The sequence below is a fragment of the Lepus europaeus genome, chromosome 10, assembly GCF_033115175.1.
Source record: "Lepus europaeus isolate LE1 chromosome 10, mLepTim1.pri, whole genome shotgun sequence".
Classification (NCBI taxonomy): Eukaryota; Metazoa; Chordata; class Mammalia; order Lagomorpha; family Leporidae; genus Lepus; species Lepus europaeus.
This window is the reverse complement of record NC_084836.1, coordinates 82,526,609-82,669,359: the sequence shown is the minus strand read 5'-3', so window position 1 is coordinate 82,669,359 and position 142,751 is coordinate 82,526,609. Positions and strand designations below refer to the sequence as shown.

The 142,751-nt window shown below is 45.6% G+C and overlaps 4 protein-coding genes across 8 annotated transcripts; 2 read left to right on the top strand and 2 right to left on the bottom strand.

Annotated features, from left to right (window-relative positions):
- The first annotated feature begins 22,118 nt into the window (after positions 1-22,118).
- ZNF133 (zinc finger protein 133) lies at positions 22,119-44,340 on the top strand. Of its 3 annotated transcripts, XM_062203812.1 has the most exons (4): positions 22,374-22,461; positions 36,928-37,054; positions 37,789-37,884; positions 41,819-44,340. In XM_062203812.1, exons 2-4 carry the CDS (start codon positions 36,934-36,936, stop codon positions 43,519-43,521), a joined length of 1,920 nt encoding a protein of 639 aa, XP_062059796.1. In that variant the 5' UTR covers positions 22,374-22,461; positions 36,928-36,933; the 3' UTR covers positions 43,522-44,340. The 3 variants fall into 3 exon arrangements, with proteins under 3 accessions (XP_062059797.1, XP_062059796.1, XP_062059795.1); XM_062203811.1 differs by lacking the exon at positions 22,374-22,461 and having other exon boundaries at positions 34,607-37,054; XM_062203813.1 differs by lacking the exons at positions 36,928-37,054; positions 37,789-37,884 and having other exon boundaries at positions 22,119-22,461.
- Positions 44,341-52,600: 8,260 nt separating this feature from the next.
- On the bottom strand, positions 52,601-114,730 carry DZANK1 (double zinc ribbon and ankyrin repeat domains 1). Of its 3 annotated transcripts, none has more exons than XM_062202261.1 (21): positions 114,693-114,730; positions 112,382-112,498; positions 109,200-109,353; positions 103,596-103,713; positions 102,138-102,234; positions 100,302-100,426; positions 94,974-95,059; positions 89,900-90,017; positions 86,385-86,498; positions 80,082-80,174; positions 75,859-75,981; positions 74,914-75,054; positions 72,010-72,217; positions 68,961-69,064; positions 66,986-67,060; positions 64,257-64,353; positions 63,802-63,902; positions 59,523-59,603; positions 58,240-58,367; positions 53,848-53,922; positions 52,601-53,405 (listed from the first exon to the last, which is right to left on the bottom strand). In XM_062202261.1, exons 2-21 carry the CDS (start codon positions 112,488-112,490, stop codon positions 53,240-53,242), a joined length of 2,313 nt encoding a protein of 770 aa, XP_062058245.1. In that variant the 5' UTR covers positions 112,491-112,498; positions 114,693-114,730; the 3' UTR covers positions 52,601-53,239. The 3 variants fall into 3 exon arrangements, with proteins under 3 accessions (XP_062058245.1, XP_062058244.1, XP_062058247.1); XM_062202260.1 differs by lacking the exon at positions 114,693-114,730 and adding an exon at positions 114,579-114,662; XM_062202263.1 differs by lacking the exon at positions 114,693-114,730 and adding an exon at positions 114,307-114,542.
- A 372-nt stretch (positions 114,731-115,102) lies between these two features.
- Positions 115,103-128,384, top strand: POLR3F (RNA polymerase III subunit F). Its single transcript, XM_062203810.1, has 9 exons — positions 115,103-115,266; positions 116,998-117,115; positions 119,716-119,783; positions 120,283-120,350; positions 121,770-121,882; positions 124,598-124,741; positions 124,942-125,049; positions 126,249-126,440; positions 127,315-128,384. The coding sequence occupies exons 1-9, from the start codon at positions 115,205-115,207 to the stop codon at positions 127,390-127,392; spliced, it is 951 nt and encodes a 316-aa protein (XP_062059794.1). The 5' UTR covers positions 115,103-115,204; the 3' UTR covers positions 127,393-128,384.
- A 1,677-nt stretch (positions 128,385-130,061) lies between these two features.
- On the bottom strand, positions 130,062-141,945 carry RBBP9 (RB binding protein 9, serine hydrolase). Its single transcript, XM_062203809.1, has 5 exons — positions 141,798-141,945; positions 140,128-140,170; positions 137,279-137,384; positions 133,296-133,381; positions 130,062-132,577 (listed from the first exon to the last, which is right to left on the bottom strand). Exons 1-5 carry the CDS (start codon positions 141,894-141,896, stop codon positions 132,351-132,353), a joined length of 561 nt encoding a protein of 186 aa, XP_062059793.1. The 5' UTR covers positions 141,897-141,945; the 3' UTR covers positions 130,062-132,350.
- Positions 141,946-142,751: the final 806 nt, after the last annotated feature.

Sequence of the window (142,751 nt, the reverse complement as noted above, 5' to 3'; positions counted from 1 at the left end):
AGAACTAACTCCAATATTCTCAAACTATTCAAAACAATTGAAAGAGAGGGAATCCTCCCAAATTCTTTCTATGAAGCCAGCATCACCTTAATTCCTAAACCTGAAAAACATGCAGCAGAGAAAGAGAATTACAGACCAATTTCCCTTATGAACATAGACGCAAAAATCCTCAATAAAATTCTGGCAAATAGAATTCGACAACACACCAGAAAGATCATCCACCCAGACCAAGTGGGATTTATCCCTGGTATGCAGGGATGGTTCAACATCTGCAAATCAATCAATGTGATACACCACATTAACAAACTGCAGAAGAAAACCATATGATTATCTCAATAGATGCAGAGAAAGCATTTGGTAAAATACAACACCCTTTCATGATGAAAACTCTAAGCAAACTGGGTATAGAAGGAACATTCCTCAACACAATCAAGGCAATTTATGAAAAACCCACGGCCAGCATCCTATTGAATGGGGAAAATTTAGAAGCATTTCCACTAAGATCCGGCACCAGACAGGGATGCCCATTCTCACCATTGCGATTCAATATAGTACTGGAAGTTTTAACCAGAGCCATTAGGCAAGAAAAATAAATTAAAGGGATACAAATTGGGAAGGAAGAAGTCAAACTATCCCTCCTTGCAGATGATATGATTCTTTATTTAGGGGATCCAAAGAACTCTATTAAGAGACTATTGGAACTCATAGAAGAGTTTGAAAAAGTAGCAGGATATAAAAATCAATGCACAAAAATCAACAGCCTTTGTATACACAGACAATGCCACAGCTGAGAAAGAACTTCTAAGATCAATCCCATTCATAATAGCTACAAAAACAATCAAATACCTTGGAATAAATTTAATGAAGGATGTCAAAGATCTCTATGATGAGAATTACAAAATCTTAAAGAAAGAAATAGAGGAGGATATCAAAAAATGGAAAAACCTTCCATGTTCATGGATTGGAAGAATCAATATCATCAAAATGTCCATTCTCCCAAAAGCAATTTATAGATTCAATGTGATACCAATCAAAATACCAAAGACATTTTTCTCAGATCTGGAAAAAATTGTGCTGAAATTCATATGGAGGCACAGGAGACCTCAAATAGCTAAAGCAATCTTGTACAACAAAAACAAAGCTGGAGGCACCACAATACCAGATTTCAAGACATACTACAGGGCAGTTATAATCAAAACATCCTGGTGCTAGTACAAAAACAGATGGATAGACCAATTGAACAGAATAGAAACATCAGAAATCAATCCAAACATCTACAACCAACTTATATTTGATTATGGATCAAATATAACCAATTCCTGGAGCAAGAACAGTCTATTCAACAAATGGTGCTGGGAAAACTGGATTTCCACATGCAGAAGTATGAAGCAAGACCCCTTCCTTACACCTTACACAAAAATCCACTCAACATGGATGAAAGATCTAAATCTACAACCCGACACCATCAAATTATTAGAGAACATCAGAGAAACCCTGCAAGATATAGGCATAGGCAAAGACTTCTTGGAAAAGACACCAGAGGCACAGGCAGTCAAAGCCAGAATTAACAATTGGGATTACATCAAATTGAGAAGTTTCTGTAATGCAAAAGAAACAGTAAGGAAAGTGAAGAGTTAACTGATAGAATGGGAAAAAATATTTGCAAATTATGCAACTGATAAAGGATTAATAACCAGAATCTACAAAGAGATCAAGAAACTCCATAACAACAAAACAAACAACCCACTTAAGAGATAGGCCAAGGACCTAAACAGACATTTTTCAAAAGAGGAAATCCAAATGGCCAACAGACACATAAAAAAATGTTCAGGATCACTAGCCATCAGGGAAATGCAAATCAAAACCACAATGAGGTTTCACCTCACCCAGGTTAGAATGGCTAACATACAGAAATCAACTAATACCAGATGCTGGCGAGGAGGTGGGGGAAAAGGCACACTAATCCATTGTTGGTGGGAATGCAAACTGGTAAAGCCACTATGGAAGACAGTTTGAAGATTACTCAGAAACCTGAATATAGCCCTACCACATGACCCAGCCATCCCACTCCTTGGAATTTACCCAAGGTAAATTAAATTGGCAAAAAAAAAAAAAAAAAAAAAAGAGCTATCTGCACCTCAATGTTTATTGCAGCTCAATTCACAATAGTTAAGACATGGAATCAACCTAAATGTCCATCAACAAAAGACTGGATAAAGAAATTATGAAATATGTACTCTATAGAATACTATACAGCGGTAAAAAAAAAAAAATGAAATCCGGTCATTTGCAACAAAGTGGAGGAATCTGGAAAACATCATGCTGAGTGAAATAAGCCAGTCCCAAAGGGACAAATATCACATGTTCTCCCTGATCTGTGACAACTAACTGAACATCTAAAAGGAAACCTGTAGAAGTGAAACTGACACTATGAGAAACAATGACTTGATCAGCTCTTGTCCTGACTATCGAGGAATAGCTTACTATTTTATTCTTTTTAGTATTTTCTTTTTCTACTTAATACCATTGGTTGAACTCTTTAAGTAACACAGTTATTCTTAGGTGTTAATATTTAAGTGAAAATTGATCCCTGTTAAAAATAAGAGTGGGGATAAGAAAGGGAGGAGATGTACAGTTCAGCACATGCTCACTCAGACTTACCCCTAATGGTAGAGCTAGAAACGTGCCATGAGATTCCAAATTCCATTAAGTTGGCAGGTACTAATGCCATCTTACTAGTTAAAGTGATCAGTTTAAGTTGATAATTGATCATAAAGATAGGATTAAGTGTTAAAGGGATCACATAAACAAGACCAGTGTCTGCTAATAATAACTGATAGAATTAAATAGGAGAGAACAATCAAACATGGGAAGCGGGATACACAGCAGACTCACAGAATGGCACATGCTCTAAAGAGCACTCTGGCCTCAGAGTCAACCCTTAAGGCATTTGGATCTGGCTAAAAAGCCCATGAGAGTTTTTCAGGCATGGAAAGCCAAGACACTGTGGCAAAAAAATGACCTAAATGAAAGATCTCTGTGAGTGAGATCCCCATGGAAAGAACGGGCCATCAAAGAAGGAGGTACCTTCCTCTGAAGGGAGGAGAGAACTTCGATTTTGATTATGGTCTTGTCTAAATAAGGTCAGTGTCTGTGAACTCAAGAGGCTTCCATAGCCTTGGCAGCTCATGGCAAGAGTCTTCGGTGATTAGTGACGTCATAAATAAGAGTGTCAATTGTTAAATCAACAACGGGAGTCACTGTGCACTTACTCCTCATGTAGGACCTCTGTCCTTAATGTGTTGTACTATGAGAATTAATGGTAAAACTAGTATTCAAACAGTACTTTATACTTTGTGTGTCTGTGGGGGTGCAATCTGTTGAAATCTTTACTTAGTATATACTAAGTTGATCTTCTGTATATAAAGATAATTAAAAATTAATCTTAATGAAGAATGGGATGGGAGAGGGAGTAGGAGATGGGATGATTTGTGGGTGGGAGGGTGGTTATGGGGGGAAAAACCGCTAGAATCCAAAAGTTGTACTTTCAAAATTTATATTTATTAAATAAAAGTTTTTAAAAATTAATGCATGATTTCAAAATCTTTTTGCACCAAAATAAACATTTTAATCACATGTTCCAAGAAAAAAATAATAAAAAAAGTGTTCCAGCCTCAAAAAAAAAAAAAAAAAAAGGAATGTAGTGACCTCCAAATGTTTTCACAAACACTGTCACACTCCTCCTTTCAAACTATGTGCCTAACGCTCCTCTGGCTGGCTGGCTGGACTTGGTGCCTTGTTTGTAATGTAAAGATATGGTGGAGTTGACAGTGTTAGGATTTTTGGCATAGACGGAGAAAGGCATTCTGGCTTTCTTTTTGCTCCATTCTCTGTCTCTGGGAGAACACAGCTAACTTGCCCTCAGTACATCCAAGGGGCCCTGTGAGGAGGTGGATGTGGCAATGAACTGAGGCTCTTGCCAAGATGGTTCCTGAACTAGGCATCCTGGAACTGAGTCCTCCAGGCTCAAACAAGCCACCAGATTACTGCAGCCCTGGTTGGCAGCTTTCATTTTTTACAGCTCCTTCACTTTTTTACTGTGGTGAAATCAAAATCACAGAAAATCAGCCAGTATAATTCAGTGGCATTGACCATGGCTCAATGTTATACGACCATCATGCCTATCAAGTTACAAAGCATTTTCTTCACCCCTGGGTAAAAACCCAAAGATATATCCATTAATCAGTCACTCTCCATTTCCCCTCCCCACAGCCCCTGGCAACCACCAATCTGCTTTCTGTTTCTATAGATAGTAACTGTAAAGAGAATTATACAATCCATGGTTTTGCTTGATTTGTAGCCCATTCATTTGGTAGCATGTGTTAGTGCTTCATTCCTTTTAATATATAAATAATATTCCATTGCATGAATGTGTCACATTTTGTTTATCCATTCATCAGTTGATGTACATTTGGGTTGATTCTACCTTTTGGCTATTGTGAACAGTGCTGCTATAAATATTTATGTACAACTATTTGTGCGAGTAGCTATTTCAATGTTTCTCTTTTTTTAATTTTAAAAGATTCAGGGCTGGCATTGTGGAGCAGCAGGTTCAGCTGGTACCTGCAACACCCACATCCCATATGAGCACCGCTGGGTCAAGTCCACTTCCCTTCTGCTTCCCTGCTATGCTCCTGGGAAAGCAGTGGAAGATGGCCCAAGTCCCTGGGCTCCTGCACCCACGTGGGAGACCTGGATGGAGCTCCAGGTTCCTGCTTTCAGCCTGGACCAACCCTGGTTGTTGTGGTTAAAATCCTCCCAATCCTCAGTCTGCTGTAATTAGAGCAAGTGATCTCATTGTGCTGCAGTAGTAGTTTTGAGTGCCTATAACAAGGCTTAATTAAAAACATTAAAATAATACCTATTCCTTAGTTTCTATGTCTGAATGCCTTCCTCAGGGCATGAGTAAAGATAAAAGGCAGATAGTGTAAGACATAAAACACTCAATTAAAAGACATTATGCTAAATGAAATAAGCCAGGAGCAGAAAGACAAATGCTGCGTGATCTCACTTTTATGAGGAACCTACTGAAGTCAAACTTAGAGAAACAAGGAGTAGAAAGATGGTTTCCAGGGGCTGGGTAGAGGTGGGGAGAGATGGGGAGACCCTGGAAACAGGGAACCAAGTGTTGGCTGGCAGGTTGAGCAAGTTCTGGAGTTAATAATGATGCGTTGCAAATTTGTAAATTGCTAACAAAATAAGTCCTAAAGGTTCTCACCTCAAAAAACTAAGCCTGTGAGGGTATGGATATTACTTTGCTTGATTTAATCATCACACCAAGCATACATGGATCAAAACATCATTTTTTTTTTTAAGATTTACTTGAAAGGCAAAAGGTACAGAGAGGCAGAGGCAGAAAGAGAGAGGTCTTCCATCCACTGGGTCATTCCCCCAAATAGCCACAACGACTGGAGCTGGGCCAATCCAATGCCAGGAATCAGGAGTTTCTTCTGGGTCTCCCTTTGTGGATGCAGGGGCCCAAGCACTTGGGCCATCTTCTACTGCTTTCCCAGGCCACAGCAGAGAGGTGGATCGGAAGTGGAGCAGCCAGGATCTAACCGGCACCCATATGGGATGCTGGCATTGCAGGCAGTGGCTTTACCCACTATGTCACAGTGCTGGCCCCAAAACATTACTTTAAAAAAAAAAAGATTTATTATTTATTTGAAAGTCAGAGTCACACACAGAGAGAAGGATAGGCAGAGAGAGAGAGAGAGAGAGGTCTTCCATATGATTGTTCACTCCCCCAATTGGCCACAATGGTCAGAGCTGCGCCAATCCGAAGCCAGGAGCTTACCCCCTGTCTCCCATGCAGGATCAGGGACCCAAGGACTTGGGCTATCTTGTGCTGCTTTCCCAGGCCATAGCAGAGAGCTGGATCAGAAGTGGAGCAGACAGGACTTGAACCAGTGCCCATATGGGATGCCAGCACTGCAGGCGGCGGATTTACCCGCTACGCCACAGCACTGGACATACAAAACATCACTTTGAACACCATAAATATATACAATTTAATTTGTCAAGTATATCTTAATAAAACTAAGGTGGAAATAAAATAATAAAATACTCAAGAGACCTGCATTTGAACCCAAGCTCAGTCCAAATTACTAGGAAGTCACCTTCAGCACTTTCTAGAAAAAAGATGTATTTATTTGAAATATGAGCGGGGGGAGGAAGGCAGAGAGAGATTTTCCATTCTCTGGTTCACTCCTCAAATGGCCACAATGGCCAGAGTTGGGAGGGGCCAAAGCAAGGAGCCTGGAGGTCCATCTCATGTGGCAGGGGCCCAAGTACTTGAGCCATCATCCACTGCCTTCCCAGGTGCCTCAGCAGAAAGCTGGATAGGAAGTGGAGCAGCCTGGACTGGAACTGGCACTCCAATATGGGATGCTAGCATTGCAAGTGGTAGCGTAATAAGGAGTTATTTAATTATTTGTTTGTTTGTTTACTTACTTATTTCAAAGTCAGAGAGACAGACAGAGATCTTCCACTTGCTGGTTCACTCCCTCAAATGGCCCAGTGGCCAAGGCTGGTCCAGGCTGAAGCCAGGAGACAGGAACTCCACCCTGGTTTCCCACATGGTTGGCAGAGACACAAGCACTTGGGCCATCTTCCACTACTTTCTCAGGTACATTAGCAGGGAGCCGGACAGGAAGCACAGCAGCCAGACTTGAACTGGCAACTTTCTTAGCCCATGTATGAAAAGGGCTCTATGGCTGCTAAGGATTTGTTGTACTGTATGGAAGAGCTGCTCCCTGGGCACAGGTGGAAGATGGAGTGCTGACTGGGGCTTTGGACTATGTATCCAGGGCTGCCTACTGAGCAGATTTCACTCTGTAGGGAGTGCAGTCGGTGGGTGTGGATGCTCCATACACACTTACGAGGAGGGCTCTGTCCCCGACGTTGATATGGGAGAAGCCTTGGCTTTCTTTAGATGGTACCTCAATTTTTGTTAGGGAAGAGTACGATATGATATGCTAAGAAATAAATATTTGGTTTCTACCTCCTGGTACCTGGCACAGAGGTCCTGAAAACCTTGTGGAGAGCGGCACCAGGAGTATCTTTTGTTCTAGTGTTTGACCTTTGAGCCGAGATCTGGAGGAAACGGAGCTCCCAAATCCTTTGGAATTTCCTGGGTGATAAGTGAAGCTTTTGTTCTAGAGAGGTGATGTTGGAGAGTTCCTGGAGCACCTCAGGATGGGGCTGCTGGCCAGGGGCATTACCCTTGTGATTAGAGGGTTGAGGCTCTTAGCCCCGCCCCCCTATCACTGGGAAAAGACTGGAGGTCGAGTTGGTCACCAACAGCTAGGGATTTAATCAATCAAGTCCACGTGATAGATCTTCCATGAAATTCCACAAGGATTGTATTCTGGGAACTTCTGGACAGCTGAACACCTGGAGGTGCCTGGAGGGGGTGTAGCTGGAGAAGGGTCAGAGCTGCGTGCCCCTCCCAACGCCCCGTCCCATGCATCTCTCTATTTGGTGATCCTGTGTATCCTTTTTTTTTTTTTTTTTGACAGTCAGAGTGGATAGTGAAAGAGAGAGAAACAGAGAGAAAGGTCTTCCTTTGCCGTTGGTTCACCTTCCAATGGCCACTGTAACCAGTGCACTGCGGCCGGCACACCGCGCTGATCCAATGGCAGGAGCCAGGTGCTTCTCCGGTGCCCCGACCGGGACTAGAACCCGGTGTGCCGGCGTTGCAAGGCAGAGGATTAGCCTGTTGAGCCACGGCGCTGGCTCCTGTGTATCCTTGCTAACAGGTGCTAACAATGCTTCCCTGGGTTCTGTGAGTCATTCTAGCAAAGTAATAAACCCAAGGAGGCAGTAAGGAAGCCCTAAATCCAGATCTGAGGGGCCAGCACTGTGGTGTAGCAGGTAAAGCCGCTGCCTGCAGTGCCAGCATTCCCACATGGGCGCCAGTTCAAGATCCGACTGCTCCATTTCCAATCCAGCTCTCTGCTATGACCTGGGAAAGCAGTAAAAGATGGCCCAAGTCCTTGGGTCCCTGCACCCGCGTGGGAAGACCCAGAGGAGGCTCCTGGCTCCTGGCTTAAGATGGACGCAGCTCTGGCCATTGTGGTCATCTGGGGAGTGAACCAGCAGATGGAAGACCTCTCTCTCTCTCTCTCTGCCTCTCTTTCTCTGTGTAACTCTGACTTTCAAATAAATAAATAAATCTTTAAAAAAAATCCAGATCTGAGTGGTTGGTCAGAGGTGTCTGTGATGACTTACTACTCGTGGCTGCATTGGAAGGCAGGGTGGCTTTGTGGGACTCAGCCCATAACCTGTGGGACCAGATGGATCTCCAGGCAGTTAGCATCAGAAACGATTTAGATTAGAGGATACCCAGCTGGTTTCTGGTAGAGAAGTGCTTGGTATGTGGGAAAACCCCCCACCCCAGCCTGGACACACACACACACACACACACATCTTTGGGGTCAGATGGGGTGTATGAGCAAGGATAGATGGGAAAAACACAATGGGATTTTCTTTCATCTCTCTCTGTAGGACACTCTCCAGAGTTTCATTTCCAGGTTTCAATATCCTCATCAGAAAAATAGGGATCACAAACCACACGTGTCAGGAAAGTTGTGCAGAATAAAGAAGATAGGGCTTGGCACACAGTAGGTGATTAATTAGGTGTCACCTGAGTGATGAATTCAAACCTCTCATCACACAATCTTCTTTGGTACACAGGGTATACCAGGGTGGGATCCAGATGCTTGCAAAGGGACTCGTGCCCACAGCACCCTTGTGACCATGGAACAGTGATCTTCCAGCAGGGATCGAGTCTGGGCCATGGCAGTCTGAGCAACGTCCAGCCTGTTACCACATAATCATTTGTCTGGCCCTGCCAAGGCATCCACAGGTGGAACTTGAAATTCAATAAATCTTTATAGCAGGCTAATTTTTAAGATGATAATTTTGTATGGCCCACGAATGATGCTAATCAATATCCAAATTGCCCTTGGCAGACAAAAGGTTCTCTACCCCAGAAAGAGTATGTAACCCTCACCATGGGGGGCTTCAGTGGAGAATGACCTTGACCACATGTTCCTGCCACCCCTAGCACTCCGCCAACCTAACGCAGTACACCACAGGCTCACAGCTGACAGCGGGGCTCCTGTGAGATACTGGGAAGAAAAGAAGTGGGGACCGGAGTTTGGCCTCACAGTTCAGATGCATCCCATATCAGGGTGCCTATGTTCAAATCCTGACTCTGCTCCTGGGTTCCAGCTTCCTGCTGATGCACACTCTGGGAGGTGGTGGAGATTGCTCAGGAAGTTGGGTCCTTGCCACCCCTGTGGGAGACCTGGATTGAGTTTCTGGCTTCTGACTTTGGCTTGGCACAGTCCCAACTGCTGGAGGCATTTGGGGAGTGAACAAGGAGATGGGAGCTCTCTGTTTCAGTGTGTCTCCCTGCCTTTCAGATAGAATGAATGGGCCAGCGCCGTGGCTTAACAGGCTAATCCTCCGCCTTGCGGCGCCAGCACACCGGGTTCTAGTCCTGGTTGGGGTGCCGGATTCTATCCCGGTTGCCCCTCTTCCAGGCCAGCTCTCTGCTATGGCCCGGGAAGGCAGTGGAGGATGATCCAAGTCCTTGGGCCCTGCACCTGCATTGGAGACCAGGAGAAGCACCTGGCTCCTGGCTTCGGATCAGTACAATGCACCGGCCGCAGCAGCCGTTGGAGGGTGAACCAATGGCAAAAAGGAAGACCTTTCTCTCTGTCTCTCTCTCTCACTATCCACTCTGCCTGTCAAAAACAAAACAAAACAAACAAACAAACAAACAAAAAACAAATAGAATGAATGAATGAATGAGAAGTAGGAAGTTGCAGGTATTGAGTACATGCAGTCAGTCTAGGTCCCTGGGGAAGACTGAGATGGGCTTACCCACATCTGTCTTCTGAGTTTCCCCACAGGACATGGGGTGGTGTTTTGGACAGGGTGCTGTCACTTGGCCTGTATCCAATAGCCCAGGTGCCTAACACAGTAAGTGTGAGATTGGAAGAAAAGACAAAATGACTCTCAGAATACCATCCCCCTCTCCATCCAGTATTTACAGAGGGCAAGAATCAAGTCTTCTGGAAGGTCAATGTGCTGCTTTTGAAACATGTCCATAAATTCTTTGAAATTCTTCTCTAAAGGTGTCTCTCTTCTCCTTGGCCCCTGCCCTTGAGTGTGGGCTGAACCCAGTGACATACTTCTAATGAGTAGAACATGCTGGAAGTGATGGCCTGACACTTTGGGACCAGGTCATTCAGCTTCCTCCTATTTCCATTACTGCCCTCAGAACCCATCGAGCACCTCACCAGGAAGCTTGGGGCCCTGCAGAAGGAACGTGTGGGTGCTCCAGCCAGCAGCCTCAGTTTCATCCTCATCGACCACCTGCTTTCAGATGATTCTGGTGCCAGCCTTTGAGAGTCTGACAAACCATCCCCGTTGTGCCCTGTCTGAAACTCTGAGAAATCAGAAGTGACTCCCATTGTGTTAAGTCCCCAAGGTTTGCTGGAACTGGCTATGTAGGAATAGACAACCAACCAATCTAGCCACTTTGCTGTGACTAGCAAGAAAATCTTTAAAGTGATTCCACCATCAGACCTTTCCACTGATACTTAGACTCGGGTTTCAGATGACTGTCATTCAATTATTTTTCCAAAGACCTAGAAGAGTCTAGACAATTTGAGGAGGTAATGCAGTAACCTGCAATAGGGTACCATTCCCACAGGGGGCCCAGAAGGCCATGGAAGCACAGCTGGGATGCAGCAGGGCTCCTAGATCTCCAGTGATGTGCAAGGTAGTCCTGCCAAATAAAGGATTACCTCTGATCCTGCTCACCTGTTTCCACTGTCTTTGCCCGTGGGCTTCTGTTGGGCATTGCCAGCGTGAAGCATGGAGGGGAGACTGGAGAGGAAGGGAGGGTACTCACCACCCTGGTCTCTTTCCCACCAGACTGGGTCAGAAGTGACCAAGCTCCCCCATGCAAGGCCCTAGCTCCCATGGCAGTAGAGAGAACCTGTCTCCTTTAGCTCAATGGCCACTGAGCTCCATTAGTTGCTCCTCCCCTTGGGTCTTCAGAACAGGCATTGTCCTGGCTTTCCACCTGTACCAGCCCCTGAGAACTTCAGTCTTCACCTCTCTGCCCCTCCATGAAATGTTCTCATTCCCTCCTTCAAGTCTAATACCTGTCCTCACAGAGCACCCAGCAATTGCTACTCCAGAAGTGTGTTTGTCCTAATGGGTTACTCCTGCTTGTACTGACTCTTCCCCTGTTTTTCTCCTATCATATACAAATAAGTCTGGTCCATCTTACCTGAAACTTTTATTCCACTCTCTCTAACCTTAAACATTTCCCTTTATTTCTCTGTAGTTCTCACTAGAATGCATTCTGCACTTCTCACTTACTTTCAAACTCACTTATTCTTTTTCAGTAGGTGTAACTAGCTAACTTCTATGCATAAGTGAAAACATTTGCTCCTTTTTATGTTTTCTAATATGTTTCTTATGTTTTCTAGTCAAGCTAGAGCAGTTATATATTGAAATATTTATTGCATATTATTTCTTCATAATTTACTTTTCTCTGGCTTCATTATAGTTTGGAATGTGTGCAAATGTAAAAATGCACATATATGTATGTGACATGCTTGTATATAATGTATATAAGATATGTATATATATTTTCACTTATATATGTGTAGGTAGGTCACATTATCTGTGAACTTTATTTCTGAAGAGTGAGAGATTTAGCCACTATTTAGTTATAAGAGGAAGGCCATTAGACCTCACAAGACTAAGGACTCCCAACGTAAGAGCTCCACGGTGTTTGGAAAGGACTGAGCAAGGTCTCCTACATGACTCTGGTCTTTGCTATCCAACAGACCCCTTCAGCAACCCGTAAGACTTTGTGACCTTCCAGAGAACAGCAACCAATCAACTCCCAGAAAGGATTCCCGGGTATAGGCAGCTTTAGTTTGAGCCTCTTGGCCCTTGAATAGTCCAAAAGCATGGTGGGGATTCTGAAACCCACCAAACCACCTGGAAGTCTTGGGGTTGCTCAAGTTGTTGAAATCGCTTTCCTAGGATGGAAATGGACAGATGTGGCTTCCTTAGCCACATTCACTTACCCTGTCCTCCACTTGCAAAGACACTGGAAACATGCACCAACCCGGACTACAGTGTGCTAGACAATGTGTGAGCCCCCCATCCCCACTCCGAAGAAGAGGTTTGACTGCTAAACACTGGAAATATCCTAATGGGCATGCCAGTGCCTCCTGCAGAGTGCATGGGTGTTCAGGATTATTGGAAAGAAGGTGCATCATGGGGCTGGCGCTGCATAGTACGGCATAGATGCTGCCTGTGATGCCAGCATCCCATATAGGCACTGGTCTGAGTCCCGGCTCTCAACTTCTGATCCAGCTTTCTGCTCATTACCTGGGAAAGCAGAGAAAGACGGTCCAAGTGCTTGGGACCCTGCACCCATGTGGGAGACCTGGAAGAAGCTCCTGGCTCTTGGCTTCAGATCGGCCCAGCTCTGGCTGTTGCAGCCATTTGGGAAGTGACCCAGCAGATGGAAGATGTCTCTCTCTGTCTCTCCCTCTCTGTCTGTAACTCTGCCTCTCAAATAAATAAATAAGAAAATGCATCATTACACACCATCATACATGTTAACTGAGAATCTCTCTTTTTAAAAAGATTTATTTATTTATTTGAAATGCAGAGAGTCAGTCAGAAAGGTGGTGGTGGTGGGAGATCTCCTATGCCCTGGTTCATCCCCCGAAATGGCTGCAGTAGCTAAGGCTGAGTAGGCCAAAGCCAGGAGCCAGGAACTCCATCTGGATGTCCCACATGGGTGGCATAAAGGGACAGGGCCAACCAGAAGACTCTGGAAGCCCCCTTTTGGACTCTTACCTACTTACACAAGCAATTGCTTGATTAGACAAGAGGCAATCACTGTGTACCTTTTTTTTTTGCCACACTCAGAGCCAGTTTATGTTTCCTTTTGTGATGTGCATGTCAGCATCACCAGAAAACTGTCTGAACTTTGTGCATCAACAGAGTGCTAAAGACCTTCCTGTACTTAATACGTGAGCTTGTGATGTTTGTTTACCTCCACCTCCCCTCTGAGACTGTGAGCACTGCAGGTGCAGGAGCCGGATCCCCGCTTTTTTTTTTTTTGACAGGCAGAGTGGACAGTGAGAGAGAGACAGAGAGAAAGGTCTTCCTTTTGCCGTTGGTTCACCCTCCAATGGCCGCCGCGGTAGCACGCTGCGGCCGGCGCACCGCGCTGATCCAATGGCAGGAGCCAGGTGCTTCTCCTGGTCTCCCATGGGGTGCAGGGCCCAAGGACTTGGGCCATCTTCCACTGCACTCCCTGGCCACAGCAGAGAGCTGGCCTGGAAGAGGGGCAACCGGGACAGGATCAGTGCCCCGACCGGGACTAGAACCCGGTGTGCTGGCGCCGCAAGGCGGAGGATTAGCCTGTTGAGCCACGGTGCCGGCCTAGATCCCCGCTTTTCATTCTAGCAGGCCAGCTGAGCAGGTCACCATGGGCACCAGTAAGTGGCTGTCAGCTGTCACCACATTCGAGCATGTTCTCCTCTACTATAAGTGAATGCTTGTGGGAAGCATCTGTCTCAGTTTAAAAATTAATTTATTTAAATAGTTATCATCTAAGATGATCTTTTGCTTCTTATAAAAAAGGTTCTGAAAAAATTTGTTTCTTAGCCATCCCCTCGAAAACTACTTTTGCATCAGTGGATTTAAGTATGCAAAATAATGGGACCGATTCATCTTTCACTTTCAGTAGAAACTTGAATTCTAAGGAACTCAAAATATATAAGCAAGACAACTCACTTCCATAACAATTTTGAACAGTAAATTGGAAGAAGATATAAAAAAACATAAGCAATTAATGCCTGATCCCTTGCTGGAGGCCATAAATCAATTTGAGAACCTGGGTCTTTCACCTCCCTGGCTAAGTAATTCTTTTCTTAGCACCTGTTTTTCTAAAGATGCTCACTTTGCAGTCAACAGCACAGATCCTTTGGCTTCATTTTGTAAACCCCCAGTTCAGTAAATCCCTAGAATATCAAGTGCACCTCAGAAGGAAACACTCTGGCGAAAATATGGAGTTGTAACCGCCTGAGTTTTCTAACAACCAGAGGGCCACCAGGTCAACCACAGTCATCTGCTCTGTCCCTAAAGCTCACTGAGAGTTGTCCCAAAAGCTCCTGGGCACATCTTGCCTATTACCATTATCTTTCCTTTTAAAGTTCAAATCCATCCTTGTTACTTACAGAGGGGCAGCTCTGAGTGTGTTAGGAGAAACTGAGACTCAGCACCTCCTTTGCGAGGGGACACCACGGGCAACACATGATGCTAAACTATTTAGACGGGACTTTGTAAAATGTGCTGCTAGTCAGCTGAAGGGGAGGAGGTGAGCGTGGGGAGGCTTCAGAGAGGAGATGACACTTGAGCTGATGTCTGAAGGACGAACAGTGTCCCAGGGGCAGGAGGTGGTGATACGCCGTCCACAGAGTACAGGAGGGGGAGGGGGTGGAAGCACAGCATGTTGACAGAATGCTAAGTTGCATGAGTGGTGGCAATACCGTGAGCAGAGAAGGGAAGCCCGGAGGACTGTGAATGGTGAGTCAAACTAAGGCCAAGTTGGGCAACAGCTGAGTTTTTTTCTTTTTTAACCAAATTTATTTTTTTAAAGATTTGTTTATTTATTTGAAAGTCAGAGTTACACAGAGAGAGAAGGAGAGGCAGAGAGAGAGAGGTCTTCCATCGCTGGTTCACTCCCCAATTGGCTGCAATGGCTGGAGCTGCACCAATCCAAAGCCAGGAGCCAGGAGCTTCTTCCGGGTCTCCCAAGTGGATGCAGGGGCCCAGGGACTTGAGCCGTTTTCCACTGCTTTCCCAGGCCATAGCAGAAAGCTGGATTGGAAGAGGAGCAGCCGTGTCTTGAACTGGTGCCCATATGGGATGCTGGCACTGCAGGCCAAGGTGTTAACCCGCTGCACCACAGTGCAGGCCCCAACAGCTGAGTTTTGATCCTGGACGCAGCAAGAAGCCACAAGAGGTCAACAGGCAGTTCAGGGAAGTGGCTGCAGTTCTGTTTTCATTATTGAAGTGCAGGAAATTAAAAAGAGGTTAGGAGAGTGGGCAAAGGTCAAAACGCCAGCTGAGAAGCTGAGGCATTAGTCTTAGGGTGAAGGGGCAAGGGCCAAAGTCACATTCACAGCCAGGGGCAATGGGAACCGAGAAAATCCAACAGATCTAAGGACACAGAACAGGTAAAGGGGCTGGTGGGAGGAGGGAAAGACTCTCAAAGGGTGGTTAATCATTTGTGTAGCTAAGAGCAAAGTCATGAAGCACTCAGAGACCAGCAGAGCAGGAGGTGTGAGAAGGGAGAGAATGGGATGAGCTTAAGGTGCCCGATGGTCATTCAAGCAAAGACATCTGCCTTCCATTGGAGAATGGATCGGGAGCACCAGGAAAGCAATATGGATGGGTCTTGCTTTCTCCCATATAGGAGACAAGACTTTGCCCCTGAATCAGACATTGCACAGCCACTTTAATTCCAAAACAATGGAGCCAAGACTCATTCAACAAATGTGACAAAATCAGGAAAGCTAATCTGGTAGCTGAGAAAGATGGCTTGATGCCTGATGAGACTGGGGAGTTTTCTGGGTGTTTTTGCAATTTTATTTGCTTGCTTTATTGTTGTCATAGTGGTGGCCATCTAGATATTAGCTGACCCAAGAAGGAACTCACCCCTAGGACTTGCTACAGGTTTATTATTTGTTTTTTAAAGATTTATTGGGGCTGGTGTTATGGCATAGCAGGTAAAGTCACCACCTGCAGTGTCGGCATCCCATATGGGGGCCAGTTCAAGTCCGGGCTGCTCCACCTCTGATCCAGCTCTCTGCTAAGGCCTGGGAAAGCAGTAGAAGATGGCCTAAGTCCTTGGGCCCCTGCACCCGCATAGGAGACCCAGAAGAAGCTCCTGGCTCCTGGCCTCGGATTGGCACAGCTCTGGCTATTGCAGCCATCTGAGAAGTGAACCAGCAGATGGAAGACCTCTTAGGAAGGCTGTTTGATATGGTTGAGTGGGGTGTGCACTGAACAAAACTAGGAGATGTAGTCACATTTTAGACCTGGATATCTATTATGAAAAACTGCAGGCAAAAGGCAGTAAAGTGCCTTAAGGAAAGGGACATTTTCTTTCTCATGTGCACAAAGATGCTCTCTGGGCTACTAGAAATTCTCTCTTGCCTCTGAAGATGGTTGGCTAGAGTGAAACCTAAGAGGAGTCACCTATCCATTTCACTCCAAAGTTAGAAGACTGAAGAGAAACACAATCATTCATGCTGCAGTTGCTGGACGCACATTACCAACATCAGCCTAGGATTCAGTCTATAACCCAAACACAATTCAATATATGCTCAGGCTGAAAACCCTGATGCAGTCAAATGCAACCTTCTTTGATCAAAAGAGAACGTGGAACATCTCTGGTTTCTGCTTACTTCTCATGGAAGTGGAGAAGGAAGCCAGACAACACCCTTACTCGGTTATTTTCTGGGATTCATATATCAATTCTTTAAGATAAAAACATTCTCTCACTTGAACATACAAAATCAGAAACACACATAGTATTTCAGTGGTAAAGTTAATTCCAAGGTGGGACCAGCATTGTGGCACAGTGGATTAAGCCACCACCTGTGATGCTGGCATCCCACATGGGCACCAGTTCGAGTCCTGGCTGCTCCACTTCTGATTTAGTTCCCTGCCTGAGAAAGCAGTGGAAGATGGCCCAATTGCTTGGGCCCCTGCACCCACGTGGGAGGCCCAGAAGAAGCTCCAAGCTTCTAGCTTTGGCCTGGCCTAACTCTAGCCATTGCAGCCATTTGGGGAGTAAAACAATGGTTGGAAGATTTCTCTCTCTCTCTGTCTCTCCTCCTCTCCCTGTAATTGTGCCTTTCAAATAAAAAAAAAAAAAATTCTTAAAAAAAAAAAAAGAAAAGAAAAGGCTGCTTTGAGGCCTTAGCTACTCATATGGTGAAGAGAAAATGCTGGCCTCTGGACAACTGTCTTGAGAAGCTGGCCTGCCACCCTATTTTCTGGCTGGATTGCCAACAGGGCTGCCCGGAAAGCGAAGAGATCGCTGCGTTTAGGGCGCCCCCTTCTGTTCAAAGGGCTGAAGCTGCATGGAGAACCAGCGCCAGGCTGAGGGTTTTAAGCCAAAGATGAGTGAACCATAGATATTCATTCCTGGAAAGTATCTTAGAAATGACTAGTTCAAACCCACATATTACACATGGGAAAACTGAGGCACAAAGAGGACAAATATCTTGTCCACGGGCACACAACCGGTTAAATCTCAAAAGGGAAGGAGCTGGAATTCTCTGGCCAGTGCCTCCCACTAATGATGGGAAGCTGCGCTAATTCAGTGAACGAAATGGGAGAGTGAAATTGCACTGATGTGACCTGTGAGGAGACAAGAAACCACGCTATCTTGGCACATGTCATAGCTGTAGCTTTTACATTCATTATGAACTCCATCTTAATAGCATTAACTATTTATTTATTTGAAATGCAGAGTGACAGAAAGGGAGAGGGAGGAGGAGAGAGAGAAGAAAGAGAGAGAGAGAGCACGAGCGAGCGCGAGAGAAATCTTTCATTCATTGGTTCACTCCCCAAATGGCTGCAACAGCCAGGTCTGGGCCAGGCTGAAACCAGGAGCCAGGAACTCCATTCTGGTCTCCCACATGGGTGGCAGGGACCCAACCACTAGGGCTATCCTCTGCCTTCCCAGGCTCATTAGCTGGCGGTGGGATTGGAAGTGGAGCAGCCAGCACATCAATACAGGATGCCCACAATGCAAGTGGTGGCTTAACCTGCTGCACCACAATGTTGACCTCAACAGCATTCGCTTTAAAGACTCAGTGGTATTATAAGGAAGTTAAAAAAAAATATTTTATATACTTTTCATTCCTTTCTGCATATCTGAACTTTCATCTTGCATGAAACTAATGTTTCCTGTTGCCATAAGAATATTTTTGGTATGTTTTATAGCACAGGTTTGATGGCAATGAACTATAGTGTTGGTTTATCAGGAAATGTCTTTATTTTTTCTTCATTTGTGAATGATTATTTTTGCTGGATATTGAGTTGGTGAATTTCCCTTTAGTGCTTTTTTTTTTTTTTTTTTTTGACAGGTAGAGTTAGACAGTGAGAGAGACAGAGAGAAAGGTCTTCCTTTTTCCATTGGTTCCCCCACCCCCAAGTTGGCCACCACAGCTGGCACGTTGTGGCCGACGCTGTGCCAATCCGAAGCCAGGAGCCAGGTGCTTCCTCTTGGTCTCCCATGTGGGTGCAGGGCCCAAGGACCTGGGCCATCCTCCACTGCCTTCCTGGGCCACAACAGAGAGCTGGACTGGAAGAGGGGCAACTGGGACAGAACCGGCGCCCCAACCGGGACTAGAATCCGGGGTGCCAGCGCCGCAGGCAGAGGATTAGCCTAGTGAGCCATGGCGCCGGCCTCCTTTAGTGCTTTAAAAGATGTTCTTGCATTCTGTTTTGACCTCCATGGCTTACAAGGAGAAGTCAGCTTTAACTTTCACTGCTGTTCTTTGTATATAAAGCCTGTATGTCCCCTGTCTACTCTTGAGGATTTGCTTTGTCTTTGGTTTTAAGCAGTTTGAAATTGATGGTGCTAAAGGTTTTTTGTTGATTGGTCGTTTTCAAATTCTAGAACAGGAATCAATCTAGTGACTGCCTTTTTAGTGTTGGGGATGATGCTTGGCTGGGAGGGGGCACACAGGCACCTTCCAGATAGATGTTGTGCATCCATAGAGGGCTTTGGGTTTTCTGGGTATCTGCATTTTTCAAGACTCATTGACTAGTACATTGAAAAACCATGATCTTAATCAACTTCAAGAGGGCAAGTAACTCGCCCATGATCAGAACCAACTGGGACCAGGTATTTCAAGCCCATGCTGTCAGAGCGGGCTTCCAGACCACAGGTGCGACACGGGAAAGGGCCCTCTAACAACCACCAGGTAAACATGACGATGTGCATGAACAGAGACTACATACGCTGGAGACGGCAAGCCCAGTGAGACAGGGCAGCTTTCTCAGAAGAGGAATGTGACAAGCGATACCAGAAACCCCTCTCGCAGACGGAGGAAGTCTGGAGGACAGAAAGGGTGCAATGACCTCAACTGTGGCTGCCCCACAGTTCATATGTAGAAACCTCAGCTCCGGTGTGAAGGTATTGGAGATGGGGCTCAGGAGAGCTAATTAGCCTTGGACTGGTCATGAGTATGAGGTTCTCATGCTGGGATGAATTAGCACCTTTATAAGAGCTACCAGAGACCTCAATACCTCCCTCACCACCGAGAGGACACAGCAAGGAGGTAGCCACCTGCAAGCAGGAGGGCTCTCACTGGACCCTGACCATGATACCAGCCTGATTCCTAAGTTCCAGGTTCCACAACTGTGAGAAAATGCATTTCTGTCATTTAAACACCTAATCTAGGGGCCAGTGCTGTGGCTTAGCAGGTAAAGCCACCGCCTGCAATGCCAGCATCTATATGGGTGCTGGTTCAAGTCTCGGCTGACCCACTTCCGATCCAGCTCTCAGCTATGGCCTGGGAAAGCAGTGGAGGATGGCCCAAGTGCTTGGGCCCCTGCACCCGTGTGGAAGACTCGGAGGAAGCTCCTTGCTTCTGGCTTTGGATCGGCACACTTCCAGCCATTGCAGCCATCTGGAAAGCAAGCCAGTGGATAGCAGACCCTCTCTCTCTCTCTCTCTCTCTGCCTCTCTGTAACTCTGCCTTTCAAATAATAAATAAATAAATTTTTAAAAAACCCACCTAATCTATGGGATTTTGTTACAGAAGCCTGAACAGACTGATACAGGTCCAGGAAGTCTAAACAGTAAGAAAACAGCAGCTCAGTGATGCCTCCTTCCTTCTCACCTGTTGACTGCTGTGTCACCCGCACGAAGCTTCCCCTCACCTGTACAGGAATCCAGCAGATCCTGCGGCTCCCCACGGACAGTTTCCACTGCATGGGGAGTTTTGACTTGGAAAAGTGTAACTTCCGATCCTAGGTAAAGACACTGAGAGAGTGACTGTATGTTATGGCCTCAAGGTGTCATTTTGGAACTCAAGAGTTAAATTGGGTTGAGAAAACAAGAGCACAAAGGGCCTCAGAGATCAAACTCCAGCAGTAGGGGCTGTGGCTCACTTGGTTAATCCTCCGCCTGCGGTGCTGGCATCCCATATGGGCACCGGGTTCTAGTCCTGGTTGCTCCTCTTCCAGTCCAGCTCTCTGCATGGGAGACCAAGAAGAAGCACCCAGCTCCTGGCTTCGGATTGGCACAGTGCCAGCTGTAGCGGCCATTTGGGGGGTGAACCAATGGAAGGAAGACCTTTCTCTCTGTCTCTCTCTCTCACTGTCTATAACTCCACCTGTCAAATAAATTAAAAAAAAAAAAAACAAAAAAAAAAACCTCAAGCAGTGAAAAGCATGATGAGTAAGGGAGGGTGCCTCACTTTACTGACACAGCGCATTCAGTAAGCTCCTCACTCGGAGGATGGAAATACATTTGATTAAAAGATAATAAACCCAGACTTTCCTTGGGGAAAGTGAAAAAGCATGTATTTGTTTACAAGTCCAATCCTAAGGTGAAAGCCAGCCAGACCTGGGAACTGTTCCGTGCACTGCCTTTTCTGCATGAGGGGTTTAAGCTGCTCAGTGAGTCAGACTTTCAGCTGTAGGAGAAGCCAGCAACGTGCAGTAAAACCAGACCGCGCCAGGTCTCCAGCGTCAGTTCCCTGTTAGGCCTCTTTCTGAGCTGGACTCCACGGCCTTCACAGCTCCTATTTGGAAGGCACAGCCTCATCCCTGAACACCATCAAAGCCTCTTATGGTTAACACAGTCCTGCTCACGGTGGCTACCCTGGTCCACGGCTCCAAGTGAGGCAGCAGGAGGGTTGCCTTGGGAAAGCAGGTCAGATGTCTGCGTCCGGCTTTTGACTGTGAGCCTGATATTTAGAGGCCGCTCTCTTCCCACTGATGTTTCTCCAGCTCCTCATCTTGCCTGCTTCCCTGGGGCAGCTCAGGCAGCCCATCATCCTGGAAGTCTTCCCTGGTCTCTTTCCTGCCAGCAAGCAACACGGGCGTCCCTGCATTGTTTCTCAGAACCTGCGCTGTATTCGCCGCTCATTTGTTAATGAAAGATTGAATGAAGGATGGGGCAGCGAGGGATGGAGCCACGTGAGACTGGGCACCTCTCGGTCAGGACAGAACTCACGATGCACGATGAAATATCAGGGCAAGAGAGATAAATGCATTCATTCCCCATGAATTAAACACAAATTTAAGTAGTTTCCTCTCTCCCCGGCCCCCATGGTCCTTTGTGTTGGTCTTCCTAGAGAGGGCTGAAGTTTCACAAGGCGTATCCGAGGAAGGCGAGCGTGCCCGGGTGGAAAAGCCCAATAGCGCGTCAGATCGGGCAGTCCTTATGGCACCAGCGCACCCCTCCTCAACCAGGATCAGGAACGAAGACCCAGGGAGTCCGGCCGACAGCGACTCGGCCTCGTGCTCTGGCCCAAGAGTGAGGCTCCTGTTCTCCAGGAGATGGACGTTTGCCCGCAACTTCACGGATTCCAGTAAGACGAATAAAGGTCTCAGGGCCCCTGCCCACGTGGCTGAGCGCGTCAGCTCGGCTTCTCCACAGCTTTAAGTTTAAAAGCTACACGTATCGAATGAGACCACGCCTGCCCGGGGCTCATGGAATATGGCGCGCAGGTTCCCAATTCTGCGGCTGGAACCCAGTAAACCACATAGCGCAGCGAGAGCGACCCACCAGGTAAGACCTTCTGTCAGGTAACCGCACGTCGTGCCCAATCGCAGCGGCCGATTAGAAGATCACGCCCCTCTACGTCATTTCCGTGCGCCGACGGGTGGGCCGATGCGAAAGTTACCGCAGGGGTCACTGGGGAGTGTAGTCCTCGAGGCAGAGGCGTTGCCAGAGAGGGTCACAGCCGGGCCAGCAGCTTCACCCTGGAGCCCCTGCGTGTTTTATGAACGTGATTTTAAGAAAAAAAAAAAAAGGTCATCGAGGTGCCACATTCTCGGCCATTCTGCAAGTGCCCGGAGCGTACGAGGCCAGGGCGCTGTTGTGGCGCTGAGCATCTTGGGAAATGTGGTCCCTGCGCCGTCCGAGGAGTGTGGGTAGTGTGGTCCTGGCGCCCGGCTGGAAGAGGTTCCCCAGCTGGTGGCTCGAGTGACCCCTTGTTGTTTGGTGGCGCTGGTGAATGAGGCCCCCGTGGGATCCTTGCTGCAACCGTGCCCTCTTCTGCGCGGAAAGGAAAGTCTGGAAAGGTTGGTCAGTGGGCTGAGCCCGGGCTCGGTGCTGATGGCGCCGGGGAGGGGGTGGTGGTGGTGGGACGTGCTGGCGTGGCTCAGGCCAGGCTCCCCCGGATTTCTTCTTTTTGGGGTGTGGGCGCGCATCTCCGACGAGATGAGCCGAGCTCAGCCGTGAAACTGGGCTGGTGTATAGGTGCCGGGCTTGGGCCTTAAGTCCTGGAGGTCTTATGGCTGGAGACAGGCTCGGCCTTGGCCGAAATGGCAGCATTAGGAGAGGGTCGTTCATGCACTCGCGTTTGAGGGTCCGTAGTGGGGTGGGGTACAGTAGTGGGGTGGGGACCGTCCCTGGGACCTTGGGGTTTTGGTTGGTTGGGAGCTGGTCCCGCTTTGCTGGGGCGGGGTGCGGAGCAGGCTGGCTTGGCCAAACACGCCCGGTTTGAACCGGTGTGGGGTGCAGTGTTGGTGCAATCTTAGGGTTCAAGTTCGTCGCCCATGGCTGCAGGCCTTGGAGGAGGTGGTTGAGCTGGGGCTTCCTCCAGCGAAAAAGAATAAAAGCAAAACAAAGAACTGTGTAAGTTTTTAAAGTTCCAAAGGACTGTGTTTGAGTACAAGAGTCACGAGATCCCATGTCCCTGGTGTGACCAAGCTTTGGAGTTTATCAGTTCTAGTTCAGATTTTTTATTACTGTGGATACGTTTCACACAGCCGGAAGCAGACTCTGTAGAGCCATCACCAGATGGGACAGTTAGCAGCATGTGACCAGCTACGATTCATCTCCCAGAGAGAACCCTGCAGCCCACAGAGGTCTGCTGTCACCCCTGCTGTGTGAGAGCGTGGGGTCCCCGGCTCGATCTTCTCCAGGCTGTGTCACTTTGGTAAAGAAGCTGACTTTCCTGGGCTGTAAAATCCACTTCATTGGGTTATTGTAAGGAGAGAAGAAGGTAGATCTCATCCAGTGCCTGGAGCAGTCTCCGCTGTATTCTCAGTGCGTCTCCTTATTCATGCGGGCACGGGGAGGACCACCTCCTGGGCCTGTCGGCCAGGCTGTGTTCTCAGCCTCCACCCAGCTCCATTCCCAGGCAGCTGCCCACGGCTTTCCTCTAAGGCTGGTCCATTCTGATGCCTTTAAGGAAAAGGAGGCACTGCTTTGCTGCAGCTTGCGGATTACCAGTGACTTTCCGGAACTTTTTAAATTCTTGTCCTACCTCCCCGAGGCCTCTCCCTGCTTGCTGTGGGCAGGGAGGACGTGTGGGCTCCTGAGAACCCAGCTGCAGGTGGGTACCAGTTATCTTTTGCATTCTGAACCATGGGTGTGTTTGCTTTGCCCAAGGGTGACACCTGTGTCCTGTAATGGCCCCTCTGAGAATCAGTGACCAAGCTGCTTCATACACACACACCACGCCCCCCGCCCACCTCCCACCCCTACCCAAAGGGGGACGTTTTTCCCAGAAAATATTCTCAGACCTCACTCGTTACACCCCCATCCTTGCTTTTGCATTCCTTGTCTCAGGTGCTGTGGAGTGGACACCCCTCTGTTCTTCACTTCCAGTGCCCTCACTCTTTACTCTTCAAATCCAGTTACATTGGTCCACTTGCAGATGCTTCAGCAGGGGCTTTTTGTTTTAAGGTTTCTATGATTTCATTGTTATAGCATCAAAATTAAGAACCCATTAATACCCAGTTCATATTTAGTTTCCCCGATTGTCTAAAAATAGCTTTTTTTTTTTTTAAAGATTTATTTATTTATTTGAAAGAGTCACAGAGAGAGGTAGAGACAGAGAGAGAGGTCTTCCATCCACTGGTTCACTCCCTAGATGGCTGAAATGGCCAGAGCTGAGCCTATATGAAGCCAGGAGCCAGGAGCTTCTTCTGGGTTTCCCACGTGGGTGTAGGCACCCAGGGACTTGGCCATCCTCTGCTGCTCTTCCAGGCCATAGCAGAGAGCTGGATCAGAAGAGGAGCAGCCAGGATTAGAACTGGCACCCATATGGGATGCCGATGCTTCAGGCCAGGGCCTTAACCCGCTGTGCCACAGTGCTGGCCCCAATAGGTTTTTTTTTTTTTTTTAAACCCCGTCCAAACAGCCCTGGTAGGAGATAGGAGAGGGAGAAGTATCTGGAATTCAGCATCATGGTTTCCCTCGACTCTCCCTCTGTCTTCTGCGTCTTTTGACCTTGCTGATCTGTGTTAACAGCTGTAACTTCCACTTCATCCAAGCTGGACCACTGAGTTTTCCTTGTCTCGTTGATCTTTCCACACTTACTTTCCCTTTGTGCATTTGATTGGCTGTTGGATCCTTCATTCCACCTGTGCATCCTCCTTGCTCCCATCTCCTTGCCTTTGTCTGTATTCCTTTACTCCCTCAGCTTCCCGATTTTCCCTCACCTTCTCGCCCTGGGTCTTTATTACAGTTTAGAGCTAACTTCTTTAAAGAATTTCCTGTGTTTGCTGTCTTCATTTCTGCCCTTCTGTCCAATAAAGGCCAAATTCAGTTCTACTCACCAAAAAAAAATTTTTTTAAAGATTTTACTTATTTATTTATTTGAGAGGTAGAGTTACAGAGAGAGCGAGAGACAGAGAGAAAGGTCTTCTGTCTGCTTGTTTACTCCCTAAGTGGCTGCAATGGCCTGAGCTGGGTGGATCTGAAGCCCAAGAGCCAGGAGCTTCTTTTGGGTCTTCTGTATGTGGGTGAGTGCAGGGCCTAAGCATTTGGGTCATCTTCTACTGCTTTCCCAGGCCATAAGCAGAGAGCTGGATGGGAAGAGAAGCAGCTGGAACATGAACCAGCACCCATATGGGATACCGGCGCCACAGGTGGAGGCTTAGCCTGCTATGTCACAGTGCTGGCCCCTTGTCAAGATCACCATTGTTCTCCCAGTGGCTGCATGTCATAGTCATTTCTCAGCAATATTTTACATCCTTGCTTCCTTTTTTTTTTTTTTTTTCATTTCCTTTTTCTTAAAGTATCTTCCTCCCAGTTGCTCTTGGCTTCCAGATTTCCCTAGTTTTCTCCTCTCTGTAGGCTACTCTTCCTGTGTCTACTTTGGGGGCTCCTCTTCCCCCCAAACCTGCACTATGGAAGGCTCCAGTTCAGTTCCAAGACTTTGTGTCTTCTCCAGTCGCTCTCTCTCCTGGGTAGTCCTGTCTACTTGTGACTTTGAATGTCAGCTCTCTGAGGTTTAGCCAAGACCCCAACTTCAACTTCACATTGCAGACCTCTGCTGTCTGTGTCACATTTCCACTTGGCTATGTCGGGGGTATCCCATACCTAATGTGTCCACCAATACACTCTGATCTCTAATACGAGAAACATGAAAGCAGTAGGTAGTAATACTTCTCTATTACTGTAGAGAACTGTTTCAAGTTTAGCTCTAAAAGACAACAGATTGCTCAGGCTCAAAACTTTGAAGTCATCCTCAGTCTCTTCCCTGCTGTTACCACCATCCCTGATAAGCAAATCTGGACTCTCACAGTCTCAGCTCCTGCTGCTTCCATCATGGTCCAGGCCACCTTCCCTCCTGGGTGGTCATAGACTTTGAATGGTCTCTTGCTTCTTCCCATGTCATCCTAATGTATATCAATACAGCAACCAGGGTAATACTTTAAAATGTAAAGAAAATCATGTTATGCATTTGCTCAAAACCCTCCAGTGACTTTTCATACTGCCCAATGTCAAAACTAGTATCCTACCGAGCTAGGTGTGGTCTCCCACATGCACAGTTAGACCTCAGCTGCACCACTCTGTCTCAGTCGTGCCACACTGGTTGCAATGAACTGTCTGACCCTTGTGCATCAGGGCCTTTGCACTGGCTCTTCTGTTGCTGGAGATGTCTGTCTTCCTCCCCTCGCCTTTCATGTCAGTGAGGGCAGGTGTTTTTGTCCTTGTTCATTTCTGTATCCCCAGTGTTCAAAATAGTACCTATCGCACAGCTGGAACTTAATAAATATTTTCTGAACAAAGAAGCTTGTGTGTGGAGAGCTCATTCTGGGAGCGATGGGTTAGGCTGGCTGTTGGAGGCCACCCGACAAACCACACGGAGACACGCAGCACTGTCAATTCATCACCACGTTTATTGCCTCATCGCGTTCCAAGCCAAAGTAGGGGGCCCGGCGATGAGGGACTGGAGGCAGTCTCCCTAAGGAAACCCTTCAGTCTCCAGCAGCGAGCACCAAGAAACACAAGGATATATACCCCAGGCCCCATACAGATAACATTCATTGTGTGTAATCATGCATAGCACAGGAACAGAGCAAGTTTACAAAGTAGCAATGATCAGGGTACAAGCTCTGCAGATAGAGCAAAGAACATCATAAACCTTCATCAGAAGTCACATCCTGCCTGCAGGAATATGGGACGAAAAGTCTTGGAAACAGGATTAGATAAGGGACAGCCTCAGCCTGCTGCATCTCATGTCGGGCCAGGGCCACTGGCCCCGACATCTGACCGTGAAGTGGGCACATGGTCTGCAGAGTCCCTGCCAGGAAGCTTTGGCCATTATCAGTTCCACACTGATGTTGGGGTGCGGAGGGACTGGGAGAGTCTAGAGGTGGAATCAGTGGGCCTGGGGAACTGATTAGATATGGCCGGTAGGGAAGTAGTCATGGTGACTTGGTGACCCCATGGATGGTAGGGAAGGTGCTTCTGTCATTAAGAAAGCCAGAGAGGAAAGCATAGCATATGAAACAGTTCTGATCCCCGGCTTCTGCACAACAAACCACCCTAAAACCAAGTGGCTTAGAAGATTAACCATGTTACCATTTCTCACAGTTCTTTGAGTTTACCCACATCAGCCGAGTGTTCTTTTGCCCTCTGTGAATTATAGAGCTCAGCCTGGCTGCACTAAGTTGGGTTGAAACATGCAAGAAAGTTCCTTCATATATTTGAGAGTTCCCCTCTCTGCACTGGCTGTCACAGGATGGACACAATCCCTTCTCTTGCCTTGGTGGTATCTAGCAGAGTCCAGCTCCAGCTCTGGAGTTGGGACTCACTCTATCTGCAGTCTGCCTCTGTATCACTCTTTGCTCAACTCGTGAGTCAGTCATTCCGTTAGTTAATTCTACATTGGAAACAATTCTGTAGCATTGGGCAGAATCCACATCCCTTTGTTTAGCTTCAAGAATTCTGCTAGCTGAGAGTGACATCGCGATAACAGAAGAGGAAGAACCACAGTAATTGTCCTGGCAGAGTCTGTCAGAGGCACCTGTTTTGGAACTGGAGTTTAGCTACAGGTTTGCAGCATCCAGAAGAAGATGTGGAAGAGAAATCACAGCTGACTTATGCACTGAGAGCAGCCATGGCTGCCTATCCCTGTCCTCCTAGCCTCACAGCAGCCAGGCGTGCAAATGGCCCTGCACCATGGTGTGTGGGAGCCGAAGTAGGCAACACATACTGAGGCTCTATGTTTTACTCCAAATATCTAGGATCTGTGTTTTGATTGCTTTTCCTGACCACAGCAGTGGTCCACTCACTGTTGTTGCAGACCCCATGGCCTGAAGCAGCTTCCAGGGATTGAAAGAGCCAGAGCCTGTCCCCTGCCACCCATTCTTTTTCCAATTTCTTTCCCTCAAAAGCTACTGCATAAAAGAGAATTTAGAAAGTCACTACACATACCCATAGAAAGATAGAGGTTCGGAATACACCTGAGAAGACCTTAAGTTTACACCTCAGGTATGGTGCCACTCTCCATCAATTAAAATAAAGAAATAAAACAGAACAACAACAACAAACTCCCAGCAAACCTTGGGAAGGGGAAGAATCTGACTTCCAGTATTACCATGTCCAATTGTTAGCAAAAATATCACAAGGCATAAAAAGAAACAGGAAAATATGACCCATTCAATGGGAAAAACTCATAGAAAACATCCCTGAGGAAGTTTAGGTGGTGGACTTACTAGAGAGAGACTTTGAAACATTTTTTTTTAAAGATTTATTTGTTTTATTCAAAAGGCAGAGTTATAGAGAGAGAGAGAGGAAGAGAAAAAGAGAGATCAGTGTTTCATCTGCCGGTTTACTCTCCAGATGGCTGCAACAGCCAGAGCTGGGCCAGACAGAAGCCAGGAGCTTCTTCAGGTCTCCCATGTGGGCACAGGGGTCCAAGCACTTGGACCATCTTCCGCTGCTTTCCTAGGCACATTAGCAGGGAGCTGGATGGGGAGCAGCCGGAAATTGAACTGGTGCCCATATGGCTTAACCCACTACGCCACAGTGCCAGCCCCTAAAACACCTGTCTTAAAGATGCAAAAGGAAGATGTGAAAAGAACAAAATGGAAATATCAGTAAAGAGATAAAACACCTGAAAAGAAATCAAAAAAAGAATTCTGGAGCTGAAATACACAGTAACTGAAATGAAGATTTCATTAAAGGAATTCAGAAGCAGATTTGAGCAAATAGGAGGATCAACAAATCTGAAGACAGGACAGTTGAAATTCTCAAGAATCATGGAGAAAAAGATTGAACAGAACTTAAGGGACCTATGGTACACCACCAAGTGGAGCAGCATACACACTGCAGGATTCCCAGAAGAGAAGGAGAAAGGGACAGGGAGATTATTTGAAAAGCTTATGGCCCCAGACTTCCTAGATGTGATGAGAGACTTGAAAGTAAACATCCAGTAAGTGCAGAGAATACCCTGAGACAGATTATACTCAAAGCATCAAAAGCCAAAGGCAGCATACAATTTAGAAAGCAACAAGAGAAAATCAACTTAGGATATACAAAGGATCCTCAATAAATTTACCAGCAGATTTCTCAGAGGTCAGAAGTAAGTGGGTTGAAATAATCAAAGTGCTAAAGAAGAAGAAAAAACAAAGAAACAAAAAAAAGAGGTGGGTATTTGGCCTAGTGATCAAGAAGCCACTTGGAGGCCCACATCCTGTGTTGGAGTGCCCGTGTTCAAGTCCTGGCTCTGCTCTTAATTCCAGTTTCCTGCTAATGCACACACTGGGAGGTAGCAGGTGATAGTTCAGATAGTTGAGTCCCTGCCACCTATGTGGGAGACTTGGTTGAGTTCTTGGCTCCTGGCTTCAGCCTGGTCCAGCCCCAGCTGTTGCATGCATTTGGTGAGTGAACCAGCAGATGGGAAATTGGTATCTCTCTCTCTCTCTCCACCTCTTAAAAACATAAAAATATTTTTAAAATTCAAGCAAGAATCCTCTATTTGGCAAAACTTCCCCTTCAATACTGAGAGCAAAATGAAGACATTCTCAGATAATCAAAAGCTGATGGAAATCATTACAACTATACGCGCTGTGCAGAAATACTAAGATTCTTCAGTTGAAATGAAAGGACACTAGACAGTTACTTAAAGCCATATAAAGAAATAAGGTTCTCTGGTAAATGAAAATATGAAGATGAACTACTCTTATTGAGACTTTGGTTGTTAACTTGACTTTTTGTTTTGTACTTCACTTAGGAGACTGTTATAAAAATAGTCTTTTCTCTTTTATTTATTTATTTATTTTTTTACCACATACTGCATAAAGATGTAATGCTGTGACATTAGTAACTCAATAGAGACAGAAGTGAGCTGTTCAGGAACAGAGTTTTTGTATGTTATTGAAGTTAAGCTGGTAATAAGTTCAAATTAGAGTAAATAGAAATAGAGGAATTGAACAACACAAAACAATTTAGCTGTAGCAGACATATTAGAATGTTAATATAGACATATTAGAATGCCAAATGCAGTCTCCATGGTAAGCAGAAAGAGAATTGTTGTAGATTATATAGAAAAGGAAATGAGAAGGGAATTCAAAAGTTGCACTAGGAAAATTAACTAAAAGCAAATGACAGTAATATGAGAAATGAATGACAAAAAATCTACAAGGGGGCTGATGGTGTGGCGCAGCAGGTTAAAGCCTCAGTCTGCATCCCATAGGGGCACCGATTCAAGTTCCAGTTGCTCCATTTCCTATCCAGCTCCCTGCTAATGCCTGGGAAAGCAGCAGAGGATGGGCCAAGTGCTTGGATGCCTACACCCACGTAGGAGACCCAAAGAAGCTCCTGGCTTCTGGCCTCTGCCTGGTCCAGCCCTGGTTGTTGCGACCATTTGTGGAGTGAAGCAGCAAATGGAAGAGTTCTCTGTCTCTCTTTGTTTCTACCTCTCTGTAACTCTGCCTTTCAAATAAAATAAAAATAAATCTTTAAAAAAAAAAAAAGCTTCAAGGCATAGAAAACAAAACAAAAATGGTAGAAATTTTCTTGTCAGGCCGGCGCTGCGGCTCAATAGACTAATCCTCTGCCTGTGGCGCCGGCACACCAGGTTCTAGTCCTGGTTGGGGCGCCGGATTCTGTCCCGGTTGCCCCTCTTCCAGGCCAGCTCTCTGCTGTGGCCAGGGAGTGCAGTGGAGGATGGCCCAGGTCCTTGGGCCCTGTACCCCACGGGAGACCAGGAGAAGCACCTGGCTCCTGCCTTCGGATCAGCGCGGTACGCTGGCCGCGGCAGCCATTAGAAGGTGAACCAACTGCAAAAGGAATACCTTTCTCTCTGTCTGTCTGTCTCTCTCTCTCTGTCCACTCTGCCTTAAAAAAAAAAAAAAGTGTGGAGGGCAATGGATTAGGGGGGAGGAACTGTACTAATATCAAGAAGTATCAACTTAAAAGGGATGCAAGAGAAACGGAAGAAATTAAATATATATATTTATTTATTTAAAGATTTTATTTGAAAGAGTTAGGCAGAGAGAGAGAGAGAGAGGTCTTCCATCTGCAGGTTCACTCCCCAAATGACGGCAGTGGCCAGAGCTGGGCCAATCTGAAGCCAGCAGCCTGGGGCTTCTTCTGGCTCTCCGATGTGGGTGTACACTATTGCCTTCCCAGGCACATTAGCAGGGAGCTGGATCAGAAGTGGAGCAGCCAGGACTTGAACTAGAGCCTATGTGGGATGCCAGTGCTACAGGTTGTGACCTTACCTGGTATGCCACAGTGCTGGCCCTGAAGAAATTACACATTGATAAAAGATTCAATACAGCAAAATATATAAAGTTATATACACACACCTAATATCAGATCAACAAAACATATGAAGCAAAATGAATAGAACTGAAGGGAGAGAGAGTTCTACAATATTACTTGGAGATTTCAGTACCCTACTCTCCATAATATATAGAATGACAAAACAGGAGATAAATAGAGGACTTGAACACAATAAACCAACTAGATCTAACAGACATATACAGAACATGCTGCTCAACAAAGAATATACATTCTTCTCAAGTGCACATGGGACATTTTCCAGGGTGGATTGTATGTTAGGCCACAAATCAAGTATCATTTTTTTTTTCAAGATACATAAAATATCTTCTACCCCAAGATGAACTTAGAAACTAGTAATAGAAGGAAAATTGAAAATCACAGATATGTGGAAATTAACATACTCTCAATCAATGGATAAAGAAGGAATCTCAAGAGAAATTAGAAAATGCTTGGAGATAAATGAAAACAGCATACCAAAAATTAGGGGATACAGGCAAAGTGCTAAGATGGAGTTTTTTTTTTTAAAAAAGATTTACTTATTTACTTGAAAGTTGGAGTTACACAGAGAGAGAAGGAAAGGCAGAGGCAGAGAGAGAGAGAGAGAGGTCTTCCATCCGCTGGTTCACTCCCCAATTGGCCGCAACGGCCGGAGCTGTGCCAATCTGAAACCAGGAGCTTCTTCTGGGTCTTCCACATGAGGGCAGGGGCCCAAGCACTTGGGCCATCTTCTATGGCTTTCCCAGGCCACAGCAGAGAGCTGGATGGGAAGTGGAACACCTGGGTCTCGAACTGGCGCCCATATGGGATGCCAGCGCTTCAAGCCAGGGAATTAACCTGCTGTGCCACAGCACTGGCCCCAAATATTAAGTGTTAAAATGAACATATAGATAGGATTAAGTGTTAAAATGATCATAAAAATAGGATCAAGTGCCTGGTAATAATATTAGATAGAGTTATAAAGGAGAGAATGTTCTAATATGGGAAGTAGTCCACACAGCACACTCATAGAATGATAATCACTTTAAGTAGCACTCTGATCTCAGAATCAGCCCTTAAGGCATCCTGATCTGCCTGAAAAACCCATGAGAGCATTTCAGGCATGAAAAGCTAAGACACTGTAGCAAAAATGTTCTATATGAAGGATCTCTGTGAGTGAGACCCCAGTGGAAAGAAATGGCCATTGAAGAAGGATGCACTTTTCTCCAAAGGGAGGAGAGAACTTCGACTTTGCTTTGTCCAAATATTGACGGAGTTTGTGGACTCAAAAGGCTTCCATAGCCTAGGCAGTGCATGTCAAGAGCCTCAGGTGGTCACTGATGACATATGTAAAAGTGTTAACTGTTAAATTAACAATAGGAGTCACTGTGCAGTCTCCATGCAAGACCTCTGTTCTCAGTTAGTTGTATTGAGAGTTAACTGTAAAACTAGTTCTCACTTGTGTGTGTGTGTGTGTGTGCAAAATGTTGAAATCTTTGCTTAATATAGAGTTGATCTTCTGTGTATAAAGTTAATTGAAAATGATTCTTAATGGTGAATGAGACTGGCAAGGGGAGAGGGAGGAGGAGGAGGAATGAGAGTATGGGTGGGTATGGTGGGAAGAATAACTATATTCCTAAATTTGTGCTTACGAAATTTTTATTCCTTAAATAAAAAACTTCTTTGGAGGGAAAAATATCATCAAGTAGAATAAAATACTTGGGGCCAGCGCTGCGGCTCAATTGGCTAATCCTCCGCCTTGCGGCACCGGCACACCGGGTTCTAGTCCCGGTTGGGGTGCCGGATTCTGTCCCGGTTGCCCCTCTTCCAGGCCAGCTCTCTGCTGTGGCCAGGGAGTGCAGTGGTGGATGGCCCAAGTGCTTGGGCCTTGCACCCCATGGGAGACCAGGAGAAGCACCTGGCTCCTGCCTTCGGATCAGCGCGGTGCGCTGGCAGCAGCGCGCCAGCTGCAGCGGCCATTGGAGGGTGAACCAACAGCAAAGGAAGACCTTTCTCTCTCACTGTCCACTCTGTCAAAAAAAGAAAGAAAGAATAAAATACTTGGGAATTAACCAAGGTGATTAAAGATTTGTCCATTGAAAACTATAAAACATTTCCGAAGGAAATTAAAGAAGATATAAGTAAGTGGAAAGATAGCAAATATTTATGGATTTGAAAACTTAAAAATGTTAAAATGGCAGTAGTACCCAAACTGTCCAGTGTTATCTTTGTCAAAATCTCTATGATCTTTTTTTGTTTGTGGAAGTAGAAAAATTGATCCTGAAGTTTATGTAGAATCTGAAGGGACTCTGAATACTCAAAACAATCATGAAAAAGAACAAAGTTAGAGGACTTAACCATTTCTGATTTCAGAATATCCTTGCAAAACAACAGTAATCCAAACTGTGGTGTTGACAAAAAAATACTTAACAGACCAATGGAATAGAATAGAAAACACAGAAATAAACCCCTGTATATATGGTGTAATGATTTTTAAAAAGATTTATTTACTTATTTGAAAGAATTACACAGAGAGAGAGGGAGGGAGAGGAAGAGAGTGAGAGGGAGACGCAGAGGCAGAGAGAGAGAGAGAGGTCTTCCATCTGCTGGTTCACCCCCACAATTGGCCACCTCAGCCGGAGCTGCACCGATCTAAGCCAGGAGCTTCTTCAGGTCTCCCACGTGGGTGCAGGGGCCCAAGGACTTGGGCCATCTTCCACTGCTTTCCCAGGCCATAGCAGGGAGCTGGATCGGAAGTGGAGCAGCCAGGACTCAAACTGGTGCCCACATGGGATGCCAGCACTGCAGGCGGTAGTTTTACCCGCTACACCACAGCACCGGCCTGGTCTAATGATTTTTTTTTTTTTTTTTGACAGGCAGAGTGGACAGTGAGAGAGAGACAGAGAGAAAGGTCTTCCTTTTGCCGTTGGTTCACCCTCCAATGGCCGCCGCGGTAGCGCGCTGCGGCCGGCGCACCGCGCTGTTCCAATGGCAGGAGCCAGGTGCTTATCCTGGTCTCCCATGGGGTGCAGAGCCCAAGCACTTGGGCCATCCTCCACTGCACTCCCTGGCCACAGCAGAGAGCTGGCCTGGAAGAGGGGTAACCGGGACAGGATCGGTGCCCCGACCGGGACTAGAACCCGGTGTGCCGGCGCCACAAGGCAGAGGATTAGCCTGTTGAGCCACGGTGCCGGCCATGGTCTAATGATTTTTAACAAGAGTTTAAGACCATTCTTTGCAGAAACTGTATATTTAACAAACGTTATTGAGAAACCCACATATCTATATGCAGAAGAATGTAGTTGAACCCTTACCTAGAACCAGATACAAAAATTAGCTGGAAATTAATCAAACACTTAAATGTAAAGATGAAAATTACAAAACTCTTAGAAGCAAACACAGAGAAACATCTTTTTTTTTTTTTTTTTAAGAGTTACACAGAAAGAGAAGGAGAGGCAGAGAGAGAGAGGTGTCTTCCATCTGCTGGTTCACTCTCCAGATGGCCGCAACGGCTGAAGCTGTACCAATCCAAAGCCAGGAACTTCCTCCGGGTCTCCCACATGGGTGCAGGGGCCACAGGACTTGGGCCATCTTTTACTGCTTTCCCAGGCCATAGCAGAGAGCTGGATCAGAAGAGGAGCAGCCAGGACTAGAACCAGTGCCCATATGGGATGCACGTGCTTCAGGCCAGGGCTTTAACCTGCTGTGCCACAGCGCCGGCCCCGGGAAACATCTTTACAACATAACTTGATGATACTTTCTTGAAATGACACCAAAGCACAGGAAACAATAACAGCAGAATAGAGAAATTGGATTTCATCAAAATGTATAACTTTTATTTATCAAAGGCAGAAAATATAGTTGGAAATGTATATCTGCTAAGGAATTAACATCCAGAATATATACAGAACATCTACAATTGAATAACAGGGGAAAAAAAAGTTAAAAACTGAAGAAACATTTAAATGTGTCATCTTTTTCTAAAAGACAGACAAATGGCCAGTAAGCACATGAAAAGATGCTCAGCAATGTTAATATGAGGAAAGTGTGAATGAGGTACCACTGTACTTACATCCAGTAGTATGGCTGTTAACAAAAGAACAGGAAGCAATTGTTGATGAGAATGTGGAAATGTGCTGCTGGTGGGAATGCAAACTGGTTCTACTGCAGTGGAAAACAGTATGGTGGTTCTTGAAAATCTTGAATATAGAATTATCATTTGACTCAGTAGTTACACTTCAGGGTATATACCCTAAAGAATTAAAAGCAGAGAAACAACTATTTGTACGCCAATGTGCATAGAAGAATTGTTCACAATAACCAGAAGCTAGAAGCAAACCAAATACCCATGGGAAGATAAATAAATAAACAAAATGTATGGACAGTGGAAAATTTGAACTTAAGAAGAAAGGACATGGATGCATCTTGAAGACATTATGCTCCTTGCAATAAGCTAGACAGCAAAGGATTTAGTTTAGTTATATAGGATAGCCAAATTTATAGAGAAAAACAGTCATTACCAAGTGTGAGGGGAGTAGAGAATGGGAAGGTAGTGTGTAATGGTTACAGAGTTTGAGATGATGAAAAAGTCTTGGAGCATGAAAATAGTAATTTTTTGTCCTGTATATTTTGCCATAGTAAAAATTTAAGAACTTTACGACCTGCTTCCCTTGACCTGTCTGTATTATACCAGTAGAAGCGCCTTTGATCCCTCCTCTGTGGTCCTCCTGCCACATTTCCACTTCCTCTGCTCGTAATTCCCTAAGTCCTTTCCCCAAATGTCTGATCTGGAAAATACCTGGCACTTCTTCTCTTAACCTTCCCATTCCTCAAAACCAAGTTCCCAGGCCCTATCTTGGGAAATCTTTCCTAATATGTTTGTCTCAGTGTGGCCTTCATTTTGAAATAATGCTAAGGGAGATTAGGGGGGAAAAATACAACAAAACTGGGCAAGATGATGAGTGGGGAATGTTTAGGGCAAGTGGGCAGGAAGTCTTCTGTTCTGTTTCACAGTTGAGGGAACAGACAGCAGTTGGCAGCAGAGGTGGGCCTCGAATGCAGGCACTATGATTCACATACTTCATCTCTCCCTGCTTGAGTCTGTCAGTCCGAGAAGGCTGAGGGGCTGTGCAGTTTACAGGGAGCACCAAGTTGTATTGTCTTTACCGTTGTTGGATTGTATGAACTTCAGTCACTCATACACATCAACACTAATATGGCTGGCTAGGCTATTTGATCTTTTAAATTCTTAAACTCAGTGGCCGCTGTGCTTTTAATTTTTATGTTGTTTGGCTTGTCTGTCTGCCTAGATTTGAAGTTCCTGATTTTTTAATTTTTGCATTTATACCCCAAACAGCCCACCTAGGACTTTGAGCATATGGGTTCACAAATGCTGCTGGCTGGATAGAAGCAGGTTTGAAGGTCTTGGAACACATGGCACCAGGGTCACGGTCAAAGGCAAAGTCTAGATGTATCACCTGCTTCCCCAGGCAGCCTTCTGGTCGCCTTCTCTCCCAGGGCTGTGTTTTGTGTTGCAGGCACACATGGCTTTCAAAGATGTGGCTGTGGATTTCACCCAAGAGGAGTGGAGCCTGCTGAGTCCTGCTCAGAGGACTCTGTACAGAGAGGTGATGCTGGAGAACTACAGCAACCTGGTCTCCCTGGGTGAGCCTGGGCTCTTACCTTTCACATGCTTACTGCTGGGAATTGTAGGTCATGCGTGAAGCAGCCATTTTGGTTTCTGAGTTGGCTTTAAAAAAATTTATTTATTTATTTATTTATAAGACTGAGTCACACACACACACAGATTTTCCATGTGCTGTTTCACTCCCCAAATGACTGCAGTATCTGGGGCTGGGCCAGGCTGAAACCAGGAACCTGGAACATCATCCAGGGAGCTGGACTGGAAGTGGAATAGCCAGGACTCAAACAAGCACTCTGACATGAGATGCTGGTGTCTCAAATGGTGGCTTGACCTACTGCAACCTAACACTGACCCCCTGACTTGGCTTTTTTGCTGGACTCAAAAGCAAAGACATTTTGTTCTGTTTCCCCAGGGAAGGTCTGATTTTATAGAGTTGACAGTGGGAGGTGTATGTGTGCATGTCTCTGTCGGAGTGGGGTGGGGGTTACTCTCCATTTTATGCCTTTTTCCCCTAGACTGCAGCTTTCTGCCTTAGTTCACTTGCTGACTGCTTTTAAAGGAGACGAGTGTTCACTCACCTGGCCTGCTGGAGAAGCAGTTGGCATTCACCCAAGTTCGCCTTCCCTACTCAGCCCTTCCATTGCTCAGAGCCCACTCCTCTCTGGTCCTGGTACCGCCCAGTTTGGCTCTGAACTCTTGACTGGATCCTTGAGCTCATGCCCTGCAGTCACCTTATTTCTTTTTCTGTGAGCAGGAATTCCGTTTTCTAAACCAAAACTCATCACTCAGCTGGAACAAGGGAAAGAGACCTGGAGAGAGGACAGAAGATGTCCACTGGCCACCTGTCCAGGTGAGCAGAACACTCTCCTAAGAATGAAAATCTTGAGGATTGAAAATAGATATGTGTGGTAAGGTAAAAATAAAGCTTTGATGTCTAAGTAGAGCTTACCAAAGACAAAAATAAATTATTTTTCATATGGAGGAGAGAGATTATGTACCAAGTCATAGTTCCCCTTTAATTGCCACTTTTCTTATCAGGTTTCAGCTTTCTCTTTCTTGATAATGAAATACAATTGTACCTGTGGTTAGCCATGCATATTATACAGCGCTGATGGACAGTGAAGTTTTACTTTTCAGTCTCTGAAATAATAAATTTAATATAAGATTGATTGCTTTAGTTTAGACAAGAATACAGTAAAGTTCCTGCATGAAGGCTATATTGTTTTGCTTTTTGTGTTTTTATTAGGAATTTTTTTTTTATTTTTAAATTTTTTATTTATTTGAGAGGCAGAAAGATGGAGGGAGAGAGAAGTCTCCCTCTTTCAGTTTGCTCCCTAAATGTCTGCCACATGAGTTTTAGGGCTGTTGGTGTGAGTTCATGTTACTGAAGCAACAACGTATATATTAAATAAAGCACTTTTAAATGAAAAAATATCCAAGACAGGGTTGTACAGGGCTGGGCCAGGAGCCAGAAATTCAACCCAGGTCTCCCATGTGGGTGTCAGGGACTCAGGTACTTGAGCCATTATTGTGCCTCCCGGAGTGTACATTGGCAGAAAGCTGGTATCAGGAGCAGCGCTGAGACTTGCAGCTCAGGCACTCTGAAATGAGACGCCGATGCCTCAAGTGATACCTTAATCTTTAGGTCAAAGTCCACTCAAGGACAATTTTTAAACAAAAATACTAATTCTGATAATGATTTTCTTACAGAAATCTTGGAAACTAAAAAGCAATATAATCAGTGTTGAAAGTAAAAATTGCCTGAAAAATATGTTATTTCTGGAATTTATTTTGAGTAAAGTAAGTATAGAATCACAGTTTCCAGCACTGTCTATAAATTATAAGATATTAATTGGACACATCTCTACATTTTCCTAATCTAACATTTTTGAATACAATATTAGCTTATTGGATCTTTAAAAATCAGTATATCAGTCTTGAAGTTTAATTAAAATTTTTTTGGGAAAGAGAACCATGATTTATATCACCGTTATGTAATGTTATATTTATTACCATGACAAAATCAAGGAGAAGGCATTTGTCTGATTTCTAAGTTTTACTGTATTTTAAAGTTTTCATTCTCACCTCTGTAGTTAGATGCCAGCTAATAAAGTTCTTTGTATAGTTTATCAGCTCTAAATGCCTCTCATTCTTAGAGCGTAACCTAATATCCGAGGCTGCAACTTAACTCACGGCTTAACTGTTTTCTGTTGAGCTAGAACTCGAGCTGCAACAGGCAAGATTTCCTTCAGAAACCAGGGTGTTATCATCAATGGAAATTTGATTTTGGTTTTAACTTGGATATTCTTGAGTTTTCAAGTGTTAAATCTGTATTGGTGCTCATTTATCTCTGTAAACCTCTCAGGATGGGAATACCTGAAGACTGAAAGCGCTTTACTGGGGTAGGCCTTGTGGTACAATGGACTCCTGCCTCCCATATGCTTATTTTTAAATTTTTATGTTTAAGACTTTATTTATTTGAACGGCAGTTACAGAGAGAGAAAGAGAGGGAAAGACACAGATATAGAGATCTTCTTTCTGCTGGTTTACTCCCCAGTTGGCCACAATGGCCAGGGCTGGGCCAGGCCAAAGCCAGGAGTCAGGAGCCTGGAACTCATTCCAGGCCCCCAACATGGGTGCAGGGGCCCAAATACTTGGGCCATCTTCCACTGCTTTCCCAGGCATATTAGCAGGGAGCTGGATAGGAAGAGGAGCAGCTGAGACTCAAACTGGTGCTTATATGGAATGCCAACATCAAAGGTAGCAGCTTAACCCACTGTGGCACACTATGCAGCCCATTTCTGAGTGCTGGTTTAATCCTGATTCCTGAGGTTCCAATCCAAATTCCTGCTAGTGCATCCTGGGAGGCAGCAGATGATAGTTCAAGTGCTTGAGTCCCTGCCACCCATGTGGGAGACCCAGATGGGAGTTCCAGGCTCCTGGCTTTGACCTGACTCAACTCTGGCTCTTGCAGGCATTTGGGGAATGAAGCAGTGAGTGGAAGATCTCTCTCTGCTTTCTATCACTCTTTCAAGTAGATGAAAAAATAGAAAAAGGTACATATTCAAAATACCAAATATTTCTGTTTTTCTTCTGTCACCCCATGTAGATGTAACTGTGTTCAAATGTCCTGGAAGGGGTGGCTGTAATTCTGAATTAGGTTTTTTATAAGTAAAACTGCCACTTTATATACAGGCACAGCTGTTAGGACTGTTCTAAGCATACATAATAATAGAAACCTTGGTTCCCATAAGGGTAAGTGGAATGATTACCTGTATCAAAATCACAGTGGCATGCTTACCCAGAACAGAATCAGTGCCTGCTGCTGGGAGACTTGCTTACCATGTCTCTGTGACCTAATATATATGCATTTAACCCAAGGCAAAACCCCAGCATTTGCTTCCCTTCTCAACATATTCAAGAGAAAGTAACAAGCAATAGATTAAACATAAAAATTCCAACAAACTACAGAGTTACCAAAAGCTCAAGGTAGTTGCTGGCCAGAAATGGAAATACAAAATCAGTTACTGTTCTTTGACCAAGTAAAGAGTGTTCAAGTAAATCCAGCAAGGTCATGTCCAGTTTCTGAAATTGTTTGAGCGCGGATTACCTTCCGCTACGTAGAGCCAGTTGTGAGGAAGCAGTCCATTCAGTGTTGTCATCTCCTGCACAGGAGGTGCCGTACGTTGAAAGTTTCTCCTTTACATGGATTTCTGAGGCAATCTTTATTTACACTAAGTATAGAAATTTTTTTTTAAAGGCAATGTATTTTTTTTTTTTTTTGACAGGCAGAATTAGTGAGAGGGAGAGACAGAGAGAAAGGTCTTCCTTTTCCGTTGGTTTGCCCCCCCAAATGGCTGCTACGGCCAGCGCACTGCACGGATCCGAAGCCAGGAGCCAGGTGCTTCCTCCTGGTCTCCCACACGGTGCAGGGCCCAAGCACCTGGGCCATCCTCCACCGCCTTCCCAGGCCACAGCAGAGAGCTAGACTGGAAGAGGAACAACCGGGACAGAATCTGGTGGCCCAATATGGACTAGAACCCCGGGTGCTGGCACCGCAGGTGGAGGATTAGCCAAGTGAGCCGTGGCCCCGGCCCTAAGTATAGAAATTAACAGGGCCCAGAAGGAGCATCTTTTGTCAGTGGGGGCCTAGACTGTGTGTCGTCCATTGCTGATAGCCTGGGGCCTTGTAGAAATCCTGGCACAGTGTAATCTAATAGATATTTGTCACTGAGTGCAAAGACTGCACACTTGGGTGTTTCACACACTCTTTCCCTCTATCCACTCCCCTGTACTGCTCCCTGCACTGGCTGTTCTCCTTCCTGTCTGAATGACTGCTCTTTTAGTCTGTGTCTCAAAGGGCAGGGATATAGGACATTGCCACATTGGTCCTAGGGCTAGGTATCTTTCTGTTGCAGAACAAATCCGTGTGGACCTGGCTTGCGTGTGTGAAGCTGTGCGTTAGAAGTAACTGTAGTGGTAATTTTGTAGAGACCATTGCATATGTGGCATATCGGTCCTAAGCCACACTTGAAACTCCCTGTATTGCTTTTATAGACTGAGGCATAGGTCTTTGAGTGGATCATCTGGTAGCAGATGTAAGACATAACGGTGGGATGGAAGGTAGGTCACGGTAGGGACACGTAAAGGGAGTCTTGGTTGGGAAGCACTGAAGTTTGGAGCATTTTGAAGAACAGGAAGTTGAGTCTCGCCATCAAACTAGGCCGAGTTGCTCAGGCTGCCCCTGAAGGCTCCGTTGTGACTCCAGACTTTTCTCTCTGCAGCGGGAACAAAACCAGAGCTCCACCTTGGTCCTCTCTGCCCTCCAGATTGCTCCACTCAGAAACTCCCCGTGCAGCACACACTGTGTAGTCCTCCCCCTTGGATCTTCACATGCTTGTGTGCAGAAAGCCACACTGAGCCAGGGGAACCGGACCCCGGGGAACAGGAGAAGCAGCAGCAGCAGGCTTCTGATGGAGGCTCCTGGAGCGACAGAGCAGGTCGGGAGAGAGATTGCCCCCGGCCTTTGTTGGGAAGGACACGGAAGAGGGCTCTGGGAGCACTCTCCAGGCCACTGCAAAGGCAGCCAGGCAGCTCCCCGAATGGCATCAGAACGGAGGAGACAGAGGCCAGCCCAGCTCAGACGGGAAACCCTGAGGACACAGCCAAATTGTTGAAGAGGATAGAAGTCTTAGGATTTGGAACGGTCAACTGCGGGGAGTGCGGGCTGGGCTTCAGCAAGCTGGCAAACCTGCTTAGTCACCAGAGGATACACTCAGGGGAGAAGCCGTACGTGTGCAGGGTGTGTGAGAAGGGCTTCAGTCTGAAAAAGAGCCTGGCCAGACACCAGAAGGCCCACTCAGGGGAGAAGCCCATTGTGTGCAGGGAGTGCGGGCGCGGCTTTAACCGGAAGTCAACACTCATCATACATGAGAGGACGCACTCTGGTGAGAAGCCTTATATGTGCACTGAGTGTGGGCGAGGCTTCAGTCAGAAGTCCAACCTCATCATCCACCAGAGGACACACTCAGGGGAGAAGCCGTACGTGTGCCGGGAGTGTGGCAAAGGCTTCAGCCAGAAGTCGGCTGTTGTCCGACACCAGAGGACGCACTTGGAGGAGAAGACCATTGTGTGCAGTGACTGCGGCCTGGGCTTCAGTGACAGGTCAAACCTCATCTCCCACCAGAGGACGCACTCGGGCGAGAAGCCCTACGCCTGCAAGGAGTGCGGCCGTTGCTTTAGGCAAAGGACAACCCTTGTCAACCACCAGAGGACACACTCAAAGGAGAAGCCCTATGTGTGTGGAGTGTGCGGGCACAGCTTTAGCCAGAATTCAACCCTCATCTCACACAGGAGGACGCACACAGGGGAGAAGCCGTACGTGTGCGGGGTGTGTGGGCGAGGCTTCAGCCTGAAGTCACACCTCAACAGACACCAGAACACACACTCAGGGGAGAAGCCCATCGTGTGTCAGGACTGTGGCCGAGGCTTCAGCCAGCAGTCCAACCTCATCCGACACCAGAGGACACACTCAGGGGAGAGGCCCATGGTGTGCCAGGAGTGTGGGCGAGGCTTCAGCCAGAAGTCCAACCTCCTCGCACACCAGAGGACACACTCAGGGGAGAAGCCGTACGTGTGCCGGGAGTGCGGGCGAGGCTTCAGTCACCAGGCGGGGCTCATCAGGCACAAGAGGAAACACTCGAGGGAGAAGCCTTACACGTGCAGGCAGTGCGGACTCGGCTTTGGCAATAAGTCAGCTTTAATCACGCATAAGCGAGCACACTCAGAAGAGAAGCCTTGTGGGGGCGGGGAGTGTGGCCAAAGCTTTACCCAGAAGTCACACCTCACCTCACATCAGCTGACACACAAGGGGGAGAAGCCTCACGTGTGCAAGACGTGCGGGCAAGGCTTTAGCCAGAAGTCTGACCTCAGCAGACAGCGGAAGATGAAGGCTGTCCACCACAAACCAGCAGACAGCGGAAGATGAAGGCTGTCCGCCACAAACCAGCACTCCACCCTGACTCTGAGGCCTATTCAGGGCAGCCTGCTGGTCCTCTGCACTCTCTTGGAAAGTGAAGATGGTGGTGAGGACCAGCTGTCAACGTGTTCACACTTCCGTGAGACATGAAATGGAATAGAAGATTGCATTCTGTAAGTGGTCAAAGGACATCTGACCTAGTTCACTTTCCACACACTGTCTTCTCCATGTTTTGTGGCCTTTTGTTATAATAAACTTTCCCCCTTTACAGATCTGTAACCTTGGCTGTGTATCTCTCTCACTTACCTGTAAAGATACGGAAGAAGGAGTGATACTGTCTAGTATTCCACAAGAATTCATTTCCTTGGAAGATGTAAGAATCGAGTCTTCATGTATTTATTGGAGAGTCCGGTCCTTTGTGTCGGGGAGAGAATCCAGGAGCTGTAATTCAGTGATTTCTTTTGAGGGAAGGGAACCTCCCAGAAAATATGGCTTCCTCTAGTCTAGTGTCGTCTGCAACTCCACTCTTCCTTGGCTTCTGTGACAGCTCCCTTTCTTGCTTCTCCTTCTAGCTCTGTTGTTGGCCTTTGCTAAATCATCCCCTAACTACTTTTATTGCTCTTCTTGGACTTGGGTGTCCGGGCCTCCTGCCTTGGGATCCTTACTAATACACTGTTCCCAGCACTCCAGTCCCAGAGCTTGGTCTGTCAGCTGTGACCAAGCAATCTATAGTCTCAGAGCCTTGGAGCTCAGTCATACCTGTGTAAGACCACTGAGTACATGATGGCCCTCACCCACCCACAGCAGTACAACCTCACTCACACTGCATTAACTGTAACAATCTTTTTTTTTTTTTTTTGACAGGCAGAGTGGACAGTGAGAGAGAGAGAGAGTGACAGAGAGAAAGGTCTTCCTTTGCCGTTGGTTCACCCTCCAATGGCCGCTGCGGTTGGCACGCTGCGGCCAGCGCACCATGCTGATCTGAAGGCAGGAGCCAGGTGCTTCTGGTCTCCCATGGGGTGCAGGGCCCAAGCACTTGGCCATCTTCCACTGCCTTCCCGGGCCATAGCAGAGAGCTGGCCTGGAAGAGGGGCAACCAGGACAGAATCCGGCTCCCCAACCGGGACTAGAACCCGGTGTGCCGGCGCCGCCAGGCGGAGGATTAGCCTGTTGAGCCACGGCGCCGGCCTACTGTAACAATCTTTAACCATGTGTCTTCCTCAGTCCTCTGATAATGAAGATCCCTGAAGCCCTGCTCCCAGATCAGCCCTACTGTATCAAGAGATTTGGACTGTAAGTCGTGCGTTCACCTCAGGACCCACCTCACACCAGCCATTCATTAACTGATCGAAGGTCCCCTACCCACAAACCTTAGTTCTCCCATCAGGCTAAATTGTTTAACCATATTTAAAGATTCCTAACCTTAATTCTCCATTGTGTTCCCATCCAGAGTGGTTTTGCTCAGAATAAGTGACCTTTAAGGTGTAACTATAAGACTTATTTTTAGCCGGCACCGCGGCTCAACAGGCTAATCCTCCACCTTGCAGCACCGGCACACCGGGTTCTAGTCCCGGTCGGGGCACCAGATTCTGTCCCGGTTGCCCCTCTTCCAGGCCAGCTCTCTGCTATGGCCCAGGAGTGCAGTGGAGGATGGCCCAAGTGCTTGGGCCCTGCACCCCATGGGAGACCAGGAGAAGCACCTGGCTCCTGCCATCGGATCAGTGTGGTGCGCCTGCCGCAGCGCAACGGCCGCGGCGGCCATTGGAGGGTGAACCAATGGCAAAGGAAGACCTTTCTCTCTGTCTCTCTCTCTCACTGTCCACTCTGCCTGTCAAAAAAAAAAAAAAAAAAAAAAAGACTTATTTTTAAGACTTCTGTAAGATTTAAGTATGAAGCTTCTAGACTATTTAAAATGGTTTCTGTGAATTTTCAGAATATTTTCCATAGCATCTTGACAACCATACCAGGGAAGCATTCATCTTGAAGATCTTTTGTGAATGTGATTTGTCTTAGGGAATGAACTTCAATAAGGAGTGTTGGAAACCCATAGCATTTGTAATAGAAGCAACAGCTTGGTCTAAAAAGAGAAGCCCCTACTTTTCATGGGTGGGAAGGCAGGCAAACATAGGCTATTTCTCATGAAAAAAGAAAAATAGTTCAGAGTGCAGACACAAAAACTGGAGAATCACTCCCGCTGGGGCAGTGCTGGGCTGGTAGCATGTTCTCAACTGAATTGCTGGATTTTAGAATTCCAGAGAGTTATAATGGAAGTGATAGGAGACTTGCTTCTACGCTTCAAACCTTGCTGCTCTGCTATGGAATTGATGGAGACGCTGTGGTCATGAGCCGCAGCTGAGCTAGCCCACAGTGAACATTAGCTCCAGTGGTGTGAGAGAGCCATTGTGGATGTCCTGTCCTGCCTTCAAAGACTGAAACTTCAGCCAACATCTTCAACTATGTGAGGGGCCTCAAGTGAACCATTCAGCTTTGCGTGGTGGACCAATAGGACTATGAGGGATGATGATAATAAAATTGTCTTTTAAGTCTTGAATTTTAGGACTGTTGCACAGCAATAGATTACTGCAGCACCTTTACATCGTGGAACTGACTGTTCTAACCATGGCTCAAAATCTCAACGTCACCCTGAAAGAGAGTCAAATTTGTTTACACGAAAATAAATTCTGGAAGGCAACCCACATTTTCGGCCAAAGCAGAAGACAGTCTGGGAGAAGAGACTGGGGGGACACTATCTTTCAGATAATGCATTATATTTCTGGATAGAAAGTTAAAAATACAGAAAATACTTAGAATTTTCAAACAGTCATGACAGCATTTCTTCATTTGAATATCTTTAACATCAGTAGAGGTAAAAATGACAACCACACAGATAACATTGGCAGCTGTCAGATTAGCAGAAAGTATAAAATTTGAAAACGCTTGTAGACCATGGAAACAGGCACAATTAGGCACTAGTCCTGGGAAACATAAACTGACACAAGTCTTCAGATGGGGGTGATGCCTACCAAAATTAAGAATTCACTCCCATGGAGCCAACAATCTCACTAAATGGAATTTGTCCAATAGCAGTGCATGCTCACATATAAAATGATTTGTATAAGTTCAGCGCAGTAGTAATTTCAAATTTTAACAAAAAAAAATGTTCAGTAGAGAAATAAAACAAAATGCTGTCATAACAGAATAAGAAACAAACAAACAAACAAAAAAAAACAGAATAAGAACCATCATTATGTACTTACGTAACAGAATCTCCAAAGTTGGAGGAGGGGCCGGATGAACAGTTTTAGAACAGTGTCCAATATGCTTGAGTTTTAGATTAATAATAGAACATTTCTAGGAGGACAAACATGGGGGACTTAGACTTCTCAATTTCAAAACTATTAAAGCTACAGCAGTCTGGTAATCAGTGGACTTTTTACTACAGCCCCACCGTCAAATTTTCTCCCAAACATCCCAGGAAATACAAAATTTTCATCCACTTTTTTTTTTTTTTTAAGATTTAGTTATTTATTTGAAAGAGAGAGAGGCAGAGGCAGAGAGACAGGTCTTCCATCCGTTTGTTCACTCCCCAGATGACTGCAATGGTCGGAGCTGCACCAATCCAAAGCCAGGAGCCAGGAACTTCGGGTCTCCCACGCAGGTGCAGGGGCCCAAGGACTTAAGCCATCTTCTACTGCTTTCCCAGGCCACAGCAGAGAGCTTGACTGGAAAAGGAGCAGCTGGGTCTTGAACCAGTGCCCAAATGGGATGCTGGCACCGCAGGCGAAGGATTAACCTGTGCCACAGCACCAGCCCCCCAAGTTTACTTTAAAACATTGATTTTTACACCTAAACTTACTAGTTGCTCTGGAAAAGTGATTTTCCAATTAAATTGGCTCAACTAGTTTTAGGACAAAATTTCTATTCTAGAATTTTCTTCCAGAGTAACCTAAAAATGTGATATCTTACCCAAATTTCCATAAATTGTGATTTTTTTTTGATAAGTCTTTTGCCAGATTATTCTTTGTGCAAATGGTTGGAAAATGTTTTTTAAAACTTAGCAACACTGTAAGATTTATTAGATGCCAATCTTTTTTTTTTTTTTTTGACAGGTAGTTAGAGAGAGAGAAAGGAATTTCTTCCATTGGTTCACCCCCCAAATGGCCGCCATGGCCAGCGCTGTGCCAATCTGAAGCCAGGAGCCAGGTGCTTCCTCCTGGTCTCCCATGCCGGTGCAGGGGCCCAAGCACTTGGGCCATCCTCCACTGCCCCCCTGGGCCACAGCAGAGAGCTGGACTAGAAGAGGAGCAACCGGGACTAGAACCCAGCACCCATATGGGATACTGGCGCCACAGGCGGAGGATTAACCAAGTGAGCCACAGCACCAGCCCCTAGATGCCAATCTTGTGCCACATTTTCTTCCAAAATGGCCCCCAAATATTATATTTTAAATCCAAATCCACTACAAAGTACAGTTTTTTGCACATTAGCCCCATGACAGTTTTTCTTTCAATGTAGGTTTCTTTGGATATAAGTCCCATGCAAATTTTTGTGTTCCAGAATGGCACAGAAAAATCCCCCAAATTTGACTGAAATATCATTTGGGGTCTTGAAATGTCATGTGGTACTACTTTTCTTTTAAAGTGACATAGAAAATACTTTATCCAAATTCACTAAATCATTGTGCGTGTGTGGAGGGGTGATTATTCACCATAATTTTTCCCCAAAGTGACACAGAAACGCAATTGTAAAATCTATTCATTCAAATTGTGAGGTTTTTATCTTCCACAATTTCAAAGGCAGTTTTCTCCCACCAAATAGCTAAGAAACGGGATTTTTAAAACTCAGTTGGGTATTTTGGATATAAATCTTATGCAAGATTATTCCAAAACTGGTCTGGAAATGTGGTTTGTTTTTCACCCAAGTGCTCATAAATCACAGGTGTGTGTCATTTTCAAGTCCTGACACAGTGAATTCCTCTTTAGACGAGGATACAATTTCACCGATGATTTATCGCTGTGAGAACAAACGCATACCGTACATCCCAGTATAATTTGTTCTCAGGATCCAAAAAATGGCCTCACTAAGGGAGATGATAATCCTGCATATACGTGAGGCTGAACATCTAGTCTAATGAGAGTCCTTTATATGCCGTTCACACGTAAAATCTGGTCTTTTATTTGAGGCTAAGATTTCTTTTTAACTTTAGGGCCTAGTATTTTTTCACATATTATTAATGTTTCTTCGATAGTATTCAACACCTAGTTCACTAAAGAACTTCTATATTAAAAATTAGACAAGAGAGGCTGCCACTGTGGTGCAGTAGGTTAACACCCTGGCCTGAAGTGCCAACATCCCATAGGGGTGCTGGTTCGAGACCCGGCTGCTCCACTTGTGATCCAGCTCTCTGCTGTAGCCTGGGAAAGCAGTAGAAGATGGCCCAATTCCTTGGGGCCTTGCACCTGTGTGGGAGACCCGGAAGAAGCTCTAGGCTCCTGGCTTCAGATCGGTGCAGCTCCGGCCTTGCAGTCAGTTGGGGAGTGAACCGGCGGATGGAAGACTTCCCTCCCTCCCTCTCTCTCTGTCTCTCTCTCTGTCTCTCTCTCTCTCTTCCTCTCTTCTCTCTGTGTAACTCTGACTTTCAAATAAATTAATTTTAAAAAAAATTAGAGAAGAATGTCTCCAGTTCTATGCCCATTTTTGTGACTTGAGAAGTGACATGCTTCTGATTGCTATTAATAGGATAAAACGGAGCCCCTGCCCCCAGGAGTGATGCCCCCAAAAATGTCAGAATAGGGAAGTCTTAAATTTTACCCCTCCACCAAAGCAATGAATAATCTGGCAAAAACTTAAGAACCAAACTTTTTGGAACTCGAAAAAGAACCCCAAATTTGAGTTTACATTAGTATTGGAAAAGTATTTCCCTTATATCCTTGCCTTCTGGTTGATTCCAGTTTAGAAGTATAAAGATCAAAACTAATTTAATGCAGGTGTTGGCCTAGCAGTTAAGATGCCCATGTGCCACATCTGAGTCCATGGGTTCAAACCCCAACTCCTGACTCCAGCTTCTTGCAAATGCAGATCCTGGGAGGCAGCAGTAGTGGCTCAAGTAATTGGGTTCCAGCCATCCATGTGAGAGTCTCAGCTCCTCTGTCTGGCCCAGCTCTGGCTGTTGTGGTCTTTTAGGTAGTCAGTCAGCAGAGGGGAGCTCTCCTCCACACCAAAATTAAAAAATAATAATTTTAATTGAAAGTAAATCAATGATTCTTCACTAAATAAAAAAAAAATGCTTAGAGATAAATGCAACATGCCAAAACTTAATGGGATTCAACAAAAGCAATGCCCAGAGGTTCATAGCTATAAATTCCTACACTAAAAAAGAAGAAAATTCTCAAAAAAGGAACCTAACCTATGGCCTTGAGAAACTACAAAATGAAAAGCAAGCTCAACATAAAGGAAGAAGGAAAAAAGTAATAAAGATTAGAGTGGAAATTATACAAACAAAGTAATGAAACCAAAGTTGGTTCTTTGAAAAGATCTATAAAATTGACAAATCTTTCTCAGTAGCCAGGATAAAGAGAGGAAACAAACGACTGAAATCAGAAACTAAAGGGGGCTGGTCATTACTACCAACATTATAGAAGTTAAAAGGATTAAAAGAGTATACCATGATTAACTGCAGGTCAGCACATTAGGTAGCATAGATGAAATGGACAAATTGCTGGAAATGTAAAAACACCAAAATTGAACATGAAAAAGTAGAAAATCTGAACTAGACCTTACAACCGTAAGGAGATTGCACCAGTAATCAACAGGTTCCCAACAAAGAAGAACACTGGACCAAATGGCTTCACTGGCAAGCTCTACCAAACAGTTAAAGAAAAATAAAACTTTTTGAACTCTTCTAAAATGTGGATGAGAAAAGAACACTTTCTCATTCATTCTGTGAGGCTAGTAATCACCTTGATAGCCAAGCCTGACAATATACAACTATAGACCAACATCCCTTGTGGAAACAGATGGAAAAATCCTCAACAAGATACCAGCAAACCAAATCCATCAGTGTATTAAATGGTGGTACATGGTATGTCCCTAATTCAGCTTAAGAAAACCAACACTGTATGATATGACACATTTATGGAATGAAGAGGAAAACCACATTCCATTGATATTTCATGAAGACACATGTTAGTGGTTGCCAGGGGCTAGGAGGACAGAAGAAGAAGAAGGTGAGTGCTTAATGGGTACTGGATTGGTTTGAGGTGATAAAAATGTTCTAGGACTACAAAGTAATAATGGTTGCAAAACATTATAAATGTGCTAAAAAAACCACTGAACTGTATACTTTAAAAATAAGTTAATTTTTTTTTAAAAAAAGGATTATTTATTTGAAAGGCAGAGTTTCAGAGAGAGAGAGGTCTTCCATCCACTGGATCACTCCCCAAATGACCACAACAGTCAGGACTAGGCTAGGCTGGAGCCAGGAGCCAGGAGCTTCCTCTGGGTCTCCCAAGTGAGTGGCAGGGGCCTATCCATTTGCCTTCCCAGGCACATTAGCAGGAGCTGTATCTGAAGTGGAGCAGCCAGGGCTTCAGCTGGTGCCTACATGGGATGCCAGTGCTGCACGCCACAGCTTTAACCCGCTGAGCCATAATGCCAGCCCACAAATGGTGATTTTTTTGTAATATGTGAATTTTACTTGAAATTAAAAAAAAAATTATCCAAATCCTATAAATGTGGACGAATAGAACAGCAATGCAAAACAAAATCTGCGGCCATGTATTACTTTTGTGGTGCTATAAAAATATCTGAGGATTAAAACTATCAATATAGAAAAGATTAAATATGGTGCCAGCGCTGTGCTGTAGCGGGTAAAGCTGCCACCTGCAGTGCTAGCATCCCATATAGGAACCAGTTCAAGTCCTGGCTGCCCCACTTCGAATCTGGCTCCCTGCTAATGGCTTAGGAAAGCATAGAAGATGGCCCAAGCCCTTGGGCCCATGCACCCATGTGGGAGACCCAAAAGAAGCTCCTGGCTCTCCTGGCTCCTGGCTTCGGATCAGCTCAGCCCTAGCCACTGTGGCCATTTGGGGAGTGAACCATGGATGGAAAATTTTCTCTCTCTCTCTCTCTCTAACCCTGTCTTTCAAATAAATAAATAAATGTTTTAAAAAAGGGAAAAGATTAAACATTCAGTAAACCCTAAATGGCAGCAAAAGCATGTCAATTGTTTCCTTAAGTTTCCTAAAATAAATTCTCTTTGGAAACAAACAAGTATGACAACTGGTTCTGACAACCAGGGCCCTTATTTATGGCTCACAACTAAGTCACATGAAATCCTTTAAATGAATATTTATTAACCCATTAAGTGTGGAAGTATCTACCTCAGGAGCAGATTTAGCCATCCCTCTGGTCAGCTAGCCAAAACGAGTGCCTGGTTTTCATGAAAATGTCTCCCAAGAGTCTCGAGGGCATTGTTTCTGGAACGCATGCATTCCTGCTCCCTGAGGAATACAGCCTTGTGCTCCACACCTCCATCTCCCAGACTGTCAATCCAGACTGTGGGCTGTGAGCTGCAGTGGAGTTGGTGCCCACATCCACTGTCTGAGGAAGGTGCCGCTGCTTCTCTTCTCCCTGAACCTCATGCAGTGACTCTGGGCCAACCCTGAAGGGAACCGTAAGGGAAGAGAATCGTGGGCAAGGTAGTTCAGGTAAGCTGAACCATCACGGGAAAATCACCAGACAGCAAGCCAGTGGGTCATGCTCTCTGGTGTCTCTGGACACCATCACCCACACACACTGCTGAGGAGGTGACCTGGAAGGAAGCCAGTGCCAACGCCTGTCTAGCCCCATGGGAGGCTTGTGTCCCAAGGACTCCGCACCCCTGTCCAACCTACAGCCAGGATGTAGTCTGGGGAAATAAACACGGGTACTGAGTGGTAAGTAGTAAGCACCTCAACAAGGTCTACTAGTTACTGTGCTGGATTAGTTATTCTAAATCAATACTCTATTATGGACTCCACCACCATTACCACCCAAGACTGAGGTAACTATGAAAGAAGGAATAAGTCAAAATTACACATTCCTGCAAGTTTATTCAAGGCTGATTTATCAACCAAAATCAAGCCAGGATAATGGGAATATTGATGAGTTCAACATACAAAAAAATTTAAATAAGCTCATTCTTTCTGTGCTAAGTTGGAGCCACTAACAAAAAGAGATACAGAAGTACGTGGTATGGTACTATTTGTCAGAAGGGGAAAGAATGTGCTTTGCACATTTGTATTTTATATACGCTGTATGTGTACATGCACAGGTAACATACATGGATATGTGAACCTGCTCCTGTGCCATCCCTGGAAAGATACAGTTGACACTGTTGTCACTGGTACCTCTTGGGAGGCAGTGGTGGCCATGGGACACAGATGGGAAGGACACTTCACGGCACAGTACTTGATGCATTTTACCTTTGAATCATGTGATTATTATCTATTGAAAAATAAAAACAATACCAAATTCCCCCAAATCCATCAATAAAGCATTAGCAAATATACACGAAGCTCTTCACAATTCACAGAATATTAGGAGCTGCCCATGTGGCACCAGTGGCTTATGCTGTCATATAATTTAAAAAAAAAATGAATCTCTTGAACTCCTTGCAACCTCAATCCTAACCTCAGGGAGACACTTCAGAAAGAAATGAATAAAGGCGGCCATGGAGCCCTCGGGTCTAATGGTCATCCAGGCTGAGTTTCCTGCGTTCGGTCATGTGGTCCTTGAGCCCTTGGCCAAACTTAGCAGCAAAGAGTGAGGTGACGAGGGCATCCCCAGTTTCCAGAGCCAGGTCATATGCAGTCTGGCCTCTTGTGTTCTTCTTTTGGATGCTTGCGTTGCATCTGCAAAGGAAATGGAGAAATGGAAGTGTGATGAGGGACTTGGACACATGACCTGCAGGGCCTGACTCTTCCTGCTGCAGAGGCCAGCGTGACCCCCTCCTGGTCCCACCTCCCAAACCTGTCTCCAAGAAGCCTCCTGAGACTTTAATTATCAGGCATGGCTCTATCCTGAGACTTTTAAGGGACTCTGTCATTTCTAAATGTTCAACTGCCAGTCCTGGCCACTGGAACCCTTTGCTGCACCAGAGTCCTACACATCCAACCATGTCTCATGGAGGCAACATTTTCATTTCAGGAAAGGTGCCCCAGGAACCATGGTGGGAACGTGGTGTTCATTCACAGGAACAGCAGCTCAGGAACCGGGGCCCCTCCAGGATCATTACAGGCCAGTGGGACGTAGCTGTGGCCCTCAGAAGGGTCCACCAGAGGCCAGGGAACATACCCCAGCAATGTGGCGATGCTCTCCCTTCCTGCCAGGCCAAGCAAAGCTGCTTCATGGAGAGCTGTATTTCGGAGCCTGTTTGAGGAGGGAAAAAAATTCCTGGATAAGTGAGAGAGGTGATCACAGGGCCTTGATTTTATTCACTGATCTATTTAGCTAACCTGGGAAAACCTCAAGTCTCCCCTCTCTGCCCATTCCTTTGGAGGAATACCGTGAAGGCGGGTGAGCAGTGGTACTAGATAGAAGGTGAAAAGTCTACGAACACGCTCGGTTTTTAGTGTGAGGAACTCACGGGGATCTGGTGTGGGGCAGCCCCTCAGCTGACATTCCCCACTGGGTCCAGAGATTCCACTCACCCAGTCCACTCCTCACTTCAGATATAAGTGGACAGCAAAGAATGCAGCACCCAACAGACAAGCCAAGATACACAACACAAGACACTTAAAATGAGTCACAAACCTAATTGGTATACCAAAGGGACAACAGAAATTTTTCCTGAGGTGAAGAAAGATGTAACTTTAAAATTTTTAAAAATTATTTATTTTTATATATTTGAAAGGCAGAGAGAGAGAGAGAGAGAGAGAGAGAGAGAGAGAGAGAGAGAGAGAGAAACCTCCTATCCAATGGTTCACTCCCAAAATGTGGAAGTCAGGAATCCAGAATCCAAGTATCTCCCAAATAAGTGGCAGGAACCCAACTACTTGCCTCAGTCGGAAGCTGGAATCTGGAGCAGAGTTGGGACTCAGGCACTCAGATATGAGATGTAGGTGCCCCAGATGGCAGCCTAATGACAATGCCAAACATTCGCCCCCAACACATGACTTTAATACTGGAAGGGCCAACTGGGAGAATGAAAAACAGCTCATCTAAACAAAATTCCACAGCATCAAAAAAAAAAAATTCTATAGCATCAAGGGTAAATGTTCCCTAGAAATTACAACCAACAAATAGGTCACAAATGCACAAATGTTCTGTAGAATTTAAATGGGCTATGCTGAACACTCAAAATCAAGAGTGAGGCTTTCTAAAACTTGGGAAAAAATGATCTCAAACACAGAAACTAGTACCAGTAAAATTATTAATCAAATTTGAAGGCAAAAGAAAGTCATTTTTAGGCATTCAAAGAATCAGAAAGTTTATTGTGACATACCCTTTCTGAAGAAGCTACTCAAGGCGATACTCAATGCCTGACAAAAGTCAAAGCCAAGAAGGGAGAAAAAATTGAACAAGAACTACAGGTAGATTCCAATGAAAACAAATTTCATGATAATCATTAAATCTGATAATCACTGAATGTGAATAGATATGTACTCCAAGAAGAATAGCTCTAAAAAGAACAGCAATGAAGACAAGAAGCCAGATGGATTTATGGATATGGTGAAGGCATATTCTTTTTCAAAACAGGAAAAACAAAGGGAATCAGCAAGTCTAGGAAACCCAAAGACAAAAAACAACAATTTACTTAGGCCTTATAAAAGAAAATAAATGTGACATTATTTTGAATAATTTATGGGATAGGAGAAGAATCTATTTGACATTACTACCAAGAAAATTCCATTTGAGTGGCCTGGGGCTAACAACCTTGAACACACAAAAAAGGAACATGTAATCACAGCACACCATTTGGTTCTGCAATAAAAAATATTTATGTAGCTATTATAATGTAATTGCCCTTTGGTGCTTTTCAACTGTTAGAATCAACCTATAGAAAAAGAATGGAAGTCTACATTATGTTAACACAAGTGAATTACCTGTGGTCAGCCTGTGATAACTAAGCACACACTAACAGAAGTTGTGAGGTGAAGGGGGAAGGAGAGGGACAGGGAAAGGTCAGGACCACTAATATCTTTGGTGTATGAGGCAGCCAAGAAATACTGTGGAAAGATGAAAGTCAGAGAAGTTTAGGCATATGGTTTATAGTTAGGACGATTATCCTAAAAGGAACTAAATATAGTAATAGAATGATCAGAACAGCAGAGTGGCAATGATCACCACCACAAAGCATTATACTTAAATGCTTTGTATTCTAAAAACAGAGTATACCTTAACACACAATGAAGTAGCACTGTTTTTATTACTAATAATGGTAACACAACTGTGCATAAATGAAGAAATTGACACAACATGATGAATATAGACCCCAAGAAAACTTGAAAAAGTAAATTGCAGCCATCAAAGCTTTACACTAACAGCCAATATTCTACTATAAAGCAAAGCTAAAAGAGAGGTAGTGTCTATTGATATAGCTGTCCTACTGGGTAGGAGCTTTTTAAAATACACATAGAAATATTAACAGGGGTATACAGTGGAGAGAAACACTAGAGAAAAGGTTGAAATAGAGAACAGAAGTCCCTTGGAGGCTTGGTACACACAGCAGCACGGCTTGCTGAACCAGACCTCGTCTCAGTAAGAATTGATATTGTCAGGGCCTGCACTGTGCTGCAGTGGGCTAAGCCTCCGCCTGTGGCACTGGCATCCCATATGGGTGCTGGTTTGAGTCCTGGCTGCTCCACTTCTCATCCAGCTCCCTGCTAATGGCCTGGGAAAAGCAGCCGAAGATGGCCCAAGTGCATGTGTCCCTGGCACCCACATAGGAGACCACGAAGAAGCTCTTGGCTCCTGGCTTTGGTCTGGCCCAGCCTCAACTGTTGGGGTCATCTGGGGAGTGAGCCAGCAGATAGAAGACTCTTTCTCTCTGTCTTTTCCTCTCTTCCTGTAGCTCTTTCAAATAAATAAATCTTTAAAGAAAATAGGGGCCAGCACGGTGGAATGATGGGTAAGGCCACTGCCTGCAGTGCCAGCATCCCATATGGGCACTGGTTCGAGTCCCAGATGCTCTACTTCCAATCCAGCTCTCTGCTATGGTCTGGGAGAGCAGTGGAGGATGGCCCAGGAGCTCAGGCCCCTGCACCCATGTGGGAGACCCGGAAGATCTGGCTTCTGGTTTCGGATTGGCCAAGCTCTGACCATTGCAGCCATTTGGGGAGTGAACCAGTGAATGGAAGGCTTCTCTCTCTCTCTCTCTCTCTCTCTCTCTCTCTCTCTCTCTGCCTCTCTGTAACTCTGCCTTCCAAATAAATCTTTAAAAAGAAAAAAAAGAAGCTGGCGCCACGGCTCACTTGGCTAATCTTGCACCTGCGTTGCCGGCACCCCGGATTCTAGTCCCAATTAGGGTGCGGGATTTTGTCACGGTTGCTCCTCTTCCAGTCCAGCTCTCTGCTGTGGCCCGGGAGTGCAGTGGAGGATGGCCCAAGTGCTTGGGGCCCTGCACCCGCATGGGAGACCAGGAGGAAGCACCTAGCTCCTGGCTTCAGATCGGCGCAGGCCGACCGTGGCGGCCATTTGGGTGGTGAACCAACAGAAGGAAGACCTTTCTCTCTGTCTCTCTCTCTCACTGTCTAACTCTGCTTGTCAAAAAAAAAAAAAGAAAAAAGAAAAAAGAAAAGCAAATAGAGAACAAGAGCCTCATAAGGCTGGAAGGTGTCACGAGGAAGTGCTGCGCCAAGACTGGGAAAGCAGCAGAAGCACCCACCGTGACGTGATGCCTCGTCATCCTGTTCACAGGTGGGGACATCAGAGCCTGAGGTCAGGAGGTGAACTCAGATGTAGCAGCCTTCTCCCCAGGGCTGTTAGCATCTGAAGACCCTGTGTTCACTCCATGGAGATACTTCCGAGGGGAAATCACTAGGGACTATCTCAGCATTGTTCTCAACAGAGCAGACATGATGAAAAGGGCTTAACACCTCAAGGGCCAGGGATCTGTGGCCACACAAAAGTTTAAATCAGTGATTTAACAAAATGTATCATCATTCATAAAAGCTACTAACTTAGGCAACTTATAGTCAACTTTTAAAATGTTGTTGCCAAGCTTTGGAAGACAGAGCCATTATTCCTTTTATTGAGACTGAAATAGTTGCCAGAGCTGTGGTGTAGTAGGCCAAGGCTTTGCCTGCAGCGCCGGCATCCTGTATGGGCATGGGTTCATGTCCCAGCTGCCCCTCTTCCAATCCAGCGCTCTGCTTATGACCTGGGAAAGCAGCAGAAGATGGCTTAAGTGCTTGGGCCCCTGCACCTGTGTGGGAGACCTGGAAGAAGCTCCTGGCTCCTGATTGGCTCAGCCCCAGTCATTGCAGCCATTCGGGGAGTGAACCAGCAGATGGAAGATTCTCTCTCTCTCTCCCTCTCTCTCTCTCTCCCCCTCTCTCTGTAACTCTATCACATAAATACATCTTTAAAAAAAATTAAAAAGACTGAAGTAGTTAACATGGCTCTAAAGTAGTTCAGCATGAGTAGAGTCCAGTGTGTGCAGGCTGAGTGTTGCCGCAGAGCCCCCTGAGCTGTAGGTGGCTGCCACACACTGCCCCGGCTCTGCCTTCAGTGTGTTCCACTCACGGTCCCCACTGCTGGTCCACGTCTGCTCCTCTCTGCACGAGGACCGGGACTGCTTCATGGTGCTTATTCACAACAGCCACAGCGATGGCGGGTCTGCCTTCATCGTCACTGCAGTTGGGATCTGCTCCCTACAGCACATGCAAAAAGACAAACTCGCCACGGAACTCTGCGCCCCACAGTGACCAGCCACCGCCCTACTGAGTGCAACAAACATCCTCTTAAGGAGATGATGAAGTTCAATTGAGTTAAGATCCAAGGAGGGTATTATGCAATGAGTTAATCTACTATGTGGGAAGCCCATATCCCTTATAAGAATGCCCAGCTGAGTCTTAGCTACTGTTTCAAACCCTGTTTCTTGCTAAAGTGCTTGAGAGGCAGCAGATGGTTCTTCAAGTACTGAGTCCCTGTCACCCGCGTGGGAACGCAGATTGAATTCTAGGCAACTGGCTTCAGCCTGGTTCAGCCCCAGCTATTGTGAGCATCTGGGGAATGAACCCAAAAATGGAAAATCTCTCTTTCTCTCTTGCTCTATCTCTGTTTTCTCTGTGTCAAAACTGTCTCTCAAATAAAATACATCTTTAAAAAACAATCAAAGGAGATGTAAAGCAGGAAGCTCAAACCCAACTTATAAGAGCCAGAGCTGCCAAGTGACCTGGGTGATAAAACCTCGTTCCCCACATCAGGAGAGGCAGATACCTGACAACCTTGCTTCTTTAGGAAGCCCAGCCTAAAGGTCTCATGTTCTCATGACCCAGGAACTCTATCCAGCCTCATACATATTATGTGGGCTCATATGTGCATGTCTGCTTATCTTCTTTGCTACAGAAAAGAGTAGTGTGGGTGTTTAGCATAGAGCTTAAGATGCTGGTTAAAACACCTACATCCCACATCTGAGCACCTGGATTCAACACCTGGCTCTGGCTCTGGGCCCCAGCTTCCTGCTAATGTAGACCCTGGGAGGCAGCAATGATTGCGTAAGTAGCTGGGTCCCTGCCACCCATACAAGAGACCTAGATTGAGTTCCTGGCTCCTAGCTTCAGCCTGGCTTAGTCCAGACATTTAGGAAATGAACCAGCAGATAGGAGTGTTCTCTCTCTCTCTCTCTGCCTCTCATATCAATTACAACTAAAAAAAACCAAGAAGCAATTAATGGGAAGCTTTTGATAAGCCATTCACTGCACTCTGTTTTTAACTAAAAGGCAGCAGGGTTTCACAACAGTGAACAAAGAGATGCAGGTGGGGCCCCGGCCTGACCGCTGCAGACGTGTTGTGGCCACACTTACTTCATCCAGCAGCTGTTCGATCACAGACACTCTTCCTTCCCCTCTGGGTCCCACTTCTGTCAGCAGGAACCTGTCTTCAGGCTGCAGGGTCACAGAACATGGTCATTTCTGCCACTTCAGTCCCAACACTCAGGCAAATGCTTCCCCCTCAAGGTTAGCAGCCTCATCACCGGCTCATCTCTGAGCCACGGGACTGGTGAGCTTGGGGATGTGTAGGTGTGAGGATGTGAGCACGGTCTTTAACAGCCAGCAGCATAAACGTCCACATCCAATGTCCATCTCGCTGGTTTCCAAATCCTCGCCTTGGACAAGGACCCCACATTGACACCGTCTTAGTTTATGAAGGACAAGGATGCAATGAGAAACTTCACAAAATCACAAAAACCCAGAAACTCCACACTAGTTTTTGAAAATGTCTAGGAAATGTAACCAAGCACATCCTAAAGTCCACATTGCACACTGTTCCAGGTCAGCCTCAAGATCACAGCAGAGCCCAGGTGTTCACCTGAGGAATGAGTGAATTCATAAGATCAACCCCTGGTTTAGGAAAAAAAAAAAAATCTCACTTATCATCAGAAATCTGAAGGATTTACCTTTCACATTTTCAAAATGCTGTAAAAACCCACTTTAAAGCTTCCTTTTTTTTTTTTTTTTTTTTTTTTTTTGACAGGCAGAGTAGACAGTGAGAGAGAGAGAAAGGTCCTCCTTTGCCATTGGTTCACCCTCCAATGGCCGCCGCGGCCAGTGCGCTGCGACCGGCGCACTGTGCTGATCTGAAGGCAGGAGCCAGGTGTTTCTCCTGGTCTCCCATGGGGTGCAAGACCCAAGGACTTGGGCCATCCTCCACTGCCTTCCCGGGCCATAGCAGAGAGCTGGCCTGGAAGAGGGGCAAACGGGACAGAATCCAGCACCCCAACCGGGACTAGAACCCGGTGTGCTGGTGCCGCTAGGTGGAGGATTAGCCTGTTAAGCCATGGCGCTGGCCTTAAAGCTTCCTTTCAAAGGCTGGAAGTGAGGGAAGCAGCATGGAGAGCAGGAGACATCTGGTGTCTGTACCACTGGATCCCAGGCCTCACTGTCAGGTGGTCCCAGGCCCACCTACCCTTCAGTGGCTCTCTGGGGAGTCCTGAGGATGACAAGGTAAAATAAGGACTCTGAGCCCCTCAGAAGATGATGTTGGGGGCCATCAGTGTAGCACAGGGGGTTAAACCACCACCTGCAATGCCAGCATCCCACATGGGCACTGGTTCCAGCCCAGCCACTCCATTTCCAATATAGCTCCCTGCTAATGGCCTGGGAAAGCAGCAGAGGATGGTCCAAGTGCACCTGCACCCATATGGGAGACCTGGATGGAGTTCCAGATTCATGGCTTCAGCCTGGCCCAGTTAGGGCTGTTGTGGCCATTTAGGGAGTGAACCAGTAGATGAAAGATTAGTCTTGGGCCGGCGCCGCGCCTCACTAGGCTAATCCTCTGCTTATGGATCTTCCATGAAACTCCACAAGGATTGTATTCTGGGAACTTCTGGACAGCTGAACACCTGGAGGTGCCTGGAGGGGGTGTAGCTGGAGAAGGGTCAGAGCTGCGTGCCCCTCCCAATGCTCTGTCCCATGCATCTCTCCATTTGGTGAACCTGTGTATCCTTGCTAACAGGTGAGGAAGCATTCTACAATGCTTCCCTGGGTTCTGTGAGTCATTCTAGCAAGGTAATAAACCCAAGGAGGCAGTAAGGGAGCCCTAAATCCAGATCTGAGGGGCCAGCACTGTGGTGTAGCAGGTAAAGCCGCTGCCTGCAGTGCCAGCATTCCCACATGGGCGCCAGTTCAAGATCCGGCTGCTCCACTTCCAATCCAGCTCTCTGCTATGACCTGGGAAAGCAGTAAAAGATGGCCCAAGTCCTTGGGCCCCTGCACCCACGTGGGAAGACCCAGAGGAGGCTCCTGGCTCCTGGCTTAAGATGGGTGCAGCGGCTGGCACTGCGGCTCAATAGGCTAATCCTCCGCCTGCGTTGCCGGCACCCCGGATTCTAGTCCCAGTTGGGGCGCTGGTTCTGTCCCGGTTGCCCCTCTTCTAGTCCAGCTCTCTGCTGTGGCCCAGGAGTGCAGTGGAGGATGGCCCAAGTGCTTGGGCCCTGCACCCACATGGGAGACCAGGAGGAAGCACCTGGCTCCTGGCTTCGGATTGGCACAGCACGCTGGCCGTAGCGGCCACTTGGGGGGTGAACCAGTGGAAAAAGGAAGACCTTTCTCTCTGACCCTCCCTCTCTCTCTGTAACTCTGCCTTCAAATAAAAAAAAAAGTTGAAGAAAAAGAAAAAAGAAAAGGGAAAAAAAAAAAGAAATGGAAGGGAGTGAGGGAAGAAGGGAGAGAGGAAGATGAAAGAAGAAAGATATTGGATCCTGGCTGCGTCTCCCCAGCCCACTAAGCCTCCATCTCTGATCACTGGCTTGGAACAAGTTACTCTAATCAGTAAGTCCCCAGGAGAGATCTTGGGGAGTGTCCCTGTTTATACTGAATTCCATTCCTTATGGGAAAATGTACTAAAATGTGAATGTCAGCTTCATTCAGTCCAAGATCTTTACGTCTTTTGTCCATGTTTTCTTTTCTTTCTTTATTTTTCTTTTCTTTTTTTTTTCTTTTTTTGACAGGCAGAGTTAGAGAGAGAGAGAGAGAGAGAGAGAGAGAGAGGTCTTCCATCCGCTGGTTCACTCCCCAACTGGCTGCAACAGCCGGAGCTGAGCAGATCCAAAGCCAGGAGCCAGGTGCTTCCTCCTGGTCTCCCATGCAGATGCAGGGCCCAAACACTTGGGCCATCCTCTACTGCCTTCCCGGGCCACAGCAGAGAGCTGGACTGGAAGAGGAGCAACCGGGACAGAATCTGGCACCCCAACTGGGACTAGAACCCGGGTGCCGGTGCCGCAGACAGAGGATTAGCCAAGTGAGCCGCAGCGCCGGCCGTCCATGTTTTATTTTCAATACCTAGAACTGCGCCTGGTTGGGGCCAGCGCTGTGGTATAGCGGGTAAAGCTCACCTGCAGCACCGGCATCCCCTGTGGGTGTCGGTTTGAGAACCGGCTGCTCTACTTTCCATCCAGCTCCCTGCTATAGCCTGGGAAAGCAGTGGAAGATGGCACAAGTGTTTGGGCCCCTGTACCCATGTGGAAGACTCGAAAGAAGCTCCTGGCTCCTGGCTTTGTATCGGCACAGCTCTGGCCATTGCAGCCAGTTGGGGAGTGAACCAGCAGATGGAAGTCCTCTCTCTCTGCCTCTCCTTTTGTCTCTGTGTAACTCTGACTTTCAAATAAATAAATCTTAAAAAACAAACAAGCTGTGGCCCGGGAAGGCAGTGGAGGATGGCCTAAGTGCTTGGGCCCTGCACCTGCTTGGGAGCCCAGGAGGAAGCACCTGGCTCCTGGCTTTGGATCGGCGCAGCACACTGGCCGTGGCGTCCATTTGGGGGGTGAACCAACAGAAGGAAGACCTTTCTCTCTAACTCTGCCTGTCAAAACAAACAACAAGCCCTATGACACTGGCAATACAGGGGATCCCAAGACTTTCTCCTGCCCCCTGCCCAAGGCCTACAGAGGGACTGCAGCCCACACAACCGTGCTGGGTACCCATGCTAGCCCCTGTGCTAATCCAACCAGACCTTCATTTGTCAAATGACCAGACAACCAAGGACCATCATGTAGTTGAAAGCAAACCAGAAACAAGAAAGCAGGGCTGGCATCTGGCACAACTGTTAAGACACCTCTTGGGACACCCATATCCCACATCCCAGTGCCTGGATTCAAGTCCTGCTTCTGCTCCCATTCATGGCCTTCCTGCTAGTGTGCACCCTGGGACACAGCAGACGACGACGGCTTTACGTAGTTGGATCCCTGACACCCACACGAGAGACCTGGGTTTAGTTTAGCCTGGCCGAGCCCTAACTACTGAGGGCATTTGGAGGATGAGCCAGTGCATGGGAGACACATTCTCTCTCTCTCTCTCTCTCAAATAAATAAAACAAATAAATAAATTTTTTTAAAAAACACATGAAAAAATGAGCAGACAAAACTGACCCAAGAGGAAACAGATGATTTGGCAAACTGCTGAGCTTTAAAATAATTCCAATTCAAAATCTTGAGATATTTTAAAGGATCCTCCCTCCATAAAACAGAAATATGCTCTTACAAAAAAAAAGTAACAGGACACGAGAAATGATTCTTCCATTTAAGGTGAAAACGAGACATTAAAATGACAGGTTGAAGACGACAGCTACGAGGGACCTGGCACCTACCGTAAGCTGCCGCCTCTTTTCAGGGAATGTTCTGGTCTTGAAGCTCCTTGCCCTCTTGATTTTCTCAGTGCTATCTGAGGCGCTCTGGCTGTAGTCACTCACTGAAACGACAGAGTCCAGGACCAAAGTGAGCTGCCCCTGCCCCCAGCCCCTGCCACCTGCAAGGAGCTCCTCCCTACTGCGCCCTGCTCCTCCAGAGGTCAGAGACATTTTGATCTGGCTCAGCTTTGAGCCTGGCGGGCGGGACGCCCGGAGCCACCCCTGCATCCAGGAGCCAGAGCTCGGGTGAGAAGGAAGCAGAGGGGACTTCAGCCTCCAGATGCAGCTCCCCATGTCCTGTGTGGGCCTCCCAAGTCCCGCCTGACCTCAGCCAGGGAAATAAAACGGTTGCAACACGAAGCACGATGCGTGACTGGGACGGCACATTTTAAAAGCCCCGGAAGGTTACAACTCACCCAAGCTGGATCTGCTGCCGTACAGCCTGTCACCACCCTCGGTGACACTGCTCAGGAAGTGGTCGCTGAAATTCACCGCCTTGTTGACATACAGGTTCTGGCCAATGGAGAAATTCAAGCGCTGTGAATGACGAGGCCGCTGTGGCCCAACAAAAACAGTCATGTGCTCCCCCACCTTTTTTTATTTTCTTTTAAAGATTTATTTATTTATTTATTTATTGACAGGCAGAGTGGATAGTGAGAGAGAGACAGAGAGAAAGGTCTTCCTTTTGCCGTTGGTTCACCCTCCAATGGCCGCTGCAGCCGGCACATCTCGCTGATCCGAAGCCAGGAGCCAGGTGCTTCTCCTGGTCTCCCATGCTGGTGCAGGGACCAAGGACTTGGTCCATCCTCCACTGCACTCCCGGGCCACAGCAGAGAGCTGGACGGGAAGAGGGCAACTGGGATAGAATTCGGCGCCCCAACCGGGACTAGAACCCAGGGTGCCGGGGCCGCAAGGCGGAGGATTAGGCTGTTAAGCCACGGTGCCGGGCCTATTTATTTATTTGAAAGGCAGAGTTAGAGAGAGAGAGAGAGAGAGAGAGAATATCTTCCGTCTGCTGTGGCACTCCTCAAGTAACGGCAATGGCTGTGGCTTGTTTAGGCCGAAGCCAGGAGCCCAGAACTTCATCCAGGTCTCCCACCTGGGTACAGGGACCCAAGCACCTGGGCCATCTTCCACTGCTTTCCCAGGAGCATTAGCAGGGAGCTGGATCGGAAGTGGAGCAGCTAGGACCCAAACCAGCACTCATATGGGATGCTGGCCTTGCAGGGGATGGCTTTACCCACTGCACCACAGCACCGGGGGCAGGTAAGGTGGTGGGGTAGGCTTCAGACCATTTCTATGGAAATGTGCTCCATCCCCACTGAAATCCCTCCAGAGCCTTGGGATTACTGTGGGGCCACACTCTGTCACCCTCCAGCTCAGTGACCTTGGAAGAAGCAAGCTACTGCTCTTGAACTTCAGCTTCTTCACTTACAATGTGGAAACAGTCTGACCTACACCTCAAAAGGATGTTATGAAAATACAAATGAGGTCACGTGGGTGTCTACGGAATGAGGCTGGACACGAAGGCCAGACATGGAAGTCTGCGGCCACCTGCCCATTCCTCAGCCCAGCATCCTGCCCAGCTCTCTCGTGTGGCAAGGAAGCACTGCTGCTCCCTGAGCACTACAGCCTGCGGGCTCAGAGAAGACATCCCGACCTGCGGCAACTCTCCCACTTCTGCTTGATAGGGTGGGTGTCTTGCAGAGGCTCTGGGTGGCCTGCCCCGTTCCCTCTAACCAGCCAGGAGACCCATATAGCTGCTGAGGCCGCTGCTGAGAGCTCAGAGCTGACGCTGCCTTCCAGGGAGGTGTCCCTGGAAGATGGGCACTGCCTTGCCCTAGAGGTTATGCCCCTCCCATCTTTGCCTCAATCTGGGACAACTTTGTGGCGTGATTCATGTCCCAGCGTACTCTGTGGGTCAAGCTAAGTCAGATTTTACTTTCATTGATGTTGGGTGTGTATGTATGTGTGTTTTAAGAATTATTTATTTATTTGAAAGGCACAGTTATAGAGAGAGAGGAAGAGACAGAGAGAGATCAATCTTCCATCTGTTGGTTCACTCCCCAAACAGCTGCAATAGCCGGGTCTTGGCTAGGATGAAGCCAGGAGCAAGGAACTCCATTGGGGCCTCCCACGTGGGTAGTAGGGCCCCAAGCACTTGGGCCACCTTCTGCTACTTTCCCAGGTGCATTAGCAGGGAGCTGGATGGGAAGTGGAGCAGCCAGGACATGAACTGGTGCGCCCACATGGGATGCTGGTGTTGCAGGCCATGGCTAAACCCTCTGCACCATGACGCTGGTCCCTCACTTTTACTTCTGACTACCTGTTCTTTTAGTCCCTTCCCCTGCTACCCCATTTCCCTCCTTCCCCGCCCCTGAAGAACCTCCCTGACCCAAGCTCTGCTCTAGCTACACCACCACGAACACAGCATTTACTGTTTTACCTGGTTTCAAAGCACTTTGATGTGCATTAGCCCGTCTGATACTCTCGGCCTCCTCCCGAGTCAGGCGGGGCCCATGTTTCTCTCCTAATATTGCTAACACCACTGGTTCCCTGCAGGGCACAGGCCAGGGACTAATCAATGTTAGTTCCTCTCCTCTTCTTTGCCTTCTTTGCCCATCTTCTCAATGCATTAATTATTCATCTATATCTTCTGACTTGTGCAATGCAACTAAAGCCGCTAACCTAAAGTCTGTCACACACTTGCAGGCTCAGTGGCAATGCCCCAACCATCATATTAGAAGCAGCATAAAGAGAGACATGGCCACAAAGTTTGGTTTATTTTAAATAAAACAAGCAGGTCAAAGTACATATCAGCAGACATTTTTGTCAGTCTTTCCCCAAATCAGTTATGTCACAGACATGCCATCCATAGAGTATGAACAAACCTGAGAACCACAGGACCAAGGGTGGCTGGTAATTCCTGTTCTTATCGTATCTGTACCTGAAATCTGACTTCTCTGAGGTTTAGCTCAATTATGTATGAATTTACTATGAAATTACTTGACCTGCAGTCAAGCTGCTTAATGTTTGAAACTTCTCCTTTTGAGACTTCTATAGAGGCATTTCGATAAATTGTATGTCATAATTTACTGGTTCCATCAATAATTATCAAATGAGTACTTGCTGAAAATTCACTTACCTTGTTTGAGACTTGAATATAATTCAGTCTGATGCTGACTTCACAACCATCTTCATGGACAGTAGCAGAGATAAGCTTTTAAAAGAGTTTTAAAGATAATTCACAACCATGGATATGGGACTCATTGACTGAACATAGCCTAGGAATTCTGAGAAGTTAAACTACAAATTTAATCAAATATTTAACTGACACAAAAGAAGTTATGAAAAGAGAAACAGAGGGAAAAAAAACTTGATAAGTATAAAACAAAGAGCAAAATGACAGATCCAAACCCAGATACAACTCCATTAAATATAAATGAACTAAATATTCTAATCAGGGGGCAGAGGCTATTGGACTAGATAAGAAGGCAAGTTCTAAATTTATACTTTGTTCAAGAGACACACTCTAATCAAACCACATGGCTGGAACCCAGCACAATTTGGAAAAGGTATCCTGCTGGGTGGGTAGGGTGAAGGTCTCGGCACTTTGGGGATAAGTGTCACAGTTGAGCAGCTTCCTTTGTAAGTAGGGGGAGGGATTTAGATTCAGCCAAGGGGAAATAAATGTTTTCAGTGAAAGTCAGATAGAAAATGTTTAGGTCTTGTGGGCCATATGTTCTCTGTCACAAATGCTTAGGATTGCTATTGCAGCACAAAGCAGCCACAGAAAATAAATAAGCGAATGGGTACAGCTGTGGCCTAATAAAGCTTTTCTTATGAAATCAGGCAGCAGGTCAGGTTTGTACCTCAGGCTACAGTGTGTAGACCTCCCGATTAGGTCAAGGAATTTATAAACTAACAGTAAGGAGTATCAAGAAAAGGAGATGGTTTTAATGTTGGTTTATGGAGTGGATGGTCTGATTTTAAAAGGCTCCTTCTAATCTTGTGACAAACAGAGGATAGGTCCTCTTGCAGAGTTATCTCGATAATGGTGGTGTGGTGCCAAAGGGTGGGCAGAGGGCTTGGGTTCCAAATCCTGAATCTCCTGCGACCCAGCAGTGTCATCTTGGGCAGGATACCAAACCTATCTGAGCCCCAGTTTTCCTGGGTGTCAGATAAGGCTGTTCTGATTATCTGTTACAATGTGAAAAAGCACCTAGATTGTACTGGCATTAAACAGCCACTTTATTATGCTCATGGATTCAGTCAGGACAGAGTACAGACAGTTTGTCTCTACTCCCCAAGTTGAGGTCTCAGCTGGGAAGACCCCAATGGCTACAGGTGGCAGGACTTGGTGGGGGGAGGGGCTAGAATGATCCAAAGTGAGGTCACTCATTTGGCTCCTGAGCTGGGATGACTCGGGGACTGGCTTCCTGTGGGGCAACAGACTGGTGCACCTGTGGCCATGGTGGCTTGGGCTTCTCACAAAGGGTGGCTGGGCTCCAACAAGGAGGTGAGCATGTCAAGCAAGAGGAAGCCACATAACCTTATGTGACCAAGTCTTGGAAGTCCTTTAGCATCACTTTCAACATATACTCAGCCAGTCACAAGCTCACCCAGATTCAAGGAAAGGGGACATAATTTCCTCTATTTGTGGAGAGGACTATCAAAGAATCTGTGGCCATTTAAAAAAATACTCCTTCTGTGTAGTGTTGTTATGAGAACTACAGTGATGATATTGAGTACACCCTTAAATGGTAACTCTCATGAATGCTGTTGTGTTACATATCAACAGTGTATGAAGTAAATGCACAATTTGGATGGATGGAACTGTTCTGGGCTTTGAGCTCTACTCATCAGAATTTCCACAACACGTGACACCTATGCACGAGACATTCACAACCTTATTGTCCTGGGTCAGGTGCCTCAGAAGGAGACCCAGAGACAATTCTCGTGTGCAAATGATTTACTGGGGAAGAACTCACAGGGAAGAAGAGTAAGGAAATGTGGGAAGAAGGCAATGGAGGAAAAGGAGCCAAGCAAGGGGCGGTGTCAGGCGGCAGCCACAGCCTGAGCTCACGGAAGCCCCGGCGGCCAAGTCTCGGCTTACCCACCTTTCCCATCCTGGGTTCTGCAATCAAGGCCCGGAATTCAGGGTTGTTCTGAGCATAAGACCTCAGGTGGGCAGAGATGTGATCCACCTGTTTTCTCCAGTATCCTAAAAAAAAAAAAAAAAAAAAAAAAAAAAAAAAAAAAAAAACCAGCCATAGGGATAATTCTTCTGCAGCTAAGAAAGACAGGTGATAGCATGGGACACACGTTCTCAGGGAGGTTATTTTCCTTTGCCAAACACCACGATGGTTTTTCCTTACTAATCCTCAGCTGTGTACTGGAGTAAGTTCCATTTCCCCGCTCCGGGCTTCTTGTTACATCTGGCTTCTTTTGAGACACAGAAAATCTTTTCGTCTTCTATTATTTGATCCCACACATAACTTACAGAATTTTTTCCTTCTTCTTTTTCCCCCAAAGTATTTTAAATATACAGTTTGAGTTTTGCCAGATAATACACATCTCAATTTGTGGAGAGAATATTTCCATCACTCCGAAAAGTTTCTTTGTGCCTCTTTTCTGTCTACACAAGGTTTAAAACACATGTGAATTGGCTGGCACAATTTAAATAACGTAGGAGGTTTCACACGAGCCAGGGTGTCTGGTGTCCCACGTGCAGGTGGAAGGTGCACTGCCTGGGCCCAGCTACCTGCCTTAACTTCATCACTGCCCTGTGCTCACTTGTCTGCAAACTCTCATCCCAGTATTTTCCATCTGAGTTGGTTGAATATACAGATATACCAAGGGCCAACTGTATGAAGGAATAAATTAACAAAAATATAAAAATGTACACCCTGAAGCCTGCATGACTGAAAGAAATTAAAGAACATCTAAACAAATGGAAGGATATTTGATGTTCATTAATTGAAAGATTTAGAATTATTAATACGGCAATACTTGCCAAAAGGCCCACAGATTCAACACAATCGCTGTTAGAATCCCAGATGGATTCTTTGTAGAAATTATCGAGCTGATCCTAAAATACATATGGCAACTCAAAGACCCAGAATAGCCAAAATATCCTTGAAAAAGAAGAATGAAGGAAGAAGACTCTCACTTCCCAGTCTCAAGGCACTCTACAGAGTAACAGTAATCACAGTGTGGTTCTAGCCTAAGGACAGACCTGTGAATTAATGAAATAGGTGAATTAATGAAATAGAGCTGAAGTTTAGAAAGAATTCAAGATATTTATGTTGAACTGATTTTTCATCAAGGATGCAAAGAGCATTCGGGGGGATGAAACATCTCTTCAATAAACGTTATTGGGACAAGTGCACAGCCCCATGCAAAAGAATGGAGTGTGACTCTGACTTCACACGTTACACAAAAATTAACTCAAAATGGATCAAAGACACACATGTGAGAACTAGAACTACAAAACTCATAGAATGAAAGGTAGCGATAAATATTTGTGATCTGGATTTGGTAATGGATTCTTAGGTAGAACCAAAAACATGAGCAACAAAAGAAAAATCAGGTAAATTGGACTTAATCAAAATTTAAAATCTTTTAGCTTCACAGGATACATCAAGAAGGTTCAAAGACAACTTACAGAATGGTAGGAAGTATGTGTAAGTCATATATCTGGTCAGAGTCGAGTTTCTAGAATATGTGAAGCACTCTTACATCTCAACAATAAAGACAACTGTCAAATTTAAAAATGGGTAAAATAAAAAATAAAAGTAAAAATGGGTGGGGCCGGTGCTGTGGCACATCGGGTTAATGTCCTGGCCTGAAGTGCCAGCATCCCATATGGGCGCTGGTTCTCGTCCCGGCTGCTCCTCTTCCGATTCAGCTCTCTGCTATGGCCTGGGAAAGTAGTAGAAGATGGCCCAAGTCCTTGGGCCCCTGCACCCACATGGGAGACCTGGAAGAAGCTCCTGGCTCCTGGCTTCGGATAGGCACAGCTCTGGCTGTTGTGGCCAATTGGGGAGTGAACCAGCGTATGGAAGACCTCTCTTCTCTCTCTGCCTCTCCTTTTGTCTCTGTGTAACTCTGACTTTCAAATAAATAAATAAATCTTTAAAAAAAAAAAAGTAAAAATGGGTAAGGATTTGACAGATCTTTCTCCAAAAAATAAATGGCCAACAGCACATGTAACTATGCTCAACATCATTAGCCACTAGGGAAATGCTAGCCAAAACTACAATGAGATACCACTTCACACCAACCAGTATGCCTGTGATGACAGAAGTCACATACCAACAAATGCTGACAAAGAAGTAGAGAAATCAGAACCCTGATACCCTGGTGGTCAGAATGTCAATGAGTGCAGCCACGTTGGAAAGTGGTCTGGCAGCTCGTTAAAAAGCTAAACAGGATGTTACCATCGGACCCGGCAACCATAGTTTTATATATAAATCAGAGAGATGAGAACATACGTCCACTGAAAAAGAAACGTTCACAGCATTGTTGTTCATAACAGCCAAATGGTGAGCAGAACTCAAATGTTTATCAGCTGGTGAATGGATACACAAAACTACATGTCAGTATACTCACAACAATAGACTGTTATTCAGAATGAAGTACGGAAATTGCCATAGCATAGCAAAACCTGAAAAACATTATCCTAAGTGAAAGAAGGCAGGCACAAAAGACCATGCATTGTGCAATTTCATTTATGAAGCATCTGGAATGGGCAAACCCATAAAGATAGCGAGTGGGTGAGGGGCTGCCAGGCCCTTCCCTGGGAGATGAGGTGCAGGGAGTGATGGCTGAGGAGAGCACAGAGCTCACTTTTGGGGTGATGGAAATGTTATGGAAACTGTGCTGTTGGGACAATACTGTCAATGCAATGCACGGATCACTTAAAAACGGTCACTTCGTGTTACGTGAACGGTACCACAATAAAAAAGAGCCACTGGCAAGGTGGCAGTAATGAAGCAGACTAACCACATGCCCCCCATGGGAGAAGAAACCCACATGTGCCGTGCCATGGACCACATGGGGCTGCGATTACAAGGGAGTACCTAAACTTGAAGGAAGAGCTACCATCCCCACAGAAGCAGCGAGAGTTTGCCTCTGACCAGCAGAAAAGCATCACTTCCTCCTCACCTCTGCCCGGGCTGACGGCGGTGAGCAGAGGTTTGTGGTCGCTCATCTTCTCCTGCGTCTGCTGTAAAGAAGCCAGTTCCTGTTCCTTTTTGGCTAGTAGCTTGCTGGATGGGTAGAACAGGCCAACGGTCTGCGTGCCTACGTCCTTCTTGCTCCCAGCATCAGACGTGGGCAAAGGAACACTGAGGGACTGCCAGGCAGCTCGGGCCTGTGGGTGAGGCAGAAAACATTAAAAAAAAAAAATCAGAAGACAATGAATCCTTCATCTTACTCAATGAAAGCTATTTAAATTAGAATGAGGCTGGTTAATCCTCCGCCTGCGGCGCTGGCACACCGGGTTCTAGTTCCAGTTGGGGCGCCGGATTCTATCCCGGTTGCCCCTCTTCCAGGCCAGTTCTCTGCTGGGGCCCGGGAGTGCAGTGGAGGATGGCCCAAGTGCTTGGGCCCTGCACCCGCATGGGAGACCAGGAGAAGCTCCTGGCTCCTGGCTTTGGATCAGTGAGATGCGCCGGCCTCAGCGGCCATTGGAGGGTGAACCAACTGCAAAAAGGAACACCTTTCTTTCTGTCTCTCTCTCTCACTATCCACTCTGCCTGTCAAAAAAAAAAAAAAAAATTAGAATGAGAAGTATCTTCCCCCTCCCAACAAAAAAAAAAGCATGGACTTTGAACTGAAACGGGTTTTCCAGTTCTTGTCCCATCTTCCTTGCTTCTCTCTTCCCTGGCAACTCAGGATCCATGAAACAGCCCCATCCACTCAGCCCTCTATTGACTCAAATTCAGCACATCCGGGATGCTTCCTGCTGTGCCTGAGGCCTGGAAGACAGCCATCCTCTCAGCTTTACAACCCAATGGAGCACAGAATCCACGGCTTGCCCACCTTCAACTACTGGCACCAACATTCTCTCTGATACACCGTCTGGCGTCAGGACCTGGGGACCTGAGAGGACCAACCACGTGAGGTTCTGAGGGCTAACCACTGCATCCTGTCTAAAGGGGCAGCACTCACATGGTGGACGGCACATGTTCGCATACTGGCATACGCATACTACATGTTCTGGTAGAGGACAGAGAATGTCTAACACGATCGCTACGCTGCAGTCACGTTCCGACAGGTGGCAGTCGAGAGTTCTGAGAGGAGACCTTTGTTTCATTTGCGCAGAGGCAGCACAGGGGGCAGCGGCAGTCCCAGGAGCCGGTGTCTCAGCGTACATTAAGGAAGTCATAAACTCCCTGCAGCTGCATGCCGAGGGCGGGGTGTGTGTGCCTTCTCTCTAGCACTTCTCAGCCTTGCAGCTCTTATGACAGAAAGCTAGGAGGAAACCCGGGAAGTCTCTACCCAGCATACAGAAATGCACAGAAAGCTAACATGAAGCCAGTTTGCAGAGCTCTCCTTCTGCTGAAAACAACCATACATGCTCTCCCTGCAACTATGCCCAGCTGTTATACAAGGAAGCAGTAATCTTATGTACTGGACAGAAGTTCTCTGAAATATGAGGGTATTTTTAAAAGGTCATGGAAAATATATATTATTTAAAAAAACCAAGTGTGAGCTTCAAAAATTTTGAGTGCCAAAAAAAAGCTTATTTTTTAAAATTCAAATTTTTCACAAACTTTTTTTTTTTTTTGACAGGCAGAGTGGATAGTGAGAGAGAGAGAGAGAGAGAAAGGTCTTCCTTTTTGCCGTTGGTTTACCCTCCAATGGCCGCTGCAGCTGGCGCATCTCGCTGATCCAAAGCCAGGAGCCAGGAGCTTCCTCCTGGTCTCCCATGCGGGTGCAGGGCCCAAGCACTTGGGCCATCCTCTACTGCCTTCCCGGGCCATAGCAGAGAGCTGGCCTGGAAGAGGGGCAACCGGGATAAAATCCGGCGCCCCAACCGGGACTAGAACCCAGTGTGCCGGCGCCGCAAGGCGGAGGATTAGCCTGTTAAGCCACGGCGCACAAACTTTTTTTTTGACAGGCAGAGATAGACAGTGAGAGAGACAGACACAGAGAGAAAGGTCTTCCTTCTGTTGGTTCACCCCCAAAATGGCCGCTACCACCGCCACGCTGAGTCGATCCGAAGCCAGGAGCCAGGTGCTTCCTCCTGGTCTCCCATGTCCGTGCAGGGCCCAAGCACTTGGGCCATCCTCCACTGCCTTCCCGTGCCACAGCAGAGAGCTGGACTGGAAGAGGAGCAACTGGGACAGAACCGGCGCCCCAACTGGCACTAGAATCTGGGGTGCCGGCGCCGCAGGTGGAGGATTAGCCTAGTGAACAGCGGCGCCGGCCTCCACAAACTTTTTTAAGTGTCTTCGTATACAAGACCAGGGGAAAAATTATCAATGCTATGTAAGAATTCAACAGAAGCACATTCTGTCCTGGGCATTTAAAATCCACTTCTTGGGGGAGGGCATTTGATGCAGTGGCTGGGCTGCCACTTGGATGCCTTTGTCCCATGTCAGAGTGCTTGGTTCAAGTTTTGGCCTCATTGCTTTTGATCCAGCTTCCTGCTGAAGTGTACCTGGGGAGGCAGCAGATGATGGCTCAAGTCCTTGGGTCTCTGCCACCAATGTGGGAGACCTAGAGTGAGTTCTGAACTCTTAGCTTCAGCCTGATCCAGACCTGGCTACTCTGGTCAATTGGGGAATAAACCAGTGGATGGAAGAGTACACTCTCACTCACTTGCTCTCTCTCTCTCTCTCTCCTTGCCTTTCAAATAAAATGCAAATGATTTCTTTTTTAAAGTTTACAAAGCTCCACTTCTCCTTAGTGGCAATCCATTGCCTTGCCAATACAATTAGACCTCAATCTACTACAGAAAATGTAGATTGCATCTCTGATTTCCAAAGAAATTGTTTGAAGGTTTTAAACCTAAGTTGAATTTATTTGCACTCCTAGTTCTTACTACAGTGATGTCCTTACCTCAGAAAACGGGCGACTGCTGTCCAAGCTAAGTCTTGCCAAGGTCTTCAAGTAAATACCACAGGAGCCACAGAATTGGGCAGACAGCTGATTGCTGGCCCCACATTTAGAGCAAACAGAGCAGCCAGAAGGAATGCTGAGCTAGAGGACAGAGAATATGTTTAAGATCTTAGTTATAATTTTCCCATTTAAATTGTTTTCATACCACCTCATCTCTAGCTATCAAAACAGTACATGCCCATACCCTCTGATCCACCAATGCTTCCTTCTAGAATTTATCCTACAGATGGACAAGTACTCAAAGAGATATATTCCAGGCCATCTCCTGCAGAAGAAGTCATTGGAAACAACCTAAGTGTCCAACCATAGGGGATAGCCTAGATACATCATAGTACATAGATGCAGACAATGAAATGTTATGAATCCACTGGAAAGAATGAAGAGGTCACTAACAAGCTCTATTGCTAAGTGAAAGGACTGGATCAGTTTACTTACAGATGCACTGAACAGCTGAAGCAATGCCCCAGAAAGGGGGTAACAGTGATTAGTGATGGCTTCTGGGGAGAGGAATTGTGGCACTGACATGAGAAGGGAGACTAACCCTGCACCCTGAACCTTTTTTATTATTTGCATGCAATACTTTCTCAGATGAGGACATACAGCAAACAATTTTGAGTGTCGTATTGCAAAAGGTAGGCTAACACAACTCTCATAAGAGATGAAATGTCAATAGTCAAATAAATGAGTGAAAACTGTTGAACCTTAAAGAGATGCAAACCGAATGCCAATGCAAGATGGTTCTCTCCAGATTCCTGGGGAAACAGGTGCCAGTATGGCAGTCATAGGAGTGACTTCTGCAAGGCCATGGAGGCAGGGTGTGGCTCTCTCCAGGCCAGTGGTGAGGTGTATGTTCAGCACAACGAAGCTTGCTTTTAAAATACCCACCACGGCTCCACACCAGTCGCAGAAGCGCGCCTGCCGGAGATTTCGGCGACCACATTTGGAGCAGGAAGTGATCTCTCCTTTCTGAGTGGGTGGGGGAGGGGCTTTATCTCCACTGCACATCCACTGGTGAACAAAACAGCATCCACAGGTAAGATCAATGCCACAGTCTCCGAACCCCCTCCCAACCCCAAAACAATGCAAGTCCTGGAAATACAGGAATCTTACTAAACTTTGATGGGCTTTACCAATTAATAACTTGGTGGGAGGGACACATGTTCCTTCACAGGGGTCAGAGGGAGCCAATGGCACTGGTGCCTCACACATCCTGATCTCCCTCAGTAACTTTACTCATCAAAGGTCGCAAGTTTGCCATTGATTTGATAGTAGAGAAAGAATGTAAAGAGAGCTGAGCTACCTAAGGTATCGTGGGTGAGGTTTATCTTCTATTCCTTGGGACTCTGGCTTCCAAAAGGAAATGTGACATTATTTTCCACTCCGGATACATAAAAATAATTGCTTCATTTTGGGGAAGGGAGGGGAGGGAGACAGAACTGTTTCACAAGAATTTCTGAGACTTCCGTAGGTAGACCTAGATTAGAGGCTTTGCTCGGGCTACTTACAATTGGGACAGTAATAGGGACTGCCACCTATTCACCTGCTATGTGAGACACTGCTCTGAGCGCTGCCCTGTGCCCTCCCATCAGTCCACACAACAGGCCTGGGAGGTGGGTGCCCCCATCACAGCAACGGGGAGGGGAACCGGGGCATGAAGACAGCAAGACCCCAAATTCAACCCCAGGCCTTGTGACTTGACAGCCTGACTTTTATCCACGACTCCTCACAGCCGCTTCAATACAATGCAGGTGTGTAGGGGATGTTTTGGGGATGCCACACGACTGACAGCCATTAAGTACCCAGGAAGGCGTGGCACAGGACCAGGCTCCAAAGTCAGTTGGCTGCCTTCCCGCGCTGCTGGCTGCTGGCTGCTAGAACCTGACTTCAAGAAGGGAAAGAACGTGGCAGTTTCACATCTTCCCCACCAGCACAGTAGCTGACACCTTGCATCCGGGTCATTCAAACAGCTCCCAAATCAATGGGTAACTGATTGAGCCAGTAACTCGGCAGGTGCGCCGCCTAAGATGCACACTCAGGAGAAGGTTTCCTAAGGACAGCTCTTCCTCCTGAGGCACTTTATTCCCCAGCCCCATCGTGCTTTGCTGCAGGGCCTGCTCTGTGATCCTGCAACCCAAACCTAGCCAACAAGAGGCCACATCGGGCCCCACTGCCCACTGAGGCCTGGGAAAAGAGAGCCCTTGCTGTGTGCGTTTACTCCCACTTCTGTGCAGAGCCAGTCCTTCAGGAAAATCAAAGGAGAAACTCTTGCAGACTTTTGCTTTCCATCTTGTATTTCAATTACTCTACTGTTAATAGGGCTTGGATAGAAAACAAAATTGCCAGTCTGGATTTCTGTCTTCAGACCTTTCCTTGAAATGCATCTATTATTCGAGTGGATTTCTGAATAATCACATTGCTTTAAAAAAAAAAAAAGGAAGAAAGAAAAGTTACCTTACCCCATCGTATTAATGCTGCCAAACAAAGAAAAAACATAAACCTATCAGAATGAATGTACCCAGTTACTTCTATGGTACCTTCATTCTCTCACCTAAATTCTAACATCTTCACATGAACATCTGAACTCTGATATGCCATTCAGATAAAGATACAATTTTTACAACAAACTCAACTTTGCAATTGTTATGAAAATAGTTTTGTTGATAGATATGACCCATCACTGACAGATAGGACTCAGAAAATTCTATCACTGATAGTTAATAAAATCAACCTAAATTATTGTACTATTAATGTAAGAAGTCCAGAATGCCCGAGGAAAGATGTCTGAGTAATTTATTTAAATCTCCTGGCAAGAACATCCCTGGACTGAGTCCATATGGTCGCTCTTTTCTACGTTCATGTTTTCTCATTCTTACTCTCTGTCTCTCTCTCTCTCTGTCTCTCTCTCTCTCTCTCTCTCTCTCTGGCTCTTGGAAAATCACAGAGCGCAACTGTGTAACAGGAGAGCGACATTAAGTCTGAAACCACATGACCACACCGACATTCAAATAACTATCAACAAAAGATTACCCTAAAATTATAGCAGATTTGATTCGGGAATAATGTGCTTTCTGATTACATCTGACAGCTCGCTATCAAGTTTTGAGTCTCAGTTCTGAAAAAGAAACACATATTAAGTAACAGAAATTATCTTCCTAAAAGACTTCACGGACACTTTCCTTCTGGAAATGACAATCACTCCCAGGGAGAAAACAATGAGAAAATCTGCTCCTAACACATGGAGGCACTGGACGGAGAGTGAACACAGGCAGGTGGGCCCTTGCACACGCACAGACGGAGGGAGTTACACAGAGCGAGTCCCCATCTCCATGGCCTGTAGGCTGTGGCTACTGACAATCCCCGCAGTACCCATGAAGTGGGGGGACAAAAGGCATTATTTCCAGAAAACTGAAGCTAGCCTTGGCTGCTGAAGACATAGGGAGCGCTCAGAGACAGACGGGGAGGGACCCCCAAATCCTGTGAGCTTACATCTCTTACAGACCCCTGAACAGCACAAACGCAGGACAGACTCGAAGCTCAGCTAAAGACAAAACACCTGACTAGAGACAACTTGGGTTAACAGTATGGCATATTTTATAAAATTAAACATGGACTTAGACAGGAAGCATTTATCCAAGAGAAATGACAACTATGTTCATATGAAGAGTTGTATATGAATGCAGCACTGTTTATAATATTCCCAAAATGAAAACAGCACAAGTACCCATGAAGAAGTCAATCGGTGGTATACGCATACTGCAGAATACTATTCAGTGATCAATATCAAATATAAAGATTATGTATGATAATGAACATTCGCCAAACTGTGCAATGAAAACAGGTGAATTTTATTGCACATAAATTATGCCCCAATAAGACTGGGAACCAAAAGAGTTCTTTCAACTCCACTGGTCTTAGATGGTTAGTGATTAGACACAATCTTAAAGGATACCTTGTCCACCTCCTCCATATGGTCGAATTGTGCCTCTCTCAGAAAAAGGCATTCGGCACCTCAGAATGTGCCCTTACTTGGAAACAGGATCTTTATGGAGGTCATCAGGTTAAAATGTGGGGTCTTCAGAGTGGATCCTGATCCAGTGTGACTGATACCCTTAAAGAAGAGGGAAATCTGGGCACAGAGGCAGACACACACGGAGGGAAGGTGATGTGAAGACACAAGGAGAACCTTGGGTGAGGGCAAGGGCAGGGATGCTGAAGGATGCACCTAGAAGCCACGGGGAGTGTAAGGCTACCAGCAGCTCGATGAGGGGCTGGGACAGTTCCCTCCCCAGTGCCCTCAGAGGAGGCATGGCCCCAGTGACACCCTGATTTTTGGACTTCTGGACTCCAGAACATGAGGCCACACATTTCTGTTGCTTCCAGTTGCTTGGCTTTAGCGCTTTGTTTCAGCAGTGCTAGGAAACTAAAACCCTCCCATGTGATACCAACCATGATGACCACACTGATCAGCACGCACTGTCCAGTTTCCCGAGGAACCTCTCTGAGAAGATGGCAAACCCCACAGACCACAATACATATGACAGCCTGACAGAAACATTTTTCCTTTTACGTTGGCTAGTAGATGCCAGCTTCTTCTTGGAGTCAACTGGAAGTCATTTTACAGTTTATCAGACATACTTTGTAAACATAAACAGATCATCTAAACTGAACCCATCCACTGTACTTCAACTGCATGTGCCCCTATTTCTCCAACACTCAACACAGACTGGCAGGAAACCTAAGAAATGGAGTGGCTACCAGGTTCTTGATTTCAAAAGCAGCAGGTGCACCCAGTCAACAGAGATGAACTTGACTCAACAGAAATTATAAATGGGGCCCCACAGGCTATGCCAGTCTCCCAGGCAAAGCTGTTACATAAAATTGCAGAAATTGTCAGTTTTTACTGACTCCTCTCAAAGTTAAGGCTTTGGGGGGGAAAAACAATTTTGCATGGATGGATATCTAAATTCTTCCCCATATAGAGAAAGGTTACTTCCAATTTACCATGAGTAAGCTTTATTTTTGGTCTCTCTGTCCACTGCAGATTATTTTTCTCTTATCAAACATGTAGCAGCCGCTAAATACAGGACTGGCACACGCAGTCCACCTACCTCTCGTGATGAAGGCAGGGCCCCCTCACAGGTGACACAGTATCTCAGGTGAGCAGGATTCCCCGTGCCACAGGTGCGGCAGATTGCCTTCTCCTTGACAACAGGGAAAGAGAAATACACATTCCACAATTGTGTAAAGAAATCTCCAAGCAGTCGCGTCAGCGTATGAGACAGCTAAGGGCCCCATTACAACACCCACGCCCTGAATACTCAGTCTGTTTAGTAATTATCACAGCACAATGTCAGACAACAGAGCTGTAAAAGAAATGAGACTCCAAACAAGAGTATTCACGTGATCTTGGGAAGACAAATGGAAAATGTGGCACTCAGTATGTGTAGGTTTGTTTATTTTCCAATGTGGGAAACTTGATGGTCAGTAGGCTGTTCATTTCGTGCTTTAACAGGGAACAGAGGGACTCAAGACCAGCAAAAGCTTCTAAGTATGTTTACAAGTAGTCTGGCTCTTGGACTAGGATGTTCCCCCATGGGGCTTTGTGTTAAATATGAATTCAGGTTTGCTCTGTAGTTTCTCACTGTTGGGAAGGGGAATCATAAGTGCAACTTTCCAAGTCAAGATCCTGGGGTTACAGGTGCAGTACTGAAAAAAAAATTTGCTTACTTGCTTCTAAGCTCAACCGGGTCCACCATCCAAACCTAATAAGTCACAATTTCACCTAATCCAAACATCCTCTAACCTGGACCTGTCTTGCAAAATATCTTTTTTAAAAAAAACTTCTAATAAATTTTATTTTTTTAGTAGTTTCAGGTTTACACAAAATTGAGCAGAAATCACGGGGCCAGGAATGCTCACCCCACCCCACACACAGTGACCCCGTGTACTAACATCCCATGCCACAGTGGTACATTTGCTACAACTGATGACCCCATGCCGACCCAGGAGTATCACTCATGGCTTGCAACAGGCTCACTTCTGCCAAACCCTGTTTAAAATCATCCAATCCCTATGTACATCTTTCCTTCTTCTCCCTTCGAAGACACTACTAAGACTCTCAAAGTGGCCGTCTACCTTACTGCATCAGGCCCACTGCACATCGTTTTCTTGGTCAGTAGCTTTTTTCTATGGTCTTGGGTGGCTTCTGACGCCATACCTGGACCTCCTTCCTTCCAGAGCAGCGGTGATGACCCACAGTTAGAAATCATTTTAGGGGCTGGCACTGTGGCGCAGTGGGTTAACGCCTGGCCTAAAGCGCCAGCCTCCCATATGGGCGCCGGTTTGAGACCCGGCTGCTCCACTTCCAATCCAGCTCTCTGCTGTGGCCTGGGAAAGCAGTGAAAGATCGCCCAAGTCTTTGGGCCCCTGCTCCCGTATGGGAGGCCTGGAAGAAGCTCCTGGTTCCTGGCTTCTGATCGGCGCAGCTCCGGCCATTGTGGCCAGTTGGGGAGTAAAACAGCAGATGGAGGACCTCTCTCACCTCTCTCTCCTCTCTATCTCTCTCTGCCTTTCCTCTCTCCATGTAACTCTTTTAAATAAATAAATAAATAAATAATGTAATCCATAAGCTGTACACTGGAAATTTATATTCATTAAATAAAAGTTAAAAAAAATAAATAAATATTTTTTAAAAAATCATTTTAAATCACAACCCACTAGATTCACAGACTCACAGCTGTTTGCAGGGATGATCTGGGACTGGGGCCACCATCAAGTGGCCTCAGTAAGGATGCTAGATATCTATGAGGATTTTTTTTTTTAAGTCAGTTTCCTCATTCACCATCCCATGCATAGCATTTGCAACATATCATTTATTTGCCTGGTACTAAGCAATTTAGTGACTCCACTGGGATAAAACTTCTCCTTATAAAGCAGTTAGGAGACGAGAACATTTTTTATTTATTTATTTAATTGAGAGGTAGAGTTACAGACAGAGAGATGGAGAGACAGAGAGAAAGCTCTTCTATCTGCTGATTCACTCCCCAAATGGTCACAACGGCCAGAACTGGGCCAATCTGAAGCCAGGAGCCAGGAGCTTCTTCCGGGTCTCCCACGTGGGTGCAAGGGCCCAAGGACTTGAGTCATCTTCTACTGCCTTCCCAGGCCATAGCAGAGAGCTGGATTGGAAAAGGAGCAGCCAGGAAACAAACTGTGCCCATATGGGATGCCAGCACTGTAGGTGGAGGCTTAACCTACTATGTCACAGTGCTGGTCCCAAGGAGAACAATTTTTAAACTCCCCAAAAATAAGTCTTAGTTGACATAATAAAATGAGCAAGAACGTTGGAAACAAACTAACAGGCCACTGAACACTTAATCTCAGAGCTGACTTTGTAAGACGCTAAGCTAAGGTGCTGCTTGCTGTAGAGTCATAATGCTGGCCTCAACCCTACATCACTGTGCGCATGGCTCAGTCTCACAGGCAGTGACTGTATCCCAGTCACGGGAGTCCTCAGATTCAGGGGAATGACTTCAAGAGGATTCCAGCCCTGAGCCTCATGGATTCTAGGAACCCCAACATGAATGAAGTCCATGCTGCTCATTAAAGCTCAAAGGAGGGGCCAGTGCTGTGGTACAGCAGATAAGGCCCCTGCCTGTGATACCCACATCCCCCATGGGTGCCAGTTCTTGTCCCAGCTGCCCCACTTCCAATCCAGCTCCCTGCTAATGGCCTGGGAAAGCAACGGACAATGGTGCAAGTGTTTGGGCCCCTGCTACTCATGTGGGAGACCCGCTCCTGGCTCAGCCCTGGCCATTGCATCCGCTTTGGGGACTGAACCAGTGGATGGAAGCTCTCTTTCTCCCTTTCTCTCCGTCTCTCTGTAACTCTGACTTTCAAATAGACAAATAAGTCTTTAAAAAAAAAAAGTCCAAAGGAAACTGAAACATCTCTTCTTGCTGAGGGAGAGTTAATGTCTTCAGGTGAAAGGGGATGAGAGGAGAGGAGCTTGTAGGCTCCAAACATAAAGAAAAGCTAAGGAAATGGAAATGTCCATGACCTGATGTGGTCAGTTTACACAGTATACATGTGTTGAAATACTGCACTGTAGCCCATTAAAAATGTACAAGTAGTACATGTCAATTAAAAACTACTACATGTTAATCAAAAAATTATTCAAGATACATTTGAAAAAGCCCCCCAGAAACTAAGGGCCACAGCCAAAGGAGCTGGGTAAACCTACGGGACGGTTCATGGACACCCCATGGAGAGATCCAGAGGCCTGGGACAAGGCCCGAGCACCTGCTGCTCTCAGAGTCCTGGCCTGAAAACCAAGCTCCTGCATCCTTCCAATGTTTCCTGTTCAGATGCTTGCTCAGGTTCATATCATTCCCTGTGAAACACTGGCATTGCTGGGAGTTCAGATTTCTTCCAAATACTCCTTTTTTTTTTTTCACAGTCTATTTTAAAGTAATCACAGATCATTAAAACCATAGTATATTCCAACAACGCCTTACAGTGCAGAACACACTATATCTGTGGTTAGTTTTCCAACCAGAAGGCAGGAAGAGGTGATGCCAAGAGTGAACAAAATGTTTTCGTGAAAGAGATATAATTAAGAGCTTAACTGTTAACAGTATAAGATGTATATTTTTAGAAGGTATGTCTTTTAACAGATCTTAAAAACCTAATGCTAGGGGCCGGTGCTGTGGTGTAGAGGGTAAAGCCGCCGCCTGCATACCAGCATCCCATATGGTCGCCAGTGTGAGTCCTAGCTGTTCCACTTCCCATCCAGCTCTCTGCTATGGCCTGGGAAAGCAGTGGAAGATGGCCCAAGTGCTTGAGCCCCTGCACCCACGTGGGAAGACCTGGAAGAAGCTCCTGACTCCTGGCTTCAGATCGGTGCTGCTCCGGCCGCTGCAGCCATCTGGGGAGTGACCCAGCAGATGGAAGACCTCTCTCTCTGTTTCTCCTCTCTCTGTGTAACTCTTTCAAATAAATAAAAATATCTTAAAAAAATAAAATCTAATGCTAAAAAACACAATACACTAGGGAAGAACACAGTGCCAGTGGAAATCATCATAAGGTTCTCACTTCTCAACAAGACAGTAAAGGCCAAGTCATTATTTCCTAGGATCTTGGGAAGAGTAATGTTGGACAGAGCCCTTTTATGGAAGCTGGACCAAATTCCAGGAACACAGTTAATGTGAAGCTTGTTTACTCAATACTTTCAAAGTCCATAAAATCCCTTGAAAACTCAACATCAGAAGTTGATTAGGCTTGATTTTCTATATTTCATTACTGAATTCTTAGTTGGTTTCCTCACTGTAAGGTGTATATTCTAACTTTGGCCCAAAAACCAAGTAGAAAAAAAAGCTATGAGTGACCATCTCTCTCTCTCTCATCAGATTTGCCCTTCAAGGGCCACTCCTGTATTTAATGCTACTAATCAGATAGAAGTTCTGTGTTTCTCCTCAGTATAGAATTTACAACAAATTGGAAGGGGTATTACTTCTACCTTTGTATCTCCCTGCCTTCTCACAAAATGAGAACAACTCTGGATTCCAAATACTCAAGATGGCATGATATATGATGAATTAAGGCCACAACTAACACCTTTTCTGAATATTCCAAAGAGTTTGGAATGGTATTATCTTCAAACAACCTGAGCAAATATATTAATAAGTTCTGCTGTGAGTGACAGAAGACCCAGAAGAACAGTGGCTTAAACAAGAGAGAAGCTGATTTCCTCTCATGTGTAAGAGATCTAGGCACTGGCTTCTGGGGCTGGATAGTGGCTCTCTATGGTAGTTTTCAAAGTGCCTTAAGATTAAACACAGTCATCTCAAAAAAATCTTAGTAAATTTTCATCTATCTGACATTGACCTAAGAATTTCTTCAAAATCTCATTTCTGAAGGCTGTGCATAGCCTGGAACACAACACTGATCTTTTCACAGTAAAGGGTGTTTGGCGGTGAAAGAAAAAATAATTTATCTGTTCTCTTAATACATTTGCCGACATAGAACCCATAAACCATTCTAGAAATGTTACAGTCCTGATTGTACATTAGTAAACCCACAAATTTGCATACTGATAAAAATTCTTGCTTTTATGTCCAAAATGCCCTTTATCAAATCCATTTTATCCACTATGGCCCTCATTTAGAATTGAAAAGGTAAATGGGGCTATACGTTAAAAAATGATGAAAAATATAATTTTATATTAAATGATTCTGCCAAAATTTTTTTAATTTTATTTTTTATCTTTTTATTTGAAAGTCAGTGCTAAGAGAAAAACAAAAATAACAAAAAAAAAAGAAAAAAGAAAAAAGAAAAAAAAAGTCAGTGCTACTCAGAGAAAGAAGGAGAGGTAGAGAGAGAGAGAGAAGTCTTCCATCCGCTGGTTTACTCCCGAATTGGCCGCAATGGCCGGAGCTGTGCCAATCCGAAGTCAGGAGCCAGAAGCTTCTTCTGGGTCTTCCCACGCAGGTGCAGGGGCCAAGGACTTGGCCATCTTCTACTGCTTTCCCAGGCCATAGCAGAGAGCTGGATTGGAAGTGGAGCAGCCGGGACACAGACCAGCACCCATATGGGATGCCGGCACTGCAGGCGGCGGCTTTACCCGCTGTGCCACAGCGTCGGCCCCCCTGCCAAAATTTTTAATGGTATAATTTCTCTAGTTTTTTAAATGTATGCAATAATATATAATGTGTTCTCCATGTGACAAGGTCTAATCATTCTTTTTCAACAAAAGCATGAAGCCATTTTAAGGGTGAGATGGTAAGTCAATATTAAACGCAATGTTGCAGTTTAAATTCAGGCAGCAAAAAACACTAAGTTAACAGTAATGCAATTTGTTCTTCAAATCAAAGTTCGGGAAATAAATCTCTTGTAACATTACAGATCCTACTGACAAGCTGAACACTTGGTTTAGCAGGACACCTTATTAGAATGGCTTTTGCAGGGCCGTCATTGTGGCACAGTGTGTTAAGCCACTGCTTACAATGTCAACATCCCAAATGGGTGCTGGTTCGAGTCCAGGCTGCTCCACTTCTGATCCAGCTCCCTGCTAATAGCCTGGTAAAAGCAGTGGAAGATGGCCCAAGTGTCTGGGTCCCGGCCACCCACGTGGGAGACCCAGATGAAGCTCCTGGCTCTTGGCTTTGGCCTGGCCCAGACCCAGCTGTTGCAGCTATTTGGGGAGTGACTCAGCAGATGAAAGACCTCTCTCTCTATCTCTCCCTGTCTCTCTGACTCTGCCTTTCACATAAATAAAACAAATAAAATCTTTAAAAAAAAAAAAAAACAGAAAGGGTTTTGTTTATAGATGTTGTTGTCCATTCTACCAGCTAAAGACAGACATTACTTTCCACATATTCCACTCGTGTTTTTACAAAGTCACACTTCTTTACCTTCAAGTGGAGGCTGGCCTGTGGCCGCAGCTGCAGCGCCAGGGTGGCCTCGCACACCACACAGATGGGAGTGTTCATGGGCACCAGGTTTCCACATTCGGCACACAAGCCCATCTGCACAAAGCAAAGGCCAGGTCTGTCTTGGGCGCAAAGACTGAAGGAGTGGGTAGATCTTAGGATGTAAACATTTTGTTTCCTGCCGTGAAAACAACTTTTAATATAATTACCTTACATTACTATTTTATTATATTTCTATTAATAATTAAAATACATTTATTGAAGAAGAGAGGGAGTACACGCACATGGGGAGGGGTGCAGGAAAGAAAAAGAGCCATGGGAAATTAACTTCAGCACGATGGAATGAGGAGGTCAATAAACACCGTTCTCAAAAAGCAGCTATAAAGTCCAATGGAACTGTCAAATGTCAAGCACTTCTGAACTCTGAAAGTCAACCCAAGGCAGGAAACAAACAGAACAGTTCCTAAGCCCGCCTGACCTTCACACCACAAGTCTCCGTGGTTCCCGCACGGGGCGGCTTCCTCCTTCCCCAGTTCTGTGTGTGGCCACTCTATGGGGCAGGGCTGGCTATGAAAACCAGCGGATGCGTGGCTGCTAATGGACAGGCCTTGCTTCCTCTGAGCAGTTGTGAAGACGGCAATTCTCAGTGATGGGCAAGGAGGAAGGGTTGGTGCTCCACTAGCCCGAGAGTACGGTCCTGCTTGGGATAATCAATGGACAGTCAAACCCACGAAGGACTTAACAGGGAGTTGCAGAGGCTAAACTGACTACACTTGAGAAGCTCTGCACATGTCCTTTGTTGACTGGGGGCCAATACACACCTGCAGCATAAGTCATGGTGGGCCCAAGGCACCGACACCGCCCTGGCTGATGGAGACTGAAGAGGATATGCAAGAGAGCTCAGCACAGAGCAGGAGACAGCGGGAAGCATGGATGTTCTACCCATCCCACAGACAGACCCAAAGGCAGAGAGCGGAAGCCCAACTGACTCAAGGTGGTGGAGCATAATTTCTGGTCAGTCTTCAGTTGGACAGTAATAAATGCAGACCCAAGGGTAACTCCAGGATTAAACACAAAAAACAAGAAAAAAATTAACCTCTGACATCAGTGGCCACACACTGCAGAAAAGACAGGCATTAAATATTTAATCCACATAAATAAATAAAAAACAATAACCCCAAGGGGGAAAAGACAGAATCCAGAGTTGCTACAATGTAGTGTTCCTTCAAATGTTCAGTATTCAAGAAAAAATATGAAAGACACAAAAAGACAGAAACCAAGAAAGCATGACCGACATCCAGGGGGAAAACAGCCAACAGTCTTCCTCAGATAGATTCCAAAGCAGGGGCTGGTGCTGTGGCACAGCAGGTTAAACCGCAGCCTGCAACGCCAGCATCCCATATGGGCGCTGGTTCGTGTCCCTGAGGCTCCACTTCTGATCCAGCTCCCTGCTGTGCCCTGGGAAAAACAGCAGAAAATGGTCCAAGCTGGGCCCCTACCACCCACTTGGGAGATCCAGATGAAGCCCCTGGCTCCTGGCTTCAGCCTGGCCCAGTCCTGGCTGTTGTGACCCCCTGGGGAGTGAGCCAGAAGATCTGTTTCTCCTCTCACTTTGTAACTCTGTCAAATAAATAAACTTTTAAAAAAGATTTCAAAGCAGTTATTATTAAAAATGTTCAAAAAACTAAAGGAAATAACATTTAAGACATTAAAGAAAGTACAACGATCTGATGAATGGGGACTCTTAATACAGAAACAAATTCTGAAAAAGAACTGAGACAAAATCTGGAATCGAATCTGTTAAAAACAAGAGAAGTGAAAAAAAATCAAAGAGGGACTGAACAGAAGATTGGAGATGAGAGCAGAAACAATCTGTGAACTTGAAACAATTCAACATAAATGATTCAATCTGAAGAACAGAGAAAAAAATACTTAAGAAAGACCAGTGGGGCAGTATCAAGCCTACCAAGATACGCATCATGGAGACAGAAAAAGAATTTGAAGAAAATAATAGCCAAGAAATGCTGCACATAGGAAGAAAAACAGTAATCTCTCGGGAGCTGGCAGAACAGCTGGAAGGCTGCTGAGACAAGCTGGGGGCCGCCCCTGGGCTGCCGGTGGGACTCACCAAGAAATGTAGAGGCATCGGCACAACTGGGCATCCTATTGGTTAGCTGACCACCACGGAGCAAAAAGAGAGGAAAGCACACCAGAGCCAGGAAAAGAGGTGAGCCCGTTCCCCGGCAGAGTCCCTAGGAGCAGTGTCCCTCCCACTAGGGACAAAAACATCCAGCCAGCGGGCAAAGGAGAAACGCCTACAGGGGGCAGCACCACGGCCATGAGGCAGAGCAGGGCAGGGTGGATTTGGAGCCGAGGTGCACCTGCACCTCTCTACCGTGCTCCACTGCGTGTCCAGTGCCCAGGAGGAGGAGCCTCCCCTTGAGATCCCAGCAGCCCGGCTTAATAAATGGCTGTTGGTTCAAACTGCAAAGTTATTCATAATTCATCATTTCATTTATGTATACTCTCTAATAATCATTTCTTCCTACAAAAGCAAAATAATTTCTGAAAATCTGTTTCTAGGCAAGTGGAAATAACACTGACATTGCACAAACGGGAAAATTTGAAGCTAATGGGACCCATTCACATTTCGCTTTCTGTATTGTCTTCTGGAAGGAGCTCAAATGTATTACAGAGGTAAATTAACTTCTACCATAATCTTGAGCAACAAATTGGAGGAAGATTTAAAAAAGAGATATCCAGTTAGTACCTGATCCCTTGCTTGAGGGCATAACTCAATTCTAAGACCTGGAACTCACTGAATTTGTATAGTTTTCTTAGTGACTGTGTCTCTAAAGAGCATCATTTTTCACTCAGCATCACAGATCTCTTTAACCTGATAAACTCCAGTCCAAAACAACCCCATTTTTCAAGTCTTTTTAAAATATTGAACACATTTTAGTGAAGGCTTTCATTTTTAGCAAGGCAAATATGTCTTACAACTAACTGCAACTTAAGTGGCAAGATAAAATCAATTATCACCTACACATAATCAGCCAAAGCTCACAGACTTAAATGGACTGATCAATTCTTAGCTTCTTTGAACAGAATGCTACATCTTATGGATATACAAAATATACAGATATAGATAAAGTAATTAGTACTTCTCTCCATTTATTTCGAGAACACGTTTCCTCAGCCATGAACAGAAATATGAAATGGGTAGGGAACACTTCTTTATCCATGCAAAATTCAATAAAATGGTTAAGATCTCAACATTTTTCTGAGCTTCTGTTCTGCAAGGACATACAAAGGAAATGACTGCAAACACGTGTTTCCATTGCTAAGTAGGAATCTGCATAGTAAGATGAATTTGCCAGGAATGCCATCACCCGGTATTTATATCTGTGGTTCATGGGTACCTAGCCTGTGCTACTGCTGTAATTGAAGATCAGATAAGCCAGTGAATGATGTCTGTAAGGCATGTGCTTGCTCACCTGGGCTCCTTCTGGGGGCGGGAGACGACAGCCAAATATGGGTGGGACAGGAGAGCCACATTCTTGACAGAAGCGAGCAAAGGGATCAGGTGGGCGGGGGGCAAGGCAGTGGGCACACCTACAACAAAACAGGTTCCTGATTGGCCATGTTCTGATGGCCTGGGAAGGCTGGTGAAATTCCGAACGTGTTCAAACAGTTTTCCAAACAAAACAAAACACAGGCAGACAGCTCTCAATAGCTATAGCCCAAGGTGAGGACTGGAGATTCTGCTCTGGGTCCTTTCATTACAAAGCAGCCTCACATCTGGAGCCTCTGGTGTCTGTGCCTGCTGGCCAGTCCAACCTCACCTCCTGACTGTCAGAGGAGGTTTATCAAGCAGCTTCAACCTCATCTCTTACTGAGGCAGTGTCTTGTTGGATTTGGCATTTTGAGCGTGAGCCTTAGGGATTCCGGTAATGTTTACATTGCATCTTTCTGACTTCTTGTTTGGCCATGGGGCCCTCTCTGAGTGACAGGTCTTCCTGTCTGGCACTCTGGAGGGCCATCATGTTTTTCTTCAGCTACCTGATGAGTCCCAAGGTCTTGCCCTAGCAACATGTGGCCCCATTCCTGGCCACCTGGAGCCTGCCACTTAGCATCCAATTACCTAACTGGGTTGTGACCATCATCCAAAGTGAAAGGATTCTTGGAATTGGGCTGCTGTATGACTACATTGATCTGCCAAGCCTTTCCACCCAGATTGGACCCGTCATCCTGTAACCTACTGATCTGACCTGCTCAGTAGCCATGAGCCTTGGATACTGGGCCCTTGATTGCCTACTTTCTCCATGGCCTCTCAACAACTGTCAGCCACCATAGTTGAGTTCACATCCCCAGGCTCTATCCTGTTCAGTCCTTCCTTACTGGACCACAGTGTAGACTTTTCACCATACATCCAGCCTGGTCAACAACCAGTTGCCCCTTTCTAACCTCAAAGCTCACGAAGTGTTGCTCAACAATCCAGGGAGTGACCCACCTTGTCTCATTGCTCTTATCTCAACTGAAGACTTGGAGCTGTGGATCTGAGATGTTTAAGGCAAGTGGAATTTTTAGGAAAGAACACCAGAGGAGAGCTGCCGTGAGAGCTTCAGAACTCGGCAGAGGGTCCCCCTCAGACCTCCAACTGGGCACTAGAGTCAGAGCATGCGATGGGAGAAACTACTCATGATCATAAAATAAACATAAAGGTGGATCAGAGGAAACAATCTTCGGGACTCATATAAGGCTGTGAAGTTCATGCTCGTATCAGCCAGAGTGGAAAAAATTGATATGGGGCATCAGTTAGACCACAGCTACTTGAAATGTCCCAATTAAGAGTACAGAAATGATCAGGTATGGATTTAGCAAGGGCTAACTATATGCTGCTTAAAAAAAAATCAAATTGAGAGGCAAAAATAGACTAGAAATGAATGGATATAAATATATATATACATATATATAATGCAAACGCTAATGAATAGAGAATACTTAAACAATGCTACCAACTAACTTACCTAATTAACACATTAATCCTAGAAAATACACACTGTTTCAAAGTACACCTGGAACATTTACTGATCAAATCATACACTCTGTATTCTCTGACTATAAAGGAATTAAACTTGAAATAAATACCATAAGAAAAATCTTCTATTTTGGAAATTTAACAAAACATTTCTAATTAACTCACTGATCAAAAAGAAATAACAGAGGTGGGTGTTGTCGTACAATAGATTAGGTTACCACCTGAGATCCCTGCATTGCATATTGGAGTGTCTGGTTTGAGTCCCAGTTCCTCTGTCTCCAATCCAGCTTCCTGCTAATGCCCACCCTGGGAGGCAGCAGATGATGGTTCAAATACTTGAGCCCCTGCCTCACATCTATGTGGAAAAGCTGGATTTAGTTTCAGCCCTGGCTGATGCAGAGATCTGGGGAATGAACCAGCAGATTGATCTCTCTCTGTCTTTCAAATAAAAGTGTAAATATTAAAAATTTTTTAAAAAATTCCCAACAAAAGCATTAAAAATTTCATAGAAAATTCTGCTATTTAAAAATATGCATGTGAAGCTGGCGTTGTGGCGCAATGGATAAAGCCACCATCTGCAGTGCTGGCATCCCATATGGGCACTGGTTCAAGTCATGGCTGCTCCATTTCCAACTCAGCTCTCTGCTATGGCCTGGGAAAGCAGTGGAAGATGGCCCCAAGTCCTTGGGCCCCTGCACCCGTGTGAGAGACCTAGAAGAAGCTGCTGTCTTTGGATCGGCCCAGCTCCGGCTGTTGTAGCCAGTTGGGGACTGAACCAGTGGACTGAAGATTGATCTCTCTCTCTCTCTCTCCTTCTCTCTCTGTGTAACTCTGTCTTACAAATAAAAATAAATAAGTCTTTAAAAAATGCATTTAAATTTTTGTGCCAAAATAAACCTATTTTTTCCATTTCCATGAACTATTAGTAATCTTTCTAAGAAAACTCCTGACTCCAGTGATTTCACTGCTGAATTCTACAAACACATAAGAAATAATAGAAATTTTATGCAAACTCTTTCTAAAAACTGAAAGACAAAGAATACTTTCCAACTAATTACATAAAGCCAGAATTAACCTAACATTAAAAGATGAAAACATTCACAAGAAAATTCCCCAATATCCCTAAGGAACATGCATGCAAAAAATTCTTTAAAACCTGTTAGCCAGGAGAGGGAAGAGGAGGGGAAGGAGGTGAGTGGGAAGGCAGGTAGGGTGGGAAGAATTACTATGATCCTAATGTTGTATTTATGAGATACATACAAATAAAAAAATCCTGTTAGCAAATCAAATTGAATAATACATAGACTATATAATACTTTAACAATGGGGCTGGCGCTGTGGCATAGTGGGTAAATGCATCACCTGCAGTGCCAGTATCCCATATGGGTGCTGATTTGAGTCCCAGCTGCTCCACTTCCAATCCAGCTCTCTGCTATTGCCTGGGAAAGCAGCTCAAGAAGGCCCAAGTCCTTGGGCACCTGTACCCACATGGGAGACCTGGAAGAAGCTCCTGGCTCCTGGTTTCAGATCAGCACAGCTCCAGCCTTTCAGCCAACTGGGCAGTGAACCAGCAGGTGGAAGATCTCTCTCTTTCTCTGCCTATCCTTATCTGTGTAATTCCGACTATCAAATAAATAAACAAATATTTAAAATAATAAAATATTTGACAAACTAAGAATGAAGTATGAAAGAAAAACTGGACTTCATCAAAATTTGGAGGCTTTAGTCCTCTGAAAAACACAGTTAAGAAAATTAAAAAGCTTGGGGCTGGCGCTGTGGTGCAGTAGGTTATTCCTCCACCTGCAGCACCAGCATCCCATGTGGGTGCCGGTTCTAGTCCTGGCTGCTCCTCTTCCCATCTAGCTCTCTGCTGTGGCCTGGGAAGGCAGTGGAGGATGGCCCAAGTGCTTGGGTCCCTGCATCAGCATAGGAGACCTGGAGGAGGCTGCTGGCTTCGAATCGGCACACCTCCAGCCGTTGCAGCCATTTGGGGAGTGAACCAACAGAAGGAAGACCTTTCTCTCTGTCTCTTCCTCTCACTGCCTATAACTCTATCTCTCAAATAAATAAATAAAATCTTTACAAAAAGAAAATTAAAAAGCTAAATATTGGGAGAAAAGATTTGCAAAACATATGTCTGCCACAGGAAACTATGCACAATTCTACAATTAAAAGATTATAAAGTGACTGGTACCAAGTTAAAACGCTGCTTACAATGCCAGCATCCCATATCAGAGCTCTGGCTCAAGTCTCAGGTTCTCCACTTCCAGTCTAGCTCCCTGCTAATGCACCTGGGAAGGACCCTACCACCCACACGGGAGACCCAGATGGAGTTCCAGGCTCCTGGCTTTAGCCTGGTACAGGCAATGACTATTGTGACCATTTGGGGAGTAAACCAGCAGCACATGAAAAGATGCTCAAATCATTTGCCACTAGGGCAAGGCAAATTAAAGCCACAGTGAGACAGCACTACAATCTCACCAGACAGCCCACACAATGCTGGTGGGAGCACAGTATGAAACAACCACATTGGAAAACAGCTTGACAGCTGCTTAAAAGGTTAAACATACTTGTGTATCTAGCACATGACCCATTCATTCTACTTCAAAGGAAACAAGAGCATATATGTATAGGTCTTGTGTACAAATGTTCAAATCAATGTTATCTATAATAGCCCAAAACTGAAAATAACATGCATGTCCATGAATAAGGGAATAGGTAAGCAAATTTTTATGTATCTATACAATGGAATACTACTTAACAATAAAAACAAATGGATGAATCTCAGAATTATTATGTTGAGTGAAAGAAGCCTGGCAAAGAAACAGAGCAGATACCGAATCACTTGACTTATACATTAAATCAAACACAAGCTAAGGTAGTGTGACAAGAGACAGATCGACACTTGTCTAGGGATAAGGGGATGAAGAGGAAGGGTCACAAAAGGGTACAATGCAGGACTTCTGGAGGGGATGGTTTGTCATTTCCTTGATTCTGGGTATAGTTTCATGATTACATTTATGTCAAATTCAACTCTTCAAATAGATGCAGTTTATTGTATGTCACATAAACCTTTAAAAAGCTGTCAAATTTTGGGCTGCATTGTGGCATAGCTGGTTAAGCCATTGCCTGTGATGCTGGCATCCCATACAGGAACTAATTTGAATCCAGGCTGCTCCACTTTGGATCCAGCTCCCAGCTAACACACCTGGGAAAGTAGTGGAAGACAGCCCAAGTGCTTGGACCCCTGCACATACATGGAAGACCCAGAAGAAACTCCTGGCTCCTGGCTTCTGCCATTAAGCCATTAGGGAGTAAACCAGCAGATGGAAGACCTCTCTCTCTCTCTCTCTCTCTCTTTTTCTGTCTGTTTCTCCCTTTCTGTAACTCTGTCTTAAAAAAAAAACTTAAAATATTAATTTAAGAAGTTAGGCTAGGCATATCCATTGTTAAGTCTCTCTTTAAATTCTCTTTGACCATCATGTATCTTTAAAAGATTTAAGACACAGTGAAGAAAACATGATACTTACTTAAGGAAGTCTGTCTCTCTTTGAATTCTCATGATCTCTGTGCTTGTCAAACTCTTCCGGCCAGGTATATGTGCAAAACCAGGGGACTAAAATTAAGAACACAAACGCACATAAACACAGGTAATCAGTGTGGTAAAGACCATGGTATAGTACAATTCCACTAAAAATTCATTTTAATGTTTATTGTTTAAAAGTCACCATTTACTTTTTAAAAAAGTTTTATTTATGTATTTGAAAGGCAGAGTTAGAGAGAGGCAGAGGCAGAGAGAGAGAGCGAGCTCTCATCCGCTGGTTCACTCCCAAGATGGCCATAACTGCCAGAGCTGTACCGATCCAAAGCCAGGAGCCAGGAGCTTCTTCCAGGTTTCCCACAGGGGTGCAGGGGCCCAAGCACTTGGGCTGTCTTCCACTGCTTTCCCAGGCCATTAGCAGAGAGCTGGATTGGAAGTGGAGCAGCCAGGATTTGAACCAGTACTCATATGGGATGCCAACATGGCAGACAGCAGCTTAACCCATTGCACCACAACACTGGCTCCTGGAGATGTTCTTATAGGTGAGTCTTTTGAGTTTCCTAGAGGTGGAATCTTTGAGATAAATGTATACTAACTTGTATCCATTAACTCAGGCCCAGCCATTGAGGAGTGAACCAGCAGATGGAAAATCTCTCTCTCTCTCTCTCTCTCTCTCCCTCTCTCTCTCTCTGTAACTCTGCCTTTCAAATAAACAAAATAAATCTTAAAAAAAAAAAAGAACATCTACAACAACAGTGTACTGTTGTTACCCAGACACATTTACCTCATGTCATGTCAATGCATTTTTTAAAATATATTATTTATTCATTCAAATGAAAATCGGAGTTACACAGAGAGAGAGGAGAGGAGAGAGACAGAGATCTTCCATCCGATGGTTCACTTCCCAACTGGCTGCAATGGCTGGAGCTGCGCCAATTTGAAGCCAGGAGCCAGGAGCTTCTTCCAGGTCTCCCATGTGGGTTCAGAAGCCCAAACACTTGGGCCATCTTCTACTGCTTTCCCAGGCCATAGCAGAGAGCTCTATTGGAAGAGGAGCAGCTGGGACTAGAACCGGCGCCCATATGGGATGCTGACACTGCAGGCGGCAGCTTTACCCTCTACTCCACAGTGCTGGCGCATCAGGCCAGGGCATTAACCCACTGCACCACAGCGCCAGCCCCATCAGTGCATTTTTATTTGAGCATATACTTTTTTTTTTTTTCAAAAAAAGATTTACTTATTTATTTGAAAGGCAGAGTTACAGAGAGGCAGATGCAGAGAGAGAGAGAAGTCTTCATTCCCCAGATGGCTGCAACAGCCGGAACTGCACCAATTAGAAGCCAGGAGCCAAGAGCTTTTTCCAGGTCTCCCCTGCAGGACTTGGGCCATCTTCTACTGCTTTCCCAGGCTATAGCAGGGAGCTGGATGGGAAACAGAGCAGCCAGGTCTTGAACCAGTGCCCATATGGGATGCCAGCACCACAGGCAGTGGCTTTATCCACTATGCCACAGCACCAGCCCCTTGAGCGTATACTTTGTACCAGGCACTGTGCTTGATTCAGAGAAGGAGGCAAAGAGAAAGGTCACATGGCCCCGAGGAGCCGACCTTGTGTACATGAAATCACATGGCTTCAGTAAGGTATCACATTTGTGTTGAATCCCATGGGAACTGGAAAGGCAGGATACGGAGAAAAGTTTCTCAAGTGGACAAAAGGACAGAGGGGATTCCCAATGGAGGAAACCCAATGGCAAAGGCACGGTGCAGGGAAGTGCCTGGCCCGTCACGGGACTCATGGTTCTTGATGTGGTCTAGAAGGCCCGGTGGCAGGAAGATGGGGCAGAAAGCAAGGCTGAAGAGGGGACAGGAAGGGAAGAAGGGAACGTGGGGTGGGTGGATGGGGGGCAGTGATGTCCAACAGTAGTAGCATGTGCCTGAAGGCTGCAGCAATTATCGCCTTCACATCTCACCATCATGTGAATGGCAATGGGCAATGTTATCCTCATCTTATTTTATTCTTCCATGTTTTATTTTGATATCATTTCAAGCTTACAGAAAAGCAGCAAGGATAGTACTAACGATTCCTGGGGATCCAGGCTGATCAGCTGGGTAGGTTAACATTAGGCCCCATTTTCCTTTATTCTCTACCTTCCTCTGAATCACATGAGAATAAGTTGTAATCATGATCTCCCTTGGCCCCTAAACAACTGTTTACATTGCCTAGAAACAAGTCTTCTTATACTACAGTGTATCAAAATCAGAAAAGTTGGAGGTCATTCTGTGTAGAAGTTAAGACACCCCTTAGGGACGCTAACATTCCATATTGGAGAGCCTTGTTTGAGTCTCAGCTCAGCTCCACTCCAGATTCCAGTTCCTGCCAATGCACACCCCAAAGCCACAGGTAATGGTTCACGTGCTTGAGTCACTGCCACCCACGTGGGAAACTCAGATTGAGTTCCTGACCCCTGGCTTTTGCCTGGTGCAGCTCCAGCTGTTGCAGGCATCTGGGGAGTGAATCAGTGATGGGAGATTCTTTTTCTCTGTCTCGTTCCTTCCCTCTCAGTCTTTCAAGTAAATAAATCTATCTTCAAAACTCAGAAAAATTAACAGTGACAGAGTAACTATTACCTAATCGTCAGACCTTTGTCAAGACTTCATCAGTTGTGCCAATGATGTTCTTTACAGTTATCTGCTTTTTGCCCCTGGCGTAGGAATGAAATCTATAGCACATTTTCATTTACTCATTGCTATGGTATCAACACGATTTGGCTCTAGAACTTACACAAACATTTAAACCCCAAAGCCATAAATGAATGATACAAAGAGGGTAGGAACTCAATCCAATATGGCATTTAGAAAGTGGGGCCTAGTGGCCGGCGCGACAGTGCAATAGGCTAATCCTCCGCCTGCAGTGCCGGCACATCAGGTTCTAGTCCCGGTCGGGGCACTGGATTCCGTCCCGGTTGCCCCTCTTCCAGTCCAGCTCTCTGCTATGGCCCGGGAGTGCAGTGGAGGATGGCCCAAGTCCTTGGGCCCTGCACCCGCATGGGAGACCAGGGGAAGCACCTGGCTCCTGGCTTCGGATCAGTGCGGTGCACCGGCTGCAGCATGCAGGCTGCGGCAGCCATTGAAGGGTGAACCAATGGCAAAAGGAAGACCTTTCTCTCTGTCTCTCTCTCTCACTGTCCACTCTGCCTGTTAAAAAAAAAAAAAAAAGTGGGGCCTAGTGAGAGATCCTTAGGTTGTTGGGGATGTATTCTCAGAAGCTAATTTCTCACAAAAGCCTTGTTATAAAAGCCTGAGTCAGGCCAACCTCTCTCTGCTTCCTGACTCACTATATGATCTTTCACTGGCAACTCTCTCCAGACATCGCACATAACTATGGCTACATAAGACTTTTAAAAACAACAGTCATTGTGTTTTTTATTTCTTTTTTATTTATTTATTTATTTGAAAGATAGAGTTAGACAGTGAGAGACAGAGACAGAGAAAAAGGTCTTCCTTCTGTTGGTTCACCCCCTAAATGGCCACTATAGCCGGAGCTACACCAATCCAAAGCCAGGAGCCAGGTGCTTCTTCCTGGTCTCCCATGTGGGTACAGGGGGCCAAGGACTTGGGCCATCCTCCACTGCGTTCCCGGGTCCCAGCAGAGAGCTGGACTGGAAGAAGAGCAACTGGGACTAGAACCCGGCGCCCATGTGGGATGCCGGCACCACAGGCGGAGGATTAACCAAGTGAGCCACGGCGCTGGCCCCTGTGTTTTGTCATATGCCATCCATTCTTCAAAACAACAATTTTATCTCAAACATTTATTTGGGCCACACTGGTGTATACTCCTCATTGCTCAATAGTCCATTTGGAAACCAGAAAACCATTCTTTGCAGAAGCCTGGGAAGTGCCTTTTTGCTTACTGGAGTTTGCAAGCAGACCTTACCAGGTCTGTGGTCTCCGGCCTGGGTGTTCTGCTCTCCAGTGAATGCAGTGGGAAAGCAAATCAAAGAACCCAGGGTTCAGGCTGAGTCCCGTCTCTCTGACCTTTCAGCAAAATTTGCCTGGATTCCCACCACTTCCTGTCCTCACCATCTCTACAACCTGGATCCAAGCCACTGCCATCTCTCCCTGGAACAAAGCCTGCCCACCCACCTCACGCCTCATCCCTTCGCTCCTCAGGCCGTCCCTGTCATTACTGCTGCTGAGTGCTTCTCCCTAAGAGTTCCTCAGGGCTGGCTTCTGCTCATCTTTTTAAAAATTTTTTAAAGATTTATTTATTTACTTGAAAGAATTAGGCCGGCGCCGTGGCTTAACAGGCTAATCCTCCACCTTGCGGCGCCGGCACACCGGGTTCTAGTCCCGGTTGGGGCGCCGGATTCTATCCCGGTTGCCCCTCTTCCAGGCCAGCTCTCTGCTGTGGCCCGGGAAGGCAGTGGAGGATGGCCCAAGTCCTTGGGCCCTGCACCCGCATGGGAGACCAGGAGAAGCACCTGGCTCCTGGCTTCGGATCAGCGAGATGCGCCGGCCGCAGCGGCCATTGGAGGGTGAACCAACGGCAAAAAGGAAGACCTTTCTCTCTGTCTCTCTCTCACTATCCACTCTGCCTGTCAAAAAAAAAAAAAAAAAAAGAAAGAAAGAATTACACAGAGAAAGAAAGAGAGGCAGAAAGAAAGAGAGGTCTTCCACCCATTTGTTCACTCCCCACTTGGCCACAGCGGCCAGAGCCAGGATGATCCAAAGCCAGGAGCTAGGAGCTTCTTCAGGGTCTCCTGGGTACAGAAGCCAAAGGACTTGGGCCATCTTCTATTGCTTTCCCAGGCCATAGCAAAGAGCTGGATAGGAAGAGGAGCAGCCGGGACTAGAACCGGTGCCCATATGGGATGCGGGCACTGCAGGCAGCAGCTTTACCCACTACGCCACGGCGCCAGCCCCTCTGCTCATCTTAAAGGTTCCAACCAAACATCATTTGTCTCTCTTACTGCCCTCATTTAGAATCACACTTGTTCTTCCTCCACATTCTATATCCTGGGGGCTTCTACACGCCGCTCCTGCTGCCGCTGCTGCTGTGGGTCTAGGTACCCCACTTTGAGAACCATGGCTGTACCTCATTACGCAGTTTTATCTTTTTCATGACACTTAACCACTGCTTTAAATTTCCTGTTGATGACTGTTTAGTATCTGAGTGCTCCCTGGGTGTGGGGACTTCTCTTGCCCCAGGCAGCATTCCCAGCCTGGCCAGTGATTGGCACAGGCACCAAAACCCTGGATACATTGCCTTGAAGGAAGCCTTCAAAAAACAGGAGGTAATTCAGTGCCTTAAAGGTTTTACCTGGGACTGGTGTGTGGGTGGGCCGAGACCTGATCCTCCCCAGCCAGCTGGGATTTCCGGGGGACTCTCTGAGAAGCGGAGATCTTTCCGAGCTTTAGGGTCAGTTCTCTCATCCACGCCAGGCTCTACAATTACATTAAAACATCGTCTGTGAGCCCCTGTAACTATGCCATCATGCACACAGACCCATGTCTTCGCAGTCTGAGACCTTCAGTAAGGGATCACTGGTGTGGCCTGCAGAGGCTGAGCCCGGAGTATCAGCTGGACTGATAATACAAAGAGCCCTCCTCCACCACTCAGTGAATTAGAACCCAGAAGGTAAAAATAAGCCCAGACTGGGATAATAATCTTCCCTGCTACATCCTACCACATCCCACATCGGGCTGGGAAAACAGACAGATCAACCCAAGTACGCGGTGGCAGGTGACACTTCTAAGGACACACTGCAGCTGTGAAATGTCCTAACAGCCAAAGAGGAAACTCTAAACTGGGAATGGGATCATGCCTTTCCCTCCACATAGATTTCTTGTCCTACTAGAATATAACCCAGACTCCTTGCCATACAACTAGCAACTGTGACTCTCAACCAAGTTTGCCCATTAGACTCATCTGGGGTGTATTATATTAAAAAAAAATTCCCAAATCCCTCATTGTAACTTAAATCAGAATTCCTGAGGTTAGGACTCGGGATTGGCTTGAGCGCCTCTGCAGTTATGTCTGAGACCCACCTGTTGTAGGCAGGCACACAGGATAAAACTGATCAGCTTTGTGAGCTGGAAGACCACACTTTCACCACGCCCCTGTGTGACCGCATGCCCCTACCTGGCCACAGCTGTGTGCCCACATGCCAATCAGACTAATTAACTACTCCCCTTTGGAAGTGGATTAAAGGCCTGGGACAACGTGGGCCCAGCCTCCCCCCCCCCCTTTTTTTTCCCTTTCTCCTTCTATCCTGGACGGGCTTGCTGCCCCTGGACCTTCAGGACGCGTGGTCTTCGGGCCACCTGCTCCATGCTTTCTGGCCTGCATGCTCTTCCACGTGGCTGGCTCCTGTGCTCAGTATGAATCCAGATTTCCCTTTCTCTCTTTTGGATATGGCCCTCACTCTCCTACGCGTTTCTCCCACTGAATAAGATGCTTAAAACTTATCATGCTGCCTCGTTCATTTATGCTAGCATTCAGAATTCATCCCTGAATATGAGGCAAGAACCCACTGGCTCATGACGGGGTATGTCTCTGATTACACACCCTCTGTGAGTGACAATGGCTTTCATACTGAGAAACGTGGCTCTCTAAAATCACAGACGAGCAGAAACTTTGTGGTTTGCAATTATATCGGTAAACACTCAACACCCGACTCTGGCCGGGAGGACCTGAGGCAGAAGCAGCTTCCATTACAGCCCTGGCACACGGCTTCAGGGGAGGGTTTTGGAACAAACATTTTGTGTATTTCTCTGTGGTCCCCTTCTCAGTCCACACCTGATGTTGACCCCTGAGCACACAGCCTTGCTTTGCTTTGAACCTACCAAAAACTCTGCTTTTATTTGAGTTTCACCCAAACTCCACCCTTTCTCCAGACTCCAAAAATCCCAACTTTTCTTTGCTTGCTGAGCTGCCCCATGGGTCCCTGGTGTGTGGCCTTCCTGAATGCAAAGAATGAGCCAACAAATTCCACCCCGTTGGATTGTTTGCTTATCACTCTTAAGCTATTGGCTAAGACAGCACTAAAATGCAAATCATGGCCTGCTTCCTTATTCCAACATGTCTGTGGCTAAGACAGCATGCAGTGAACCTGTTTGGTGGGTTCAGAATATTAAACCTTATCTTTGTTCTTACCTGGAAACTTTCTAAAGTTAACATTCCCACTAGGTTTATTTTCAGCGTTCTTACATTTCTTCTTCAGTTTTGATCCAACAAATCCATTTTTTAATTCCTAGGAATGAATAGATTGCATCTCAATCTCTTGATTCTGTCCACTTAGAATGGGAAAATTAGAAGTTACATAATACAGATAGTGCCATGATGTGCATTTCTTACTTGAAAGCATTTATATAATCTCTGGAGTCTGAGTAAACACCAGATCTAGGGGCAGGGATGGAGTCAGACTGAGAGGAGGCTTCTGTACACTACCTGTCCACACACAATCCTTAAACAGTCTTCTCTTTGACTTTCTCCCCCATGGACTTTGGCCCTCACAGCTGATTCAAGTCTGAGCGCCTGCTGATATCCCTGGGCTCAGCCTCTGCAGGCTACCCCAGCCCAGTGAAGACCCCTGCCTTGACTTAAGACCCATCCCATGCCTGAACCCACTGCTGTGGTCCCACAGCTTCCTCTTCTCGCCTCAGATCCGCTAATGGGCTTAAGCGACAACTCTGGAAACCTCTTCTGTTGCTTGGTTGGTTGCCTTGTTGCGTCTAGTCCATCCTCTGTCCCTGCTCCTTGAATCTATTCCACTGATGCCCACAACCCATGCATCCTTCTAAGGTTGAGTTGACTCCCTAAGGAGGTGAGGCTTTGCAGATATAGTCCTGCATTGCCTGAGGACGGACTGCATTCTGAAATATGCTTCATCAGGGGATTCTGTCATTGTGCAAACATCACAAACTAAGCCAGGATGTCAAGTGAGACAACCTTATGGGACCACCATTGTATATGCAGCGATCATTGGCCACGCCATGAGGCAGCACACGAGCATGTTTGGAGATGAAGACTTCAACGTAATAGAAGTCGACACTCAGAGGGCTTCTACTAGCCTGATGCATCTGTTCACTACATTTGCACTCACCACGCTCTCCTGTCTGCTCCCAAGAAAGGCAGCAAGGATGGTAGCCAAGCCCTCTGCCACTCTGCAGCTTACAGTGCGTGGGAAGACAGATGAGGACCCAAGTGATCACAGGATGGAAGCATTTTATAGGAGGAGGAAGGCCTGGGTGCTCCATAGCAGTAACGGAGTTCAACATATAGTTAGGTAAGCAGAAGAATGTGCTACGAGAGGGAGGGCCACAGACAAAGCAAGCAAAGCTGACCAGGGACAGAGGCCACATGGGTGGCCGCAGGCTGAAGGCTTCTGATCCCTCCAGTAGGTAAGGAGCAGTTGCTGAAGACAACATTGCTAAGCAGGAATTCTCATCTGAGGTGGAGGAGGGACTGACTTCACATCAGTGAGCATGTGCTGCAATGGTTGATCCCAACTTCAATTCTAAGTACCTGATGGTGAGCGGGGAAAATATGCCCACTGAGAAAAAGGAATCGAGGAGAGGATGACCATCTGAATGCACTACAATCACTACGTGCCTGCTTTGAAGATCCTCTGAGGACATTTTCACCATTTTCTTCGGAAGAGACTGAGGTGGGTGGGTCATAGTCCACCTGGAACACCTTTGTTACAATCCCACTCTGTCGACAGTCTCCTCTGGAAATGATTTAAGAGAAAATAAAAAATCTGTGTTACACAGATTCAAAGAAAAGGTGACAAGTGATTAAGATGAGTTTATTAACATCCTTTAGGTTAATTTCTTAATTCGTTATATTTAAATTGGAGAAATCAAAATGCAACTTTATAGAAAGTTCTTTGTTGTGGGTGCTGTCCCGTGCATTGCTGGACATTTAGCAGTTCCCTGGCCTCCGGGATGAGGTGCTGCTGGCACACTATCACCCCAGCTGCAGCAGCCCAGACTGTCTGCAAATGTCCCCAGAGCTGGCTGAGAACACGGCTGAGCACTTGTGGGTCAGGGACACGAAGGAGTCAAGTGGAAAACGCCTGCCCAGGCATAGCTTTTCAAATACAAGGGTCGTCATTTGAACAGGGTCACACCACAGCCATCTTTCAGCCCTCTGTCAAGAATCTGATAACGAACAACAATAACAATGGCAATGCCTAGTGTGGTAGTAACTGTCGATCTCTTGTCATCACAACAGCTGTCAAGTACATTCCAGCAACCTTCGTTAACGAAGGAGGAACCGAAAATCAGAAGGCCACCCAATTTCATCGAGGTTGCACAAAGAGGAAACAATAAAACCTGGATTAAAATCCAGACCCTCTGGGGCAGGTGCTGTGGCACAGCAAGTAAAGCCACCACCTGCAGTGCTGGCATCCCATGTGGGCGTCGGTTGGAGTCCCAGCTGCTCCACTTCTGGTCCAGCTCTCTGCTATGACCTGGGAAAACAGCAGAAGATGGCCCAGGTCCTTGGGCCCCTGCACCTGCATGGGAAACCCAGAAGAAGCTCCTGGATCCTGGCTTTGGATTGATGCAGCTCTGGCCATTGCAGCCATTTGGGAAGTGAACCAGTGAATAAAAGACTGACTTTCTTTTTTTAAAAAAATGTTTTTAAAGATTTATTTATTTATTTATTTATTTGAAAGAGTTACACAGAGAGAGGAGAGGCAGAGAGAGAGAGAGAGAGAGAGAGAGAGAGGTCTTCCATCCGATGGTTCACTCCCTAGTTGGCCGCAACATCCAGAGCTGCACCGATCTGAAGCCAGGAGCAAGGAAACTTCTTCCGGGTCTCCCACTCGGGTGCAGGGGCCCAAGCACTTGGGCCATCTTCTACTGCTTTTCCAGCCCACAGCAGAGAGCTGGATTGGAAGTGGAGCAGCTGGGTCTCAAACCAGCGCCCATATGGGATGCTGGCGCTGCAGACCAGGGCGTTAACCCACTGTACCACAGCGCCGGCCCCAAGACTTGACTTTCTCTCTCTCTCTCTCTCTCTCTGCCTCTGGCTCTTTGTAACTCTGCCTTTCAAATAAATAAATAAATAAATTTAAGAAAAAATAAACCCAGACCCTCAGTTCTCCCAAGTCCTGTCCTCTTTCCATATCCCAAGTTACCTCTCTCAAAACACTTTCTTTCTGGCCTCTGTTGCTGTCGATGGATGTGTTATTTTTTTTTCTTTTTTTTTTTTTTTTTTGACAGGCAGAGTGGGATGTGATATTTTCACGTTCTCTACACACAGAATATCCTATACTGAGTCCTAGAATGCATCTCCATCCCAGGTTGGCTAGAAAGGCCTCCAGGAAGGAAGTTAATAGTTTAGGGCACATTCTATATTCCGAGCAGCTGCAGAATGCAGGCAGATACCTGGGTAACTCACCATTAAGTTTGTTTTCTGAACCATTGTAGCAAAATTGCAAAATCTCCCATGGTTCTGCTAAAGAAAACAACTGTCCTTGGAAGACTCTAAGTCCCCCAACTACCTGCCTTCATTACATCAACATCTGACGACCTCTGAGAGGATCCTGAGCTCCCGGCCCCTCCTGTCATTTCCTGACCATTCTCCGATGTGACACTCACAGATACATGGCCACAGGGAAGCACACATACCAGTCTCTGGATAGAGCTTCACAGAGTATCTTCTTTCTATGCCAGCTGTGCTTTATGTTGCTACTCCCTTCATCTTAGGATACCACGCTTTAGTAGAAGTGTATTTCCTAAAAGTGTGTCCTTCAAAGTTCTACCAGTGAAAACATTTCCCCCAATGGCTTACGTCAGTTGTGGTCAATTTCGGGTGCCTATTGGGATCCCCTGAAAACTTTAAAATACTGATGCCTGAGTCATTCCAGAGGATTGCTATTTAACTAATCTAGGGCATGGCCTGGATGTGGGGGATTCTGCAAACTCCCTGGGGAGTTCTAATGCGCACCATGGTTGACTGTTATTCTAATGGGCCCCATGCACTGAGCCTTCCAATATCTGTGCCTTTGAAGAATCCTCTTCTACATTGCCTCTGGGTGGGGCCATGTGACTTGCTTTTGGCCAATGAAACATTAGGACGGGGACATCAGCAAGTTAAGCAACTGCTTCCAACACGGGCATCCCGTATCACAGTGCCCATGCGAGGCCCGGCTGCTCGGCTCCCAACTGAGCTCCCTGCTGATGCTCCTGTGAAGCCAGTGGATGTTGGCCCAAGTGCTTGGGCTCCTGCCACCCACGTGGGAGACCTGGATGGAGCTCCTAGCCCAGCTACGGCTGTTGTTGGGAAGTGAATCAGCCAATGGAAGATCTCTGTCGCTATGCCTTTCAAATATATACATTCCTTTTAAAAAAAAAATTACCATGTGCAACACAAGCAGAGACCAAGAAAATAGCTGAAATAGCTGTGTGGCGGGGCTTGCCTTTTCTCTCACTGCTTTTGCACTGGGACACTATGAGGAAAAATCTCAGCATAGCCCACCGCAGACACATGGCTCAGCCAACAGCAGGCTTCAGCCACCAGAGCAAGTCAAGCTCTCAGACCACGAGGACGCCAGTGCTCCCAAGGCAGGCCAGCAGAAGGAGCGCACTGCCGAATGCACCTCAAAGAGCTGACGCGCAGAACACTGAGCAACGGAAACGAATGCTCTTCTAAGACACTGCCTTTCAGAGTGGCTCGTTATGCAGGAACAGCCCAGGGTGAGCAGCACTGGTTAAAGGATCATTTCAGTGGTCCTTCACCTTCTTTATTTCATTGTTTTTTATTATTAGTAGTATTTTAAAGATTTATTTATTTATTTGAAAGTCAGAGTTACACAGAGAGAGGAGAGGTAGAGAGAGAAGGAGGTCTTCCATCTGCTGGTTCACCTCCTAGTTGGTGCAATGGCCAGAGCTGCACCAATCTGAAGTCAAGAGCCAGGAGCTTCTTCCTGGTCTCCCACATGGGTACAGGGGCCCAAGGACTTGGGTCATCTTCTACTGTGTTCCCAGGCTATAGCAGGAAGCTGGATCAGAAGAGGAGCAGCCGGGTCTTGAACTGGTGCCCATATGGGATGCCGGTGCTGCAGGCAGCAGCTTTACCTGCTACATCACAGTGCCAACCCTATTTATTATTATTATTATTACAGTGTTACAAAAATAATTCTCACTGCTAAATTCTGGAAGCTACAAATGTTATCAAGAAGAAAACAGCAAGCATACATGATTGTATCACTGGAGGCAAAGGCTACTCAAGTTTTTATCTTTTAGTCTTTGTACAGTTTTAAACATAGTTAAAATAATACAGTATAATCTTGTATCCTAATTTTTACACTTGTTATATCATAGTTTCCTATATCATTCAAAACTTCATGATAATTTTTCTTAATGTTAATAACCTTCAACTGTTAACAGTCTCATGTATGTTTGTCTCCTGATTAAGAAATCGATTACCTTAAGTAACTAGAAATAGATTTGAATGAAGCAGAATTTCCAAAAAGAATTATTTTATTGTAAATTTACAGCACTAATTGAGTTGAAAATTCAAAAATTTTTGTAGAAACATTGTCCCTAAGCTGAGCACATCTGAAATACTGTAGCAGTTTCTTCATTCTCTCAAATAAATAAAATAAATTTTTTAAAAGATTTATTTATTTATTTATTTATTTGGAAGTCAGAGTCACACAGAGAGAGGGGCAGACAGAGAGATCTTTCATCTGCTGGTTCACTTGCTAACTGGCCGCAATGGTATGGGCTTTGTCAGGCCAAAGCCAGGAGTCAGGAGCTTCTTCCATGTCTCCCACCTAGGTGCAGGAGTCCAAACACTTGGGCCATCTTCTGCTTTCCCAGGCGCATTAGCAAGGAGCTGGATCAGAAGTGGAACAGCCAGGAAATGAACTAGTGCCCATATGAGATGCCAGAGTCGCAGGCAGCAAATCTACCTGCTATGCCATAACACCAAACCCCAAAGTAAATGCTTTTTACCCTTTGTGCCTAATGCTGTAAGCAGGCCCCACTAGAAGCTGCGGATAGCTAGCAGTCAAATGAAGAAGGATGTAATGCCTATGTCATCTGATTAGATAAAAACATCTTTCAGAAGAGTCTAAAACTATGGTCATTGTGCCACTCTCCATCCCACTCCATGCCCATAAGTATCTATCCCTGTGTGCACGCCTGGCGGTGTCTTGGCTGCCACATCAAGTGCCCACCCCTCAAATAGCTTCTGAATTTTTCATGGGTCCGAGATGACTTGTTTGGACAGAAATGATCTGGCAAGTGAGAAAAGGCCACAAATTCTAACGTTCAATAAAAAATATAATATCTATGAAGGGATTGTTTCGCTTCATTTTAATTATTTAATTTCCAGATGCCAAAGCAATCATCTTTAATGTAGGATCTGCAGCACGAGGTGGACATTTGGTGCTGTGGGTACGATGCTGCTTAGGATGCCCGCATCCCGTACCCAGGTGCCTGGGTTCAAGTCCCTGATCCACTCCCAATTCCAGCTTCCTCTTCCTGCTGATGCACATTCAGGGAGGGAACACACAATGGCTCAGCAGTTGAGCCCCTGTTGCCCACGTAGGAGACCTAGACTGAGTTCCTGGCTCCTGGTCTTAGCCTGGTCCAGCCCTGGTTGTGGTTGTTGTGGCCATCTGGGGTGTGCACCAGTGGATGGAAGATCGCTCTCTCTCTTTCTCTGTCACTCTGCCTTTCAAAGAAATAAATCTTTAAAAAGAACAAAAAAGTTACCTATATAGGGGCGGTGCTGTGGCTTAGTGGGTAAAGCTACCGCCTGCAGTGCCAGCATCCCATATGGGTGCCAGTTTGAATCCTGGCTGCTCCACTTCTGATCCAGCTCTCTGCTATGGCCTGGGAAAGCAGTGGAGGATGACCCAAGTCCCTGGGTCCCTGCACCCGCTCCAGGCTCAGACCCAGAAGAAGCTCCAGGCTCCTGGCTTCAGTTTGGCGCAGCTCTGACCGTTGTGGCCAGTTGTGGAGTGAACCAGCAGATGGAAGACCTCTCTCTCTCTCTCTCTGCCTCTCAGCCTCTCTTTCTCTCTGTGTAACTCTGACTTTCAAACAAAATAGATAAATATTTCTTTACAGTTACCTATATATCTTGAAATGAAAAATAATCATTAGTGCTCTGATTCTCATAAGAAGAAAAATAAAATTGGGACACCGCCTTGTTGCATTATACATTAATTTGATGACCGTGTCCTTAACTTACTTAGAGACGGCAACAGCTTTCACTTGTATTTTTCCATCAGGCAGGGTAATGGGTTTTGTATACTTCAATGTATTGTTCTCACCATAACCAATTCTCTTTAGAAATTCAGGTTTGCTGCCATCCAGGGTATAATATATGTTGACGTCTGGGGTGTCTGAAAAAACCAAAACAGGATATCTGTAAGGGGAAGTAAAGTATCAGGTCCATGAATAACACCTGCAGGTCGGGTACTCTGGGAGATTTTCTATACACTGTGGAAATGAATATTAATAATTAACAATAATTCATTCTTTCTCTGTGCCAGCACTGTGCTTTTTATGAACTGGCTCATTTTACCTGCTGTTCCCATTTTATATCCATTTTACAGATGATGTAACTGAGTCTTGGAGAGATGCTGAAGCTTGCTAAGTAACAGAGATGTGGTTTGACTGCTGGGCCGGCTCCATATGCTATGCTGTTGAGCCAGCACCTGTTGTGCCTCTCCAACAAGGCACTGATACGCATGGAATAGGAGTCAGTTTTAAAATAACAATACCCACAAGTACAAGCTAAGTTTTCTTTTTAAAGATTTTATTTATTTATTTGAAAGGCAGAGTTACAGGGAGAGAGGAAGAGGAAAAGACAGAGATGGGTCTTCCATCCACTGATCACTCACCAGATGGTTGTAAAGGCTGGGGCTGGGCCAGGCCAAAGTCGGGAGCCAGGAGCTTCTTCCGGGTCTCCCATGTGGATGCAGGGGCCCAAGGACTTGGACCATCTTCCGATGCTTTTTCTCAAGTGCATTAGTGGGGAGCTGGATCATAAGTGGAACAGCCACGACTCGAACCAGTGCCCACGTGAGATGCCGGCATCAGTGACGGCGCCTTTACCCACTATGCCACAGTACCAGCTCCAGAAGCTAAGTTTTAATTTTTGAGCATCTCTTAAGAATGCTCTATTATATTTTATTTGGACTTGGTTAATAATCCCTATACTTTTTGGGAAAAAATTAAAGGTAATAAATTCAAGATTCCAAAGGTTCAAAAGGAGTACACAATGAAAATTCTCCCTTCCACCATAGAGGCATCCAATGGTATGTTGAGTATCCTTAAAAAATTTTTAATAGCCATAGAAAGACCTATGCATATATTCTTATTTACCCACTTTTTTCACATTGGTGGTGGAATACCATCACTCAGTCCACACATTTCCTTTTTCATTTAACAGATCATCTTGGATATTGTGCTACACTGGCACACAAAGGTCTTCACTCTCTGTTAAGGTTACATCACAATCTCTTGTAGAGATGAAAGATAGTTAACCAATTTCCTACAGATGGATAGGTAGGCTTGTTCACTGTCATTTTCTTTATTTTGCAATTACAAGCATTCTTATGAATAACCTTGTAAAGAGTCTTCATGGGGCTGGCATTGTAGCATGGGGGTTTAGCCACAGCCTGCAGTGCCAGCATCCCATGTGCATGCTGGTTCACGTTCTGGCTGCTCTGCTTCCCATCTAGCACCCTGCTAATGGCCTGAGAAAGCAGCAGAAGATGGCCCAAGTGCTTGGGCCCCTGTACAAGGGAAAAGCTCCTGGCTCCTGACTTCGGATCAGCTCAGCTCTGGCCATTGCGACCACTGGGGATGAAACAGCAGATGGAAGACCTTTCTCTGACTCTCCTCTCTGTCTGTAACTCTGCCTCTCAAATAAATAAATTTAAAAAGTAAAAGCATTTTAGTGGGGCTGGTGCTACAGTATAGCAAGTTAAGCCTCAGCCCACAGTGCCAACATCCCATATGGGCACCAGTTCATGTCCCAGCTGCTCCACTTCTGATCCAGCTCTCTTCTGATGCACCTGGGAAAACAGTGGAGGATGGGCCAAGTACTTGGGCCCCTGCACCCACATGGGAGACCCAGAAGCAGCTCCTGGCTCCTGGATTCAGTCTGGCCCAGCCCCAGTCATTGCAGCCTTTTGGGGAGTGAGCCAGCGGATGGAAGACCTCTGTCTCTCTGTCTCTACCTCTCTCTGTACCTCTGCCTTTCAAATAAATAAAATAATTTTTTAAAAAATCATGTTAGTTGTTAAGATAAATGAGGTCAGAGTATAACATCTTAGAAGTCTTGGTCTAGGGATCATACTAGAAATCTAAATAATTAGCATAGAGTTTATTTACTAAAGTACATAATTGGAATCTCAAAGTCTTTTTTATCCAAATGTTGCTTCATATTACCTATAGAAACTAGTTCCTTATTTTAAGTGTATACATATGTACATATTAAGTATATATATGCATATACTATAGTATCTGCATAAATAGAAATATATATTTATTTATATAAAATACACTTCAAAGAGTTCATGGAAAGTGTCTATAATGATATGGAGTCTCTTTCCACAACCTCAGCAACAGATGCTCAATGGCTCTCAAGGTAACACATTCAGTATTTACCAATGAGCATTATCCAGTGAGTAAGCCTTTATCATTACTACACACCAAAAGAAACCTATTTTCCAACTCATTTTTTCAAAGAACATTTTGAACTACCTTCGTAAACACACACATATACACATATACAAACGTAGATGTGAGTCTAAAGTATATACAGAACCAAGAAATACAGTTGTTGTTTTATTTCTGTAATAACAACTAAGATTCGTTTTGGCATTACTGCCTGCCAGAGGCCGTACACCTCACGTGTATGCCAACTCATCTAAAAGTCACAGTGGCTCTGAGTGGTGGATGATGTTATCTTTATATCCAATGAAGAAACCGAGACTCAGAAAGGCAAAGAAATGTGCCCCAGGTCACCAGAAGTTGTCAAAGCTGCGACTCAATCTCTGATCTGTCTGACTGGAAAGTCTGTGAGTAGATCAAATTTATTATCCCAGGAAAATAACGGGCATGGGCGTCCCAGGAGCATCTGAGTAGGCACTGGGACATCTGACCTTGGCTGACCTAGGGAGGAAAGGCAGTGCTACAACTAAACACCAGCAGAAACAGAAACGCAAGGCTGATCCAACCTAACTGCATGAACCTAAATACACACCACTCTATACACCATCCACGTCCAACACTTCAAATCTTGGAAGTTTTCAACTCCAAAGTGCTGACTATAGAAAGCATACAGAGAAATCAGCTCCCAGATAAACACAGAGAATAACAATGTCATCTTAAGCCATTTCAGATACACGGGACTCCTACCTGATTTCATTTCCAAGAGAGTGTTGTTGTCGATTTCATGGTTTGCTTTTCCGGGCTGGGGCACTCGCAGTGGAATGATCTGAGGGACACACACTGAACCAGCCGTCATCTCCTCTCCTTGCATGGAAAACATTAGGGAAAAAAAGACATCCCAATGTACACTTGGGTCTGAACGCAGACGGTGAAGAGCAGCACCTCACATAAACGCAGCAAAAGTGGTAAAATCTAAAGCAAACACTGCTAATGTGCACCTGCAAATATTATTCAATTCTCAACCGAAGTAATCATGATATGTGAACTAAGTTTCTGCTGTTGAAGTCCTTTGTGAAATTTTAATTGTCTACATCAGGGGTGGAGAATATCATTTGTTCTGGCCCTGTCAAGGCAACCACAGGCAGGACTCAAATTCAATAAACTTATAGCAGGCTAATTTTTAAGTTTATAATTTTGTATGGCCTATAAGTGATGGGATAAATATCCAAATGGCCTTTGGCAGAAAAAAAAAAAAGATTCCCCCACTCCTGCAACTATTTCTGAGAAAGGAACAAGAACGAATAAAATGGAGGATAAAAGAGTCATTTTAAATGGGCAGATTAAATAAATAAGGCAGGGGCTGGTACTGTGGCACAGTGGGTTGAGCTGCCACCTGCAACACCAGCATTCCATATCAGAATGCCAGTTGGAGTCCTGGCTGCTCTACTTCAGAGCCAACTCCTGCTAACACTCCTGGGAAAGCAGTGGAAGATGGCCCAAGTGCCTGAGCTCCTGCCACTCGTGTAGGAAACCCACATGAAGCTCCAGGCGCCTGGCTTTGGTCTGCCACAGCCGTAACCGTTGTGGCCATTTGGAGGATGGATCTCTTTCTGTATCTCTCCCGCAACCCCTCTCTCTGTCACTGTGCCTTTCAAATAAATAAAATAACCCTTTAAAAAAATTAGGCAGAGCAAAGACCATCGCTAACATTCTGACCTCAGTTCCTTCTAGATCAATACCGTTCCCTGCCTTTGCTAACTGTGCCACCTTGGCCTGGGAAAAATTCATTACACACGCGGAACAAAAATAACTCTGCATGTAGCATGAAATGTTAATTTACAACTCCTCTGGGAAACTCCAGGTCCTTGGCCCTACAAATGTCACCAAAAATCATTTCTGAAAGCTGTAAAGATAGTTTTGGACAGCAGGATATTACTTCTCAGCAGAAAGGAAGCTGGTACAGATATAAAAAGTACCCAGCAGGACCGCACTGCGCCGGTCCAAAGGCAGGAGCCAGGTGCTTCTCCTGGTCTCCCATGGGGTGCAGGGCCCAAGCACTTGGGCCATCCCCCACTGCACTCCCGGGCCACAGTAGAGAGCTGGCCTGGAAGAGGAGCAACCGGGACAGAATCCGGCGCCCTGACCGGGACTAGAACCCAGTGTGCCGGCACCGCAGGCGGAGGATTAGCCTACTGAGCCTCGGCGCCGGCCTCAATTTTTTAATGTATGAGCTTGAAGGGAAAAATTCCTCATTGTAACAGCAACCATTTGCATCTCTGTACTGCCTTTCCCAATTTCACTGATAATGGACACATAGGCTTTATTCCACTATAATCTGTATATCCATCCAATTCTTAGAGTCTACTTCTTGCACCTTCACTTTATTATTTACAATTGCTGTTGTGCTTTTTATTTAAAAAAATCAGTTTGCAGTTAGGCTATTTCCAGCATCTCTTGGGTTTTAGTTGCTGCAGTTCTACTAATGCTGCTCTTTTTGGCCTGTTGCCAGAGGCTGTAATTCCACCAAGTGGAAGAACTAAACCTAACATCTTCTTGTTGGACAGCTCCAGACTGACAGCCAAGAATATAAACGACAGATAATGACAGCATAGCAGTCGCCCCTGGAGACCGGTGGATGGACTCGGGGGGTGGGGGGACCTGCCCGTACTCACGTGTCCATTCAAGTGGAGCAGGAAGTTAAAATAAAATTTTTTAAAATAGTTGAAAATAAAAATATTTAGGGAGGGAGTCGCAAGTGGCCTTGGGAGTCTGGGGAGGCCAACGGGGCCCTCGCCAAGAGGATCCGGAATCTGGCGGATCGGCTGGGTCCTAGCGGAGGGGTCGGTCACCAGCACCCGGCAGTGCCCACCCGACCGCTCCCTGCACCGGCCCCGGCCCCTTGCCGACCAGATCCGGAACGCGTCTGTTCCTCGCCCTCGCTCACCAAGGACAGCTCGGCTGGAATGAAGGATGCCCTCCTCCTTCTGCAGCCAACAAGACCGAAGTCAGAACTTCCAGAGCACCTCCGCAGCCCACAGCAGGGTCGCGGGCCGCTCACCGCCTCTCGCCTCCTTCTTCGCTCGGGCCCAGGTTACCACAGACGCTGCGAGCCGCGCCCCGCCCGCTGGGAACTAGGCAGATGATTGGCGGAAACGCGGCTCCCTAGCAACCAGCCCCGCCCATGCCGCTGGCGCGGAGACCCACACGCGCCTGGAGTGCCTTTCCCACGGCTTTACCGGGGGCGTCCTAGAATATGCCTGCTCGGAGGTTGCAAAATATTGAAAAGGTGACTTCCCAGCATAGAATGAAGGAACCAGGCTCTTTCTTCCCACAAGGGGGGGACATCCTGGACAGCGAATATAAGGAGCTGTAGAGGGGCCGGTCCGAGTGCCGGAACAGGCGCGGCTTGGCCGCCCCAAGCCGACGGGCCAGGAAGGACCGGCCGCGACACGGAGAAGAAGGCCCCATAGCCCCGGCCCTGCTGTATCTGCCGCCAGCTCCAGGGTTCCCCTGTTGGCTCTCCAGCGGCTCGGTGCACTTCTCCCCAGACAGAACGGGAACTGCGCCCTCATGGCTGAAGTGAAGGTGAAGGTGCAGCCGCCTGACGCGGATCCCGTCGAAATAGAAAACAGGTAAGCCGGGGACTGGGTTCCCGGCGCGGGACGCCTTGTAGGCAGCCAGCTATTTGGGCAGCTGGACCCCTTCTCTAGGCTCCCTGGACAGCGGCCAGAGCAGGTTGGGTGAGCACGCGGGAAAGTGATGGCGGGTTCTGGACCCTCTCTCCAATCCACTTTTTCCCTACGAGAACAGAAGTTCAAAACGGGGTTGACAGCTTGCAACTTGGAGTAACTTTGGTCTGGGAAGTTATGAGTGTGTGTTCTGATCCAGGATCGCTCCTATTCCTAGGGACTCCTTTGCGGGACGTTTGCACTGGGTTGGGGTGTAGTTTGTGCTTATAAATCCAGATTACGCCACACAGCTTCGTGTGAAATGTTAAAAAATATTTATTTGAAAGTCGGAGTTACATAGAGAGAGGGAAAGACAGAGAGCTCTTCCATCTGCTGGTTCTCGCCCCAGATGGCCTCAGTGGCTATGGCCGGGGCTAGGCCAGGAGCTTCATCCAGGTCTCCCTTGTGGGTGGCAGGGGCCAAGCACTTGAGCCATCCTCCATGCATTTCCCAGGCCATTAGCAGGGGGCGGGATGGGAAATGGAGCAGCCGGACGTGAACCAGCGCCCATATGGACGTCACCCACAATGCCACGAAGCCGGCCCCCAGTGTAAAGTATTGAACTTAAGGTTTTAGGGTGCCTAAAGCCTCTTCCAATTTTGTATATTTTGCCAGTGCTCTGTTATTTCTGTTTTATCGCATGATTTTAAGAAGACCCTGACTTTCTCAAACTGCACGGGTATCGCATTTATTGATCCTAAGACAAGATTTGGTCTTCTGTTGTTTGATAGGGATAATTCTAAAATCCAACTAGTTCCTGTGATTCCTTATTTCTAGGTTTATTGCCCCTTGTCTGGAATACCTGGGACCAGGGAAGTTTCAGATCTTGGAGTTTTGGGGATTTTAGAATATTTCCATAGACTTTACTGATTGAGCATACCTTATCTGCAAATCCAAAACGCTCCAATATCTGGACCTTCTGAGCATCCTGTGGGCACTCAGAATTGTGGCACAGCAGGCAGAGTCACCCCCTGCAGTGCCGGCATCCCAAATGGGTTCTGGTTTGAGACCCGGCTGCTCCACTTCTGATCCAGCTCCCTGCTAATACGCAGTGGAAGGTGGCCCAAGCGCTTGGGCCCCTGCTACCCTGAAGAAGCTCCTGGCTCCTGGCTTCAGCCTGACCCTTTGCTGGCTGGTGCCGTAAGAGGAGTGAACCAGTGGATAGACGCTCAGTCTCTCTCTCTCTCTCTCTCTCTCTCTTACTCTGCCTTTCAAGTTAAAAAAAAAAAAATTGGGCTTCCTATTAGCAATATTTGATTTGCCTTCTAACAGAGCTGTAGCTTAACTTTGTTTACTTATTTCATCTGAGAAAATTGATGTCTCAGCTATAATATTTTTTCTGTTTTTATTAAACTTTTGCTCTAATTAAAAGTTCTTATTGGTGAGGGATACTTCCCTTAAAATAACAATAATTTTAAGATCATATGAATATATACATGGATAGTGTCTTCCTCAATTTTTGTCATGCTTTGGTTCAAAATTAAATAGAAGCCTGGATTATCTGCCAAATGTGGTGGTGGTGGGGGGAGAAACACAAACTGCTTTGCTTATATTCCCCACAAACCGCCCCCCCACACACACACACTGCCTTTTGAAAGGTAAATGAGAATGGAATCGTTCTCCCTTTGTTTCTAGGATTATAGAATTATGCCAGCAGTTCCCTCATGGAATCACAGACCAGGTGATTCAGAATGAAATGCCTCATATAGAAGCCCAGCAGCGGGCCGTGGCCATCAATAGACTCCTGTCCATGGTAAGGGGAATCCAACTAGTTCCTGTGATTCCTTATTTCTAGGTTTATTGCCCCTTGTCTGGAATACCTGGGACCAGGGAAGTTTCAGATCTTGGAGTTTTGGGGATTTTAGAATATTTCCATAGACTTTACTGATTGAGCATACCTAATCTGCAAATCCAAAATGCTCCAATATCTGGACCTTCTGAGCATCCTGTGGGCACTCAGAAAGTTTCAGGATTTGGAGCATTTCGGATTTTGAACCAGGGATACTCAACCAGCGTGGCAGTGGTCAGTGCTTGCCAGTGTGTAGTTGTGATGGTTACCCTTATGTATCAGCCTGACTAGGAGATGAGGTTCACAGATACCTGGCCAGCCGTTGTTTCTGAGGATGTCTGGAAAGATATTCTGGAAGAGGTTAGCATTTACATTGGTGAGCTGAGTAAAGCAGATGGCCCTACCCAGCGTGGTGGGCGTCATCCCATCCGTCGACGTCCTGAATAGATCATGACGGTGGAGGAAGGTGGAGGTTACCGTCCGCTGGTTTGGTCTGGATGCCTGTCCCCCCTGCCTTTGATGTATGCCTTCAGCTTTCCCAGCCCGGTATTGCAGAGGGCACATCATGGCACTTCTCAGCCTTCGTACTCTATATAGAGATTCAAAGACACTTAAACCTTTCCTTAAACCATTCCCTTCAACCTTGAACCCCAGGGGTTGGCGATTTTTTTAATAAAATGCTAGATAGTATATTTTAGGCTTTGTGGGCCTTATGGTTTTTACCACAATTACTCAACTCTGTCATTTTAGCAAGAAGCAGCCATGAGTGATGACACATAAATGGATGTGGCTGTGTTCCAATAAAAATGTTATTGATAAAAGCAAATGGTGGGCCAGATTGCCAGTCCAAGGGAACACAAGGGTTGGAGTTTTCTAATCATTTCGCTGTGGTACGGAAGGAGAGAGGAAGGGATTCTGGGAGGTTGTAGCAGTGGCAAATACTCCTTTTCGTCCTCTGGTTTCCCTCCCAGGCTTTTCCTTTCCGACTGAAGATTGTCCTCAGTGCCTCCCTCTCTCACCAGCACTGCAGCCATCTACCCACTGCCTGGCACTGGCCGTAGGCTTCGGGTGTGGGAGAGCTATCAGACGATCACAAGCAAGGGAGTGGCTGTTAATAAGTGACAAAGCGGTGCTGCTTTGGGCTCTGCCGCCGTTCTCAGATTTGATCCCCCATTTGTATTCCCAGTGCGCCCGCTGTACTCAGGCTCTTGGCATTTGCCTGAACGATTGCACTGGCATCCTCCCTGGCAGTCCCGACCGTGTATGCCCCAGAGCAGCCAGTCTGATCTACTGTAACTGCAGCTCTGACCAACTCACTCTCCCACCTAAAATCCACGTGCACTAGAGAATGAAGTCCGGGCTGCTGGGTTTACCACACTGAGCCCCTGCTTATCTCCTGCACCACTCTGCCTCACAGCTCTGACTTCAGAAGGAACAGGTTGTTTCTCATTTCCTGCCACATCATGTTGCTAGAAGCCTCAGGACCTTGGCTCCTGCTGTCCTCCATGCTTGGAATGCCCCTCCTCCTCCTCTTCACAGACTGCCTAGCTCTCTGCTGTCCTTTAGGACCCAGCTGTCCCGCTGTCTCCAGGAAGCCATCGGTGAACCCCCATACTGTGCCACAGACTCTTCCCTGAGTGCCTAACCACCCTTAATTTACCTTTGTCTTGATGCGAGTCAGATGCTATTGAAGTTAGTTGTATATTTCCCTTTTAGAATTCGTGTTTGTCCCTGCAAACAAGCTATCCTAACATGGGGCACAGTACAGGTGTTCAGCAAATGTTTATAGGCTGAGTAAATGACTGGAAGGAGCCTCTGAATTGAACTGTGTGGTCCTGCTTTGCCACTTGGTGGGAATAGGGGAGGGAGAGGGCCGTCGTTCTTCATCCATTTCTAGGTCACACGTCTGTCCAGTTTTAACACATGGAAACGGGTTCCCTCTCAGCCAAGGTTTCCCAACTGCAAGAAACCCAGTGGGACCACCTTCGAGGTTCTCCCAAGTTCACATTCAAGGGATTTCAGGAGCATGGTAGAAAACACTGTATTTGACTTTTGATGTATTATATAAAAACACGACTACTATAGGCCTTATTCATTGGTTGACCTTTCTACCTTATTTTCAGGTAACTCTGTAAGTTACACATATCAATAAGTATCACCACTGACTATATGAGTTTTATTTACTTGTACCATGGGATATTTATTCATATTTAGCCTTTTTTATTTCTATTGTATATATAATTTGGATAGTTGAATTTGACTATGGGTATTTACAATTCTAAAACTGCTTTTTAAGAATTCTGTATATATTGGTCATATAACCAAGCTGGGATGTAGCATATAGGAAGCTTTTATATTGGATATTTTTAATTTGAAATGAAAAGGCTATTTTGAAAAATACGTTGTATGTGATATGTTGGTAAAAACTTGTCCCAGGTGAGAACTGACCAGTAACCGTGCAAGGAAGGATATTTTAGTCTGTATAATACAAGATGTTAAAAGTCACTGGATTTGATTATCTCTAATATAATTGACTCCTATTTTCTATTAAAAAAACATTCTAGGGTCAATTGGATCTCTTAAGAAGTAATACAGGCCTTTTATATAGAATAAAGGACTCTCAGAATGCTGGGTAAGCACCTACTTTTAATTCTTAGAAAGTGTTAATTATTACAAAAGTAGTAAATGTGTTGGGAGAAAGCTGATGCAGAATTGTGTAGTGCAGACGTGTCCTGCACATCATCCCCACTCCTGTCATAAACTCCACTTCCCAGATTGACTGCTCCTAGTAGTTGGTGGGTACGCTTTCTTCTAGTTATATATAAATACACATAAGTGGTTATATATTTATATACTATGTATTTATATATAATCTTTTTTTTTTTTTTTTAACAAAAATGGGACCATGCTATCCATGCTGTTGTGTAACTTGTTTTTTTCACTTACTATATCTTGGACATCTTTTCATGTTGGTACATACAGCTCTGTCTCATTCTTTTTAAGGTAAGCCTTTCTTTTGGTGAATAAGTCAGTGTGATGACTGTGTCTGCTCATTCATTTACGTGGTGATGTAGATTGTTAGATTATCCTGTACCCCCTTGCCTTCCTCATTCTGTTTTATTTCCCTACAGTAAGATGAAGGGATCGGACAACCAAGAAAAACTAGTATATCAAATCATAGAGGATGCAGGAAATAAAGGTAAGCATGTGAGAATGAAGCAGCAAAAAACATTGTCTTAGAGGTTAGATACAAGGACTGAGATCCTGACTTTTCAGGGTTTGGACTGGGGAGCAGATTAGTATGCTGCCCTTGGTTTTAAGAGGGAGAATAGGAAAATGACAGACACGTATAGCATACACGTCATACTCTGGAGGACACCCAAGACTGATGCTGTTGTTGCCCCAGGGAGGCAGGAACTGGATAGCAATGGCCAGGGATGGAAAGAGACTTCTGAATTTTGAGCCACATAAATGAATTATCTGTTTAAAATAATAAGTTAAAACTTCAGTGTTTTTAAAATCTTTGCTTTGTAATTCATCCCCTTGAACAAGTTACTTAAACTCTGTGAGCCTTAGCCTCTTCATCAGTTCTGTAAATGGTGGATAGTAACACCTCTGGTTTTGCAAGGACAAGATGATGATTGGTATGGCACCCCCTGCTGTTGTGGTGTGTGCTTCAGCAGCTATCCTTCCCTCTCCTCTCATTGAAGAACTGTATCAAGATTATAGTTACTGTCATTTTTTTAAGGGAAAAGGTTTATTGCCGGGTGGGGGAAACCCGACAGGCTGCCTCCCTATGTACAGAGAGAACAACCTATACTTACTATCATTTAGAGTATATTGAATATTGATATTAGCTTGCAAATTTGGTGTGATCTAAAACGTATTAATTTGTATATGTATTAGATTAACATTTTAAAAGTAATCTTAGGAGAAGCCATTCTCTATTTAAAAAGAAAATCCTATCTCATTATGCATCTACATTAGAAAGAAAATAAAGCAAAGTATATTTGTACACATTCCCTTTCCACATGTAACTTCTCACACGGGCTTTAGCAACTGTAAGAACCACAGACTTCCGTTTTCCATTGCACAGCTGCATTGTTGTATAAAGAATGGACATGTGCACATGAGTATGCAACACAAGGGTGATGTTGTTCCCAGCCGAGCATGGTGTTAACCCTGACCCAGATTTTACATTGCTTTTCATGTTTACTATCTAAAGGGAAAATATAAGAAAATGAGGGAATGGAGGAGACCATTATAAATTAATTCAAAAGCATTCATGATTTTTTTTCATTGCAGTTATATCCTTCCTATATAGCTTTTAAAGGGTGCCACATGGAGATTCCAAGAAATTTCCAGTTAAAATGTAAAGCATATCACTTATTGTTTTGCCTACTTCCTTTACTTTATGCACAGGTCTTAACTCTATTTCAATTGGCTTTTTTTTTTTTTTTTTTTTTTTTTTGTAACATATTTACCTAAAGCTTCTTGTTCAAAGATTTACTATCAGCTTTACGTTGCTAGTTTGGGGATGAGATAGAATCCATAGGAATAGAAACAAAAAAATCCATGAACTCCATAATTCATCTTATTTTACTTTATTTTCTTATAGGAATATGGAGCAGAGATATCCGATATAAAAGTAACCTGCCATTAACAGAAATCAATAAAATACTTAAAAATTTGGAAAGTAAAAAGCTAATCAAAGCTGTTAAATCTGTAGCAGTGAGTAATTTTCTCTTTTTCCCCCACAAATGTTTATTTCATATGTTGTTCCCTACCTAGTTTTGATTCTTTAAGCCATGTCATGATTTAAGACAACTGGTGAAAAAAGACTTCTTTAAACTTTTAGCTCACATTGGATTGGTTTGAAGATGCTGCTTAGATATGTGCCAATATAGTTAACTTCTGTTGTCTTATGCATTCAAAAATCTAAAGCTACTTCATTTTCTTTGGTGAACAATTTTTGGAGTCACAGATACAGTAGTGTGTAAGAAAATTCACTTGATCCTAGCATGTTAGCTTTCCCACTGAATAGTTACCTACTGAGTGTTTGCTAAGTGCCAGGCCCTGTTTGGGTGCTTGGTTACGGATGAACAGACCACAGAATGACCTGTGCCCTGGCACAGCATCCTGTCCAGTGCCAACCAGTGTTCCTGCCCACCCTTCAGATTGGAATATTGCTCAGTAATCAAGAGAAATGAGCTCTCATGGAAAGACATGAATGAATCTTATACATATTGCTAAGTGAAAGAAGGCAATCTGAACAGACTGCATGCTGTATTCCAACTCCAACTGTATTATGCTCTAAAGAAGGCAAGACTGTGGACACAGTGGAAAAAGAAAATCAGGGGTTGGGGACAGACTGGTGAGGAAAGTTGAAGAGGTAGAGCACAGGAGAGCTTTGTCAATCCAAAGCCAGGAGCCAGGAGCCTCTTCTGGGTCTCCCATGTGAGTGCAGGGGCCCAAGCACGTGGGCCATCTTCCACTGCTTTCCCAGGCTATAGGCAGAGAGCTGGATCAGAAGAGAAGCAGCTGGGACGCCTAACAGTGCCTATATGGGATGCAGGTGCCGCAGGTGGAGACTTAGCCTGCTACACCACAGTGTAGCAAATTAAATTTTTTACAAATGTGGGAAAAACCCACATACTGAATAGAGTAGAGGAGTGAGGTGCTGACATAAGTGACTTGGGAGTTAGTAGTGTCCATAAGACTAAAGGTGAAAGGAAATGTACATGGGCACAGCGCTTGGGGTCATCACGTCGTTTTCCTTGAGGATCCTACTTAGAAATTTTGATGCCACTCCACACGGTAGACTAGAAGGGAACATTTATATAAATGGATGAGGGTTGCTGGTTGCAATGCAATTCTGACATGAAGTACTGAACTCAAATTTCACAGATCAAAGGTACAATCCTGTGCTCACTTTAGACACCAGTCACAACTTCAAGAGTCTCCAGAACACCCAGGCTTTGACCAACTAGTGACAAATTTAGGGGTTCCTGTGATTCCTTCAGGTTCAATCATTTGCCAGAAGGACTCAGAAAATCCAGGAAAGCACTAAAGTAGCATTACAGCTTTGTTTAAATGATACAAAGAACCTACCAGTTGAAGCACGAGATCTGAAAGGGTTTCAGACATGAAGATTTCATAGCCTCAAGAAGCAGCACTTTCCTGGCACATGGCTGCATGATTACCAACCGTGGACGTACACCCACACTTTGGTGTCCAAAGTTTTTATTGGCGAGCATTACATAGGCTTGATTGATTGAATCCTTGGCCATGTGACTGAGGTCAATCGCTAGTCCCCTCTCCATCTCAAGAAGTTAGGCTGATGTCATGTGGCCCAAAGCCCAAATGGTTGTTCCAGAATGGAGAGCTTCTGTCCTGACACATGAGTCGCTTTGTGAGCATCTACCCAGGGTGGTCTGTGGACCCAGGAACCAGGGACAAAGGCTGTCAGGTTCTTTATTAAACAATGGTGGGATTCGGGTTTGTGGGAAGTTACAGATAAACAAGGGGAGGGGGCTGCCGTGATCCAAGTGGAAATAGATGAGAGTTGGAGACATCAGTATGAGCTCATGTTCAGTTTAATGTAAGTGTAGGTGTTACACAGATACTCATGCTAATTACTTTGATGTACTGTGGTTAGTGTTCACACATACATCTCATCTGTCATCTGAGAAGGCCTAGAAGCAACAGTACCTGGAGCAATGAACATACCTGGCACCTGTACATTGGTTGTTAATACCGTTCTCCACTAAAAGAAATGGACAATAGTTTCCTCAAAACATACATTTTCTTCAGTCTTTGTGAAAATCCCTATGCAGGGATTTCAGAAAAAATTTTTGCACAAAAATCAACTTCCAATGTCATTTTCCGTTTTCATTTTTCAAGTTCCTTCGTACTTAAGGTGATGCTGACATCTAGAGGCAGCAGGAAATAAGAAAGTGCCTGAACACACACACAACAACAAAAGTGTCATATAACGGAAGAGCTCCAATGCTCTAAGCTGGTACAATTGGGATTACAAAATAGTACTGGATTATAACTAAACATATAAAATAAATATTCATGTGTCCATATTCATATAGATGAGAAATTGTCACAACCAGAAGGAGACCAAGGAAAACTGATGACTAAATGTAATACAGTGTCCTGGATGGGGTCATGGAGAGAAAAGGACGTTAGGGGAAACTAATAAAATCTGAATAAAATGTGGCCTCTAGCCGATAATGATATGTCAGTATTGACTCATTGTGGACGGTATTCCATACTAATATGAGACATTAATAATATGGGTGTGGAGCATACAGAGACTGTACTGTCCGTGTGATGATTCTGTATGTAAAAAGCTGTTCTAAAACAGTTTATTATTTTTTCAGTTTGTTTTTTGGATGCTGTTATCTTATTAACAGTTGAATGTTTTTCTTTTCCTAGGCTTCAAAAAAGAAGGTGTACATGCTCTATAACCTGCAACCAGACCGGTCCGTGACTGGGGGAGCCTGGTACAGTGACCAGGATTTTGAATCTGAATTTGTAGAGGTGCTTAACCAACAGTGTTTTAAGTTTCTACAAAGCAAGGTGAGGCATAATTGAGGAAATATCACAGATCTTTTTTTTAAAGATTTTTCAAAAAGAATGATCTTTCATATCATATTTTTAGAAGGTTGAAAATACTGAAATTGGTAGTTTTAACAATTTGTTCTACTCTTGTATAAATTGTATTCAGGAAACATTCACCCTTATTCTTGCTTGGATCTCTTATGTTTCAACCCTGACAGGCAGAAACAGCACGAGAAAGCAAACAGAATCCGATGATACAAAGGAATAGTTCATTTGCTTCTTCGCATGAAGTGTGGAAATACATCTGCGAACTGGGAATCAGTAAGGTCAGAACTCAATTTCTCAGCGTTTCATGTAACTTTCATCTTATTTTTAAAAATGTATTCGTCACCATAAGGATGTACTTTACAGTGTATTCCAAACATGGTGGGCCCAGGCCCCCTTTTCAATGACGGCTGTGACCCTTCTGCAGAGCCCACGTTGGGGAAGCATTGTCCTGTGCCTCAGGCAGAGCCGGGCATTGCCTTCAGGCAGTCTCAGCTGTTCTGGAGCTTGGGGCAGAGAGCAGGCCTGATGGTACATTTCACCACCCAGATCCAAAGTCAAGTTCGTGATTTTCTCAGCGACATTTCAGTGCATTTGCAAAATATCAGACACGACCATTTATGGGTGTTTTCATACTTAGGAGATGTTAGTGTGTCACTCACATATTAAAGGATTATCCACAAGGACCCCGATGATTTCCACAGTCTGCAAACGAGTCAGAGTGGCATTTGGACGAGCCATTATCATTTCCCAGGTCACAGATGAGGAACTTGGACTATTTGATATCTGAAGTGCTTTCTGCTCAAGCATTTTGTAAACCTCTATCAAGTTTTTGCCCAAGGAATGTTACTTTTTGAACTTCTAGATTTTAGTTAGGGTAAAGACATCACAAAGTGTCAGACCCTGCATCAGGTTAGACTTGTCTGGCATTTCAGAGGTTTGTGCCAACTTGAACCATCATTCACTCGCCCTGTTTGCTTTCAGTTCTTCTCCAGCATAGTGCTTCCCTGTGTCGCCAAGAAATCCTGGCCCTTTACACTTTATTACACCCTCCAAAAGGATATCCCCTTGTCCTTTTTGTCTCCTTTCTTTTTTTTTTTTTTTTTTTTAATTTTTTGACAGGCAGAGTGGACAGTGAGAGAGAGAGAGACAGGGAGAAAGGTCTTCCTTTGCCTTTGGTTCACCCTCCAATGGCCGCCGCAGCTGGCGCGCTGCGGCCGGCACACCATGCTGATCCGGAGGCAGGAGCCAGGTGCTTATCCTGGTCTCCCATGCGGGTGCAGGGCCCAAGGACTTGGGCCATCCTCCACTGCACTCCCTGGCCACAGCAGAGAGCTGGCCTGGAAGAGGGGCAACCAGGACAGAATCCGGCGCCCCGACCGGAACTAGAACCCAGTGTGCCGGCGCCGCAAGGCGGAGGATTAGCCTATTGAGCCGCGGCACCGGCTTTTATCTCCTTTCTAACATACCCCTTTTGTAGGTAGAATTGTCCATGGAGGATATTGAAACCATCTTGAATACCCTCATTTATGATGGGAAAGTGGAGATGACGATCATCGCGGCAAAAGAAGGCACAGTTGGCAGCGTGGACGGACACATGAAACTCTACCGGGCAGTCAGTCCAATCATCCCGCCCACAGGTTTGGTCCGGGCACCTTGTGGCCTCTGCCCGGTGAGTTCAAGTGGCTTCTCTTTACCTTGACTGCCACCAGGTACAAGTGACACCAAGAAGAGAGCAGACCACCCAGTTTTCTCAGAGTCTTAGGGGTGAATAAGAGCTGCCAAACCTCCCTATAACTTTGATGAACAGACCTTTAATGAACAGAATGCTATGCATTTTCTCTTGCAATAACCGGTCAAGGATGTTCATGGTTGCTACCCTTGGCCTTGATTTTTTTTAATGAGGGCTAATCATTTAATATAAGTAGAAAAGAAAATGAGATTTGAGAGCCTGCTGCAGGCCAGGCATGTTCTTAATGATTGTCACGTGTCTTATTTAACCCTCCTTCTGTCTGTGGCACTAGTGATGGTCTGTCCCCTTAAGAGTGACGGAGTTTAGGTTTAGGAAACCTGAAGAGCGTACAGCTTGGAAGTAACAAGCAGTTCAGCCTCAGATATTCATTCCCAGGTCATGTAGGTGTGTCAGTTGCCTGCTGTAGCCACCCAGGACACCACAGAGCAGGAATCCCTGGCCCACTCCTCACGGCATTTAGATTGTTGGGCTGCCAGTCATAGTTCGTTATACTGGCTCTTGTCTGTATGCCCAAGCTCTCCATGCCCTAATTTCAAAATTCCTAGAAAAAGAAACAATGCGTTGGGAAATCTGTTTAGCACCCTTCACAAACAGGAGGCAGGCTGGCGGGAAGCATCCAGTTAGTCGGAGTTAAGTGGTTCAGGTGAGCACAGTCATCTCAGTGCTGCAGTGAAAGACCTGTCATTGGCCTACTTTGGGATCACAAAGCCGGGCCCGCTACAGAGCGTCCTTACACACAGTCCCAATCCCTTTAGAACTTCAGTGTGAATAAAAGCTGTTTTCTTTTTTAAAGGTTTTTGATGACTGCCATGAAGGTGGTGAGATTTCACCATCTAATTGTATTTACATGACAGAGTGGCTCGAATTTTAATGGAGAGCTATGAACTTGACTGACATTTTGCAAGTGAAGTTACTTTGGGAGCAGATAATTGAATTCATGAAGAAACATGAAATTTCCTTGAAAGCAAACTTCACAGTATTGGATACAGACCTGCGGCTATGGAAATATATTTTTTATTTATGAAGACTGAATTTATATTGGTAGAGTGGCCAACAGAATATGAAAGAGTTAGTAGTAAGATCCATTCTTCAGTAAATAAAATACTTTGAAGCTCTGGAGAAATATATCTTTTGAAGTTTTCAAGACTTTTTTGTGACAGTTCAAGGAAAGAAGTCAACAAATCCATACTGACCAAGTACTCTGGTAATACTAGAGCATATGGATGTTCATTTTGAAGTTATTTATTAAAGCCTTCTTTGGAAATTTTGTGATTTGGTTCACTACCAACGTTTCTGCTTTCTATTTCCTAGTGGTTTCATTGAGAAAAAATTAAGTGGTGAAGGTAGGAATAGCGGGGATATGGACAGCTGAGAGCACAGTAAGGCAGAGTGAAGCGTCCCTTTTCTTCATACTATTGTCGTCTTTCCGAGGAGTATGACGTCATACTTACCCCAAACGCCAGTGGAGACTTGTCAGGGGTGCGTTTACAGTGCAGAAATGCTGATTACTAGTACCAGCCTAAGGAGAATATTCTCACAGTCCCTTCTCTATTAAAGCCTTCAGAGTTTCTGGGGCTGGTGCTGTGACACAATGGGTTAAATCCCTGGCCTATAGTGCCAGCATCCCATTTGGGCACCAGTTCAAGTCCTGGTTGCTCCACTTCTGATCCAGCTCCCTGCTAATGTGCCTGGGAAAGCAGCAAAGAATGGCCCATGTCCTTGGGCCCCTGCAACTATGTGGGAGACCCGGAAGAAGCTCCTGGCCCTGGCTTTGGATGGACTCAGCTCAGCTGTTGGGGCCATTTGGAGAATGTGAATCAGTGGGTGGGAGACCTGTCTCTGCTTCTGCATCTTTGTAACTCTGCCGCCTTTCAAATAAATCTTTTTTTAAAAAAAAAAAAAAAAAAAGTCTTCAGAATTTCATCCATTGTTATTTGCTAAAATTTTCCCTAAATTCTTACTTAATGTCTGCAATAGACAAAATCAGATGTTGAAATCTAATCCCCAGTGTGATGGCACGTGGAGGTGGGGCTTTTGAGTACAGTGATAGACACTGAGGATGGAGTCTTCTTGAATAGATTCATTTTATCCCGTAAGAGCCGGAGAGCCCTGTCATCCCTTCTGCCACATGAAGATACACAGAAGATAGCTGTCTGAGCCAGATGCTCAATCTGCAGTGCCTTGATCCTGGACCTCTAGCATCCAGAATTGAGAAATAAATATGTGTTGTTGAGAAACTGCCCAGTCTATGATGCTCTGTTACAGCAGACAGAAGAGACAACAATGTCTAATCATGTAGCTAAATTTAAAACTAGACCCTTCCTTCCATTCACATTTCAATTTGGTGATGGGGGCAGGATGCAGTTTGTTTTCTCATCCTGTTTTAGTTTTTTGTTTCCTTACTCTGTCTGAAAAATCACCGTGTGATGAGTCTTTTTAAGATTTTATTTATTTGAGAGACAGTCACAGACAAAGCAAGGGAGAAACAGGTCCTCTATCTGCTGGTTCACTCCCCAAATGGCTACAACAGCTGGAGCTGGGCCAATCTGAAACCAGGAGCCAGGAGCTTCTTCCAGGTCTCCCATGCAGGTACAGGGGTCCAAGGACTTGGGCCGTCTTCCACTGCTTTCCTGGGCCATAAGCAGAGAGCTGGATCTGAAGAGGAACAGCTGGGACAGACTGGAGTCCATATGGGATGCCAGCACCGCAGGCAGAGGCTTAGCTGATGGCCACAGCGCTGGCGCCAGTGTGATGTGTCTGAGCAGAAAGTCATAGGGGCTGGCATGGTGGTGTAGCGCATTAAGCCCCAGCTTGCAGCATCCCATATGAGCACCGGTTCAAGTGCCGATCTTCTGCTTCTGCTTTCTGTTAATGTGCCTGGGAAAGCAGCAGGTAATAACTCAAGTGCTTGGGACCCTGCCACCCATTTGGCCTGGCTCAGCCCTAGCTGTTGCAGCCATTTGGGGAGTAAACCAATAGATGAAAGATATACTCCCCCATCACTCTGCCTTTCAAATAAATCTTTAAAAAGCCATTATAACTACACAGTTCTAACCGTGAAAAACATGGAACCACCAAAAAAAAAAAAAAAAAAAAAATTCAAGCCCAGCTGCTACTGAGGACTCTGTTCCAAGACCAGTTGGAGACGCTCTAAGTGGCAACATCAGAAGAATTATTGAGATAAATGGGATCAGTAAACTTCAGCTAAGTAACTGATGTCTATCAGATAAATCCTGTGGCCAGCTCTATAAAATCAGCATTTGGTGACACCAAGAGCATGTCAGAGACTGGATGAGTAAGCTATAGAAGAACGAGGGAGCCTGCAAACTGCAGGGGCTTTCTCCTCCACACTCAGCAAGAGCTGGACGTCAGAACTATGTCTGTCCTCCCTGGGTCTGGCCATCGTCCTCGTAACAAAACTAGACTTGGGAGAGAGTGAAAACATGTTTTAAATCAGACTTCACATTATGTCTTGATAGCCAGAAATTGATTCTTAAAGCTTAGAGACAGTGAAGACAAAAAAAAAAACTCCTTGCCTCATCAGAACAAAGAGTCCCTTTAATGTTTTCCGATAACGTATTTTTTATTCTGAATATTATCCAAAGGAGATAAGAGACAATAACCTAAAAATACAGCACTCTGATACATCATTACGTGGTTTATTTATCCTGCATGGATAAACACCAAAACACTGTGAAGCCCTCACGACAACACCAAAACATGAAATCGCAAGTGAAGAAGTCCTAATACTTAACAGTTGATCTCCAGTTAATATTAGGTATTTTCCTCAGCTGAGAACAGATGCTGTCCAGGTCTGTTGAGGCCTCTCAACATAGAAACGTGAGAAACAATGAGATTCCATAGTTCTATGGTTTTCATTAGATGTTTATGTGAGTTCTCACATGAAACCCCTCTGATTTACTTTAGCGATGAGTAAATTTTATAGGCTTATGATTTTAATGGTGATTAAGCAAACTAGAAGTAATTTAAAATTCAGTCACTTTTACTTTGAACTATTCATTGTACGGTGGGTAAGGAAAGAATCTAAAATATGTGCCCTAGACCACTGCTATCCAATAGTTTTCTATAATCATGGAAATATCCAAATCTCTCCAATAAAGTAACCAGCCCTGGTAGCTGCTGAACACTTGAAATACAGCTCACGTGACAGAGAAGGAAGTTTAAATTTTATAGCTACTGTATGGGGCTACACAGCTCTACAATCCTAAGTCTGTCTTAACTGTTTTTTTAGGAATATTAGAAGTAATTCTCAATTCTATTTGTGGGTTTTTTCCCATTCTGAAGGAAGAGGACAACAAAGCATTATGAACTGTTATTTGTGTAAGTCTGTAATTCTTTAAAGAACTCTAGGGGAAAAAGGTAGAGAATAAGGAATACAATGACTAATTGGAAATTTAAATATAATGAAACTTAAGAGTACAGGTTTGGTCAGATCAATGTTAAACGGCCTCCAAAATTACTACTATTCAGCTGACTAATTTGCTTTTTGGTAGTGTGTCAAGTAAGTTGTTTTGAATTTTAATTATTTTTCATTAGTAAAATTATCAGTTCAATGTAACAAATTCAGATTATCCCTAGGTATGTTAACGGTGTGTGAAAGCATTTCTGTAGCAAACTCAGGTTCTGCAGTGTTAAGCATGAATTCACTGGAAGTCATTTGAGGCAATACTTGGGATCATAATAGCCCCCTAAAAATGTTGGGAAATGAAAAAGGGGTTCCTTTGAAGGAGTATGATCAGAATAAACATGCTGGAATGATACTTAAAAGAGTTTTTAAGGAAGTTAAAAGTTGAACTCTACAAAGCAAAATCTGACATGTGGAAAGGTTGCTTAAGACTTTGTAAAAATCCAAATTGTTCCCATGGCTTTCACCCTTTGACACATGTTCACTTTGGTTATTTTACACTTTTCTCAGGCTTTACAGAGAATAGAGAAGAATCTAAACACACCTGGCTAAGTTAGTTCTTATGGCAAGATCACAACAAATGGATGACTTGGGTTTTGTTCATCTTGGAAGTATTTCTGAATCTTTTTATTTACACTGATTGTTAGCAAGGAACAAATTCTACATAGATACAAACATAGATGATATATATTCCCCAGCTTTAAAAACCACCGTGGGAAGACTTTTCCCTCAAAAACTGGCCACACCTTGCCACATGGCTACGTGGCAGCAATTTTGATGAGGCATGTCTTACACAGATCTAGTCACTGTGCTCACCTATGTAGGCTGTGCCTGTCTGCCCTGCCTCACCCCACTGACCGCCAACTCAGCTGCCTTGGGTAGTAGCCCTTTCAACTCGTCTGAAGGATGAGGGGCTGGAGTGAGGGGGCTATCCAAGGGAAAGGCCCCAGCCTGGGATTAATAACCTGTGCCAGCTTCAAAAGCAGCTCAGTGTTTTGAGCTCTAAGCTAACACTCTGGACCTTTAGTCATGTCACCTGCCACCCCCAAAATAAAAAAAAAATAGAAAATAAAATCTTATTTCAAAGAGGAAACAAGCACAGCTCCTGCAACATACACTAAAGCCTGTTCTGTCTTCATCTGACAGTGAGGAGACTGGCTCCATTCTGATGCACTTGGGTCAATGAGAGCGGGCAGGCTGCTGTCGCTCTCAGCAATTAGAAGACGTTTAGATTCTATATAAAACGGAAATGCTGTTCAAACACTTGCTTTGAGAACTAGAAACATGTTTGCTTTTCAGGCACTTTGGGGACTTAACTGGATGTTTCAGGTGTGTAGTAATCGACAATAAATATTAGTACTCCACCCCTCTATCGGGATGCAGAATAGCAGGCGTCACCCTGTCTATGCTGCCGCTTCCAGCATGGACTTCACCACGTTAACCAGTTCGTGAAACTCCGTGTTCTGAAAGTGGCCACGGTCAGTGAATTTGTACAGCTTGGCATCCAACCTATTGGCCACTTCCTGCTGTTCCTTCCAGGGGAGGAAGGGGTCATCAGTGGAGCCAAACTGCACGATGAGAGGGCAGTTGGCCTTGATCTTCTCCCACTGCCACGGGCGGCTGAAGTACCCTGTTGGGGGACAAACATGACCCATCAGTGCCCATGGCTGATCTTCATCCTAGGGCTTTGAAAACACCTGGTGGAGACCCTCGCAGAGACACAAATCACAGCCTGAGTGTGCATTAGAAGCAGTTCCAGGGCAGGCGCTGTGGCGAAGCGGGTTAAGTTCTGGCCTGATGCACCGGTATCCCATATGGGCACTGGTTCTAGTCCTGGCTGTTCCTCTTCCAATCCAGCTCTCTGCTATGGCCTGGGATAGCAGTGGAGGATGGTCCAAGTCCTTGGACTCCTGCACTTGCATGGAAGACCCAGAGGAAGCTTCTGTCTCCTGACTTCGGATTGGCTCAGCTCTGGCCATTGTGGCCACCAGGGGAGTGAACCAGTGGATGGAAGACCTCTCTCTCTGTGTCTACCTCTCTCTGTAACTGTCTTTCAAATAAATAAAATAAATCTTAAAAAAAAAAAGCACTTCCTTTGCCTTCAGATCTGCAAGTGTGTTACCCAAAACTGCTTGTGAGGAAGGAAGGAATAAAACTGCACCTTTGGGTTGGAAACAGATCTACCACCTCCCAAAGTACCTAATCTACCTCCAAATAAAGGCAGTGAGTCTCTCTCCAATGCCACTTTTTTTAAAGCTTACCTAAAAGGACAGTAGCATATTCTAACCTGAATGGGCAGCCCACGTGTAGGGGAAGGGCTTTTCAGGAGTCTCTACCTTCAGACTTACCACTCGCTCGCTCATTTGCATCCCCCAAGTCTGACGTGTAGGCAGACACCAGAATGATGGCATACACTTGATGTGTTTCTGCGTACCTGCGGAGAGAAAAGTGACGTCAGCGGATACACGATGTGTGACCACCAGTCAATACGCCACTTAAAAAACACTCATTCGACTCAGCTTATAGAATGCATGTGCTACGTGCAATGGAGGCTGATGTGAAAACCAGGCAGAGAGCTGCAGAGCTACAAGGCCAACCCTGGTTACTGGGTGAGCTCCTACTCGTGTTTCAAGGTAGTCTGAGCCTCTTCTGCCACCCTTTCCTAGTAAACAAAAAGACAGTCACCATTCTCTCTAATATGTGCACGGACCCACCTTTAATCTACAGGAGCATTACTTCATTGGTTAAAATGCAGGTGCCCAGGTTGGGCCCCAGAGCACGGATTCAGAGGTTAGGAATCGAGGCCCAGGAATCTGCATTTGAAGGCATGAAAGCACCCCCCACACACACACACAACGGAGGTGACTCTGATGCAAGCAGTCTGTGAACTATATTTGAAGAAATATTACAAAAGCAGGAATGCAGCTCCTCATTGCACTGTGGTGTTCATTTGTGTGTATTACATCTGTCTCCCCCATAAACCATCAGCTTTTTAGGGCCAAGCAGGAGCCGTATTAATCCTTGTGTCCCTTGTGCCTGGTACAGGGCTCGGCAAGGAAACACCCAGCTCACCACTGCAGCCAGTACCCTCGCTCCACAAACACCAGGCTAAGAAAAGACAGAGTAGCGATAGATTTAAGGGGCATTTCCCCCAACCATTTATTTTGAAAAAAAAACCACACCTATGAAAGCAGAAAGAACAGTAAGCATCTAGATTTTGTGTTCACATTTCACCCTTACTTTCGCATGTAAGAGCAAGGCCATTGTCTTGCATAACCCCAGGCACATGAGTACACCCAATCAATTTAACCTTGATGTACTAATATTAGTTGCGTTTCCCCCCAACTGTATCAAAAATGTCCTTTAGAGCTAATTTGGCAATGCCAGATCCAGTCAAGGATCACATGTTGGATTTGGTTTTCACGATTCTTTAGTCACTTTAAATTTTTTGGGTTTTTTTTAACACACTTTTTTTTTTTAAAGGTTATTTTTTTTTATTTGAAAGGCAGATTTAGAGAGGGAAAGGCAGAGAGATCTTCCATCCATTGGTTCACGCCCTAAATGGCCAAAATGGAGGGAGATGGGCCAGTTTGAAGCCAGGAGCCAAGAGCTTCTTCTGGATCTCCAATGCAGGTACAGGGGCTCAAGTGATTAATTAAAAGCCATCTTCCACTGCTTTCCCAGGGGCACTAGCAGAGAGCTGGATCAGAAGAGGAGCAGCCGGGACTCAAACCGGTACCCATATGGGATGCTGGCTCTGTAGGTACCCACTATGCCGCAGCACCAGCCCAAATTTTTTGTTTTCAGTGACAATGACTTTGTTTAAGAGTTTAGGCTAATTGTCTTGTACACTTTTCTGTAAGCCTGCTTTGTCTCTTCTCTCCTAATTAGACAGAAGTTAAACACTTTTGTCAAGAGTGTACATACATATTGTGTCACCACCACATATTCACATCAGGGGGCATGTGACACTAGTCTGTCCCAGTATTAGATAAAATTCAATCACTTTTTTAAGGTGCTACCCACCAGATCTCTCTATTGTGAAGACATGAGCTTTCCTTTGTGATAACAAGTAATCTACAGGGTGGTCCTCTGTGACTGAATCAATAACCTTTTCTCCAATGGCTTGGGCATCCATTTATCTCCTTGCCTCCTTGAACTTCAAAAGTCCTCTCTTGGAAGGTTGTTGACAGATGCAGGCATTTGGCTTAGTGGTTAAGGTACTGCCTGGGATGCCCACATCGGAGTGTCTATGATGGAGTGCCCAGCTCTGCTCCTGACCGCAGCTTTCTGATAATACACCCTGGAAGGCAGCAGCAATGGCTCAAGAGGTTGGGTCCCCGCCATCCACATGGAAGACCTGGATTGGTTTCTGAACCAGTGGATGGGAGTGTGTCCTCCACCCCCATCTCTCTGCCTCTCAAGTAAAAATAAGTGATTAATTAAAAGATAAGGTTATTTTAAAAAAATGGTTACTGACAATCGTGTGGTAAGTGCTGGGGTTTTTAAGAGAAGGCACGGCTTTACTAGCCAATGGCTTGAGAAAAATTCCATTGGCCTTGAATTGGGACAGATTTCAGCAACAAAGGGATCTCTTCATTGTCCAGTCGACCCAACAGCTTTTTTTTTTTTTTTAAGATTTACTTATTTAAAAGGCAGAGAGAGAGAGAGAGATTGATTCTACCTGCTGGATCATTCTACAAATAGCTGCAACAGCCGGGTTTTGTTTGTTTGAGCCATGATGAAACCAAGTCAGGAGCTCCATCCTAGTCACCTATCTGGGTGCAGGGGCCCAAGCATTTGGACCATCGTCCATTGCCTTCCCAGGTGCATTAGCAGAGAGCTGGAGTTGGAAATGGAGCAGCCAGGACTTGAACTGGCACTCAGACACAGGCATCACAAGTGGCGGCTTAGCCTGCCGCACCTGCACCAACGCCGGGCTGCTCCTGGCAGTTTCTATACATCCCTGACACTATGACTGTTCCATCATCTCACAACTCCAAACTGAAAAGCATTATTCTCATAGTTCCGATCTGTGTAGCTGAAAGAGTATGGAATTTGGCAAGATTCCATGACACACAATTCATGTGATATCCTGAGCGACTGCTTGGGACAAGCAGCTTTACAAAGAAAAATCGTTGGGGCCAGCACCGTGGCTCACTTGGTTAATCCTCTGCCTGCAGTGCCGACATCCCATATGGCGCCGGGTTCTAGTCCCAGTTGCTCCTCTTCCAGACCAGCTCTCTGTTGTGGCCCAGGAAGGCAGTAGAAGATGACCCAAGTCCTTGGGCCCTTGCCCCCACATGGAAGACCAGGAGGAAGCTCCTGGCTCCTGGCTTTGGATCGGCGTAGCTCCGGCTGTTGCGGCCATTTGGGGGGTGAACCATCAGATGGAAGACCTTTCTCTCTGTCTCTCTCTCTCACTGTCTGTAACTCTACCTGTCAAATAAATAAATAAAAAATCTTTTAAAAAACAACAACTATTATTCTTCATCATTCAGCCTAGCAAATACGGAAGAAACCCAACCCCAGAGGGTTCACTCACTCCTAGGTCCCAACTTCTGAGACCTTCTAAGGCCAAGTGGGGGAGATATATGTTCTACAGGAGAACTTTTGGGGGTGCTCTTGTGAATCCTAAGGACTGGGGGCTGCAGGTAGGTGGGGACTAACAGCCCCACCCTCCAACAAATATTTCTCGTGTGCATCTACCATTTGTGAGGCTCTCCTCTAGGCACTAGGCTTTCAGTGTCAGACAGAACCAAGGCCCTCACTTATAGAGCTTGTGTTCTATTGGCAAAAATCAGACAGGAAATAAACAGGGTGTCAGATGGTGGAATGGGTTATAGTTGAGACACAGGGGATAGGAGCCAAGAGGGGGAGGTTGTTGTTTAGAAGCCCTCACCTAAAAGGAACATTTAAGCAGAGACTTAACAGGGAAGAAAAAACCAAACAGGCGCAGGACTGTGTCCCAGGAAGAAGGGAGAGGGCAAGGCATGGTGGGTGGGTGCTTGCCATGTTCCAGGAAGGGCAATGAGATCAACCTGCCATGGAGATGAGGAGGGAGAATAGAGATGGCATTTGAGCTGAGTGTTGGGGAGTTACAGGGGCTTGGAGCCACTTAATGTTTTAAAAGGATCATTGCATCCCAATGAGAGCAGTATTTTATTTTTTCAATCCACTAAAGCAAACCAGGAAGGAATTAGGACAGATCATGTTACCTCTCTTGAGGTCAGCACTGTTTTCTCTGCAATAAAAACTTAAGAGCCACACAAGTGTCTCCCAGGCAGGCAAGGCTACAGCCCACAGAGTGACAACTCAGCAAGGATCGCACCTCATGGCCGCAATGGCCCCCGAACTGTGGCCGATGATGATGGTCTTCTCGTCACAGTGCAGCTCAGTCTCCATGAAGGGCAGCCAGATGCTCTCTCGAGCTGTAACTAGGGTTCAGGGTGGAGAAACAGGCTGTCATTTAATGGGGACAGTCTCAGTTCAGTGCCGCCCCCACCTTTCTAACAGACAGCTGCTCAACAGTTCACAGCATCCGCGGGACCGCAGTGGGAGATAGGGTGGTTCTAACAGGCAAAGATTCCAGTGTTGCCGCTTGGAAGAGCTGAATCTGTAGACTTTGCGTATAGCTTTGATTTTCTTTTCTTTTCTTTTTTTAAGATTTATTTTATTTATTTGAAAGACAGAGTTACAGAGAGAGGTAGAGATGGAGAGAGAGGTCTTCCATCCACTGGTTCACTCCCCAGATGGCCGCAATGGCCAGAGCTGTGCCGATCCGAAGCCAGGAGCCAGAAGCTTCTTCTGGATCTCCCACGTGGGTGCAGGGGCCTATGGACTTGGGCCATCTTCCACTGCTCTCCCAGGCCATAGCAGAGAGCTGGATAGGAAGAAGAGTAGCCAGAACTAGAACCGGCGCCCACATGGTATGCCGGCACTTCAGGCCAGGGCGTTAACCCACTGTGCCACAGCGCCGGCCCCTGCTTTTATTTTATTACCATGACTTGTATGAAAATACTGAGGGACAAGCCACATTTTTGTTTGCTTCCGCTTTCATTAGCCTTTGTTTACCTGTAAAATCCACTTCTGCTGCTCGGCTCATTGGAACACTTATTCTAGCTTACAGAATGAAGTTTTAACTAATTCTAGAACTGAAAATAAAGCTAACTGAATGTGCTATATAAAAATAATATACACTAGGGTATACAACTCAGCCATAAGAAAGAATGAAATCCTGTATTTTGCAACAAAATGGATACAACTGGAAACCATTATGCTTAGTGAAATAAGTCAGTCTCAACAAGACAAATATCTTGTTTTCTTTGATATGTGGTAGTTAATATAGAGCACAAAAAAAGTATAAGAACGAAAAAGGGACCGGCACTATGGCGTAGCAGGTAAAGCTGCCGCCTGCAGTGCCAGCATCCCATATGGGCGCCGGTTTTAGACCTGGCTGCTCCTCTTCCGATAGAGCTCTCTGCTATGGCCTGGGAAAGCAGTGGAAGATGGCCCAAGTCCTTGGGCCCCTGCACTCATGTGGGAGACCTGGAAGAAGCTCCTGGCTCTTGGCTTCAGAATGGCGCAGCTCTGGCCGTTGCGGCCATATGGGGAGTGAACTGGTGAATGGAAGACCTCTCTCTCTCTTTCTGCCTCTCCTTCTCTGTGTAATTGACTTTCAAGTAAATAAGTAAATTTTTAAAAAAAGATTGAAACAGACATCTTATGATTTGATTGTGCTTTTTTTTTTTTTTTTGACAGGCAGAGTGGACAGTGAGAGAGAGAGACAGAGAGAAAGGTCTTCCTTTTGCTGTTGGTTCACCCTCCAATGGCCGCCGTGGCCAGCACGCTGCGGCCGGCGCACCGCACTGATCCGATGGCAGGAGCCAGGTGCTTATCCTGGTCTCCCATGGGGTGCAGGGCCCAAGCACTTGGGCCATCCTCCACTGCACTGCCTGGCCACAGCAGAGAGCTGGCCTGGAAAAAGGGCAACCAGGACAGAATCCGGTGCTCCGACCGGGACTAGAACCCGGGGTGCCAGTGCCGCAAGGCGGAGGATTAGCCTGTTGAGCCGCAGCACCGGCTGATTGTTCTTTTTAATCTTTGTTTATTCCTGTGGAACTGTGATCTTCCTACTTTTTACTTGTTAAATATTATGGTTAGTGGTGAATTAAGCCTGTGATTATTATAGACTGGATTGAAAGCATGTCTTTGCAAAACCTAAAGAGAAAAAAAAAGGTAGGAAGGATAGGAAGAAAAGAGGGGGAGGGAAAGGGTGAGGGAAGGACATATGAATATTGCCTTAGAACTGCACCTAGAAATACATGAAATCTGTTCTCTTTAATATTAATAAAAAGAAAGCTAACTAAAATCTTTAGAAGAAAGAAAATACTGAGGGAATAATAAATAAAATATGACTCTGAAGCTTTAATGTAAAGTTCAAACTTAAAAAAAAAACAAAACAAAAAAACCTCTTGGGATAGGCATTTGGCCGAGCAGTTAAGACTCTCGTGGTCCATATCTGAATGCCTGGGTTTGATTCCTAGCTCTGGCTCTTGATTTCAACTCCCTGCTAATACACACCCTGGGAGGCAATGGTAATGACCCAAGAAGCTGGGTTCCTGCCACCTTCATGGGAGCTGGGGATTGAGTCCTCAGCTCCCACCTTGGCAGGTAATTGAGATGTAACCAGGGAAAGGGAACTCTTTCTCGCTCCGTCTCTCAAACAACTTCTTCAGAACATTCTCTCTAAAATTCCTTCTTTCCACAAAGGAAGTTCCTAAGATAGAACTACCCAGAACAAAAATGGCAATATTACATTTTTAAATATTAGGATCTCAAATAGATGCTTTAAAGTTTTCTCTCTGCCTCAAGTGGAACACCCACAAATTTTGCCTGAAAATATCTGTAGACTTACAGAAGAAGACATCAAGTTGCTCACAAAGTTGAACCTGAACTGAACTTGGTAAATTAAGTTCACCAAGCCCTGGTGATTTTCTTGATTCCTACTAGAATTTTTTTTGGCTCATATCTGCCTCCTCCAGTTTCATGCCTTGTTTCCACTCTTGGTTACCTATTCATCTTTGGATTCTCCACTCTGATGGCCCTCTTCTCCTCTAAGACATGGAGAGCTCAAAACCTAACAAGATGAGAGTATTTAAAGACAAGTATAAAACTTACTTGGATCAGGCATGTTTTTAGCCAAACACTGGAAACCAGGTATCTGTGATAAGAGGAGGGGGAAAAAGCTAAAATAAAGATCTCAATTACAACTAATATTTTGCTAATAAGAAATAAGACACCTGATAGGATCTTTATCAATTCAGTTAAGTATTTGCTTTGAATACGACATGAAGTGGGAGAAGCACTGTAGGATTACATATGATCATATAGTTCCCACTGATGAACTCCACTTGCAGTTCTACAAGGGCACTTTTGTGGGAGATGAGATCAATGGATGTTTATTTAGGTGCAAAACATTTTAAAAGCTATGCATATGAGGGGTCTACAAAAGGTTCATGGGAAAATGAGTCTTATGAAAAACTATGCATGGATTTCAAAATGTTTAGCACCAAAATATAATCTTTTAATCTTATTTTGCCAGAACCTTATGAAGTATCTTCTTACACCTCTACAGAGATCTGTATTTATATTTGTACACACATAGGTATGCAGAGGGTGTGAGTTAATGTGTTCTACACAAATTGACCTGGAGCTAAACTATGTGCCAAGGGGTAGGTAAAACATGGTACAGAGAGTTGGGGGAGTCCATTGCCTTGGTTGGCTCTAGCCCCTGACTTTTTGGGTTAGTTTTCAGGCAAATCCCATTCCAGAGACCTACTACTATTTTCTTGAATTTGTTTACTGTATTGAATTTATTACTCTGTTGAATACACAGATAATTATGGAAAGGGGTTTAAAAAAAAGGCACAAGATAACCAATAGCAGCATGCCATCTTTATAATGCTCACAAAGCACCCAAATTAAACAATATATTACTTAAAGTTACTGACAAAGGTTGTAACAATACTATAAAAAGAGAAGCAAATGAAAACACATTATTTCAGGATGGCAGGGATATGAGACGGGTGAAACCCACAGGTCCTTTCAAAACTACGTGCGGGTAGGTGTTTGGCCCTGCAGGTAAGATGCCAGTTAGGATGCCCACATTCCACATCAGAGTACCTGGGCTGGATGCCCCGCTCCAGCTCTGGGTTCCAGCTTTCTGCTAATATAGATCCTGGGAAGCAGCAGTGATGGCTGGAGTAGCTTCCTGGGTACCCTCCCACCTCCTCACGCACATCGCTTCTCTAACCCCTGTACTGATGGACATCTGAAAGGTGAACCAGCAGATGGGAGAGCTCTGTCTCTCCAGCTCTCAAATAATCTTTCCTTAAAGATACCAGAAACGTTCTAGATTTTAGTTTGGGGATTCACAGTATAATGCTACATAATTCTAACACATGTTACATACATCCTTTGCATGAATTCACTATCACATATTGAATTTTCTTTAAAAATCTGAAGCAGGAAACAATGCAGACAGATGTAGAGTCATCTGAGAAGTCCCAAATCCGAACCGGCCACACAGAGGGGGCAGGCGGGGACTCGATCTCTATGGTTCTAAGAGGTGGTTCCTTTCATTCGAATCACTGAGCCTCCAGAGAAGTCTTCCAGCTGTTTGATCACAAAGTCTTGACCATTAGTTCTAGAGTCTGAGCGAGGGCAGCAGTGGAGAGGCGCAGATACACAGGCTTTGCTGGGGGCAGGGGGACACACGGTCAAACCTCAGTCTGCCTCCCCTCTGCCCCAGGCTGACTTCCCAGGGCAGTGCACCCTGTGTCTCTTACCTGCTCCAGCCTCTTCTTCACCCAGCCATACCAGCCGTGGGTGGCCACATCGCCGCCTCCGTTCCCGGGAACAATCACTGCTTTGCTAGGAGGAGCCATGAGCACAGAGCAGCCGAAGTCCCTCCAGCCAGGTCCTGCAGAGCAAGAACCAAACCCGCAACTTCTGCTGGGAGTCTGCACTGTGGCATTCTGGGAATTGTAGTTCTGCAGGATCAGTAGGCTACTTTAAGTATTTCGGGCTTTCCTCGCAACTGCCGCAGGAGGCAGCCACAAACAAAACTTGCCACTTTCTAACAAATGTAGAGCTCCTTTGACCTTTAGTAGAGCTCTTTTTTCCCTCCTTTTTAAGAACAAGCTATTGCATGCCCAGAATGTGCTGTTTAACTAAACTTCTTGATACTTCTGTAGGAAGGTGTGTTTTATATTTAATTCCAAATCTGTAGAATATAACCTATTTGTAACTTGATAATCTATAAATCCTATTCTTTTTCCTTCTTGTCTCAAAAAAGTTTTGGTAGACTAGCTAACATCAGCTATTATTGATTATTTTTCACTGGTTTTAAAGCTGCCCCTTTAAATGGCATCGTCAATGGTGTAAGGAACACGGTCAGCATGAACACTTCAGCTAGCTTAGAGATTAGAGGAATTTAGGTACCAGTGAAATGGTCTCCCTATTACAGTACAGTGATCCTGAACTGTTAGGAACGGTTATGCTTTACAGGCATATCCAAACATTATGAAACAGAAGTGGACAGAAGTACATTCATGCTATTACAAATGAGAAGGAATAGAAAAATGCCTCTTTACCCTTGCCCTGCCATGGCCTTGCTCCCTGTGTATGTCCGGGTTGTCAACACTGACATTGCAGACACTTCCTGCTAGTGCAGCTTTTGAACGAGCACCGCTTGGATCATGATATGCTGCCCCACCACCATTCTTGAGCAAGAGTAAGAC

Coding starts and splice junctions, on each gene's coding strand:
- ZNF133 (XM_062203811.1), top strand. CDS start 36,859: ATGTATCACCTGCTTCCCCAGGCAGCCTTCTGGTCGCCTTCTCTCCCA. Junction 37,055..37,788: donor CAGCAACCTGGTCTCCCTGG/GTGAGCCTGGGC, acceptor TTCTGTGAGCAG/GAATTCCGTTTTCTAAACCA. Junction 37,885..41,818: donor TCCACTGGCCACCTGTCCAG/GTGAGCAGAACA, acceptor TTCTCTCTGCAG/CGGGAACAAAACCAGAGCTC.
- DZANK1 (XM_062202261.1), bottom strand. CDS start 112,490: ATGACGGCTGGTTCAGTGTGTGTCCCTCAGATCATTCCACTGCGAGTG. Junction 103,714..109,199: donor AAAGCTGTTGCCGTCTCTAA/GTAAGTTAAGGA, acceptor AATCATTTCCAG/AGGAGACTGTCGACAGAGTG. Junction 64,354..66,985: donor ATATTCAAGTCTCAAACAAG/GTAAGTGAATTT, acceptor TCCATTGGCCAG/AACCTGTATGTCAACAAGGC.
- POLR3F (XM_062203810.1), top strand. CDS start 115,205: ATGGCTGAAGTGAAGGTGAAGGTGCAGCCGCCTGACGCGGATCCCGTC. Junction 121,883..124,597: donor AAGCTGTTAAATCTGTAGCA/GTGAGTAATTTT, acceptor TTCTTTTCCTAG/GCTTCAAAAAAGAAGGTGTA. Junction 126,441..127,314: donor CACCTTGTGGCCTCTGCCCG/GTGAGTTCAAGT, acceptor TCTTTTTTAAAG/GTTTTTGATGACTGCCATGA.
- RBBP9 (XM_062203809.1), bottom strand. CDS start 141,896: ATGGCTCCTCCTAGCAAAGCAGTGATTGTTCCCGGGAACGGAGGCGGC. Junction 140,171..141,797: donor TGAAGAAGAGGCTGGAGCAG/GTAAGAGACACA, acceptor CTCTTATCACAG/ATACCTGGTTTCCAGTGTTT. Junction 137,385..140,127: donor TAAAAACATGCCTGATCCAA/GTAAGTTTTATA, acceptor CCTGAACCCTAG/TTACAGCTCGAGAGAGCATC.